The following is a 144,179-nucleotide window of genomic DNA, read 5'->3' as shown; positions in this document are numbered from 1 at the left end:
TGATATATATATATATATATATATATATATATATATATATATATATCATAAAATCAGTTATACAAATATCAATTAAATAAATAAATTACAATAAATAATTAAAAAAATAAATACAATAATAAATACAATTAGATATAAATATAGATATAAATCAGTTATACAAATATCAATTAAATAAATAAATTACAATAAATAATTTAAAAAATAAATACAATAATAAATAGTAAAAACAACAAATAATAAAGTGAACATCATTAAAGGTGCAGTATGTAATATTGACAGCTAGTGGTTGAAATGGGTAATGCAGTCCAAATTCTAAATATTGGAAAGAGTTGTTTCTCCTGCACCTCACAAGGCTTGCCAGATTAAGCACATGCAACGCGCGCAATTGGCAATGGAAGGCGACGAGCCTTAAGACACGTTCACACCAAGAATGATAACGATAAAGTTAACGATAAAGATATAGATCTAAGACATCGTTATAAATATAAAAGAATAGCACTGTCCACACCACAGCTATAACAATAACGATATAGAGAAATGATCAGAGGTGTAAAGAGTACCTGAAAACCATACTTGAGTAAAAGTACTGATACCTTACATCAAAAAAGAAAGTTACAAGTAACCAATTCCAATACGACTGCAGTAAAAGTCTTAAAGTATCTGATTTTAACAGTAAGAATTTTACTCATGCTGAATGTAGGCTGAGAGATGCACTAGTCCTGAGAGACATGCCAGTGAAATTAAGAAACAATTGATTTGTAAGATGAGAAATCATGTTTATTTTCTAAAATTAAAGTAAAACTGACCTCAATATTGCAATAAATCAAGGTTGACATGACAACCTCTTAAAAGGTGCCCTAGAACCAGTTTTTAAAAGATGTAATATTTAAGTCTAAGGTGTCCCCTGAATGTGTCTGTGAAGTTTCAGCTCAAAATACCCCATAGATTTTTTAAAATACATTTTTTTTAACTGCTCATTTTGGGGCATCATTAACTATGCACTGATTCAGCGCGCGGCCCCTTTAAATCACGCGCTCCCTGCCCCAGAAAGGCCATAAGTAAATCAATATCCTTTAAAAAGGTCTTGTTAATTTAGCAGATAAATAAAACAATGTTAAGTAAAAAATAACTAAGTCAAGGTCTACTTGAACTGGATGTGCTGGTTTCAGCCTCATCATCGGCTGCAGTCATGATCTCAAATCAGACACCTGCGATTCAACTACCTGCTAATGCCCTCACATTCACTTATAGTAGTCTTGTTGACAAGTTTGGGTGAGTAAAGGCAAAACGCACAAGACATAGTATCTTCAATTCCCAGATGGCAATATCGCTTCTTTTATAGCAGAAACAAACTGCTGCAGAAAAAGTTAGCTGCCATGTATGATGTAATATGTAATTGCATTACTCATCAAAAATGTACTGGAGTAAAAAGTACATTTACTTGCTCAAAAATGTAGTCAAGTAGAGAGTAAAAGTTGGTAATATATTTATACTCAGTACAACTACAAAGTAGCCAAAAAGATACTCAAGTACAGTAACTAATTAAATTTACTCAAATACTTTACACCTCTGGAAATGATATCGTTAGGATCACTTTCAGAAAGATTTTTTTCCAGCTGTTGAACGATAAAACACTGACAGCCAATCAGAATCCATTGTAATTTAAGAGCTCGCACATTTAAAATGGCAAACGCCATTGCGGAGAACTTAATTGCTGAAGTCCAGAAAAAGCCACCACTGTTTGATAAGTCAAGCCCCCTCTTCAAGGATACTTTTAAGAAAATGGATATATGGAAAACAATCAGTCATACCCTCAAAATAAATGATGAGAAGTATTAACGATGAGATCATTATGCCAAGATAGCAAACACTGTAAGATAAAATTACCTCAGGTATCCAGCAGTTTCAACAACATTGTCTTGCTTCCTTTAAAGTTGCAGTGAAAAAGACTAGGCGTTGTTTTTATTCCACTATATTGACTTCGTCGGCTAAATTCACTGTTAGATTAGATCGATTACACTAGCTATTCATTCGCTATTCGCTGTGTAAATGCAACAAGAACAGTAAAAACATGTTGTACACTTTGAAACCACAGCATGTGAGCGTAGAATAAACAGACCGCTATCGTTCGGTGGTGTGCACGTAAATATAGCTATCGTTATCTTTATAGTTATCGTTCTTGGTGTGAGCGGGCCGTTACACTGTAAGCTGATCAGCTATCTGAGTTTCAACATGCTTCTGCTTATAGAGTTTTTTTGATGGATGCCGAGGCTTTGTAGGTTGGTTAAAATCTATGATCTCTGACCCAGTTCGTTCGCTGGCTTCCATGGCTGCAATATTCTGTGTTTTCCACCAACTGGCAACCCGAGGAGTCAAAATATTATAGGGTAAATTGGCAGTGGGCAGGATCACACAGACCAAAACAAAAACACACATTCCAACACGGAACGCGCATTTCAAAGTAGAATAACTTGTTTCAGAGAAACGAGTATGTGATTAAAATCATTTAATGCACAGATTATCCCTTACTTATATAAAGAAAAAGTACATAATTTAAAAAAAGAATGAAGACTATAAAGTGATGAATATAAAATTATAAAACGAGACCATTTAATTACATTACAGACAACATCTATAATGAACGTACTGTATGAATTTTCAAGTGATTGCAAGCATACAACAGAGGCTCCACCTCAATACCATGATCAGTTGTGACGTGCATTCGGTGCATTTTCCTTGAGGACACATGTCCATGAATATACATACACAGATTCATGCAATGCGACCTTGTGTCATTTGTGGGCTTTAAAGTGGGCAGCCCTCAGTGTCTGGCATTCCTCTCATGGCTGGAGGAGAGATAAGTCCCAATGGGATTCGCCAGCGCTCGCAGTGGGGCCTCCACTCTCCAACACTCAGAGAGCCAAATGAAAAAGAAACATCAAAACACTGGCTGATTTTGGGGTCAGCCGCTGAGATTTACACATAAAGGGAGGAAAGTCGTGCAAGATGTGGTAGAGCTGGTTAAATGCATGTGGGCGTGTGGGTGTGTGTGTGTGTCAGCATGAATTAATACACGATTACCGCTTGAGGAAGAGCGTGTGAGCTTTGGCTGCTGTCATTTGGCAGTAACATTTAATATACAAGTTGCACATTAGCTTGTGTGCGTGTGACTCCGTCTGTATGTGAAAAACGGGCGATCGTGTGTATGTGCATGCGCTTCTTTCTATGAGAGAATCGTAAAAATATGAGCTTGTTAATTTCAATTGTGGAGCTGTTCTTGTTGTGGTGAAGAGGGAGGGCTTTGCAAAAGCACTGAAGTGGCCAACCAAGAGCGTAAGAAGCTGCTTTGCTCAATACCAGCATTCGCTTTGTTCTTGTTCTCAGTTTTCCCCCTTCAAACTATTTTTACAGATCAACTTATTTATTTACTTAATTCCCCCTCTGTTGCTCTCATCCATTTTCCACTGTGATTTCCCCCCCCCTTAATTTGTCATCAGTGGAGGAAGTGTGCCATGACAAAGATCAAAAACCCAGAGGAAGAGGAGGAGAAAGGGGGAGAAGCGAAGGATGCAGAAAAATCTTGCGAAAGAAAAATAATCAGAACGGAGAACGAGAAGAAAGCTCGGCTTTGAAGCGGGTGGACAACAAAAATAACAGCAGAGACACGGCGAAAGGCCCGATTTTCTCTTGAGCTCCTTTCTTCTTGCTTTCTGGAAATGAGATCCAGACCAGAATAAAAGAGGGATTGGTAATGAAAGGAGATGGAGTCGGGGGAGGATGGAGGGATAAAGGGATCTCTTACACTCGTTTTGACTCACACATCAAACCGTAAGCCTCCCGCGACGGTCAAATGCCACACGACGCTCGCTGCTAATTGCTGCCACCATCCATCTCTGAAAGCAGGAGAGAGGAGACTTTTGAACAACTTTATACTGCTCATACTGAGGAAAACTCATGTGCAGATGCACATAAACACACATATGCATGTACAGTGGCCATAAAAATTATTTGGGCACTCAAGTGACACTTGATGCTTTTTGGAATTCATAATAAAGTATGAGACCAAATGGCAACCAGCTCTTTTTAGTGGATGTATGTTGTAAGTTTAAACAGGTGTCTAGCAGTGATAGCAGTTTTCAGTAGCGTGAAAGTAACTTTATCTAACGAGTTGTGGTGTAGAGCGATTAAGCGTATGTCATTAACATACAGTTAAAATTATAATCATAATCATATAATACATGCACTATAAAAAATTATTTTCATGATTTGTCAAAACATTTTTTCTTTTGTCAAATCAACTTAGATAATTAATGTGGTTCAGATAACAATATTTTCTGTTGATTAAATCGATCGCCTTCATTGAACTAACTCAAATTTTTCATTTCAATGAACTCAATTTTAAGGCAACAAGGTAACTTACTGTAAGTTGAACCAACAATTTTTTTTACAGTGTGTGATTTAGTATGTTAGTCAGAATAAATGAACTTCGTTAAAGCATGACAAAGGATTATTAAAATGAAATGATTTTGAATGTACTTTAAAGTAGAACTCTTCTTAAGTACACTTATATTTTATTAATATTATATTATTAGCAAGAACTTTAAAGCACATTCAATACAATTAAACACTTCTTTATTACAAGGGCCATTAGGTAAAGTCAATGTAGTTAGCTTTTTTTTTTTTTTTTTTTTTTGTTTTTTTGTAGCTTATACTATTTTTTTCAAAACAGCAGCTTGACTGGAATTATAATTAACTTCTATAGTAAGCTACAGTTTTAATTAGCTTCCCCAACACTGCCTGGTATAGTCCATCACATTAACTATGAACATGTTCCACTAACACCTGACAACCCAACTCTTTTCATTTTGAAAAGAACATATCTGTTGTATTTATTCTTGGGACACCAAAGCTAGATGCAATTGCACCAGAGGGGGCTGCCTGTCCAACACAGTTGGACTAGCACGAACATATACACACTAGGAAACTATATAATTGCATATGGCCCCATGGAATCAAAGCAGCATGCCAACAGGAAGGCAGAGGGTGGGTCGGGTATTGTGTGATGCAGGGCATGCTGCTGCAGCTCTTGGGTCAGTAAGGCACCGTTCCTGACAGCAAACTCCTGCCAGGCGCTTGTAATTCTAATTACCATGGCTACTCTAACTCTACAGCTTCCCACGGTAGCGGATGGGGGCGAACACCTCTGTGTGTGCGAGTTTACATGTACGTGCTTAGCACTATATAGTGTGAAGTGAAATGTTGCTTTTGAAAATGCAGCGTGTCTGACATGAGAAACCGCTATGCTGTCGTTCTTGAGGAGATCCTCTGTTCAGACACTCAGTGGCTAAATCCTCTCTTAACCTCTCTTCATCTCTTCCCAGACAGAGGGCATCAGTTCAGGGTCACTATCAGAGCTGCTTTGTCGCTCAGACTCAGGGGGGAGACATAAGATTGGTGGTCAAATAATATGCTTATCAAAGTTGATTCTTAAATTTGAAGTGGGTAAATCTGTCACTAACACTAGCAAACAGAATTGCAAAAATAATGACAGTTTCCCAAACACTCAACCTGTCTGCCATTGGCACCGGCAATCCCGCCACAAACTCACACTCATTAGCTAAGCCAATGTTGCTGTGCTCCAACAAACAGATTCTGAATGCAATGGTATTTGGATACAAAAAGAATTTGGACACTTACTTAAACCACACTTAAAAAAGAACCTTTTCAGAATCCAGCTGGTGTTGCAGTGATTTTAGTGGATGTATGAAGGCAGTTCACAGAGTAACCACATGTTCACACATAGTTCATCACATTAATATTGAAGGTTTGACATCCAAAGAGCGTCTAAACATGTTTTTCTTAAGTGTGAACAACATACACTACTGTCTGAAAGTTTTTTTTTTTTTTAAGAATTCAGCAAAGATGCATTAAATTGATCTAAAGTGAAAGTAAGGCATTTATAATGTTACAAAAGATTTCTATTTCATACAGTTTATTTGAACTTTCTATTCATCAAAGAATCCTGGGGGGAAAAGTTTAAAGCAGCACAACTGTTTTCAACAATAACAATAATATGAAATGTTTCTTGAGCAGCAAACTAGCATATTAGAATGATTCCTGAAGAATCATGTGACACTGAAGACTGGAGTAATGATAAAATGAAAGTTTGTTTATATACATATATATATATATATATATACACACACACACATTATATAAACACAAACTTTTATTTTAGATGCGATTAATCGCGATTAATCGATTTGACAGCCTTAATTCAAATGTATTTATTTTAAAGAAAACATTAATTTTAAATTAAATAAAGCAGAAGCTCAATTTTCAAGCAAAAACATTTCAAAAGAAAATCAAAGTACGAAACAATAGATATGCTGACAACACATATTGAGATACTCTCTGGTTGCCAAATGTTAGTGGAACTAAGAACACCTGTGTGAACTACACTAAAAATCCCTTTCACACCAGCTGCGTAAAAGTCATTGCAAAAACAGCCAGAGATGTTTTAACGTGATTTATTTGTAGACTTGGTTTGATATTATGTATCTAACACTATCACATCAATAGAGCTTTAAGTGTGGCTTAAGTGCCCATATACTTTTTTGGGTCCAGTGTATGTGTGCCGAAATCCCAGGCACTATTCCCACAGTGTTCTTCCTATTGTCCTGGGAGAGAGGGAGGGGAACTAATTAAAAAGAGTGGAAAAGAGGAGACAGAGAAACAGAGACAGAAGGAAGGAGGGAGGAACAGAGGGGGGTAAAGATAGAGCAAGATGAGACAGTGGAGAGAAGAAGCTAATTGAAAGGAGAGAAATGACAGAGAGAGAGAAAGAAGGGAGGGCTGATGAGGGGTTGGGAGGGAGTGTGGGAGGGTAAGGAAGAGGGAGTCAAAACTGGCAACTTTGCCAAAGTGCCAAGTTCAGTCACTTGTGCTGCTGCAACAGAACGCAAGAGGACGAGTGTAGCCAGGGTGACTGAGAGGTAGAAAAAGCAAGGAAAAGAGAGCGAGAGAACAGGAGGAGGACTGTCATTCTCTAGCTTCAAGTCCAGGGGGTCTAGAGATGTCAAAACACGGCTACACATAAAAGCAGAAACAAGGACCAGACTTAGTCAGCAAGAGAGGTCTAATAAAGACTCCCAAGCAGCGTGCTTGTATTGTGGTCAGAGGATAGAGGGAGAAATAGAGGAGAAGAAGGTGGAGAGGAAAAAAAGGAAATAGGGAGGGGCGTGCTCGCATTAGAAGGTGGCTGGTTTCCTTACTGTTGCATTTGAAGGACAGAGGAGGAATCCATCATCTGAGATCATCTCGACAGGACCGCACGTCTCCATCGCTCCATCGATTCAACCTTCCCTCGCGGGGATAAAGGAGGACCGAGGACCCTGTGGCGATGAAGAGACCTCATGACTACAGTTCCCCAGACTCGGACACGGATGAACTGATCGATGTCGGACAGGAGGACAGCTACTGGTGAGGACTTTGGGTGTATATTGTGCTCAGTGGCAATGGCACGGGTAGCTGTCAGTCGCTCTACGTGTAGAGCTCACACTCCAGCTCAGAAGTGACGAACCAATAAAAGTGATATTTATGAAGAGTTTAAGTTTTACTTGAAATTTCCAAGCAACATCTCTTTTCAGTGCAAAAATAGCAACTTTGATGCAAGGTGTTTTTTGAGAGCTGTATGGTGGACTCTACATGGGCCTTCAGGGTTTCCTTTGCACTTTGCTGTTCATTATATAATATGAAATGTTTAACATTCATAAAACAAGCCATACAAATGATGTATGTTTTTATTAAGATTGTTGGCATTTGCCAGGATAAGCAATTTTGTTAATTTTGCAATTTTAATGTGGCAATTTTAATGTTTTACATGTTAAATTTATTTATACTATAGTATTAATGTATGCATAATTACAAGCAAATAAGGTTACACTTTATTTTAAGGTGTCTTTGTTACAGTGTAATTATCCATTTAAGTACTGAGTAATATTAAGTAACTACATGTACTTACTATAGGGATAAGATTAGGGTTTGGTTTGGTTTAGGGTTAGTTGCATGTAACTATGCATAATTTACTGTTATTACTATAGTAACTACATGTAACTTTTGTAACTGACACTGTAAAATTATAGTAAGTACTTGTTTGTAATTAATATTACTCAGTACTTATTTGTGTAATTACACTGTAACAAGGACACACAAAGTGTGACCACAATTTCTTTACTCCTTTTTATTTTTTATTGTGCTATCCATGTTTCTAATGACGCCAGGTTTGTTTTTTGCATATTTAAACGAGGAGCAGATTCTGCATGAGGGCACAGTGAAGACACGTCCCCCAAAATTTTTAGAAAACATCAAATCGCTAATATTACAATCAATATTTTACAGAAAACATCCTGTTGTTGTCCCTCCCTGATTTAAATGGACACTCGGTAGCGCATACCAGTACACCAGAGCGCAGTGACACAGGAGTTTATGCGAGCGGACAAAAAAATCACACATAGGGCCACCATCGAGCAGGACGGCTGATGGAGGCCCATAATGATCTTATTTGACTTTCTTGAGAGGCGTATCTTCCTACTCCCACTGACAAGCATAAAGCTCGGCATGCTTTTCCTTCTCTGTCTGTTTTGCATTTTTCTCTCAGTTATTTAGTCTTTTTGATATTTCAGTAAAGCTGTGCAAATCAAGTGCAGGCTGAAGACGCATGCATTTGGTCCTTTTGAATTGTGCCCTACAATGACCAATCATTTCTCATAATAATGCCTTTCCAGAGTGCAAAAACTACAGTGTCTATATACAGCAGTTTTTTCCTGTAACTAATTTTCTTTTTGGACTGGACTCTTTTCCTCTAAACAAACGGAATGTTTGTGAATTAAGCCTCTTAATGTTAAAAGGACTTACAATGATGTGATATAAAAATAATAGTTATGCGTGGAAGTCAAAGTAAAAGCAAAACAAACAGTGTCATTCTGCTGGCAGAGCACAGAGTGCCCATGCAAACCAGATCCACATTGAAGGATAATACCAAGTATTGATGTGCTCAAAGTGCACGCAAAAGCCACTATTTCAGCCTGCCCTGCAGATATGTAATCATCGTGTCTTTTGAGCTTAAAAAGAAAATGCTTTCGTCCGATGCAAAAATCATAACATATCAGGCATCTGACAATAATGTCCAAAAACGCGTTAAACCAAAATAATCTCGTTTTCTGTTTACCCCGGCGCTCCCGTGTCTAGCTGTTCCCCAAGACAAATTAGATTGGGTTTGATGATGTGCAACAGCGTTTCTGCGTTGTATTAAGTACAGTAATGACAACAATATGCATTGACATCAAAGCTTTAATCTGTCCCCTTCCCCGCTCGCTCTTTCTCTTGCTCAGCCCTGTCACTGGGTCCATGTCTCCAGGCAGTACCTCACAGATCCTGGCGCGCAAGAAGAGAAGAGGGGTGAGTTTACGTCAATCCAGCTCTGTTTTCCCCCCGCTTGTTCAAGAACAGACCAAATATATAATTCATATATGATCTCGCTACAAGGTCTCTTCTGTAAATGCTTGCCATTTTCAAAACTCCCTGCAACATGACCCTCTGCGCAGCATGCATTTTACAGTTTAAGCCCTCTTGTCTGACTTTGATTTGTGTTTTCCTATTTGACTTGTTATTTTTTCCAAAATCTGATCTTAAGAATGCTTCGACTAGGCCTCGGCCACAAAAATAATCCAGTTAGCAAATGCTTTCCACTTTGAATCGGTTCTGTCTTTAAATTGATGCCGCTGGATTCCTCAGATAATTGAGAAGAGGCGCAGGGACAGGATCAACCACAGTCTGTCAGAGCTCAGGAGACTCGTACCCAGTGCCTTTGAAAAACAGGTAAGATGATCAGACTGAACGCCACAAGCTCAGTTTTTCTTTATATTCTCAAAACAGCGGAGGTGAATGCGTTTCATGTACAAGCTCATTGGTACTAAAACTAAAACCAGTATAGTTTTTAATTAAAACCAGCACCTTCTCCCCTTCTGACCAGGGCTCCTCTAAACTGGAGAAGGCTGAGATTCTTCAGATGACAGTGGATCATCTGAAACTGCTTCATGCCATGGGCGGCAAAGGTGAGAGAAGATATGGAGCAAGAAATTTCAGAAGAGCTTTTATTACAGAATACAGTGATGTTGCTACTATTACTATAGCTTATACTTTGGGTTATGGATTTGAAGCCCCTAACCTCAAATATTCAACACTGCTAGGGGGTTCCTAGGACATTTCAGAAAGAATGAGATTTTTTTTCTGCTTTATAAAGACTGGTCAGAAATCATTAAGTTTAATAACAACTGTCTTATTCTATTCTACAGATATTATTTTAATCTTATTAAAATAATAAAGTCTTATTACAGTGACAACATAAAAACTTATTAATTAACTGAAGAAATAAAGTGTTGTTTTTGTAAATGTCATGCCTTGCATAATATTTTTCTCACAAAATACAGTATAGACTATACCATTCAAAAGTTTGGGGTCAGTAAAATTTTTTAATGTTTTTAAAAAGAAGTCTCAAAAATACAGTAAAAACAAATATATTGTGAAAAGTTATTACAATTTAAAATAACTTAATTGTATTATTTGAATGTAATTTATTTCTGTGATGGCAAAGCTGAATTTTCAGGTTCATTACTCCAGTCTTCAGTGTCACATGATCCTTCAGAAATCATTCTAATATACTGATTTGCTGCTCAAGAAATATTTCTTATTATTATCAATGTTGAAAAGTCTTTACTGTCAATTTTGTTCATCTTAAAGGGTTAGTTCACCCAAAAATGAAAATTCTGTCATTAATTACTCACTCTCATGTCGTTCCACACCGTAAGACCTTCATTCATCTTTAGAACAAACACCAATGAAGATCTTTTTGATGAAATCTGAGAGCTTTCTGTCCCTCTATAGACAGCTATGCAACTAACATTTTGACGCTTCCGAAAAGTTCATAAAGAGATCATAAAACTAATCATATGTATTGAGCGGTTTTGTCTAAATTTGAATTGTATCGCTTTTTATGATGAACAGATTGAATTTAGGCTTTTATTAATATAAACATTGATCAGCAAACATAAACAGAAGCTCAACCGAACCTGCTTCACACGCGAGAACAAAATTTTTGCGGAAGTTCAAAGCACTGCGTAACACACGAGAATGAACCTCATTGGTTCTGGTACGTCAAGCTTACATGCTTGAGATTCTGTTTACCACAACTGATGTGTGAGTTGATAAATGTTTATGTGTGATTAAAAGCCTGAATATAAAACTGTTCATCATATAAAGTGATCGAGTCTCTTCAGAAAATTTGGACTAAACCACTCAATTCATACAAATTAGTTTTCGTTCTCTTTATGAACGTTTTGAAGCGTCAAAGTGGTAGTTGTGCAGCTGTCTACAGAGGAACAGCAGATTTCATCAAAAAGATCTTCATTTGTGTTCTAAAGATGAACGAAAGTCTTACAGGTGTGGAACGACATGAGAGTAATTAATGACAGAATTTAAATTTTTGGGTGAACTGACCCTTTAATGCATCCTTGATGAATAAAAGTAAAATCTGACTGACCCCAAACTTTTAGAAAGGTAGTATAAACTTTATACATGAAAATGTATAGCTGCTTTTATATTTTAGGAAGGAGTTTCCTCAAAACAAGGGTATCATAATAACTATGGGTTCTCCTTGGCATTAAAAATCCCTGCTTTACTGTGTATATTTATCAAGCAGAAGGTTTAAGCGTTCTCTCTCCTAGGCTACTTTGATGCTCGTGCTCTGGCAGTGGACTACAGGACTTTGGGCTTTCGGGAGTGTGTTGGAGAGGTGGTGAGGTACCTCAGCTCTCTGGAGGGGGTTGAATCCTCAGACCCCATTGGCGCACGCCTCGTGTCCCACCTCAGCCACTGCGCCAGTGAGCTGGACCCTCTCCTCCAGAGCCATGCCACTCTGCCTTTTCCTCCCTGGCCCTGGCCTTCCTTCCCTCAGCTAGCAGCCACCTCATCTCCAGTCTCGTCTAACCCTTTTCCCCCAAATGCCCGCCGGGATCTGGCCCCCCATACCACCGCCACCTTGCTGGGCTACCCTTCACCGGCCCTGCGAGTGGGATCTTTGAGCACCCAGGGAGCATTAATGAATCCAGCGCTGACCCCGGTGCGTCGACTGCCCTCAATCCCCGGCCATCCTCACAGACTTCAACAGCACTCACCTGATGGACCCACAATCCCATCATCCTCCTCATCTTCCTCCAACTCCTCCACTCCCCAGATTTCCTTCAGACCCTTTGCCCCTCTGGGGTCTCCAGCACCAGGTCGCAGGGGTTTGAGTACCTCCAGTAAGTCCGCACAGGCCTGGGGCACAGAAATTGGGGCGTTCTGAATCAGCATTATGGAGAAGTTTGGAGTTTATGACAGTCTGAAAGGAAAAATACATTTATTGGTCATTTCAACTTATTCATGACCATTACTACCTTTAAAAGGAACTACAAAGCATTGGACAATTCAGATTAAAATGTTTATTCAGTACCATCTACTATTCCAACTCAAATGACATTTAGAAATAAGAAAATAAAACAAAAAAGTATTATGTTTACAGAAAAAAAGAGGAGGGAAGTTAAATGGACTGTAGAATCCAAGTATAAAATCAAAGGTAAATGCAACTCTCTGAGATAAATGAAGTGCTCAAAGCAATTCGCTGCTTTGATCTTGGATTTTGATATCCAGATACTGGAATTTTCTAGAACTCTGATCTTTTATCTTTTTTATATTAGTGTATTTGTTTACTCTGCCATTTATACATTGATTTACCATGGATTCTGACATGATATATCATATTTTTGAGATGGAAGTGCTTGAGGAGATTACATAAACAGAAATGTGCCTTATCAAAAAAAAAAAAAAAAAGTGTTCTTCTTCTTCTCTTAATTCTGTGTGCAAGTACATTGAGCTTCCAGAAGATGGCAGCACTAGAGCAAATCATTAAGATTAAAAACAAGTGTTTTATTAAATTTTATAGACTTTTTTGTTTTAAACTGCACATAAAATGCAATTATTTAACTGAGGAAAGAACGTGTTGTTTTTGTAATATAATGCTTTTCTCACAGTCTACAATACATTAAAAAGTTTGAGATTGGTAAGATTTACGAATGTATTTGAAAGAAGTTGCTTATGCTCACCAATGCTTCATTTATTTGATCAAAACTACAGTAAAAACAGTAATATTGTTTAGTTTTATTATTATACAAATAACTATTTTCTATTTTAATATATTTTAAAATGTAATTTATTCATGTGACAGCAAAGCTGAATTTTCAGCAGCTGTCTCTTGTTCACTTACTTGTGCATACAAGTACATAGAGCTTCCAGAAGATGGCAGCACTAGAGCAAAATATGCTGAACAACTCTCTCAGGAACATTCTGAATGTATAACTTTGTAACAGTTCCATTTTCCTGAGTCACAAAATCAATGGAAAACTATTAGCAAGTTATGTTGATGTTTTTATTCCATAGTGAATACCAACTGTGTTCTTTTATTAGAAAGCCAGTTAAAAAAGGTAAAGGTGTAAAATATAAAAGAAAGTGCAGGGATGTAGCCTACTCACCTAGTACACAAACTGACTCTTATCTAAAAGACTCCTCTGGGTGCTATAGAGCAAGCTGCCATTTAGAGCATGTGTTTTCTTTAGCTGTCTCCAGAGAGGTTGATGAGAACACTGCGGTACGGCGGCCACTCAGTGAAAACATGGTGGCTGCTGGCTTTGATCCTGCAACAGCAAGAGGAAACCAGGCACACTGTGTGCCCTCTCAGTGCCTCTGCCAACCACTTTCCATACATATAGGCTGTAATTAGAGTGAAACCAAACTAACTTCAAAACACACAGGAAATAAAAATCTCTTCTGCACATATCCTCACATTTAGGCTACATTGAAGAAACTGAATATTATGTAAGGGATAATGTATTATCAGTTATTATCGTAAAATAAACCCTGACAGGTTGATCAGGAACCACCACGGTACGGAGGGGTCTTGAGTAACCCTGAAGGGTCTATAATAATAACCAGCTGACTGTGAGCAATTTCCTTCATCGCATGGCTGTATGCATATATATGTGTGCTAAGTATAGTCAATTATATGTACAGACAAATCTGTCTAATAACAAAGACGAATACTGGCAACACAACAGTAATACTAATAGGCTTACTGAAGTCATCTGAGGTCATTTTCTCTAAACGAGAACATAAAAAGACGCAAGATGGCGCAGCTGCGTTTGTATGAAACGAGAGAGCGATTCTGTCACGTCTCAAAAAACACAGCTACTCTAACTAACTATCTTTAGTTTATTTTCAAATTTTTCTTTCATTACTTAGACATTTACAATTCTAGAAAGTAAACAAAAATATTACGAAATTTTACTGTTTAAACTTTTGCCATTTTAGTGTTTATTATGGACCTTATGCGCCAGAGAAACAAGCACGCAGCCATCTTTAGAGTTTTGTGTTTGAACTTCCGTTTTTGCAGTAGCTCGTATATTTCTATGGAATCGCTGTCGAAGTAATTAGCTGGTGAAGTGGATTTACTTATTGTAGAGTTGACTAACGTTACAGTTATCATGAGCATCGTAATGTTTGAAGCGCACGTCATAATAAATGTTGTTTACGAGCAGTTCAAATCTTACCTTGCTGTGGAAATATAAACCGGAAGAGAGAACGAAACTTTTTTTGTCCAAAGGCCTTAATAATAATAATAATAATAAACAAATATATGACATCCAAAGTATGTAAGGTAGCACAAATAAATCTCTTTTATTGAATCCAAAAGGTTTTAATTAAATTTTGCAACATATAAAGATATTTTAAAGATTTTGAATAGTCAAAGTGTCATTCGGTTTAAAGGGTTAGTTCACCCAAAAATTCTGTCATTTATTACTTACCCTCATGCCGTTCCACACCCGTAAAACCTTCGTTAATCTTTGGAACACAAATTAGACAAGATATTTTAGTTGAAATCCGATGGCTACGTGAGGCCTCCATAGGGAGAAATGACATTTCCTCTCTTAAGATCCATAAAGGTACTAAAAACACATTTAAATCGGTTCATGTGAGTACAGTGGTTCAATATTAATATTTTAAAGCGACGAGAATATTTTTGTTGTGCCAAAAAAAAAAAAAAAATAACGATTTCAAAACACTGCTTCAGGAAGATTCGGAGCACAAATGAATCAGTGTACCGAATCATGATTCAGATAAATCAATAAAGCAGTAAAGTGTCAAACTGCCAACGGCTGAAATCACGTGACTTTGGCGCTCCGAACAGCAGATTCGTAACACTGAACCATTATGCTCCGAAGCTTTCTTAAGCAGTGTTTTGAAATCGGCCATCACTATATAAGTCATTTAGGATTTTTGGTGCTCCAAAAATATTCTTGTCGCTTTATAATATTAATATTGAACCACTGTACTCACATGAACTGATTTAAATATGTTTTTAACGATTAACGAAGGTCTTACGGGTGTGGAACGGCATGAGGGTAAGTAATAAATGACAGAATTTTCATTTTTGGGTGAACTAACCCTTTAAACGTCCAAAGGCCAATACAGCCATTTCATTTGTGATTAAAATATCTTAAAATGTAATAAATGTATATATTTTTTATTCTGGCATGATTTTATAACATCAAATATCAACATAGTGCAAAATGGTATTACAATTATGTGTAGAAGTCGTTGCTTTGTTATGGAAAGAATATCCGGAAAAATGAAATTCATGTCATTTGGAGTAACCAATATAAAGGGACCATTTTGGATCAAGTCATGCGGTCAATATCATGTGACAGGATGTGACAGACACCTGCAAGGACCACATGGTCGTGAAGCAAAGTGACTAACTCTTAACTTTTTGAAAAATTCATGTTTTCCCTTGCTCACACACAACAAACATCAGGTCCTGAAACATCAGGTCATTCGGTACAGCCGCTATAAAACATGGAAAATGTTGTAATATTTTAAAAACTTGTTCTAAATATAAAATGTTTGATTGTCCTTTTGTTAGCTAGATATCAGCCTGTTAGCATTGTTTGATAATATTGTCATTCGGCATAACCAAAAATGTCATTCGGTAAAACCAAAATTTTGGTTAAACCGAATGACTTTTTTGGTGACAAATTTTGTCCATCTTGTAAAAAATGACAAAAGCAGTGTTAATTGATTATAAAAACCACATAATCTCATTGTTAACTACGGAAGAGGATTAGGGCCAAGCAATAATAAAAAAATAAAACCATCTCGAGATTAAAGTTGTTAAATTTCGAGAAAAATGTCGAGATAAAATGTTGAGAATAAACTCGTTAAATTATGAGATAAAAACTAGTTAAATTTCGAGAAAAAAGTCAAGATAAAATGTTGAGAATAAACCCGTTAAATTACGAGAAAAAAACTAGTTAAATTTCGAGAAAAAAGTTGAGATAAAATGTTGAGAATAAAGTCATTAAATTACGGGAAAAAAGTTGTTAAATTACGAGAACAAATTCGTTAAAATATGAGAAAAATGTCGTTAAATTTCGAGAAAAAAATAAAATGTTGAGAATAAAGTCATTAAAGAAAAGAAAAAAGTTAATGACGAATTTGTTGTCATAATTTAACAACTTTTTTCTCGTAATTTAATGACTTTATTCTCAACATTTTATCTCTAATTTTTTCTCGAAATTTAACGACATTTTTCTCATAATTTAACAAATTTGTTCACGTAATTTAATGAGTTTTTTCTCATAATTTAATGACTTTATTTTCAACATTATATCTCGACTTTTTTCTTGAAATTTAACAAGTTTTTTCTTGTAATTTAATGAGTTTATTCTCAACATTTTATTTCGACTTTTTTCTCGAAATTTAACAAGTTTTTTCTCGAGATTGTTTTATTTTTTTATTATGGCTTGGCCCTAATCCTCTTCCGTAGTTAACACTTAATAAAACTTCAATATTAATTATATCTCTGTTATGTTTTTTTACACTTTTAAAGAACGTATTCGTCAATGACCCATACACAAGTTGCAGAGTGATGTTGGAAGGGGCATGTTGATTTGAAACATGGTGGGAATGCCAATATAAAATAATGATAATAAATGTGTCAGTGCTGTGCAGTTATGAACAAATTCTATGACATAGTAGGGCCTTCATTATGTCTGATTCATAAGAAACAGCTTTCCAACAACACCGCCTGAAAGATGGTATGCATCATTTACAAGATGGTCTCAAATTAAGATTTGTGTTGACCATGAAAACTGAATAATCTTGTGTTTTACCACCAAAAACGCAATTAAAACAACACATCAAAGTGTTAGTCTATGGTGATGTGATGGAGTAGTGATGCCTTTTTTTTTTTTTCCTTTTTATCTTTTTTTGATTCTTGGGTTGTTGTTTGGTTGTGCGTTTTCCTCAGTTTGAACTTTAAAATGGGCATGGAATGTGTGTATGCGTGTGCTAGACTGTGGCGGGACTGTGTGTCTGTGAGGGATGTGGCACAACGAGGAAACATGGGGCAGATTCTCAAGCGAGTGGCTTGTGTGATTGTGTGTAGAGAGACTCGCGTGTGAGCGTAGTGTGTTTATGTTGGTGAATGTTTAGGCATGAATGTGTGTGTGGACGTGTGGGTCTAGTTCTCATTTTTTGGCACCAGTAGAGTCAGTGCTGTAACCACAGCTTCCAGTATGGGCCACCACAATCACACGAGGCCAGCTTTCCCACGGGGAGGGGCCACGGAGAGAAAGAGCACTAAAGAAGGAATATGACCCATGCAGAGGAACAGGCAGGGTAGATATTTTCCTGTCAACATGAAAATAAGATAGTCTGTATATAGATTAAAGTTTGTCCTGTTCAGGAAATCTGACCTGAGCTTGTTCCTTTAGCATGGATCTGGGAAATCTTTAGCATACTTGTATTGTTGCTTTGATGCAGTGATTTCATCTCACCCCGTTGTACACTATACTACACAGACTGTAGCTAATTGAACTCTTTTTTTGATGTATAACAAACTCGCAAACTAGGAACCCCTCCTAAACTAGGAACTCTAACCAGCGTTTCCAGCATGGGAGGCAGGCGCGCTAACAAGGTCTAGCGTCAGTCATTAGTGTGCCTCTTGAGATCAGGTGAGTGAGTTTTACCTGCACAGCTCTCACTAGCTGGCCTCCATTACAGTAGAATAGTACATGTATCAGTATTTTCACTGCAGAGTTAATCATTATAATGACCAGAGTTGGGTAGCAGTGTTGGGGAAAGTTACTTTTAAAAGTAATGCGTTACAATTTTGTGTTACTCCCTAAAATAAGTAACTAATTACGTTACTTTGTTACTTTTTGTGGAAAGTAATGTGTTATTACTTTTTTGTTACTTTTTCTCACCTGGGCTAGGCTTGCTTCTTTGTTTTTTAACAACAAAATGTTCTATTTTTGGCCAATTTAAAGGCCCTTTCACACCAAAAGTGAAATGAATAAGCCATATAAGGAAATGCAAATTCACACCTGTACAGTGGAGGGTGCACTTCAGCAATAAAAACAAAAAAATGAAACACAAAAGTGATGTTTATCCAAAGTCATTGTTGCTTATTTGTATATCATGTTAACACAGAACACACAACGCCTCTACCCATTACTCATGATTTCTTGGGGACAGCCTGAGAGGTGAGTCAATAAATAGAAAAATAAAATAACTTTCCATTACTTATCTGAAAAAGTAACTGAGATATTTTTTTTGTAAATTGAAAAGTAATGCAGTACTTGGAAAAGTAATCTGATTACATAACTCACGTTACTTGTAATGTGTTACCCCCAACACTGTTGGGTAGATTGCTTTTTTCAAATTACAGTTAGTAACTTAAAGGGTTAGTTCACCCAAAAATGAAAATTATGTCATTAATGACTCACCCTCATGTCGTTCCAAACCTGTAAGACCTCGTTCATCTTCAGAACACAGTTTAAGATATTTTAGATTTAGTCTGAGAGCTTTCTGTCTCTCCATTGAAAATGTATGTACGGTATACTGTCCATGTCCAGAAAGGTAATAAAAAGTCATCAAAGTAGTCCATGTGACATCAGTGGGTTAGTTAGAGTTTGTTGAAGCATCGAAAATACATTTTGGTCCAAAAATAACAAAAACTACGACTTCATTCAGTATTGTATTCTCTTCCAGAATCATTTCCATTGAATCCTTTCATCTGTCGGCGTTGGTAATGCACTTTTACGTCGCCGTGGTTGTTTTTGGCGATTAGGACATCAGTGACATTTTGAAGCATCGAAAATACATTTTGGTCCAAAAATAACAAAAACTACGACTTTATTCAGCATTTTCTTCTCTTCCGGGTCTGTTGTCAATCCGCGTTCACGACTCCGCTTCTTCTGCTTCTTCTTTCCTGTTTTACGGCGGTTGGCATCCATCTTATTGGTGCATTACCGCCCCCTTCTGCTCCGGAGTGTGGTTCACGACTCCGCAGTGACGCTGCTGACGAAAGACGCTGCTGACGTGTTATCTGGTGCGCCAGAGCTTTGTTTACAGTCTGAGGGAGACGCACGCTGTATTCAAGCTATTCTACATTGTTTGTATTTTGGTGTTGCTATATTTTTAAAAATGGTGCATAAGTGTGCATGTCGCGGATGTCCTAATCACCAAAAACAACCACGGCGACATAAAAGGGCATTACCAACACCGACAGATGAAAGGATTCAATGGAATCAATTCAATGGAATCAATTCAATGGAAAGGATTCCGGAAGTCATAGTTTTTGTTATTTTTGGACCAAAATGTATTTTCGATGCTTCAAAAACTTGTAACTAACCCACTGATGTCACATGGACTACTTTGATGATGTTTTTATTACCTTTCTGGACATGGACAGTATACCGTACATACATTTCCAATGGAGGGACAGAAAGCTCTCGGACTAAATCTAAAATATCTTAAACTGTGTTCGGAAGATGAACAGAGGTCTTTTGGGTTTGGAACGACATGAGGGTGAGTCATTAATGACATAATTTTCATTTTTGGGTGAACTAACCCTTTAATCTGAGAAGACTGTCTGAACACACATAAGCAATCGGCTGTTTTAGAAAAGACAATTTAAAAAAACGTGAATAATCTTATTACAAGTATATATATTTTTTGGAATCTGATTATGTAATCCAGATTACATATAATCAGTTACTGCAGCATTGATAATGACTTACAATTAGTGAAGACAGCCTTGATTGATATGCACTAAAATGTAATGTACAGAAAAATGTGTCTTTCAAACTGCCCTACTGTACTTGATAAACTGATGAGTGTCTCATCCTCTCTGTATTGGCTATCAACAGATACATTATAAACGTCAATGCCCTCTACTGGTCACGTTCTGAGAAAATAATCTCATAAATACCAGTGGTTCTCATGCAGGGGCATCAGTTTACTTCCAAGGGGCACACAGGATGACTTTAATGTATTTACATTAATAAATTATTATTAATATACTAACATTTTTTAACTAAAAAACATTAAATCAAGAGTTAAATCATGCAGTTTTTATATAAATCATTATTTATAAAGCACATTTAAAAACAACTGCTGACCAAAGTGCTATACAAATAAATCAGAAAAAAGGTTTAGAAACACTGCTTTATACTGATGTTTTTTAGTCTAATCTAAGTCAATTCATGTTTCAATATTAAAATGCATTTGTTGCTAAAATCACCCATGGACTACATAAATGGCTAATTAAGATCAAAGTGGAACTTGAATTATGATTTTTACCTTTAGTGAGAGATTTATCAGATATTAAAATGACAAATAAAAGGCCTACACAAAAATCATTCTTTTAACTCAAATGAACAGCAGTTCAATCATTAAAGGGTTAGTTCACCCAAAAATTAAAATAATGTCATTTATTACTCACCCTCATGTCGTTCTACAGCCGTAAGACCTTCGTTCCTCTTCCGAACACAAATTAAGATATTGTTAATGAAATCCGATGGCTCAGTGAGGCCTCTATTGAGAGCAAAGCCATATAAACTCTCAAGGTCCATAAAGGTACTAAAAACATATTTGAAACAGTTCATGTGAGTTCAGTGGTTCTATTTTAATGTTATAAAGTTACAAGAATACTTTCTGTGCACCAAAAAAAACAAAACAACAACTTTTCAACAATATCTATGGGCCGATTTCAAAACACTGCTAAGGAGCTTTATGAATCAAATCAGTGAATCGGAGTGCCAAAGTCACGTGATTTCAGCAGTTTAGCCGTTTGATAGGAGATCCGAATCACTGATTCAAAACAAAACATTGAATGGCTTTGCTCTCAATAGAGGCCTTACTGAGCCATCAGATTTCATCAACAATATCTTCATTTGTGTTTGGAAGATGAACGAAGGTTTTACGGGTGTGGAATGACATGAGGGTGAGTAATAGCTAAATTACATTATTTTTGGGTGAACTAACCATTTAATAAGACTTGAGTTTCTTTGTCATGACAAATTAAGATAATATTAATGCTGACAAATAAAAAAAAGAAGTAAATTTAATACCTTAATAGCTTTTAATTTCCAAGAATGTAATATTGTTGATAACACTGATTATACACTCACCACTGGCCATGGAGCTCTTAATCCAGTCAAGATACTGAGAAATGTGCCTGTAAATGCATGAAATGTTAGGTTCTTCTCAGCTCAATCCCCAGCTTGTGATCCCTGAAGGATACCATGTGTTATCAGCCTCACACACAAGTAGACCTCTAGAATCACCCTGCCAGTCCAGAGCAACAAGAAAATGAAGCAACTGTGACCATCAGCAGAGACACTCAGACCTAACAGACACATTAGAAAAACAGTACCAGTAGTACACATTTACAATTTATTTACAACAAATAATTGATTATAGTTGACTACCGACACGCATAAGCATTCCACATATGTAGTACATAGAGGTAATATTCCGTTAACAAAAAAATCCTTAAAGTGACAGTAACCCATTTATCACGAAGCAGCGGAGACATAGTGCGGTAAATGTCTTTGTTCATTTTTATTGTATACAATAATGTGAAAATGATGTTTCATTTTTATATATTTATATTTGTGAGTGTATTTACAGGGAGAGACAGTGAGCTGCAGAGACTACTTGCCACTTGTTTGCGATGATGGATCGGCCACAATAATGCTCGCCAAGGCAATTTAGCCGTTCTAGTGTAAACACCCCTAACGCCTTGATTGTGAAGTTGTGTGACTTTCCACAATCCATCTTCCCTGCGACAAACAACCATTCAGAATGATTATATTTTTAGAGATTCTGTTAGGCAGTTTTCTGTTCATTTTTCGAGATCAAGTTCCTGGAATATTTGACGGGATTTATAACTACTCTTCAAGTGTATGAAAGACAGTGTGACGTGTCTCTCCGACGCGCGTGCACCTGCAGCACCATGGACAGCAACACGACCAATATTATTATATTTTAAGAACGTTGTATAAATGTTATTTCAAGAACGTTTAAACTTAACATTTACAAAACCTTTACAAAACTTGTGGCAACGTTCCCTGTTAGCCGAGAAGAAATGTGAAGGGAAAACAGGATGGTGCTGAGTGAAGCAAGCTGACAGTGAAACTAGCATTATCCAGTCAACCCGCAGTGTTGGATCAACAGGATGCAGCATTTAACGGTATGAAACGCAGTTTATAACAAAGCTTAACCACCACCGACCACCCATCTATTGTATTGTTTGGAAAATAAGTCTGAAGAGAAAGTGATACTCCGCATGAAATAGTGCCTTTAGTGAAGGCGTCTGGTATGAAAAACATCAAAAAAGAAGCACAATCATCATCCCACTGTAGATTTGTCGCCGTCCACCACACACACACACACACACACACACACACACACACACTCACTGAAACAAGCTGTATTACTGCTATATACGATTCTCAAAAGCCAACCACATTTGAGCCTAAACTGAAAAGCAAAATCAAATTTACCTTTAAAACAAGGTAAACGGTAAATATCACTGTAAAAGGCTGCAGTCATGATGAAAACAAATTTAAAACAGACTAAGTGCAATTTATTTGACAGGATTATGTAGGTCAGCAAAGTATACATCACACATTTTTATTTTGGATTACATTTTGAAGAAAGTGGAAAAGACAGTAGGAGATAGTATTCATATCTTGGATTGTTTTTTAAACAAATAATTTGTATACTTTTATTTAGTAAGGATGCTTTAAATTGATCAAAAGTGACAGTATGTTAAAAAAAAAAAAACCTGTCTATTTCAACTGGAATAATGGCTGCTGAAAATTCAGCTTTGCCATCACAAGAATAAATTACATCAGAAACTATTAAAATAGAAAACAGTTCTTTTAAATTGTAATAATATTCCACAATATTACGGTTTTGAATGTATTTTTGATCAAATAAATGCAACTTTGGTGAGCATGAGACTCTTCTTTCAGAAATTAAAAAAAAAAAAAAAAACTTACCGACCCCAAACTTAGAGTATGTAATGTAAATGAGCATGCCTTCCCAAACACAAATTGAACTCAAACTCAACACTACATTTGTCTATTTGTTTTATTGTTTTGTCATTAGGAAAAAAAAGCACAGAGTAGGGGGCCTTGACAGCGTGCAGCATTGTTTCCTCTTTGTGTACAGAGCTGATAGGCCAGAATAATCATACTGTGCAGATTAAAGCCTTTACACGCTCAAAGCATTTCTCACCGAGGCACATTGATGTGCCGTAAGCAATCGTTTAGTCCATTTGACTTTGTTCACGTAAAATGCGTTGTTTTACAACTTGGCCGAGCTTTGGCTTTCGTTATGACACAGAAAAACAAACTGTGTATCAATCAATCCATTGAAAAGCAGCTTGTTGCATTAGATGCTGATATTATACTTGTAGTTTTACATACTGCATTACCTTATTAAAGAGGTAAGTAAATAATGCTTATAGCAAATAATACCTTAGGGGGAAAACTTTTGAAGCATTTTAGACCCCTCACACTAGTCAGAGTCAGTATAGCTTAAGTAGCTGGATACAAAGAGCTTACAATCGTCGTGTATACAAAAACAGAGCCATGATAATCTGAATATTACTTTCAGATTACACCTGAAAAAAAAGTGAAAAACAATATGTACAGTTTGGTATGCATGATAAGTCACATTTCTACACAATTAACCATTATTGTGAGAAACACTTTGATTTCCATGATGGTGAAAACTGTGATCTTGTTCAATTACCAAGTTTGGTTCTACCTGAGTTTGTGTATATATCAGGGGTGTATATGTCCCATCTTGTCCTTTAACTATTGCATATGACAATTAAGAGACTGTTGAGCTCCTAAAATTCACACAGACTCCAAACTGTGTTCAGTGCGCCCCTTCTGTCAAATTTAACACCTGTCCTGCAGGTTTTCTCTAGACTGCTCGCTCGAGATAATACCAAGTGAAACTGTTGTATGAGAAATGAAAGAAAACAGTTTTGGCGTGATGAGAAAGTTACTAGTTTGCACCTTATGCATCTTTCCCTCTCGCGGGAAGCGTTAAGACGGTCTTGGAATGCACAATATACTATATAGAGTAAATATTGCCGTTACTACAAGCGTGATTACTGTAGATACATAGAGTGGCCTCCCTAACACTAGAGGCACCAGAGAATTTAGAGTGTTTGGCTGAAAACAACCATGTCAAGCCACTTTGGAACAAAAGTATGACTCGGCTCATCGGTTAATCGTTATCATTAGCCTCTCTTTTCGATTCATCCAGCTTCCGCTCCATGAGTTGAGAGGTTGGGCTTGGAAGAGACACCACTTCCACCGGAGGTAGCATGACACCTTCTGGCTCAATGTCTTTTCTCTGGGAGAGATCCTCCTGGAAATAAATCCATCACATTTAAGCAAACAATCCTGACTATAAAAGCAGTCCAAGTAGTGCATTTACTGTGCTCAGCCCCTTTGAAAAGTAACATTTTAAACAATATCTCAATGAACACAAAAACAATTTCCAAAATGTTGACGAGACTATGTTTTATATAACATCTGTTTAACTTATAACTTTTGACAGTTTTACTCAAATTAGGGTGATGCAAAAATGAGTACACCCCACTAAAAGTCTCTGGAGCAAAGCTAAATTGTATACTACAAATGTCTAATTTAACAAGAATTCAACCACAGGTGAATCTAATTATTCATTACACAGGTGTCCAGCAGACAGTTGACTATAAAAGGGTGTTAAAACCCCTACCCATTTCATGCTGTCAGCAATGACACTAGACCTGAAATGTCACAAGACCTTAGAAAGAAAATAATTTCTTTACACCAGAAAGGTGAATGCTACAAGAAGATCAGCAAAGCTTTACTTAAAAAGATGGAACTACAACCATCTCACAAAGACATCCAGGTCGTCCACAGAAGTTAACACCTCGACAGGAGCATCTTCTGATGAGAAGGGTTGAAGAAAATCGGCATGCAAGTTCACTGCAGTTATCTAAAGAAGTAGGAAGCCAAACTGGGGTGACTGTTTCCTGTGACACAATACGGTGTATACTGCAGAGGAATGGCATGCATGGGTGCCGTGCATGAAAGACAGCTCAGGCACAAAAAGCCCGCCTAGAGTTTGCCAGGGCCCATGCTGACAAAGATGAAGACTACTGGGATTCTATACTCTGGAGTGATGACACCAAGATAAATGTTTTTGGAACTGATGGCTTCAAAACTGTATGGTGTTGCAAAGGTGAGGAATACAATGAAAAATGCATGTGGGGCTGCATGAGTGCTGCTGGTGTCGGGAGCTGCATTTCATTGATGGCATCATGAATTCACAGATGTACTGCTCTATACTGAAAGAGAAAATGCTACCATCACTCCGTGCCCTCGGTTGTCATGCACTTTTCCATCATGACAATGATCCTAAATACACATCTAAAGGCCGCTGTTGGATTTCTGAAGAATAAGAGTGAAAGTAATTCAGTGGCTCCTGATCTGAATCCAATCAAACAAACACTTATGGGGAATTCTGAAGAGACAAGTTGAGCATCACTCTCAATCCAGCATCATTCTTGAAGAATGGAAAAAGATAAGATGTTGCAAAATGTCACCAACTTGTTCATTCCATGCCTAGAAGACTTGGTGCCGTCATTAAAAATCATGGAGGCCATACAAAAGTATTAGATGCAGTAGTTTTTGTTGTGGGGTGTACTCATTTTTGCATCACCCATTTGAGTAAAACTGAAAAATGTGTAATCTAAGTTACATTATTAACCTTACTTGCATGTTATAAGTTAAACAGATCTTATATTAAACTTAGACTTGTCAACATTTTGGAAATTGTTCTTGTTTTCATTGAGATATTGTTTAAAATGTTACTTTTCAAAGGGGGTGTACTCATTTACGCTGAGGACTGTAACAACCTCTAACCTGCTCAGAGAAACGTTGACTCATGACTTGATCTCCAAACTCCTGAGTCTCAACCTCTTCGCTGTTGGAGTGGCAGCTGGGGCTTGGCACCTCTATCCCATGGCTTTCTAGTATGGCAGCCTCTGAATGAAACAGAGAGAAAGTGTGTTTAGTATAAAGAAAGATAACTATGACAGTTTAAAATTTAGTATGTCGCAACCATACTCCTGCAAAGGCTTTCCTGTCAAGAAAAATAAAGAATGTCTGAAACTGAAAAGAATGCTTCCAATAAAAAACAACAACAACAACAACAACAACAACAACAACAACAACATCCAATTACCTGTCCACAAGTCATGTAATTATACACTAACATTCAAACATTTGGGATCAGGTTTTTTTTTTTATTATTAAGAAATTAATACTTTTATTCAGCAAGGATGCATTAAATTGATAAAAATATTTACAATGTTATAAAATATTTCTACTTCAAATAAATGCTGTTCTTTTGAACTTTCTATTTATCAAAGAATCCTAAAAAAAAAAATGCATCACGGTTTCCACAAAAATATTAAGCAGCACAACTGAACAACCAAAACTCCCGTTTTCTTCAACAAATCTCTTAGTTATATTGCGTTTGCACTGTTAGTGACGATGAAAGCATTCATTAGTGTGCAGAAATTGAGTTGCAATGACGACATCACTGCTTTCATGCGCTCAACAATATGTCCGTGATCGGCTGTTCATCACAATTAGTTATCCTTGAGAGCTGAAATATTAAAAACATGCTAAAAGAAAGAGTAATACTTGGCTATTTCAAATGGAAAGATGTTAGCCAATCATAGCAGTGGGTGTTTAGACTGTCTCACAGCAGACACGCCCTTTAAAATAGAGCGTTCAAATAAGAGGGCTAAAATCAGGGTAGCAAAAATGCCCTTTATTTCTAAATTATGACAATTTTTGATGTAAAAAGCATATTAACATTATAAGTGCACCCCAGAAAACATTATAAAACAAAACAATGCAGTTCATATCCACTTTAAATGAAAACTTTTGAACGGTACTTCATAAATCACACAAATATAGATAGCCCACAGACAGGCACTATGTGATTTTGTTTTTGGAGGCTTAATGTGAGGAATATTCTACATGGAGTACTGGAGGGAAAAACTAAAACTTTAGACATCCTAGATAAACTTCTGATGCTTGTGTCACTTAAATCAGAAAGTGTCAGACAATCATTCTTACAGTCTCACCTATGTTGGCACGTCTTTTCATCTCCTTCCTCCGATTGGCAAACCAGTTGTACACTTTGAGCGCAGTGACTCGTTCAAACTCTGACAGTTTGCATCCTGAAACAACATGTATACAAGAAATTCAATTGGCATTCACAGTGCATTGAGTGAGGCAGGGGTACATTTGCAACAAAGATGGCATGGCTATGACTGGTCTGGTTCTGAGGTGGCTTAGATACTGATTGCAATCACTTACCAGGTTTTTGAATGACAGCATTACAGGCATTGGCAATTTCCTCTCTTTTGGCCTCATCAGGATACTGATTCTCTATAAAGAAACTGTGAGAACAAGCAGAGTGAATCATAAGACGACATGGGATATCATGATCATTGTTCAATCAATAGGAAACAGTAATGGCTTTAGAACACTGACTAATAAAATAGGCAACTTTAGTTCGCAACATTTATACAAAATGACATTACGTGAAAAAATACTTGTGAATGGAGCCAATGTTCCACTTTTATGGGTACACTGTCACCATACCTCACTATGAAATTAAAATGACGACAGTGTGCCATCACGAAATTAAGAATTCCTATGGTAAATCAAAAACCCTGTTTGGATGGATGGTTATTGTTTTTTTTATATATTAATTGATAATATGTCAAAACTCAGAGTGAACTCATTGTACTATGTGGTTATCAATCCAATAAATATCTCTTAAAAGTCTCTTATGTGTAAAAGACATGATTAAGAAGAGCAAGGAATGTCTTTAACTGCATCATATATGTGTCTTTGTGAGTTTTATCTCTAAGGGGCCATGCATATTCTTTTAAAGATGTCACCCTGAAAAACAATTACTGTCCTAATAGTGCCATAGACAGTAATGCTCTGTCATTTACCTCTCCATGATTGACTGGCACTCCTTTCTCCAAGTGAAGCGACTACCTCTACGCAGTCTAAAAGGCCCAACCGCTGCCCTGTCCGCGGGGCTTCCAGCCAACCTCCAGTCGGGCTCCTCTTTAACCAGTGAACGCATGGACAATGTGGCACCTGTTGTGAACATTATTGCACACAAACCAAAATAACAGTAAAATATGAATTCACTGCACATGTAGCTAAATATAAATTAAAGGGATGGTTCACCAGAAAATACAAATTCTATTACTTACTCACCCTAAAGTTGTTCCAAAACAGCATGACTGTCTTTCTTTCATAGAACACAAAATTAGATACTTATAGAAGGATGTCCATGCTGCTCTTTTTGACACAATGAAATGAATCATGGCCATAGCTGTCCCTAGTCGCCATTTATTTTCATTGTGTTAAATTCTCTTTTAAATTTCTCAGTTTGTGCTCCATGTAAGAAAGAAAATCATAAAGGTTTAGAATGACATGAGGGTGTTATTTCTGATGATCTATCCCTTTAAGTCTAAAGAGCATTTCTAAAGATTCTAAAGCCGCCTTTCCACTATTTCCGACATTCGCATACAATTGCTGTATTTAGTGCCATTTGCACAGAACTTACAAATTGGTTATTATGAATAAAAGTGTATGATTATTTCCACACAAAGCAACTGACCGTCAATATGTCTGAAAGAAAAGCATGTCAGGGTTATTATTGTAAACTAAAACCAAAACCATAAAAAAAAAAAAACCTGAAATAAAATAAAGTGTATTTATTTATTTTATTTCAGCTAGTTTCCAAGGGCAATTAAAACAATTCTTAATTTATTTGTTTACTAAAATAGTTACTAAATTACAGAAGAGGATTAGAGCAAAGCAATAATAAAAAAATAAAACCATCTCGAGATTAAAGTTGTTAAATTTCGAGAAAACACTCGATAAATTTCAAGAAAAAAGTCGAGATAAAATGTTGAGAATAAACTCATTAAATTACGAGAAAAAAACTCATTACGAGATAAAATATTGAGAATAAAGTCATTAAATTACGAGAAAAAAATTGTTAAATTATGAGAAAAATGTCGTTAAATTTCAAGAAAAAAGTCGAGATAAAATGTTGAGAATAAACTCATTAAATTATGACTTTATTCTCAAGATTTTATCGACTTTTTTCTCGAAATTTAACGAATTTGTTCTCGTAATTTAACGAGTTTATTCTCAGTTTTATTTCGACTTTTTTCTCGAAATTTAACAACTCGAGATGGTTTTATTTTTTTTATTATTGCTTGGCCCTAATCCTCTTCCATACTAAATAGTAGCTAAACTGAAATAAAAAATTAATAAAAACTATATAGACATTTTTTAAAAAACTAATAAAAATGTCAAAAACATAGAACAGAATTACTAAAATATTAACTAAAATTAAAATGAAATTGGAACATTAAAAAAAAAAAAAAAACTAATTAAATATTTTAATAAAAACTATAATAGTATCTTAATGATACTAAAATAACACTGAAGCATAGTAGCATATCTAGGGTGAATCAACTAAATTTAAAGCATTCAAAGTTCAAATTAGATAAAAAAAATTGCATATACGCATATGATCAAAACTATACAGCTCCTGTGCTACTCTTCATTGGAAATGAATGACTTCCATGGTGTATTGTTTGTTAAAGATAGTAAAAAGATGATTTAAGACTCAAAGAGAACAAATATTATATTTCCAAACCATTTATTGAAGTAAACTTAAAGGGATAGTTCACCCAAAAATGAACATTCTGTCATCATTTACCCACCCTCATGTTGTTCCAAACCTGTATGAGTTTCTTTCTTCTGTTGAACACAAAAGAAGATATTTTGAAGAATGTTGGTAACCAGACAGTTGACGTTAGCCAATGTTTTTTTTTTCCCTAGTATGGAAGTCAATGGCTACGGTCACCTGTTTGATTAACATTCTTCAAAATATCTTCTTTTGTGTTAAACTGAAGAAAGAAACTCATACAGGCGTGGACATGAGTGTGAGTAAATGACAAAATTTTCATTTTTGGGTGAACTATCCCTTCAAGCTATGTTTCCCTGCTGAATGGACGTTACCTGACTGGGCTTGGTGAGCAGAGTACCAGGGGAGGAGGTGCATCAGCAGTTCTCTCTGCCTATTCCAGGGAGTGTCAGTCCTGCTCCTGGGGACCTGAGCATGCTGGTTTTCACTCCATCTGATTCCTTTAACCCATTTGGGCAATCAGAAAACGGTGTTAACTAGGGTCCCTTCGAGAGGCGGAAAGCTTGCAATTAATGGTGACGACTATTAACATAGTGCTCAATGAAAATCCTTGTAGATAAAGTAAGTAATAATTATTTGTAGATAGCAGCGTTAATAGACATTCAAAGTGATTAGGTTCTTGGAGCCATGCTCAATCCTCTAGCGCTGTAGAGAATGTAAAAGCGTCATGCTCAGGGCTCTGTTAGTAGGGTCGGGTGTTAATTGCACTTCAGTGCAAAAAGGACATGAAAACCAGCATTTGACAAACCCAGGATCAGGACTGAGAGCTACAGAAGAGGGTCTAACCTGGGAGATGGAGAGTAGAAATGGTCCTGGAGGGCTCCACATTACTTAATTAGCTCTTTCAAGCATCAACACGTTCTCTATATTATAAATGCGAGATGATGCGAATGTTGGCGGTGTTACAGCCTAAAAGGCCTTAAAGCTCATTTCTGACTGCAACAACCTACACTTCTTAAATGTGCCAAGAACAGCATTACCCTAAGCACATAACTGATGGGAAATGACACTAGTTGATTGAATTTCAATTTGGTGCAGCGAAATGGCATGTCCTTCCAATATATTGTCTTTATCAAACACTGAATTTTCAATGTAAAGCCTTCAAGGACCATGCAAACTATATAGGGAAGATATGGCAGAATGGAAAGTGAAGACCAAAAAATTAAATAAATAAATAAAATAAAAACTGAACATAAGCCAGCCGCAAGCCTAAAATTCAGGCCACACCCTTGTTTTTGGTATGTCATCTCCCTGCTGAGGAACCACAACTCACCTGGGCTGTTGCGCTCCAGCAGGTACCAGCGATAGAACGCCCTGCGTTTGGAGTCGCTCATCTCCAGCCCCTGCTGCAGAAGCCACTGGGAGATGTAACTCTGACTGATACCTGCAGAATTTCACACAGTCATTAAAAGGAAAACAGTGACAGAAATTACAGGAAAGGTATAACACACCAGAATAAAACCAAATATGAAAAGTGATCAGTGACACTAACTTCATGCTAGGGTTAAATAAAACTAAAAATATTCAAAACATTTTTGTAAATAAAGCTGAAATAAAATATAAATATTAGATGAAAAACTTATGTTCCTTTGGCAACTAACTGAAATAAGTTTAAGTTGAATCACTAAAATTACTAGCTGGAAATAAATAAAGAGTAAAACTGAACTAAAACTTGAAAAAAAATAAATAAATCTAAATAGTAATATTTAAAGAAAGTCAACACTTTCATGTAAGGTCCCATTAGTTAATGTTAGTTAATACATTAAAGGTGCCGTAGAACGTCTTTTTAAAAGATGTAATATAAGTCTAATGTGTCCCCTGAATGTGTCTGTGAAGTTTCAGCTCAAAATACCCCATAGATTTTTTTAAAAAAATTTTTAACTGCCTATTTTGGGTCATCATTAAATATGAGCCGATTTAGGCTGCGGCCCCTTTAAATGCTCACTTTTTATTCACTTTCCCACGGAGCTCGCGCTTGCCTTAAACAGCATAAACAAAGTTCACACAGCTAATATAACCCTCAAAATGGATCTTTACAAAGTGTTCCTCATGCAACATGTCTAATCGCGTAAGTATGGTATTTATTTGGATGTTTACATTTGATTCTGAATGAGTTTGATAGTGCTCCGTGGCTAAAGCTAACATTACACACTGTTGGAGAGATTTATAAAGAATGAAGTTGTGTTTATGAATTATACAGACTGCAAGTGTTTAAAAAATGAAAATGACGACAGTCTTGTCTCCGTGAATACAGAAAGGAACAATGCTAACTTTAACCACATTTAACAGTACATTAGCAACATGCTAACGAAACATTTAGAAAGACAATTTACAAATATCACTAAAAATATCATGATACCATAGATCATGTCAGTTATTATTGCTCCATCTGCCATTTTTCGCTGTTGTCCTTGCTTGCTTACCTAGTCTGATGATTCAGCTGTGCACAGATCCAGATGTTAATACTGGCTGCCCTTGTCTAATGCCTTGAACATGAGCTGGCATATGCAAATATTGGGGTCATACATATTAATGATCCCGACTGTTACGTAACAGTCGGTTTTATGTTGAGATTCGCATGTTCTTCGGAGGTCTTTTAAACAAATGAGATTTATATAAGAAGGAGGAAACAATGGAGTTTGAGACTCACTGTATGTCATTTCCATGTACTGAACTCTTGTTATTCAACTATGCCAAGATAAATTCAATTTTTAATTCTAGGGCACCTTTAACTATGAGCAATTTATTTGTTACAGCATTTATTGATATATTTTAATGTTAGTTAATAAAAATACAATTGTTCATTGTGTTGCTCAGGCCCATTACATAATATTAACAGATACAACTTTTGATTTTAATTATGTATTATTAAATGTTGAAATTAACATTTAATATGATTAATAAATTCTAACATTTTTTTATTGTTAGTTCATGTTAACTGATGAAGTAAATGAACAAATGAAATCTTATTGCAATCTTATTACCAAACAATGACAAAAGCATATAATAAAATAACTAAAAATAAAAAAAAAAACTATAATAGTATATAAATACTATTAAAATAACACTGCTTCATTCAACTGGTGTGATTTTACAGTAATATACAGGTTCCAGCCATTTTTAAAATATTGTTTCAATAAAATTGTTAAGGCAGCAGCTATTTGCACTAAGCGCAAATAACGATAGATGCTTTTTACACCATATAAAAGTATCAGTTCTTTGCAATAAGAGTAAGTAATTAGATGTATTTATACTTTATATTGGCAGATACTATTTGCATTTTATGTATTTTATGATAGCCAGTGTTGATCTTTCACTGTATAGTATAATCTGTGTAACGTAATGGGACATTTATTAACTAAGGAATAAACATGCAAACTGAACTTGTAATCAATTCCACAGACTTTGAGTGAGTTTGTTTTGCAGTTATTTTTGATATCCATCTGAATTTCTCTATGTACTTGTCTCATCAGCTGTGACCTCTTTCCAGCAAGATATTATCAGTTTCACATGCTTGCTGATTTTTTCCACCATGTCAACGTTTTGGTTATCAAAGCTGTGGTTGGCCTAGATTTTCTTTGTCTGACGTTCTTGATGTGCCAGTAAATTAAAAAAAAAAAAAAAATTATATATATATATATATATATATATATATATTTTTTTTTTTTTTCTCTTCAGCATAGGAAATACTTAATACTTTGTGAATATGCAGTAAACTAATATAGGTTAAATGGTTTTATATGTAAAAAATACCCATTCTCTGATGGGTATATAAAAAAAAAAGCATGTTTCATACATTTTTTTCCCATTGCAAGACGGAAAGCATTCAGAGTACCTGTGACTTGTCCAACAATTGCCTGCGAGATTCTTCTGTTATTGAGAAAAGCTTTTATCTCTTCTTTCACAAGGTTACTGTCTCTCCTAGAGTCCAAACAAAGACAAGCATTACTTTGACAAAGAGTCAAAATATTAAGTTTCAAATTTCATTAAGTATTAAAAACGTTAGGTTTTGCAAAATATATGATTAAATGGGGAACATATGTGACAGATCCAAAGCAGTTCCAAGAAAAGCTACAAAAAGTATCCATCTGAACCAACTGTCCACCTGACCTGATTCAGAAAGGGCTCTTGTTCTCTGAAAATTACACTGTTGCTCAGGGACGTTCACTGTCATTATCAGCTGTTATATTAATCTCTACCTCTCAGTAGACCAGAGAAGAGAATCCCACAGAAGCAGCTGATATAGTACACTCATAAAGTTACCTCATGTATTCCTCCACCTTCTCCTCCAGATCCCAGTCCTCTTCTGCCAAGTCGTAACTAAACGACCTCTGAACTCCGCTGGGTGGGTACAGGGGTGGAGGCGAGGCATCGTAGCTGTTGCTAGGTGATAATGCAGCATCCATGACGGGGGTCTGTGTGGTGGCTGAGGTAAGAGAAGAGGAGGAAGAGGAGGAGGACGAGGGGGCAGCAGGGGCTGCGGAGGTAGGGGCACTGGGTGGGGCTGAGTGATTGTTGCAGCATGGGGTACGATGGTCTGGATCGAGCCTCTCTAAAGACTCGAGGGCTTGAATGATCTGAGGTTTGGTCATCCCTGACAGCCTTAAACGCTGGAGCAGGTCGATCTGTTCAATGGTATAGCGCGGCTCCACATCGCAACACTCCATTCTGGCATCTGTGGGAGAAGAAAAGGCAAAAAATAAAGCAAATTACATTTTGTTGATATTTATACTAAACTTCACCCATTTCTACAGGTTATTCATTCTTCTTTAAATGAGAAGTGTGTAGTTTCTGCACCACAAAGAACAGCAACAGTTCTGGAAGTAAAACTTCATTCATTCTTTCCAAAGGGAAAAACCTTACTGCAAACTACAATGTTGTTAAATCAATGGTGTATAATTTTGTTGAAGCCAGCTGCTCGCTTTATTTGAAGTTCGTTTTTAAAGAATCGAGTTTAACAGCAGAATATCTAGTGAAAAACTACAGCGCCTATAGAAAATCATCATACCCCTTTGAAATAGTTACTTTGTTGTACAGCCTGAAATCAAACCCCTTCCATTACCAAACCTTTTCTAGCTTTATTTACAAAATTTTGCCTTACAACAAAAAATGAAAAGAAAAAAGCAACAGTTCTGAAAATTAATAATAGGGTTGGAAAAGTCATCATTCCCCTGAATTAATACTTCGTAGAGCAATCTTATGCTTTAATTACAGCCATTAATCTTTTTGGATATGGCTGTACTAGCTTTGCACACCAAGATTGGGGAATATTTGCCCATTCTTCCTTGCATAATTGCTCAAGTTCGATAGATTAGGACTTAAAGGATTAGTTCACTTCAGAATGAAAATTTCCTGATTATTTACTCACCCCCATGTCATCTATGTTTCTGTCTTTCTTTCTTCAGTCAAAAAGAAATTAAGGTTTTTGAGGGAAATATTCCAGGATTTTTCTCCATATAGTGGACTTCAGGTTCAAGGTCCAAATGCCGCTTCAAAGGTTTCTACATCCGAGGAATAAGATTCCTATCTAGCGAAACAATCGGTCATTTTCTAAAAAAAAAAAAAAAAAAAAAAAAAAGTAAAATATTGAATTTATATACACAAATGCTTGTCTTGCATTGCTCTGCGATGCGCTAGGCATTACGTAGGCGAAAGTACCGCCATCTTATTTTCTCCTCCAACTCCAAAATCGTCCTACATTGTTGTTTTACCTTTTTTTTGTAAAGGCCGTTTGACTTAGTCTTTGCACATTCGCTTTGTAGACACTTGCTTGGTACTTCCGCCTACGTCACACGTGACCTTTCCAACGTGATTATGTAAAGCGTGGCGCATTGCAGAGCTAGTGCAATGAGCATTTGTGGTTAAAATGTATATACATTTTTATTTAAAAAAAAAAAATAAAAAAATGGCAGATGGTTTTGCTAGATAAGAACCATATTCCTCGGCTGGGATTGTTTAGAGCCCTTTGAAGCTGCATTTAAACTACAGTTTGGACCTTCAACCCATTGTACCTCAGTGAAGTCCACTATATGGAGAAAAATCCTGGAATGTTTTCCTCAAATACCATTATTTTTTTTTTAATCAAGAAAGAAAGACATAAACATCTTGGATGACATGGGGATGAGTAGATTATCAGGAAATTTTCATTCTGAAGTGAACTAATCCTATAAGTCATGGCTTTGATTTGGACACTCAAGGACATTCACCTTCCTATCCTTAAGCCATTGCGTTGTTCTTTTGGCGGTATGTTTAGGATCATTGTCATGATGGAAGGTGAATAACTTTCCCACCTTCAGCTGTCTAGCAGAGGGATGCAGGTTTTCCTCAAGAATTTGGATATACTTGGCAGTGGCCATTTTCCCTTCAATCCTGACCAATCGCAACACCCCCACAACATACTGCCACCACCATACTTCACAGTAGGTATGGTGTTTTTTCGGGAGGTGGCCTGTGTTTGCTTTTCACCAAATATCCATTCACCTTCCAACACGACAATGATCCTAAACATACCACCAAAACAACAACACAATGGCTTAAGGATAGGAAGGTGAACGTCCAGAAAAAAATTAATATGAAAAATACTTTCGGCACCATATTTAAAGCACCTGAAATGTGGGTGGACATTATAGAATAGCAAAAATCTGCCATTGGTCAGCAAAACAGATGTCCCGCCCCTAAACTCATGCCATGCTGGTTGGAAGGCTCAAACAGAGCGCATTATGAATGGAGAAGAGGCTTGCGGTCATTTTTGCATAGAAAAAAACAAGAAAAACAGCTTAAAAATAAGGACTTTTTTTACTTCAAACTTAGTATGTTCCTTACACTTTTAAACTACACTGTGTGCAGAATTATTAGGCAAGTTGATTTTCTGATCATATTTTTTTTCCAAGCACATTTTACCAATTCCAATCCACATCAATACTTGCCTAATAATTCTGCACACAGTGTATATGTATTGTAAAAAGCACTACAAAAAATAAACGTGAACTGAATTACACAAAGCTATTCCATAAGTCTTTGAATATATCACACAAGTCATACAGAACACTTTACTTATACTTTTATTGTACTTTTTTATCATTTATGTAGCCTGACCAGCCCTATTATGTGGAAAATAGTGAGCAGGATCTTTAAAAATGTACCTTTTATGTTCCACAGAATAAATAGTCATACAGTCTACACTGGACACATCTAGTTATTATTTTAGATTATATATCTATCCTTGTACTTTAAAATTCAATTCTTTTGCAACCTTGCAAACACTGACATTCCTTCAGGGAATGCAAATCTAGCTAGAGTAACTTCATAAAAAATGTTTCACTTCTTATTTGTTGTCCTACCTGAGATTTGAGGTGATAATCGGCCCGTTGGGAGCGGTTCGGCGCGTGGAGCCACAGCAGGAAGGCACCACTGTCGCATGGTCGAGGAGTCACCCGCAGGGGACAAGGGGGGCTGTCAAAACATCACAATAACTGCTAACAGCCCTTCAGCATGTGTCGGTTATTCATGCTAGAGTAACGATACAAACAACTCGGCTACCGTCTGCTTTAATAACGACCTTCAATAACAGCTAATGCACGTCTGTAATAATCATGACTTTATTTTGTGTCAGGCTCACGCTAACTGGCTAGCCCCAGCGGGCACGCGCTGCTGTGCAACTGCATACTAGAATGAATTATCTTCGCCTTTGTTTTCACACTTGCAGCTGAACCCATTGACTTGGGCACGGCTTTTACTTCTCGCAGACAACACATAAAAGTCATGCACTACAACAAAAAAAGTCGCTGGTTTAGTTTTTCTAACGGATTCGCGTCTCGCAATTTCACTTGTTAAGCCTGCGGGTGGGAGATGCCTTCATAGTAGCACAGCTTTGATGCACAGAGCGCTAAAGTAACTGTATTGCCGCTAGCATGAATAGCTATATGCCCTACACGCAGTTATCCGCCTTACCTCCCCGCACTACCGTCAAACTGCAGCCGGAGTTGGAGATGGTGCGGCTGGAGAGCGGTCGGTGCACACCCTGGGTGTAATCCTGGCCCTCCCGTGCGCTCACTTGCACTCCGAGGCGCTTCAACTAGCTAATGAAGGTGATCCGAGGAGGGTCACATTGTCCTGGGATGCCGCAGCATAATAATACTGGATATATGGAAGTCAACAATTGACCTCTCACCCGCAGCGACAGTCCCATGTGGATGCAGGAAGTGGATGCCAGAAGAGACTTCCATATGTTTACTATCTTTAATGACATGTAAAAAGATTTTGCAAGTCCTTATGAGCAAATATTTGGGAGTGTATGTGAAATATAAAATGTGTGCTTACTTTTTGTCAAGTTTGTTTACGTTTGTTAGATTTCGCAGGACTGCTATTCTGTATGGATTCTTTTTTTTTTTGCATACAGCAATGTGAAAGTTTACAATTCACCAGGAATGAGCTGCTTGCACTGCCAACATGAGGTTCATACTGCTGACCACAAATAAATCTTTGCTTTTATTTATTAATCCTATATCATTGTTATTGCAATGTGCAAGATGAGTCACTAGTCCTAGCACAACCAATTTGAGGCTTCTAAAGAGGACTGAAAAACAAAAGCATTAATCATAACAGACTAAACAATAAAATTAGCCTAAAAATATATATATATTCATTATCTTCACAATAATGTATACATCATATTTTAATGTGCAATGTCGTATTTTATTATAGCCTATTGGTGGGAAAATGCATAAAATGAATTTTAAAGTCACATTATGTAAAATAATGAATTTTAAAGTCACAGCTAACAATGAACAATATGTGTTATAATGACTAACTGCCTATACTCAAATATTTTTGAAAGCCTACTCTTTTATGGAAATACTTATTTGTCCACTTTCCTTTATATATATATATATATATATATATATATATATATATATATATATATATATAATAACTTTGTTTTGGCCTTTCTCTGTAAGAATGTGAAAAAACGAGCCGCTCAGATTTCACTCCCCTAGTGATGGGATCTTATTATAATATTAATCTGCATGTTTCCACCAATGGCGGCATCATTTTTTGTTTTTGCAAGCAAAAACGTTGTACTAGTTCTAAGTCCATGGCAAAATTTCGAGCAAAGCATGCTAACTGTTATGTTGTTAGCCGCATAGATGAGTGCAGAACACTATTTAGAGTCTCGTTAGCTTGGATACCCTGCAAGTTGACACAGGCAAGCTCAATTGCTAAAAAAGGAACGTTTCTGTCCAAGCAATATTTTGGAAAAAATATTAGACCATTCACAACATTTGAAAGCAATCATAAACATTAGCCTGCATGGCTCTGTTTGGCAAACAGGTCCACTAGTATGAAAATGGGGAAACAATACGGGTTTTGCACAAAAGATTAACATGACGGCACATGCTAGTCGATGAGTTGAATCAACTCAACAGCAACTACATAAATTTAACATCCAGTTGCATTCTACTTCTTCCTGAGTCTCTCCATCAGTGTCTGACTCCGGTTTGAACAATGTAAGGCTGAACACGTTACTGACAATCCTCATTTGGCTGCGTGAGATTCTCCAGCTTTGTTGTTGTTGAGCAACCGCTTATATTACATCTTGTGAAAAGGGGTATAATAGGTACCCTTTAAAGGAACACTCCACTTTTTTTGAAAATAGGCTCATTTTCCAACTCCCCTAGAGGTAAACAGTTGAGTTTTACCGTTTTCAAATCCATTCAGCCGATCTCCGGTTCTGGCGGTACAACTTTTAGCATAGCTTAGCATAGTTCATTGAATCTGATTAGACCGTTAGCATTGCGCTTAAAAATGACCAAAGAGTTTTGATATTTTTCCTATTTAAAACTTGACTCTTCTGTAGTTAAATCGTGTACTAAGACCGACAGAAAATGAAAAGTGGCGATTTTCTAGGCTGATATGGCTAGGAACTATACTCTCATTCCGGCGTAATAATCAAGGAACTTTGCTGCCGTATCATGGCTGCAGCAGGCGCAATAATATTACGCAGCGTCTCTCACAAACGTCTCCATGGTTGCAAGGCACGTTCCCTGTGCAAGCAGGGGCTCACGGGCGCTGCGTAATATCATTGCACTGCTGCAGCCATGGAACGGCAGCAAAGTTCCTTGATTATTACGCCTGAATGAGAGTATAGTTCCTAGCCATATCAGCCTAGAAAATCACAACTTTTCATTTTCCGTTGGTCTTAGTACACGATTTAACTACAGAAGAGTCAAGTTTTAAATATGAAACATATCAAAACTCTTTGGTCATTTTTAAGCGCGATGCTAACGGTCTAATCAGATTCAATGAACTATGCTAAGCTATGCTAAAAGTGGTACCGCCAGAACCGGAGATCGGCTGAATGGATTTAAAAACGGTAAAACTCAACTGTTTAACTCTAGGGCAGTTGGAAAATTAGCCTATTTTCAAAAAAAGTGGAGTGTTCCTTTAAAAAGCAGTTTTTCTAACAAACTCTAGTTTTGATTTTGATTTGTCTGAACTTTCACCCCCCACATTTTTCACAAAACATGTGTTAATGATAGCAGACAGAGACAGAACTTTTCACATAAGATAAGAGTTTGCACCTCTTGCTTTTTTGGGGCCTTCGGCTGTCCTTTCCTGTAGCATTTTTCTGCATCTGAAATCATACTGTCTGAAGGTTCTACATTTGAGAAATTTGTGACTGTTTAAAAAGTATGCATGTGTATAGTATGAATAAAGTATGAATAGTAGAAAGAATAATGACTGTGAATTCAGATATACTCATTTCACATGCTTTTCACATATAGATGGGAGATATGCATATTCAACAGGGTTGGTGCAAAAAAGTCAACAGATTTTTAAGTAATCCATAAAGTTTCAACAAAATAAATATTATTGACAAAAAATATATCCAAAAATACTGTGTTGACTTAAAATTCCATAGGAAATAAATATGGGTCAGTTTGACCCGCTTTATGCATTCTTGGGGTAGTGAAACAAAAATTATTATTTTTTAGAAAAATATGAAAATGACATTGATGAGGGTCAGAAACAAGTTTTGTAAAGACTTCATGAAATGTCAAATAAATAAATTTCATAAATATTTTAAAAATCACAGAATTCCAGTTCAATTTGCTTCCCCTTTATGCATTTTAGGGTTAAAAATGTATCATGACCATTTTCATTTTTTTGAATAGTTCAAAAAAACAGTTCAAAAGGTGCTTCACAACAGGAATGATACAACAAGTTTAAACAGACATGTCATTTGTAATAAACTGCAACAGGGAGCATGGTCTTCAAAACGGATATGAATTTACAGCAGGGTCAGTGCATCTTTAGTTGTCAGTTCATTTTCATCTTGAAAAGCCCTGTCCTCAGGAGACACGGCCTACAGAGAAACCCATCTTAACTGTATTGCTGGTGATCACCAGCCTGGTGTGCATCCTGAAGCCTCTCTGTAAGATGCTGTATCTCATTATGAAAGACTGATATGAGTGTGCCAGCTTACACAGACGTAAACAGATGATCCATCTAGCAACTACATAACAATCAAGATAATATCCAGGAGACAATATTATTAGAGTAGTCTGCTGACCATCCTCCCTCGGACAATAATAGTGCTGCTGGCTATCTCCTGAACTGAACTTCCTCCCTTCTCCAAATTAACATGCTTTGTTTGAAACAAATGCTTATTGTTTATGAATCAAATACGAACCCATGGTCCTGATTAAACCTCAATCTGTGACTACTGAGTTACTCATTCTAAAAGAAACGTGTCCAATAATACAGTGTGAAATGAATGCAAAAAGGACATCACAAAGAACAAGTATAGGCTGCTTAAAATGAAACACTTTGTATTTCTTTATATAGACTTCAATCTAATATTCTTAATTTCTTTTTTTAATTGGCCATACAGAAAATAGGAAACAGCCCTAATCTGCCGGAAGAAATTTACTAGATCAATGCAGTCTAACGAGATGTTTAATATACGGTTTATGATGTGACAAGTAAAATAGCACATTGTAGACTGTACTGACAACCCACACTCTTAAAGGGGTCCTTCACCGCTGTCAAAATGGACTTTCAATAAAACTAAGCTGCCTATACAGTAGCACTGGGCATGTTGCCGACCAATGCCACTCCCACCAGTCTGCTATATGCTTACCAGAGTCAAATACCGCCTTGCTTTAGTAGGAAATACTTATTAGAAAACTTTTAGTTATAATGGTGTTGACTTTTATTGTTCCTGGGTGCAAGAATTCAAAGTGTTACTTTCAGTCCAGCATAGGCAGTGGCTAAAGGCTACAAAGAATCATGGAGAGAATGAAAAAGAAAATCTGAAAAACATCAATGGATGACCATGAACGGTTTTAGGTCAAATGGAGCATTCAGTTCTACCGTGCCATTCAGGCACTTCATATGGGTTTGGCCCATCATGGGATCCTTTTATGGATATGGATTTAATTAATTAATTATTTTTTATTTTTTTATTTTTTAATTTCATGAATTAAACAGAAGTTGCAAACTTACTTTATCTCTAATTGAAATAACCCGTTAAAAAAAGAAAGCTAGCCTAAATGCTATTATTTAAGACATTTCTATGCACGTGACGTCACCGTCGACCGTTACGACTGCTGTCACGTCCACTGAGTGGCAAAAGACTGAGCGGCAGCATTGGTTTTCAGCGTAAATGTCGCGGAGAACACACAAAACACATCCAAAACGTGAGCTTTGTGATTGACTGTAAAAATAGCTTTGACACAAACCCTGAGGTATATATTTAAGACGGCCGAAAGCTATAGAAAAAAGAAGCAAATGAATCACTGTAATTCACAGAAACAACTTCACTCTAGCAGATAAACATGGATTTAATCATTTTGTGTCAAATTGTTGGATTTTGAGGTAAAATCATACCTATTGTATTGTTATTGACAACTCATCAATTAGATATATTTTCCATCTTATATTCTGCATAATTGGGTGTTTTTAAATAAACAACACTGACAAAAACTATACTATAAAACTATATATGTTTTAAGGCTGGACAATATGACGATATAACATTGATATAAGTGATAACGCGGATTTAAACCTGCCTAAATTGTAGTTATTTAAAATATTCACAGGCAGATTTGCTTTATGTATTTCCCCGGTGTCGAAATCAGGCACATATAAATGTCAGGAAACACCACTCCTGGCTGCATGCAATATCCATGGATTATGTTTATTTCACAATTTGTAAGGAACACATTAAATTCCAACTTTTAGTGTAATTCGTCAGTTTTACTCGCGTTTTCGCAGTTTCCTCTATTAAATCCAGTCACGCAGCAGCTTCTTTTGCCACTCAGTCCAGCTGAGGGAGCGCGCTTTCGGCGGGAAAGTGACGTCAATGCAAACCTTCTGGTATAAAGTGTTCTTTAAAATTTAAATTCTATTGTCATGATCACTAGTGAGAGTGCCCTAGTCAGCCACTAGAGGGCACTCCATTCCGGACTCTTGTTTTCACCCCTTGGACTACATTACCCATACTCACTCCTGGACTCATTATCCCACTCATTGCACACAGCTGTTTTGTGTTTATTCATTAGTGTCTGTCTATTTATACCTGGTTTGTCTCTGCCCTTGTTATGGTGTCTTCACGAACGTTCCTGGTTTCTCTGTTTTGGTTTTCGTTGTGTTTTTCTTGTTTTGTGTACGGACTGTTATCATGGATTTTGACCCTTGCCTGTTTCTGGATTTACGCTTTGGATTACCCCAATAAATACCTGCAATTGGACCTACCCTGTTTGTCTTCGTGTGTGCCGTGACAGAAGACACCAACACTTTAGGATCCAGCAGGATGGGGATTTGGATCACTCCTCCAGCCACGGTGAGGGGAGCGGATGGCTCTTGTTCGGGCGGTGCTGGCTCTGCGACAGGAGGGGAGAGAGATAGGGTGTTTTGCCCAGTTTTTCTGGACATTTTCAAGAGGGCTGCGGTATAATGATGAGGCGTTAAAAGGGGTTTTTAATGTATGCCTTGATGACCCTCTGCCCCAGTGTGAGTTGGAGGGGCTCCAGACCCTGGATTTTTGGGGTTTTACCCATTATCTCTCCCGCAGAAACCGTGGGCCAACTCATGCTCAGCCAGAGCCGCTCTTGCCCGTGAGCCCGCCCCAGAGCCTGCTCTAGCCCGTGAGTTCGCTCCAGAGTCTACAGAGGAGGTGGGCACAGGTTCAGTGCTGCACTCACGTAAGAGGAGGAAGAGGAGGAGGAAGGCTTCCGTCATCCCTCAAGGCCTGGAAGCCTTCCCGGAGTCCGCTCCAGCCAGTGAGTCCACTACAGAGCCCGTTCCAGTCAGTGAGTCCACTCCAGAGTCCGCTCCAGTCAGTGAGTCCACTCCAGAGTCCGCTCCGTTCAGTGAGTCCACTCCAGAGCCCACTCCAGTCATTGAGTCCGTTCCAGTCATTGAGTCCGTTCCAGTCATTGAGTCCGTTCCAGTCATTGAGTCCGTTCCAGTCAGTGAGTCCGTTCCAGTCAGTGAGTCCGTTCCAGTCAGTGAGTCCGTTCCAGTCAGTGAGTCCGTTCCAGTCAGTGAGTTCGTTCCAGTCAGTGAGTTCGTTCCAGTCAGTGAGTCCGTTCCAGTCAGTGAGTCCACTCCAGAATCCGCTCCAGTCAGTGAGTCCACTCCAGAGCCCGCTCCAGTCAGTGAATCCACTCCAGAGCCCGCTTCAGTCAGTGAATCCACTCCAGAGCCCGCTTCAGTCAGTGAGTCCGCTCCAGCCAGTGAGTCCGCTCCAGCCAGTGAGCCCGCTCCAGCCAGTGAGTCCGCTCCAGCCAGTGAGCCCGCTCCAGCCAGTGAGCCCGCTCCAGCCAGTGAGCCCGCTCCAGCCAGTGAGCCCGCTCCAGCCAGTGAGCCCGCTCCAGCCAGTGAGCCCGCTCCAGCCAGTGAGCCCGCTCCAGCCAGTGAGCCCGCTCCAGCCAGTGAGCCCGCTCCAGCCAGTGAGTCCACTTTGGGTGAGCCACCGCCACACCCTCATAAGCGGAGGAGAAGGAGGAAAAGGGCTTCCTCCGTCCTACAAGGCCTGGAGACCACTTTGGTGGTTGTTCGTGGGTTACCGAAGCGCCTTGCCCTGCCGGCGCCACCGAAGCGCCTTGCCCTGCCGGCGCCACCGAGCGCCTTGCCCTGCCGGCGCCACCGAGACGCCTTGCCCTGCCGGCGCCACCGAAGCGCCTTGCCCTGCCGGCGCCACCGAAGCGCCTTGCCCTGCCGGCGCCACCGAAGCGCCTTGCCCTGCCGGCGCCACCGAAGCGCCTTGCCCTGCCGGCGCCACCGAAGCGCCTTGCCCTGCCGGCGCCACCGAAGCGCCTTGCCCTGCCGGCGCGACCGAAGCGCCTTGCCCTGCCGGCGCCACCGAAGCGCCTTGCCCTGCCGGCGCCACCGGCGCCTTGCCCAGCCGGCGCCACCGCAGCGCCTTGCCCTGCCGGCGCCACCGAAGCGCCTTGCCCTGCCGGCGCCACCGAAGCGCCTTGCCCTGCCGGCGCCACCGAGCGCCTTGCCCTGCCGGCGCCACCGAAGCGCCTTGCCCTGCCGGCGCCACCGATCGCCCTTGCCATCCGGCGCCACAGCACCCCCCTGCCCTGCCGGCGCCAGAGACGCCCCGTGGACTGCCGGCGCCACCGAAGCGCCTTGCCCTGCCGCCTGAGCAGCCCGAGCCTGCTGCCATCACCGAGCTGTCCGCTCTTCCTGATGCGACCACGGAGGTCGTCCCCGAGCTGCCCGCTCTCCCTGACACGGCCACAGAGCAACCTTGGTCTGCCCTGCCGCCATCGCCCAGATCTTCTGTACTGCCGCTGTCATCCAAGCCTTCTGCCCTGCTGCCGCCGCCCGGGCCGCCAGCCCCGCCGCCGCCGCCGCCGCCCAGGCTGCCAGCCCTGCCGCCAGCCCCGCCGCCGCCCAGGTCGCCAGCCCTGCCGCCACCGCCACCGCCGCCCAGGTCGCCAGCCCTGCCGCCACCGCCGCCCAGGCCGCCAGCCCTGCCGCCACCGCCGCCGCCCAGGATATCTGCCCTGCCGCCGCCGTCGTCTAGGCTTCCTGCCCTGCTGCCACTGCCCCGGCCGTTGGAACCGCTGGAACCCGCCTGGTCAGTTCCTCCAGCGCCGCCCTGGCAACCAGCCAGGACTCCAGACCCCAGGGAACCCGCCTGGTCAGTTCCTCCAGTGCCGCCCTGGCATTCAGCCAGGACCCCGACCCTCTTAGAGCCCCCGTGGTCTGTTCCACCGGCTCCCCCCTGGTCTTTGGTTGGGGGCTCTGGTCCTGGCCCACCATCCCTCCCCCTGATCCTCCTCCTGTCCACCTCCCTCCTGAGTTTTTGTGTTTTTTGTTTTTGTTGTCTGGTGGAGCGTCTGGTAGCCGCTCCTTTGAGGAGGGGTAATGTCATGATCACTAGTGAGAGTGCCCTAGTCAGCCACTAGAGGGCACTCCATTCCGGACTCTTGTTTTCACCCCTTGGACTACATTACCCATACTCACTCCTGGACTCATTATCCCACTCATTGCACACAGCTGTTTTGTGTTTATTCATTAGTGTCTGTCTATTTATACCTGGTTTGTCTCTGCCCTTGTTATGGTGTCTTCACGAACGTTCCTGGTTTCTCTGTTTTGGTTTTCGTTGTGTTTTTCTTGTTTTGTGTACGGACTGTTATCATGGATTTTGACCCTTGCCTGTTTCTGGATTTACGCTTTGGATTACCCCAATAAATACCTGCAATTGGACCTACCCTGTTTGTCTTCGTGTGTGCCGTGACATCTATAGAACCCCATTGAACCTTTTTTTTTCTCTGAAAGTGCATAATAAATATCAGTATTTAGACATAAATATTTTTAGACATTCTTGTGTGATACATTTAATATTAATCATAGACTGTAAAAATACGTTGGTGTATTTGCTAATGATGCCCGCGTGCGGTACCATGTGAGGGTAGAGCCGAAGTACCGCCGCTAACACAGAGAGGGCACTACACTCTACGACACAGGACAGAAACGGAACGAGCTGTGATGGGCTCATCTACTCAGCCTGTTTTTCAAGTCTGAGGTAGCCTACTCTTCCTCTATAGCCTACCTATATAATATGCCATAACTTCAACATGCCCCGCATATAAAATAAAATTAAAGTGGTTCAAAATCATGCCTTCATTATTAAAAATTTCATTCTCATCTTGCATTTCATTGTTTTGTTGCCCTTTAGCTATATAACAAAAAAGTAGCATTTTTCCACTATTATTATTCTTCAATTGTATTGTTGCGATAATTATAATATAAAAGGATAAAAATTTAGCAAACTGGAAATGAAGTAGCCTAAAAATGAGCAATTTTATAGCCCATAATTCACCAACAAGAAAGCATATAGTCTATAATGTATTCAAACATTATGTTCTCCAACAGAGAACTGTCAATGAAATGCAGTTCTCTTCCCCTTTGTGTTTGTGTCCCTCTTGTGGAGAGAATCTACATAATTTATTATCCTGTCTCCTGTGGCATTAAGACACACTGAATCCAGTTGCTGGAATATTTTTCAGGATATCAAAACAGGAAAATTGACCATTTAACAAATGATTACTTAACAGCCTCAAAGCTAGTCTTTGCTCAAAGGCTGACCAGCCTGTAAGTGAATATCCGGGGCACATTCCTTCAATCTTCACACAAACACGCGTGTGATCGGGACAGTACAGACAGGAGGTGCAGCTCCTCTCTCTTGGAATAGCCTATATACAGAGGTGCCATGAGCTAACCGAAGGCTTAAACTAGATTTTGTTCAATGGGTAATTCAGGTGAGTCACTGAGACAATCAAAATAAATGTTCGTAAATGATTTTGAATCTGACAGGTGATTTTTTGTTCTTTTTGCAATACTGAGAAAAGACAATTCTCATTATGCATTTGTTTCTAAAAATCTTCATGGAAAATACACTTCATATGTCAATCTTATAGAAGTTCTGTTTATGGTTGTACCAAGCAAATTACAATCTGCAAGACTTATTACTTAGAAAATCATGAGGCATTTCCCCATCAGCACTGTCACAAACTTTTTTTCATTTCCCAAAAGTCTAACGAGCCATTATCGGTTGAGTTTGCTGTGCCAAGTGTACAAAGTGTGTAATGATTAACTGAGGTGACATCTCTCCTGCAGCCCAAACCCTGTCCTCAGTGGATCAGTGAAGCCTTTGTGTTTGCTGTGAAATAATGTCCACCCACACTGCTCTGCTCCACTTCTAATCTTTCCTTCAGCTTTCACAGTCCTTTCCAGAGCACACCCGCAAAATATCTGTAACGCTTGTCAGCACAGCCATTTGAAAATACGACCCTTTTCTCCTCTCCGAGTCTTAACTTAATGTTTATGTAGTTGAGAGGAAGGTACTGGAGGCTGTAAATTCATTGAATGACAGTAAATTCAGCACAGAGCTCTTGGCTTCATTTGGTATCCCATCAGCTCTCTCTCTCCCCCCCTCTCAGGGGTGTGTTGTGGCAATCTGGAGGAGCAGAAGGGGCTAATGAAGATGGGCCTTTGTATGGTGTTAGTAGGGCATGTGAACTTCCTGCTGAGCGCTCTGGTCCATGGTGTGGTGCTGAGACACTTCAGCTTGCAGCGGGGACAGGCCATGGAAAGCGCCATTTCTAACGTCATAGCTCTGACAGCGGGCCTGCTGGTGAGGCAACTTGATCTTATCCACCAGAGGAATATTTTGTCCTGTCTTTTGCATACTGCAAGCCATTTGTTTACAGAGTATTAAAGGTGCAATAGGTGATTTTTTTTGTCATACTGGTTGAAAGTCTCCTCATATCCTGATAGCAATCATGTTAAACGGTCTAAATGTATTTTTATAAATATATATCGTTTATGGAAGGCGTAGGACCATAAAATGTTCATTCAGTCATTATATTCAGTCCGAATGAAATGATGTCCTACCAGCCTGCCAACGTATTTATCCATTCCCTCGCACACCGTTTGCGCAGACATCATATGTCATGCAGAGTATAGACACGGTGACAGAGCACCGCAAACAAGCAGCATCCACCTTTAACAGTTCCTCCAAAACAACGAGCTTATGCTGCGTTCACGCCATAACTAACATGTTATTAAGAGATGGCAACCTGTGACGTTCTAACCAGAGCTGTTCACATCTTCAGACTCAGAATTATGCGTTTCCATGTCAACAGTATCAACACCGAAATGAATCTGCAGCAGTCAGGTACAAGCTCTCTAAAAGACACAAACACACTAAAGGTGCGGTTACACTGCACTTTTCGTTCCATTGACTTCCATTCAAACGCATGCGAATGCGTCAGACCGGAAACGCAAGCTTGTGCGAAAAATTTCGCATTTCGCTGCGTTCCAAAGTTCAAGTTTGGTGAACTCTGACCTGCGAATTCGCATCACGTGAAGACGTGCAACCAGTAGAAGATCGATTCGTCGCGGCATGACCTCTTGGTTGAATTAAAAGAAATATATTTTTGCAGTAAAGTTGAGTAGGTTCTGTATTTTTACAATTTAAATGTATTACTTTAAGTTATATGTTGAATTTATGTTTATAAAAAAGACGCTGTAGACCGTGACGTTACAGCATCCGAAGAAATTTCGCACCTTCAAAGTCTAGTGTGACCGTGGCTTAAGCCGACGCCGACGAACTAGTGGCCATGAAAGCACACTGCGGGGTTGGCTCACGTCGGCAGCTTCTGTGTCCAAAGTTGCCCTGACACACCAAACCGACGCTAAACAGCCGACGGCCAAGTAGCACGTCAGTTCTGCGCCTGCGTGAGATGAAATGCCTTTCCGTACCAGCAGGCAGCAGTAGCTGAACAGCCAATCAGAATGATCAGACAGACCAACGAGCTCCAACGCCAATTCAACATTTCGAATCGGCCGAAAAAAAGCCGATGATGACCAACGTAAGCTGACGGTACGGAACACACTGAGAAAACTTAGTCGGTCTACAAAGAAAAACTGCCCCACACACACACTTAACGATTGTAAGGCCGATTATGAATGTAAATTGATACTTATGACTGATCGCGCTCAAACACGTCCAGTCAGAGCCAGTTGCGCTAAGTCTGCGATTACAGTCTGTTCAAATTCCATGTGTAAGTATATAAATCTGCTTCAGGAGCAGGAAACTATCGCTTGTATGTTGAGCGCAGTCTTAGAATGTTTTAGGTAGTCGTTAAATGTGTGCCCGGCTTAAGTTGTTTATGTTCATTATTATTGTATTGTTATGTGCTTTGAGACATGAGATAGTTTAACGCCGTCTCTTGTAACGCTTTGCAGAGAGCAGCTGCGTTGGAGGAGGCGTGGCTTTGGAGACACTCTGAAGTTAGGGTGGGATGTTATGATTTGATTTTGAAAGCTAGCTCACTATTGCTAGCCTCTCTGAAAATGTCCTATTGCACCTTTAACTAGTAAAATAACCACAGATGTAGTTCATTAACGTGTTCCACTAATGTTTGACAAACCAGTGGCCACATACTTTCTGTTGTAATCTAATGATCTTTCATTACAACTCTTTTTTGTGAAATATTTAGCTTGAAATGTATGCTTGGCTATTTTTCTTTAAAATAAATTTTACATTGTTTTCATTTTGCGTGTTTAGATCAATTGCATTAATTTATTTTCTAAATATTTGCATTCAAATATTTTGGGGACTGAGAAGAAATCATAATAATTTGCTGTTATATTTATCTAGGGTGTCATTATTGGGATATTGACTATTGTTCTGTCCAAAAATGGGAAGAACAGGCTACTGGTAAGTAAGACCCTTCTAGTACACAAATTATGTTTCTCAGTTATAATATATTTACATTTTGTAATTGAAACTACACAGATTTTCTTGTAATGCTTCACAGACAAAAACCCATGAAACCTCAGATCATATTTCACTTCATAATCAAAAGAAAGAAGTTTATTTAAAGGATTAGTCCACTTTTAAATAAACTTTTCCTGATAATTTACTCACCCCCATGTCATCCAAGATGTTTGTCTTTCTTTCTTCAGTCGAAAAGAAATTAAAGTTTTTGATGAAAACATTCCAGGATTTTTCTCCTTATAGTGGACTTCAATGGGCACCAAACAGTTGAAGGTCAAAATAGTTTCGCTGCAGATTGTTCAACACGATCCCAGATGAGAAATAAGTGTCTCATCTAGTGAAACCATCGCTCATTTGCTGAAAAAATTGAAAATTATATACATTTTAACCAGAAATGCTCATCTTGAACTAGCTCTCTTCTTCTTCTCCTCTATTAGAATTCCAGCAGTGTAGACAGTGCTAAGCGTAATACTGCCCTCCACAGGTCAAAGTTTGAACTCATTTTTATGTACAATATGCTAGTTCAATAGTATATAACAATTAGTTACTTTGGCCTGTGGAGGGCAGTATTATGCTTAGCAGTGTCTACACTGCTGGAATTCTAATAGAGGAGGAGGAGAAGAGAGCTAGTTCAAGATGAGCATTTAAGGTTAAACTTATATAATTTTAATTTTTTTTTCAGAAAATGAGCGATGGTTTCACTAGAAGACACTCATTTCTCATCTGGGATCGTGTTGAACAATTTGAAGCAGTGAAACTATTTTGACCTTCAACTGTTTGGTGCCCATTGAAGTCTACTATAAAGAGAAAAATCCTGGAATGTTTTCATCAAAAACTTTAATTTCTTTTCGACTGAAGAAAGAAAGACATGGACATCTTGGATGACATGGGGGTGAGTAAATTATCAGGAAAAGTTTATTTTAAAGTGGACTAATCCTTTAAGACCACTTAGTGGTTTTGTTTGTATTGACATTAATTTTATAAAGCTAATTTCTACCTCATATTCTCATAAAAATATGAGAATAATGAGAAGATATTACTGTAATATAAAATTGTGACAATGTTGTGTAATGATATATAATAAATATATAATTTAAATTGTAAATATTTGTTATATTATTATTAAATTTCACCATTAATCTATTGAGAATAATGGCCTGAGTTACAAAATGCTACATATTAAGATAATGAAAATTTGAGGGGAAATATGCTTAACCGTCAATAGGCTATATAATAACATTTGACCTAAAAATAATAAGCTTCATATTCTTTATGTGAAATTTAATTTATTATTTTCTTCTTTTGATTTTGGGGTTAAATGTGACATTGAACATTATATTTTCATGAGATTTCCCCTCTCATCATGTTCTTATAACATAGACATGTGCTTTAGATAAAAGAGAGATTTGTATTCAGTAAATGCATGTTTTTTTTCTGCTGTTGGTCCACAATGATTGCACAAATACCTGAGGAATTTCAAAAAAGTTTCTTTCAAGAAAGAATGAGAACAAGCCCATGAAAGTGTTGTCATTGATTTATGTGTTTGTGCTTTCTCTGTCAGTTTCCTCTGTACGCTTTTCTCCCTCTCGCTTCTTTCTGCCTCTTTGACACACACCTGCTTCCTCTCTCATTCATCAGAGTTTGTGTCGAGCTCACTAGCGTTTGATCACTGGCTTGTCAGAGAGCTTGCATGTGCCTTCAGAGCTCAGAATTTACAAATCCCTTTGTGATATAGAAAAGCCTGCAAGGAAAATCCTTTGCCTGGCACTTGAGTTTAATTGTTCTTTGCTAATACTGTTAAAACTGCTCTCTTGTATTGTAGACCTTGTCACTGCTCGTGTTAAGTGCTGTAGCTGGTTTAGCGGCTGCCGCCTCAGTCGTCGGCCTGATGGTGTCCTTGGTAAAGACCATAATTCATGGTGACAAGAGACTACTCGCTTACTGTGGCTACAGTGATGGCAATGGCAGAAGTCACCTAACCATCGCCAATGAGTGTCCTTTTGACCCCACTCGTATTTTTGTAAGTACCAAAGGAGAAATGAGAGAAAATGGTGAATGGCTGGCTGCATTTCAAAGTTGCAAATAGATTTCTGGTTCACCAGTAATTATATTCTGGGTGCCTAAATATCGAAACTTTTATATTAAAGGTACACTATGTAATTTTTTTTGTTCAAAATTTAAATAATGAGATACATTATCAATCCTTATTCCAAAATGTGTTTTTGTCTTACACTGATTTACTATAAACTTATTATAAGTATTTATATTTTAGACTTAAATCTTCCTTTTTGCAGGAAATTGCATACTCGCCCGTGAGTGTCTCGTCATATTCGTAAATAGAGAAAAGTTGCTCCGGCTACTTTGACGCATATATGGTGTGGGAGTGGCATAGGTTAGTTGTTACAACAAGTAAGAAAGGTTGTCATGAAGCACGCTAAATCACGAACCTCTGGGGAATCACTCGTTTAAAAAAATGCAGAACAGAGGAGAGTCTGCTGGCAAAATGAAACACGACAGAGCTCGTAATAAAACAAGAATCAACATTGGCTTGGCTTTTCAGAGATGCCAAGAACTAAGGGATTTGAAATTTTGTAAAAGCAATGCAGAGATGGTGTTTTTGGTCACACTTTAGATTAGGGTCAAGTTCTCACTATTAGCTAACTATTAACTACGACTTTTGCCTCAATAAACTCCTAATTACTGCTTATTAATAGTTAGTAAGGTAGGCATTTGGTAGGATTAAAGGATGTAGAATATGGTCATTAATATGTACTTTATAAGTACTAATAAACAGCCAATATCCTAGTAATATGCATGCTAATAAGCAACTAGTTAATAGTCTGAATTGGTCCCTAAACTAAAGTGTTACCATGTATTTATTACTCAACATTATCTTTTGTGAAGAGTCATATTCAAGTCAAGTCAAGTCAAGTCAAATTTATTTATATAGCGCTTTTACAATTGGTAATTGTTTCAAAGCAGCTTTACATATTAGAAGCACAGAAAAAAAGGGAAGTGGTTAAAACTGTACAAACAAGCGTGGTAATATGTAACATATACAAGATGGTGCTACATTAAGCCAATGTCGGCTGACTTCCAGGGGTGGAAAAAACCCCTAGGAGAAAAACCCAGCGTGCTAGCACTGGGAAAAAAGTCCTAGGAGGGAAAAAACCCCTTGGAAGATATATATATGTAAATGTATATGGAGATCAAAATCTGAATTGTACATTTTTATTATAGAGATTAAAAATCGATTATATATAAATATATGTAAGCGGATACGGGGATCCTGGGCTACGTTGTAGTCAGGTCCAGACGCAGGTTCTCCATCTGACCTGGATACGGCCTGGATCCAGCACCCGGCAAACCTCAGGATAAGCAGAGAGACAGATATTAGCGTAGATGCCATTCTTGTTCTGATGTATAGGTATATCTAGTGTTATAGGAAATGTTCTCGGTTCCGGCCGACCTAATTATTGCAGCGTAACAATCCTTTAACGGATTTGAAAAATGTTAATGTATTGATAATGTGTTATGTGTATGCAAGAGCAAAGAGATGTGTTTTTAGTCTAGATTTAAACTGACAGAGTGTGTCTGCTTCCCGAACAATGCTAGGAAGATTGTTCCAGAGTTTAGGTGCTAAATAGGAAAATGATCTGCCGCCTTCAGTTGATTTTGATATTCTGGGTATTATCAACTGGCCTAAATTCTGAGATCGCAATAAACGTGAAGGACTATAATGCATTAAGAGCTCACTTAGGTACTGGGGAGCTAAACCATTTAGAGCTTTATAAGTAAGTAGCAAGATTTTAAAATCTATACGATGTTTAATAGGGAGCCAATGTAATGTTGACAGAACTGGGCTAATATGGTCATACTTTCTGGTTCTAGTAAGAACTCTAGCTGCCGCATTTTGAACCAACTGTAGTTTGTTTAAAAGCCGAGCAGAACAACCACCCAGTAGAGCGTTACAATAATCTAGTCTTGAGGTCATGAATGCATGAACCAACTGTTCCGCATTTGTCATTGAGAGCATATGTCGTAATTTAGATATATTTTTTAGATGGAAGAAGGCGGTTTTACAGATACTAGAAACATGACTTTCAAATGAAAGATTGGTATCAAAGAGCACACCCAGGTTCCTAACTGAGGACGAAGGTTTAATGGAGCACCCGTCAAGTGTTAGAGAGTATTCAAGGTTTTTTCGTGAGGAAGTTTTTGGTCCAAAGATTAGGAAATCAGTTTTTTCTGAATTTAATAATAAGAAATTTCTTGTCATCCAGTTTTTAATGTCAGCTATGCATTCTGTTAGTTTTGTGAATTTGTAGGTTGAATTTGTATTCATCTGCAAAGTCACGCAGAGCCTAAGCACAACCAAAGCAATGTTCTTCTGTAAAATGCATGCAGTTTTGTTTTTTAACCGCTAGAGGGCCGAAGGTTACATAGGCCTCATTTACACTGGAGGGCTTGGTGCCCAATTCTGATTTGTTGCCTATATCCAATTTTTTTTGACCATCCGTTTAGACGTTCTTTCAATTGTGACCCATATCCGATTCATGTGCTTACACTTGCCATGCCATCTGAAACAACATCACGTTCTTGCGCCACACATGACATATCCTTGAAAACAGATTTGTTTCTGTACGAGCCTTTAATTTCATCTTGAACTGACTGTTCTCCACAAAAGGTGAGAAGGCAGGTAACTTCAGCCGTCGACCACTGCCCTGCATTTTCCTACTCCATGTTTCCTGCGTTGTTGTCATTTACCACCTCCACACATGCTTCCTCCTGAGAATAATATCACGTCATTAAAGGTGCCCTAGAACTTCTTTTTAAAAGATGTAATATAAGTCTAAGGTGTCCCCTGAATGTGTCTGTGAAGTTTCAGCTCAAAATACCCCATACATTTTTTTTTATTCATTTTTTAACTGCCTATTTTGGGGCATCATTAACTATGCACCGATATATAGGTTGCGGCCCCTTTAATTCTCATGCTCCCCCGCCCCAGGAGCTCGCGCTTGCCTTGAACAGCATAAACACAGTTTACACAGCTAATATAACCCTCAAAATGGATCTTTATAAGATGTTCGTCATGCATGCTGCTTGCATACATTGGATCATGTAAGTATAGTATTTATTTGGATGTTTACATTTGATTCTGAATGAGTTTGAGGCTATGCTGCGTGGCTAAAGCTAACATTACACACTGTTGGAGAGATTTATAAAGAATGAAGTTGTGTTTATGCATTATACAGACTGCAAGTGTTTAAAAATGAAAATAGCGACGGCTCTCTTGTCTCTGTGAATACAGTAATAAACGATGGTAACTTTAACCACATTTAACAGTACATTAGCAACATGCTAACGAAACATTTAGAAAGACAATTTACAAATATCACTAAAAATATCATGATATCATGAATCATGACAGTTATTGCTCCATCTGCCACTTTTCGCTGTTGTTCTTGCTTGCTTACCTAGTCTGATGATTCAGCAGTGCACATCCAGACGTTCTGACCTTGTCTAATGCCTCGATTATGGGCTGGCATATGCAAACATTGGGGGCGTAGACCCCGACTGTTACGTAACAGTCTGTGTTATGTTGAGATTCGCCTGTTCTTCGGAGGTCTTTTAAACAAATGAGATTTATATAAGAAGGAGGAAACAATGAGTTTGAAACTCAGTGTATGTCATTTCCATGTACTGAACTCTTGTTATTCAACTATGCCAATATAAATTCAATATTTAATTCTAGGGCACCTTTAACCGCAGAGAAGTACCAAATTGTCACAGTTTTAATGACGTACCGCTGTGCCTCAGAAAATCTGATCTGCCTGTTTGCATGACAGTCGCATTGGCACATATCTGATTTATTTCCACATATGAATGAGGCCTGAAACCGATCCGAAGTTATAGAACACATCTGGAGAAAAAAAAAAAAAAAAAAAAAATCGGAATTGGGTCACATTTCAGCGTACCTTTAACATTTATAATGGCTAAATTGGGTTTTATTGGAATTGCCAGTGTTGATGTCAGTATTAAACTGCTGCTTTTCTGATGTATTTCATTGGATTTCATCATATTGTGCTCATTAACTTAAAACTCACAAATGTGCACAGTTACAGTTGTAGAAATAACCTTTTCTTTTGTCATAATCCCTATTTTTAGATATTCAAAGGAGCACAATGGATCTGATCATTTTGTTCACAATGAGAATCTCTACTCATTAAAAGTGCACTTAGTAATTTCTACCTCATTAAAAAGTTTTACAGATAGAGAAATTAATGTGAATTTTTGAAGTGATGTCAGTAGCCTAATTGGAGCTGAGATCACATGATCAGCCAAAAACTACTCGTTTTATCTCAGTAACCCCATTGTTATTGGACATGTTAATTAATGGAATAAACTAATTATGGCACAGTGTAATAACCCAATTTAATGGCATTGCTGCTTCCAAACCATAGGTGTCAAGGTGACTGTATATGGGCCAGTACACAACATAAAATAAAATACTTTAAAATGTGTAGAGTATGCTAGAGTGTGAGTATACAGTATTGTTTACAAAAAGATGTTAAGAATATTGGTAATTTTGTAGGTGATGTTAAAAGGTTAGTTCACCCAAAAATGAAATTTCTGTCATTTATTACTCATCCTCATGTCGTTCTACACCCGTAAGACCTTTGTTCATCTTCGGAACACAAATTAAGATATTTTTGATGAAATCCGAGAGGTATATGACTCCTCAATAGACAGCCAGACCACTTTCAACGTACAGAAAGGTAGGTTCAGGGTTAAAATTTTAATGTTGAAATGTTAAAGCGACAAGAATACTTTTTGTCCACAAAAACTAAACAAAAATAACGACTTTATTCAACAATTTCTTCTCTTCCCTGTCAGTGTCCTACACAGTTGATGCATAAGCACAGTGCAGCACTTCCATATTTACAGACTATTTTAACAATGATTTTAGTAGTAGTAGTTATACAGCTGTCTATGGAGGAGTCAAAGAGCTCTCGGATTTTATCAGAAATATCTTAATTTGTTTTCCGAAGATGAACAAAGGTCTTACAGGTTTGGAATAACATGGGGGTGAGTAGGCTGTTTTGGGTGAACTAACCCTTTAAGGTGTTTCTCATTTGATGGTGATAAAAATCTAGTATTTATTTTTGATGTAATTGTTATATTTGCTAGTTAAATGTTAAATGGGTTGAAAAAATTCCTATGTTTGAAAAAATAAAAACTGACATTAAAAATGAATTTGGAAAAAACTTGAATGCAATACAAATATGCAGGTTCAATATTGTAGCTAATGTACCCTTGTTTGTACAATCTCAATAATAAAAAATAATAATAAAAAAGTATAATGAACAGTAGGCTACAGCAAGGTTGGGGTTACAAAATTGTTCAGAAAAAGAGTAAAACAGTAAAAAAAAAAGAAAAAGAAAAAAGTGCACTGGTCACGATCACCCGGTGCACTCACAGTAAACACGTGTAATCGCAATAAATGAAGGCTAATTCTTTCTCTCTCTCTCAGAGCACCACGATTGTTCTGTGGGTCCCGTTGATACTAATGAGTGCAGTGGAGATGGTGTTCTCCTGCCGCTTATTTAAGCTCTCCATCTCCTACCTCGTTCAGCCCTGGTGCCTCCGCAAACAACATTTCCAAGATGAGAACAGATTGGTATGTGCTGGGCGACTCTGCACTGATACTCAAGGGAGATAAAATTTGCACTATTAAAAATAATCAGCGCTTTAGAGTTTCCATGTGTACTGTACATCTGACAACTCATGCTGTCCTTCTAATAGATGCTTGAGAGAATAGTAACACGTGTGTGTGTGTGTGTGTGTGTGACTGACTCACGGTCCCCCGTATGCGCGCGTATGTGTGAGAGAGGGTGTGTTCGGTGACTCATACTGCAGTCATACTGTAAAGCGGCATCACTGTGTTCCTTTTCAGATGAAAACCCCGGGAGCGTCCGAGCCCCGCTACGCACCTCCATTCAGTCGTTATGAAGGAGACGAGGAGCGGAGGTTGTCCGTTAGACCCCCAGAGCGGTACAAGCCACCCTGCAACTCTCACCCGCACCGTTCCGTGTCCTCCGGCCAGTACCGCCAAAACCTCTCCTCATCCCCGTTCAACCGGGCGGCGCTGGAACGGTCCAGTATCTGGATCTGAATTTGAACCAGACCGTGGCCGGCCATTTTAAAGTCTTTGGAAGACAGACCAATGTTACATGCTTGTAGAGTGTGTTGTCTTTATGAAATATACCTATATATTTAATAGCGTCTGGTTTATGCTGTCCAGAGAGAGAAAAGTGAGTGTCAGGTTTTGCATACTTTGGAGGGTAAAAAATTCCCCACATGGCATTAATAGCCTAAATGCTGAAATCACCAATAACTAGGCCTATTAAACACAATAAATAATATCTTAATGAAAATGGAAAATATTTAGAAAGGTTTCTGAGACTCTATTAGCTCACTATAAAAATTATAACTCACTATAAAGTCAATAGAAAGTCTCTACTGTAAAATAAATAAATAAATAAATCAGTGAAATTTACGGTAAAAATATGCTAGCAACATTTTAGATTTCAAGGTTTAGTTCACTCAAAAATTAAAATGTTGTCATTTATTACTCACCCTCATGTTGTTCCAAACCTGTAAGACATTTGTACATCTTCAGAACACAAATTAAGATATTTTTGATAAAATCTGATGGCAGCAAGATAATTAACACTTTCAATGCCCAGAAAGCTACTAAAGACATATTTTAAACAGTTCATGTGACTACAGCGGTTCAACCTTAATGTTATGAAGCGACGAGAATACTTTTTGTGCGCCAAAATAAAAAACAAAATAACTTTATTCAACAATATCTAGTGATGGGCGATTTCAAAACATTGCTTCATGAAGCTTCGAAGCTTTACGAATCAGTGGTTCAGAGTGTGTATCAAACTGCCAAAGTCACGTGAACCATTGAAATTTCAAAATGTTTCGAAACACTTTATGATGTATCAAAACCTCGTTTACTGAAACCATTGATTCGAAACAAAAGATTTGTAAGGCTTTGAATCTTCATGAAGCAGTGTTTTGAAATCGCCCATCACTAGATATTGTTGAATAAAATCATTATTTTGTTTTTTTGCCACACAAAAAGTATTCTCGTCGCTTCATAACATTAAGGTTGAACCGCTGTAGTCACATGAACATTTTAAATATGTCTTTAGTAGCTTTCTGGGCATTCAAAGTGTTAATCTTGCTGTCAATGCAGGCCTCACTGAGCCATCGGATTTTATCAAAAATATTTTATTTGTGTTTCGAAGATGAACGAAGGTCTTTCGGGTGTGGAACGACATGAGGGCGAGTAATTAATGACAGAATTTTCATTTTTGGATGAACTTACCCTTTAACTTAAATTTACAGTAAAAAAGTATTTAATTAACTGATATGTTAATATAATGTCAACCTATTAAAGTCTGTTTTGTAATACACTGGTGGCAACCAACAAAAACAGGTGATGATGAGAAAGTCACATGATGAATCACAGCTCATCACAAGCAGCTTTTACACAAGCTGAGAAAGTAGTACTACTATATAAAAGATGCAGTCATTCCCACAAACACAAAACACCATCATGGTAACACACACGACACTAAAATAATGCAATAAACATTAATTTAACAAGATTAGATGGAACATAAAATGTACATAACTGATAAGAAAAAAATTAAGAAGCATAGTTTCAATGAAAATACATCAAATGTGAAGTGGCACACATGAAATTTGAGAATGCCGTTTACAGTTTTTCACTGTAAATTATACGACTTGTTCTTTTTCACTTCCAAAAACCTACTGTTAACCAACTGTTTTTACTATAGCATTTACTATTAAAATCATGATCGTTTTTTTTTTTTACAGTGAATGTGTGTTTGTGTGTTCATAGAAGAACAGATTATGAAGTGTCACGCAAATATGTAATACTAAAGCCTGTAATATTCTATAAATTGTCACTGTGAAGTGAATATAACATTTTAAAATGGATTTAGTAGGCCTATTTATATACCAAATGTGTTCTTTAACTCAGGATTATTGCATTTGAAATATCACAAAATTCAGAGATCTTCATTAGTTGCAATTTTCAATTCAAAGAAAATTTGAATGCATTCTGGGAAATTAAGTTTTCTATCTATCTATCTATCTATCTATCTATCTATCTATCTATCTATCTATCTATCTATCTATCTATCTATCTATCTATCTATCTATCTATCTATCTATCTATCTATCTATCTATCAGCATCTTCAACTTTCAAACTTAAAGACTTTCAAACAGAGTTTCTACTTGAATTAGTTAGGCTACATATATTTCTTTGAATTTCAACTAATTTCTTACATTCCTATTCACACTGAATTTTGCGTCTTGTTTGCTACTGACAATCCAAATTCAGGAATCGTTTAGGAATTTTAAAGGCATTCTCAATTCAGCTCTGAATGGCGCACAACCCTGCGTAATACCTTTGCACTTTGTGATCACATGACCAGGTTGACCAATGTTGTTCCTGACACAAACATTAACTGTAGGTGCAGGACAGCGTTGTGTAAGAATCACTCTCAGGCGACATTCTAAACACAGAAGTATATTTTTCAACGTCAGTAAAAGGGGACAATCATTATGTCCTCGCATGAGGTTTTCATGCAACATAATAGAGGAAAGTTGCCATAGAGGGTGCAGCATCAAATATGGTCTCGGTACAAATATGGAAGCTACACATGTATTGAGAGTGAGCATGTATTGAGTTCATGAGCTAATAATATGTTTGTAGAAAGCAGGAGCACCTGGAGAACTCAGGCCATGGAATGTCAGTAATTGCATAAAACGAAAAGGAAAATCAAAGCAGTGGCGTTCTCTTTACACCTGTTCGTTCAAGAGTGAAAATAAGCCCTTAGTGATCGCTTTCAGTATTCAAACTCTTTATCTGAAGGTGGGACATGATCAAAAATTATAGTGTTGTACATTCCGGTCTATGTTGTTGATGAAAACCTAAGCATGATTTTGAGTACCATACGATGCAGGATAAAGGTGTCATGAGCTGCTTCAAATCGGGAATCAAAAACTTACTTGCATACAAAGATATCGTATTGAACTACACAAAGTGATACTATAAAGTTAGCACAGACGCATACATACACCAGAACATGCAAACCTTCACTCTTGCGTATACAAACGCGCATATAACCGCACGCACACAGATGAAGCGCTTCAAATGATATGTGCTACCAGTGTCTTCCATTTAAAACACGACGGAATGTATCCCCTGAAGCAAAAATTTCCCACAATGCATTGAAAAGCCTTGAATTAATAACAACTTACTCATAATACATCACCAAGTGTCTCACATCTCGGTTCAACAGTAATAAAATCACCCTTGGTAAAATAAACACCATAAAAATGCAACCCAAAAAAATAAAATAAATAAAGAAGTATGGAAGCAAACCACATATTTACAACAACAACAACAACAACAAAAATAATAAAATGAACAGAATTCAAGAATGGGATCCTCAGCCTTCTCTTTGTAAAATAAAGATCATGAGCGCCAGAGCAGAAAAATCCCAACATTCAGTCCATCAGTCCACTGGGTCAATTGGAGACTAAGATTTGGATACTGCCTGAAGCTACATAATACTGCCGTAAGATGCATGTGAGTAAAAAGACGACTATAACTGCCTTCCTCTGTATTTCTAATATGCATTTATACTGTATATACACATAAATATCAATATAAAAAGTAGAAGGGGAACTGTGCCCTCATAAAACAAAGGGGAAGAGAAACAAAACAGCACAGATATTAAACACAAAAGGGTTGTGAGGGTTGGGGAATGTCAGGAGCGCATGCACGATTCCTAAAAAGGAACATTCCTTTTTCCAAAATCTGGACACTAGAACACGATCAGCCGCTTTTTTTTTGTGTGCGGAGTCAAGCACTCCACTAGCAGAGACAAGGACGGATGACACGCAGCAGACAGAGGATGTCTTGGCAGGTGTTGTCTTTGTTTCTTCAGATGTACGCATGTCCTTTCTGGGAAAAACTGAAAGTAAAATTGTTGCACTTTTTTTTTTTTTTTCTTAAAACTCTTCTGTCTGGAACACAAAGAAGAATGAGATATAAGAGCTTTCATGCATTGAGTGCCGGTTGTCTGGAGTGACTCAAAACTGCGAAGCGCTGCTGGGGTCACACTGCAGTAGCCGCACAATGGAGGGATCACTTTTGGCACCTTTTATGAACTCTTCCAAAGACAACTTGCCTAGAAAGGGAAGACAGAAATGGTTAGGAGAGAAGACACTGCAAGACCTGACCTGACAACTGCAAAAAACTGGGTTTGATTTAGTAAAAATAAATAAATAATAATAATAATAATAATAGAAATTTGAATTGCGATATGATAAAAGTTCAACTTGAAAGTGCATTTTTGGTCAACTTTAGTTTTAGAATGCAGTCAATGTGACTATTATTGGGTAACACTTTACTTTACAGTGTCTTTGTTACACGTTATATGTACTTAAAGGGTTAGTTCACCCAAAAATGAAAATTATGTCATTAATGACTCACCCTCATGTCATTCCAAACCCGTAAGACCTTAGATCTTTTAGATATTTTAAGATATTTTAGATTTAGTCCGAGAGCTTTCTGTCCCTCCATTGAAAATGTATGTACGGTATACTGTCCATGTCCAGAAAGGTAATAAATACATCATCAAAGTAGTCCATGTGACATCAGTGGGTTAGTTAGAGTTTGTTGAAGCATCGAAAATACATTTTGGTCCAAAAATAACAAAAACTACAACTATATTCAGCATTGTATTCTCTTCCGGAATCCTTTCCATTGAATCCTTTCATCTGTCAGCGTTGGTAATGCACTTTTACGTCGCTGTGGTTGTTTTTGTCGATTAGGACACCCGCGACATTTTGAAGCATCGAAAATACATTTTGGCCCAAAAATAACAAAAACTACGACTTTATTCATTGTATTCATTTTATTCTCATTTATGCATTGTATTCTCTTCCGGGTCTGTTGTCAATTCGCGTTCACGACTCCGCTTCTTCTTCTTCTTCTTTCCTGTTTTACGGCGGTTGGCATCCAGCTTATTGGTGCATTACCGCCCCCTTCTGCTCCGGAGTGTGGTTCACAACTCCGCAGTGACGCTGCTGACGTAAAAGTGCATTACCAACGCCGACAGATGAAAGGATTCAATGGAATCAATTCAATGGAAAGGATTCCGGAAGAGAAGACAATGCTGAATATAGTTGTAGTTTTTGTTATTTTTGGACCAAAATGTATTTTCGATGCTTCAAAAACTTCTAACTAACCCACTGATGTCACATGGACTACTTTGATGATGTTTTTATTATCTTTCTGGACATGGACAGTATACCGTACATAAATTTTCAATGGAGGGACAGAAAACTCTCGGACTAAATCTAAAATATCTTAAACTGTGTTCTGAAGATGAACAGAGGTCTTATGGGTTTGGAACGACATGAGGGTGAGTCATTTATGACATAATTTTCATTTTTGGGTGAACTAACCCTTTAATAACAGTAAATTATACATAATTACAAACAAACAACCCTAAACCAAACCCTACTCCTAACCCTACATTAAGTACATGTTTGTTAATTAATATTACTCACTACTTCATTATATAATTACTGTAACAAAGACACCTTAAAATAAAGTGTAAACTATTTTTGTAATATTATTATTGCTGGTGATCACTACTTATTACTGGAATTGTAATATATATATATAAAACGCCACACTTGAGCATTATTCAGTGTGTTGACATAATTTCCACTGAAACAGAAAGACAGGGTGGGACATATCCCACAGCTCCTCCCCTTTTTTTAAATAGCCAATAGTGGTTTGTTTATATCACAGCTCGACCAAAGCCGTTGAGCTTGATAAAGCCTCAGTTTCCTTCTATTCTCTAACCGTTTCTCCTCCTAACCTCCTCAATATGGCTTTAAATTATAGCATTCTGTGCAGAATTCAAATACGTCTGATGTGTTCTGTGGTCTGTGTTGACTCGCGCTTATCATCCACTCTGTGCTATCGTGTCTCTGGACCGGACAAAACTGTGTGCGCGCAATGGAAAGCATATTTAAGCATCTTTTAGTTCCCTATCCCCTATATATATAGTGCACCAAGTGCCATTCACCATTTAGAAAATAGGAAATGTGTGAACAAGTGACTGATTTTAGTCGCAGCTTCAGCGTCTAATTATTATGTAGGAGGCGGGGTGCTTTAGATAATAGAGAGCATTTGATTGGACAGAAAATCTGATGAGAAGCTGAAGTAATATCAAAACCGTTGATCCATATTGGCGGAATTTGAATTTTGCCATTGTTTTGGAGCACAGTAGCTTATAGACGGTCTTAAAAGTGCCCTAGAATGGAAAATTGAATTTACCTTGGCATAGTTAAATAATTAGAGTTCAGTACATGGAAATGACATACAGTGAGTCTCAAACACCATTGTTTCCTCCTTCTTGTGTAAATTTGATTTTTGCAAAAGACCTCAGAAGAACAGGCGAATCTCAACATAACACAGACTGTGACGTAACAGTCAGGATCATTAATATGTCGCCCCCAAATTTGCATATGCCAGCTCATGTTCAAGGCATTACACCAGGGCAGCCAGTATTAACATCTGGGTCTGTGCACAGCTGAATCATCAGACTAGGTAAGCAAGCAAGGACAATAGCGAAAAATGGCAGATGGAGCAATAATAACTGACATGATCCATGATAACATGATATTTTTAGTGATATTTATAAATTGTCTTTCTAAATGTTTCGTTAGCATGTTGCTAATGTACTGTTAAATGTGGTTAAAGTTACCATCGTTTATTACTGTATTCATGGAGCCAGAGCCATGTCGTTATTTTCATTTTTTAAACACTTGCAGTCTGTATAATTCATAAACACATCTTCATTCTTTATAAATCTCTCCAACTGTGTGCAATGTTAGCTTTAGCCATGAAGTACTATCAAACTCATTCAGAATCAAATATAAACACCCAAATAAATACTATACTCACATGATCCGAAGCATGCATGACGAACACTTTGTAAAGATCCATTTTGAGGGTTATATTAGCTGTGTGAACTTTGTTTATGCAATGTATTATAGTGTTGTCAAAAGTACCGACTTCGGTACCTATCGGTACTGAAATTTTAAAAACGTGACGCTTTGAGCGCTGTTGAGCGGATTCATAAACATCTCTGATTGGCTATTGTGTTGACGCACTCATCGGATATGCCTGTGATTGGCAACAATGATCAACGCGTGGGAGCATTTGAAAGCACACGGAAGTGTTTGAATTTGAAAGCGTTTTGAAAGTGGGAGCGCGAGCGATTGAAAGCAGGCGTCTAACAGTGGACCGATCCGCGATAGACGCCTGCTTTCAAACGCTCCCGTGTGTATCTGTGTAAGCGCTTAGCGAAGAGTTTAATTGATGACTATTTACAACGTTTTTACAGCGTTGATCATTGAAGCCTATCACAGACATATCCGATGAGCCGTGAAAACAACGGCCAATCAGAGATGTTTACGCATCCGCACAACAGCGCTCAAAGCGTCACGTTTTTAAAATTTCAGTACCGACTAGGTACCGAAGTCGGTACTTTTGACAACACTAATGTATTATAGAGTCGCAAGCTCGGGGGCGGGGAGCGCAAACATTTACAGGGGAAGGAAGCTGAATCGGCACATTTATAATGATTCCCCAAAATAGGCAGTTAAAAAACTGAGTAAAAAAAATCTATAGGGTATTTTAAGATGAAACTTCACAGACACATTCAGGGCACACCTTAGACTTATATTACATCTTGTGTATAAGCATTCTAGGGCACCTTTAAGGGTAACATACTAAAGCAAAAAAATCTTCAATTTTGATTTCATGGTGATTTAAAAAAATATATATTACTGTTGTAATTTATTAATTTGCATGTACAATACTGTTTGGGGTTACTGATTAATTTAATGCATCCTTGCTGAATAAAAGTATAACTTTTTTCTTTTTCTTTCTTTTTAAATCCAAACTTTTGAAAGGTAGTGTACAATTCATAGGTGCTACTATACTTTTTTTTGGTGGTTACCGGTTACAGCACTGGTGCCACATTATTCGATTTATACAGTGTATATTTATATTGCTTTTTGAAAGAAAGAAGAAAAAAAAGTATTATGGTAAACCGAGCATTCTTATGCACCACCTTGAGACTGCTGAAAATACCAGGTGATGAAGCCCATACGTTCTCTGAGAGCACACAGTCTATACATTTATTTAATTAAATCACACTTTTTCTGTTTAATAATCACACCAGGCCATTTTGTCATTTCAATTCAAAATGAATTCAAATGGTCAAGAACTGGTCCACATCTTACCATCATTGTTCAGGTCCATTTGTCTGAATATCTTATCCGTCCTCTTCTCTGGTGTGGATTCATCCTCAGGCATTTTCATCACCGATGACACCATCTTATAAATGGCCTGTTAGAGATATGAATAATGAACCAGGTTAAAAGAAAAAAAGAAAAGCTAAAATATCAGTAGACCACCTTTATCTGGCCTTCACAGGTTGGGCCTAGGCCGCCTATCCAATACTCAGTTCCATTAGCATTTCATCCTTCACCGAGATTCAACATGAGCCCTAAAGTAGAAAGCAAACTCAAATGGGAAACTTCATAGGCTTTTTCAGCTCATTCACTTGCCATATCCACTAAATCAGAGAAGTCGGTTTTAAGTCAATCAATTATGTAATGTTTTGAGGGATAATGACATTCACAGTTGGGCAGACTGCTGATGCTGTACTCTCGGCTTAGCCCTCCACCTTTTAAAAGCAGTCGCAGTGATAAAATATGCAACACGCTGCAATCTCTCAGCGCCAGCCAACTGTAACCTCCATGAGCTTGCGGATAATCCCACCGTTCTGCACACACAAGGATAAACCCTGGTTAAATTTAACTTGTTAATCCAACAGAGAAGAGAGTCAACGAGGGGCCTACGGCCCTCCCCTATCGCCGCGATCTTCCCCACAGGCTTCGCCAGTCAGGCATCGCACACAACGGCGCTTTGCCAAGCCTGGTCGAGGGAGACAAGTACCGGCTGAGCATGCTAAGCACATGCTAATAGATTCTCAATTCCCACAGCACCGGCTGACAGGGGAGCATTCATCTGGGACAGCTCGCTAATGTTTGTGCTTGATCTCTCCACCAGGGGTCAGGCTTCTCATCTCGGTGCTTTCAGAAATTATGAAGACTTGTACTGTACATGCACTTAGAAGGAGATGTATGTCTGAGTTTGAAATGGAAGCTTACTTGCTGAATACTATGCAGTATACAGCCTGCTATTTAAAAAAAGAAAGAAATTTAAAGATTTTTGTAATATTATTTTTAATTTTGTCAGAATAGAATGCTATTTTTTTAGAACCAGATGGTATACAAAGTATACCGTACATACTATACAATGCGGAAATAGTAATATTTTATGGTAGTGTGCTATCCTGAACATTGTCTATGTCGGTTTATGATCAATTTTAATCATTTTGAGAAAATCAAAGGTGACAAATATTGAGGCTTCAGTAAAAGGAGCATGAAAGGCTATGTGCCTATAAGTAACATATTAGGTGGGTAAGAAAAACTGCTCAACATAAATGAAATATTGCATCTGTTTCATTCAAGTATTTAAATTTTTCCATTTCTTAAAAGATAAAAGACAATGTTTTTCTTTCATCCAACATTATAAGTCACTCAACAAGTCAACAAACAGGAGGATTTCTTGATCCATAATTTGTGAGATGCTATCTGCTAAATTCTAACCGTCATAAGAGATCAATAAGCCTAAACCTTTACAAATGACAAATCGTTTCTGAAAACCTTGCTTGAAAGATGAGGCGACCAGATTTCTGAAATGGGAATTGGGGACAGTGCTCAAAAATATCACTTATAAATGAAAACATGGAGATGATACATTTAGTATTTTTTATACCATTATTATAATGAATATTATTATGATATTTGTAGGTGAAAATTACCCTAACTGGTTTTAATACAATTCAACAAAAATCACATTATGAAAAATAGTATTTTTGAATGGACTGTAATATGTATATATAAAATTATGACTTTACAAAAACAAAACAAAATAAATTTGAGAACATAATGATAAATAAAACTATATTTAACACTTTTAAACATTTTCTAAATGTGTTTAATATTTTAATTTTCACAAACTGAATATACTGTAATTACAAAATTTCAAATGTTATTTTATGTTTTTGCTTTTGATCTTTGCTATCCTTAAGCGGGCTTATTATTTTGCATTTTAGGCTCATTTTGAGCACAGAAATGTATTCATATCACCGTCTGTGTGAATTAGTGTATTGTGACCGCTGATGTTTAATATTGTGTGCAAAATAATCCTGAAAGCTTTCTTGCAGTGTATTTGCAGGGTGTTTTAAACATGCTATGAAACTGGGACATTTCTGGGCGCCACAAAGAAGAAAAAAAAACGTGACTGTCCCCAGAAAACAGGGACGTATGGTTACCCTATTAAAAAAGCCTAAAGTCCCGTTCACACCAAAGATGATTAACTAAAATGATAATGATAAAGATATAGTTCTAAAAATCTTATATAAAAGAATAGCAGAGTCCACACCACAATTACAACGACAATAGCACAGATAAACAATATAATTGGAATCACATTTATTGTATGAACTGCTTTAAGGCTGTTAGCTGGTCTCCCAGCCTGCCCAATCTGGTTTTGGTAGTTTGGATGCTTGTCAGCTGGTAAGGCTGGAAGACCTGCCGGTCAACCAACTAAAAATCCGTTTGAAAATGCTGGGAGACCAGCTAACCAAAAGTTCAGGATTATTGAGCACACTAACCTTGACAGTTAGCATTTTAGCAGTTAGCATCAAACTATTTGTTTATCAAAACTGAGAATATCAGCATATGGATGGTACATTTGGTTTATTCTAAGAGTGGATTCATAGTGTACACTACAGCACAAGCGTCCCAGAATGACTGACCTGCACAATTTCTAGCATTTCGTCACGGCTGATGTAACCGTTGCCATCCAGATCGTACATGCTGAAGGCCCACTTCAGCTTCTGCTCCAGTTTTCCCCGTGATGTCACGCTTAGAGCAATGATGAACTCCCGGAAGTCGATGGTCCCATCATTGTTGGTGTCAAACGTACGGAAGACGTGCTCAGCGAACTTTGAGGCATCACCGTATGGGAAGAAGTTGGCATATATCTTCTTAAATTCCTCAACGTTCAAATGCCCACTGGGACAGTCTTTGAGGAACCCCTGTTTAGAGTGAACAACATTTATTGCCATTAGTGGCATGCTTTAAGAGGCTTCTTTGTTAGAATATGATATCTCAGGTCAGATACAAGCATCCCAAAACCCTCAAACTCATAAATTAGTTCTGCTGTAATTTTCAAGTATATGTCTTCATCCTTCACAAACAGCCAAGGTGATTGTGAGTTTAATTCCAAGATGGAAGATTTAGTGTTATTATACTGCCAAATGTCAAAAGCTCTTTTTTTCCCCCAGCATTTTCATCTGTCAGTCATGGAAGGCTATTCTGATAGGTTGATAACTTTTAATTCAGTCAGAAACATGTAATACACAATGACAAAGTTTAATACAGGAGCAAAGAGAATATAATTTTAGTGCAAGAGCATGGAGAGATTCACGAGCGCATGGGACAAATGTCTGAGAGGCAATTCATAAAAGAGCACTGAATATTTGAGAGTATGTGTCCAGCTTATTGCGAGGGCGAAGGAAATCTGCATGTAAGTGGAGAGAACCATACTTGTGAATTACATGGTTGTACTCTTACATTACAATACGGGGTTTTTGACATTTGGCAGTATAATAATGCCATAGAAGGTCTATTGCTGCATTCATGTCCTCCTGGGAAGTTCCTACTTCCATGTTTGGAAATCATAATTATGTCATGATGTGTGTTCAAGTGATTTTTTTGAAAACTAAAGTAAACTCACTCTTTTTGTCATTTTAAGGCATTTTAAGCGCATAATGAAAAACACATTTGTTGTGTAATTGTATAATGTGTATTTCATCATTCCTGTGCCTCAGAAAGTGATGGGAAATGTAGTTTGGTTGCACAAGCCTGTCAGCCCATAAATTACATCTACACTACACAAAATGTGTACAGTTATTTCCGACAGTACTTGAATGCACAATGTGATCTGAATTTTTTCAGCCCCAGGGACTCCGTGGCTCATGATACAATAGCTTAAGTTTACATACATATGTACATGGGCCCTTAACTTTCTGGAACAAGGGGCATTCTGGGGCAAGCAATCCTGGGATATATATTTACTGTAGGTCATTTCCCATGAACACCACTTATAGAGACATACAGCTATGGAAACAATTAAGAGACCACTTAACATTGATTTCTGAACTAGGAGTGGTCTCTTAATTTTTTCCAGAGCTGTACATTAAATGCTATATTTAACCATCTTTTTGGGAAAGGGTTACTGTTTCCTTATGCATTCAAATATGCATATGGACAAATGCCATGTGTAAAAATTGTACTTTTAGGGAACTTTGCCAGTTTATAGGTTCATATTATAAGGGTAAATATTACTATTCCAAGGTACTAATATGTACCTTTTAGGGGGAGATAAGTTTCAAAGTTGTCCATTTAAGAGTACTGCTCCAGTGACAACTGTTGTATCCCTAAAAGTACACTTTTTGCACATTTTGGGCAATTTTACTAACAGCTTGTGGCAACGCAAACCCTATTTAAGCGTTAAAAAACTACTGTCAGGATTTACCAAAGACACACAGTGAAAAATTAGTGCTGAAAAGGCATGGACAGTTAATTTTTGCAGCTGAGCTTATTGCATATGCATTTGTAGGAGTTTCCCTTTCAGATACAAAATTTGTGGGAGGAGAGTATTTAAATGAATCATGCAAGGTGATTTACTAAGGTTTGCGCTAGTCAATTTACTGATGTTTGTGCCATTAAAGGATTAGTTCACTTTCAAATGAAAACTACCCCAAGCTTTACTCACCTTCAAGCCATCCTAGGTGTATACGACTTTCTTTTTTCTGATTAACACAATCGGAGATATATTAATAAATATCCTGATGCATCCAAGCTTTATAATGGCAGTGAATGATACCAATGAGTATGAGCTGAAGAAAGTGCCTCCATTCACATCCATCCATCATAAACGTACTCCACACGACTCCTGTGGGTTAATAAAGGTCTTCTGAAGTAAAGCGTTTGTGTAAAAAAATATCCATATTTAACAAGTTATATCTAGCTTCTGCCAGAACGCCTTCCGTATTCAACTTATAAAGAAAGGGTAAAACTCTCAAAGTTCAAAAAGCTTACACTACATAATACGCCTTCCCTATTCAACTTACAGAGAAAGCTTAACTGATGTGATGCCAGTTTACACTTTCTTCGTAACTTGAATACAGATGGCGGTCTGGCGGAAGCTAGATATTTTACTTTATAACTTGTTAAATATGGATGTTTTATTTTTTTATTTTTTTACAAAAACGCATCGCTTCGCATCAGAAGGCCTTCATTAACCCTCCGGAGCCGTGTGAAGTACGTTTATGATAGATGGATGTGGATGGAAGCACTTACCATCGCTCAATGCCATTATAAAGCTCAGATGCCTCCAATTGTGTTCATCAGAAAGAAGAAAGTCATATACAGCTAGGATGGCTTGGGGGTGAGTAAAGCTTAGGGTAATTTTCATTTGAAAGTGAACTAATCCTTTAAACCAGAAGCTAAATTGCGCTGCTCTTGGTAGATTGCGTCGGTCATTATGGAAATTATCTGGTTGCATCTGTGTTCTTTAATATGCATATCATCAATAGATCTCACGCAAAACTTTCCACTCCGATTGGTGCTTTTTGGAATTGTGCTCACACGCTAATTTGCGCTGTTTAGTAAATCTGGCCCTTTGTCTGACAGTATAGTAGAGAGCATGAACGTTTCTTTAGCTGAGATAATATTTCCATTAACAAAGTCCAATCATTTACCCTCCATGTAGAGTAAACAGGAACCCAAAAGTGTTTGGAATCAAAGTCACAGACTGCAAAATGTATTTTCCTACTTTTTGTCTTGTTCTCCAATACAAATATCTAAACATTCTTAAATCAAGATACATGTACTTGAGAAGCAAAATGATTTAAGATATTAAGTTTTGTTTTCTGAATAATGTATTAAAATTTAGTGAGTTAATGCATAAAACAAGAAATAGTATTTGCCAATGGAGTCAAAGGGAAAACAAGTTTATTTTTATTGCCTCATTGGCAGATATTTACACACAAACTCACTTAATTCTGATAGTTTTCAGAAAACAAGACTCAATATTTTTAAGAATGTTAAAATACTGAGTAATTTTTTGCAGTGCACTTAAAAACATATTCATGTCACTGCATCAGATAACTACGGAAGAGGATTAGGGCCAAGCAATAATAAAAAAATAAAACCATCTCGAAATTAAAGTTGTTAAATTTAGAGAAAAAACTCGTTAAATTTAGAGAAAAAAGTCGAGATAAAATGTTGAGAATAAACTTGTTAAATTACGAGAAAAAAAATCATTAAATTTCGAGAAAAAGGTCGAGATAAAATGTTGAGAATAAACTTGTTAAATTACGAGAAAAAAACATTAAATTTAGAGAAAAAAGTCGAGATAAAATGTTGAGAATAAACTTGTTAAATTACGAGAAAAAAATCATTAAATTTCGAGAAAAAGGTTGAGATAAATTGTTGAGAATAAACTCGTTAAATTACAAGAAAAAAACTCGTTAAATTTAGAGAAAAAAAGTCGAGATAAAATGTTGAGAATAAACTTGTTAAATTACGAGAAAAAAATCATTAAATTTCGAGAAAAAGGTTGAGATAAAATGTTGAGAATAAACTCGTTAAATTACAAGAAAAAAACTCGTTAAATTTAGAGAAAAAAAATCGAGATAAAATGTTGAGAATAAACTCGTTAAATTACGAGAAAAAAACATAAAATTTCGAGAAAAAGGTCGAGATAAAATGTTGAGAATAAACTTGTTAAATTACGAGAAAAAAACTCGTTAAATTTAGAGAAAAAAGTTAAGATAAAATGTTGAGAATAAAGTCATTAAATTACGATAAAATGTTGAGAATAAAGTCATTAAATTACGAGAAAAAAGTCATTAAATTACGAGAAAAAAGTCAAGATAAAATGTTGAGAATAAACTTGTTAAATAACGAGAAAAAAACGTTAAATTTCGAAAAAAAGGTCGAGAATAAACTCATTAAATTGCGAGAAAAAAATCATTAAATTTCAAGAAAAAAGTTGAGATAAAATGTTGAGAATAAACTCGTTAAATTACGAGAAAAAAACTCGTTAAATTTAGAGAAAAAAGTCGAGATAAAATGTTGAGAATAAACTCGTTAAATTACGAGAAAAAAACTCGTTAAATTACGAGAAAAAAGTCGAGATAAAATGTTGAGAATAAACTTGTTAAATTACGAGAAAAAAAACGTTAAATTTCGAGAAAAAGGTCGAGATAAAATGTTGAGAATAAAGTCATTAAATTACAATAAAATGTTGAGAATAAACTCATTAAATTACGAGAAAAAACTAATTAAATTCCAAGAAAAAAGTCAAGATAAAATGTTGAGAATTAACTTGTTAAAATACGAGAAAAAAACTCGTTAAATTTAGAGAAAAAAGTCGATATAAAATGTTGAGAATAAAGTCATTAAATTACGATAAAATGTTGAAAATAAAGTCATTAAATTAAGAGAAAAAAGTCATTAAATTACGAGAAAAAAGTCAAGATAAAATGTTGAGAATAAACTTGTTAAATTACGAGAAAAAAACTCGTTAAATTTAGAGAAAAAAGTTGAGATAAAATGTTGAGAATAAAGTCATTAAATTACGATAAAATGTTGAGAATAAACTCATTAAATTACGAGAAAAAAGTCATTAAATTCCAAGAAGAAAATGTCGAGATAAAATGTTGAGAATTAACTTGTTAAATTATGAGAAAAAAAACGTTATATTTCGAGAAAAAGGTTTAGATAAAATGTTGAGAATAAACTCATTAAATTACGAGAAAAAAAGTTGAGATAAAATGTTGAGAATAAAGTCATTAAATTACGATAAAATGTTGAAAATAAAGTCATTAAATTAAGAGAAAAAAGTCATTAAATTACGAGAAAAAAGTCAAGATAAAATGTTGAGAATAAACTTGTTAAATTACGAGAAAAAAACTTGTTAATTTAATGACTTTATTCTCAACATTTTATCTCGACTTTTTTTTTTAACTGCATTTTTCTCATAATTTAACGAATTTGTTCTCGTAATTTAACGACTTTTTTCTTGTAATTTAATGACTTTATTCACAACATTTTATCTCGACTTTTTTCTTGAAATTTAACAAGTTTTTTCTCATAATTTAATGAGTTTAATCTCGAGATAGTTTTATTTTTTTATTATTGCTTGGCCCTAATCCTCTTCTGTAGATAACACAATATCAAACCAAGTAGCATTTATTATAAAGAAAGAATTTTAAGTAAAAAAAAAAAAAAACTAAAAAATAATAATCTCTTTAAATTATAAACCAAATACACATTCAAAAGTAAGTAAATGCAAAATGTCTTTGAAAAGTGTAAATGTTTCTCAGAAAAGCTCTAGCATAATTCGTTTACATGGTGGCACTTGGTTTGATTTGGCTTGCAATGCAATGATACTTTTAGGGGCTCCTGCGCATATCTCAAGATGTTCCGACCTTGTACCACTCCTGCAGCTCATGGTCAGTGAACTCCGTGTTCTCCCTCAGGTCCTGTAGCATCTCGGGCCTGAGTTTGCTGTTCTGTTTTCCCATAATGATACGTCTCTGTGTGCGCAGTGACAACACCTAGGCCCAGAGTCAGACCTGTCGATAAAAATGATACGAGGGTCAATGAGGTGAGACCTGAAAACATTTTAGAGTAGGTTATGAGTTCAAGTGATTAGAAGGAGTTTTAGTTATGATGCCAGGGGTCAAGTGATTAGATGCCGTCATGGTATTGTGAACATGAAATTTAAGCTAATTAAAAACCACAGGCTTCTTCCAAATCATAACGTGTGTTTGAACTCTCTTGCTCTGGTGTGACACCTATCAGAGCTCAGTGAACTCTAATGTCTCCCCTGACATTACATGGATAATTAGAGCCAATGTGTGTGCGTTCCTATATGTGTGTGTATGTATCCATTAGTGAATTAATAGCACCCTTCTGAGCTGACTCACTCTCACATCCTGGGTACAAAAAGTGCTCTGATAAAAATACATAAACGTCCTTTCTTAATAAACTCTGCAAAAGGAAATGTACAAATTAATCAGTCCAAATATGAGATAGAAAAACAGCCGTTCTCTTGTGATGTTTTGAGGACACAGTTAGATACCTGCTCTAATTAATAACCGCCCACAATTACTTTAAGATGGGCAGCGATCCGAGGCCAAGCAGCGCACCGCGGCAAAAACACTGGAGGAGGATCAGCACACACAACCAAGACTCTCCGAGATATATGAAAGCATCCAGCACTGAGCACTAGGCACATTTATCTCAAAAGCAAAGGGAGCTGTGTGAGCTATATGAAGAAAGATTATCTGAAAGTATTGGAGGCAAAAGCCTGGTTTGAGTTTAAGCTAAATTACCTTACATAAGCATTGAGAAAAAGAACATCCTCCAAACTGTATCACTTTCAGGGATGCTAATTTTTGCGTGATTACGGATGATAGCAGCCTGTCTGATTTGATTTTATATCCCATGCTGAGTGCATGTATTCTCTGGAGAGGAATAAACCCCACCGGAGAGCGATCAGATGGAGGAAAACCTAATTTAAAGCTAATTTTTAGCTCTCCAATAAGCTTGATCTGGGGAGGAGACATCGTTTTATGAAACGCCACAGATCAAATTCAGATTAGTCCAGAGGCGTGGCTAGGGGTGGGTCTGCAATAAAAACAGGCAAAAAAAAAAAAAAGAGTAAATATAAAGTTTCAGCTTAGATTTGCTAGTACATTTTTTTGCTGTTTTAAAACTCTTGCATTAAGAAGAGGCATGATCAGGAACATTAAAAGAAATTTCAGTCATTTACCACCATATAGTTCCAAATCTGTTATTTTTTATATGTAACACAAAAGATGTTTTTTGTCAATGTTTTTGACTTTCCTTGACTTTCATTTTATGCCGGTAAGCAGTTCTTTAAAAAACATTTTTTTAAAGGTTTAGGCTAGTCCACCCAAAAATGAAAATTCTGTCATTAATTACTCACCCTCTTGTCGTTCCACATCCGAAAGACCTTCATTCATCTTCGGAACACAAATTAAGATATTTTTGATAAAATCCGATGGCTCAGTGAAGCCTCCATTGATAACAAGACAATTAACACTTTCAGATGCCGAGAAAGCTACTAAAGACATATTTAAAACAGTTCATGTGACTACAGCGGTGCAACCTTAATGTTATGAAGCGACGAGAATACTTATTGTGCGCCAGAAAACAAACAAAATAACTTTATTCAACAACATATAATGATGGGCGATTTTAAAACACTTCTTAATGAAGCTTCAAAGCTTTACGAATCTTTTGTTTTGAATCAGTGGTTCGGAGCGTGTATCAAACTGCCAAAGTCATGTGATTTCAGTAAACGAGGCTTCGTGTCATAAGTGTTTCGAAATTTCAATGGTTCATGTGACTTTGGCAGTTTGATACATGCTCCGAACCACTGATTTGAAACAAAAGATTTATAAAGCTTCATTTAGCAGTGTTTTGAAATCGCCCGTTACTAGATATTATTGAAAAAAAAAAAATTGAAAAAAAAATTGGAAAAAAAAACAAAGTGTATTCTCATCACTTCATAACATTAAGGTTGAACCACTGTAGTCACATGAACTGTTTTAAATACATCTTTAGTAGCTTTCTGGGTGATTGAAAGTGTTAATTATCTTGCTGTCAATGGAGGCCTCACTGAGCCATCGGATTTTATCAAAAATATCTTAATTTGTGTTCCAAAAATGAACAAAGGTCTTACGGGTGTGGAAAGACATGAGGGTGAGTAATTAATGACAGAATTTTCATTTTTGCGTGAACTAACCCTTCAAATTGTTTTAATTTTTAGATGTTCTTTCCCTAAATCGTGCAGCCCTAATTTAGATAAAATGACATTCAAAATGTGTGCCTTTCCTTGCAAAATCCTTGCCAATGGTTTTGTCAACCATCCACCCATCCCCCCGTCAGGCTCCAAGGTTCAAAAAGTCTTTAACCTCAGCTTAGTCCTCTGATTATATGTCCCAAACACTTTATGCTTATAGCTAGAGGCTGATCTCCAGACTTAACCATTTAGGGTTGAAGTTACAGCAAATGATTTAGCACAGAGATCACAACGAGGCCAATGAGGGAGTGTGTGTGTGTGTGGGGGAGGGGGGTGAGAGAAAAAATAACAACAATTGCAAGAATGCAGAGCAGGAGCAGCTTACACTGGCGGGAGGCCCAGTGGTGATGAAAGAGCATCACCGCCCAGTGTTGGTATTGGGCTGACCAACAGACGCGCAAATGGCTCTGTGCCGTGCCTGTTGTTTTCATTCTGCCGTCTAGTTTTGTGCCTTAACCAGCCCTGTGGATATTTGCTGGATTTCTACAGCATTTTGCACTCTATGTTGCCCTTCTACAAGAACCAGAAAATGGAAAGACAATGTAAAACTGAAACTGCAGGACGAAGTAATTGTGTCCTGCATCTGTGGCTGGAAAAACTCCAACTGGGTAGCAGTGCAATGTCAAGTGACATGTCTCTCTCTGCGTCGCAGACACCTTGCTGATATACTGGAAGGAGTGCCGTTCCCCAGGGCTTGAATGTCATCGCTCACACTGAGCCATGTCATGCTAGTTTTAGTACTCTACACTCATTAGACTTTATAAAAGAAGGCTGAACTGATCCTGGCTAAAAGAAGAAAAAAAAAAGTCCTTGGCTCCAGCCAAGAAGAGTGGAACAAAAGACATCTGGAGGAAGGCGAGGGCAATATACTGTATAAAGAATGTAGTGACTTCATCCACTTACATTTTCTCACATAACTGTCCCTTGGCCAATTCCAAAGGGAAAATCACAAGTGAAATCTTTTAAATATCATGTTTCTCCAAAAAAAGGAGATTAAATATCTTGCTTCTTGGAATGTTCTTCTGTGAAAAACACCCTCATAGTCTCCTCTAGGGTTTTTAGAAAAATATCATACTACTGTATGCTTAGTCTTAACTCGAAAGTCAGAGATTCCAATACATACTATCTTTTATGCGATGCACAATCATATTATAGCATATAATGTTCAAAAGTTTGGGGTCTATAAGACGTTTTAATGTTTCTGAAAAAAATTCACTAAGGCCTCAATCGAAAAACAAACAAACAAACAGTATGATATTGAGAAATATTACCAGTGTTGGGGGTAACACATTACAAGTAACCTGAGTTATGTAATCAGATTACTTTTTCAAGTAACTAGTAAAGTAACACATTACTTTCTACAACAAAATATCTAAGTTACTTTTTTTTTTAAATAACGCAAGTTACTTTTTCACATTTATTGACTGACAACTCTCCTGTCCGCATGTCGAGAGAAATAAAGTGCAGAGGTGTTGTGTGTGCTGTGTGAACATGATGGTTATTGTAGTTCTAGACTAAATGTGAACATGCATTTACTCATCTCACTTGCACGAAAACATTCAGTATTCCTCAAAATGAATAAAAACAGTGAAATGCAATCTCAGAATTTTATGCAATCCTATAATATTAAACTACACAAATATACTTTATGTATTTAATCTCACTTTATTAACCAGTGTCTTTGCTGCTGACCTTCAATGATCTAATTCAACCATACTAATAAGAAAAAAAGATGTTTGAACTGCATCCTCTACTGTACAGGCATAAATATGAATTTCTTTCCACTTTAGGCTTATTCATTTCACTTTTGGTGTGAAAGGGCCTAAACTTTTACCAAAAAATAGACAGTTTTTTTTGTTGTTATTAAAAAACAAGCAAGCCAGCCCAGCCCAGGTGAGAAAAAGTAATGCAAAAGTAATGTAATGCATTACTTCTCATAAAAAGTAACTAAGCAACGTAATTAGTTACTTTTTTAGGGATTAACGCAATATTGGAATACATTTACTTTTAAAAGTAACTTTCCCCAACTCTGATTATTACAGCTGTTTTCTATTTTAACTTATTCCTGTGATGGCAAAGCTAAATTTTCAGTATCATTACTCCAGACTTCGGTGTCACATGATCCATCAGAAATTATTCTAATATGCTTATTTGCTGCTCAAGATATTTTTGTTGAAGCCTTGATACATTTTTCAATTTCAGGTTCAAAGTACAGCATATGAAATAGAAATAATAACTTTATAAATGTCTTTACTTTATGAAATAATGTACAGCGATGAATCATTCAGAGTAATACCATGCAAGCGCATAAAGAAAGTAAATGGGATCATTTTTTGTTTTCATGTGGACTTTAAGCCTCCTGAGTTATGAATGAGCAACCTCTGAGCAATAAAATGTTCATCTGGAAAAGCCTGCAAATACAAAAGCGCACTAAAACAAAAACTACAAACAAAGCTTATTTATGACATAGAACTGGGAAAAGAGCTCTTGAAAACCCCTGATGACAGCAAATACAAGAAAGTTGGATATGCCGAAGCACACTCACGCACACCCCCCTACGCAACCTCAAACAGAATTTCTTCTTTTCGTGTTCTATGCAGTTTCTCTTGTTCCTCCCTCTGGATGTTTGGGCTTAAGGGGTAATCCTCTCTATCTCCACAGTGTCCCACATGTGTTAGTGGTTGTTCTGACTGTTAAAATCCAGGACAGCCTTCCCACCCCATCCTGCAGACAGCTGTTCCTCTCCTCTATGTGGGTCAGCAACATCTGGACTGCTAATCCAGCTGTGGAGGGATGGATGAATGAAGAGGATGGTAATGCTGTGCTCTCTGGGAACAAGACAGGGGAGAAAATACACCAAGAACTGCACTGTTTGTTTTGCGTTTACAAAATGCTGCATCCGCACCACCAGGTGTCACTATAGTGCCAACTGCAGTATCGTTCAGCACAACATAAACAAAAAATTCTTTAAGCACAGTCATTAGTAGGCATGTTGGCACTGACAAGAAAGGCTTCATTTAAACAATCAGCGTATTTATTGCCCGTTTAAAACAGATTGCGGGCAGTTAGTGTACCGCATCCAAAAGTGCCACAACTGTTCAGTGAAATCGCCCCAGAGTTGTTGTTGTTGTTGTGGTTGTGGTTGTGTGGGAAAGCCTGAGGGCTGAGGAGGCTGAATATCTGAAACACAAGAGCCTCATTAAAATCCCTGCCAGCAAGAGAGTGGAGAGTGAATGAGCCAGTGCACACCAGTGAAATAAAAGTGTAAGGCCGAGAGGAGAAAAGAGAAATGAAAGGAGGGAGTTAGAGTGCATCAGAGGAGGGGGGAACGAGCCAAAAGATGAATCTCACAACAAGAGTATCTTATTCCTGCATCTATAAAAAGGCAGAGGAAAGAGGATGACAGAATTGATTTTTCTCCCCGCTCCTGCGTTTCTATCTCTCATCCATTTATGAGAAACAGAGGTAATCAGAGAATCAATCTGACCCGACAAGCGACTTTTGATCTCTCTAAATCAGCCGCCATCTCTTTCTCTGCCTCTTCCTTTATAATCCGCCAGCTCTATCCCTTCCTTCATTTCGTTTGCTTAAGACCCTTTTAATTCCTCTAAAGTTTAATTCTAATTGCGCAACCTTTGCATGAACAATTTCCCTTTCATATTCTCTCCGTTTTCCCCCGAAACATCCAAAACCTATTGAGTTGTCTCTGTAGGCAGCATTTTAAGAAATCATAGGCACGCACCCAGCTGTTCAAAAAAAATAAAATAAAAATGTTAGCATAATTAAGCTGCCTCTTAATATACCACCATTTTGGGATGTATCCCTTGTGGAAATAGCAATCCCATAATGCATTGTGTAAAGCTCTTAAAAAAAAAAAAAATCAAGGCTGTCAATTGATTAATAGTTTTAATCAAATTAATAACATGCTACATACAACAATTCAATATTTGCAGAGAAAAGACCCTCAGTAAAGATAAATTAAAAAGACAATACATTATTAAAGATGATCAAAATCATTGAATAAATTATAAAGTAACTTTAGAAGTCTATATACTGTTTGTTTTATTTGCATGTCACTGCACTCCAAAGTCTATTACTGGACCATAGTCCATTTTACAACTGGAAATCTGTTCAAGTCTGTTCAAGGGGGACTTTTATATAGGCCTAAATGATCACATTAAATTAACGTTATATGTGCTCTAGAACCAGTTTTTACTTATTTTTGTAATATAAGTCTAAGGTGTCCCCTGAATGTGTCTGTGAAGTTTCAGCTCAAAATACCCAATAGATTTTTTTTAATTAATTTTTTAACTGCCTATTTTGGGGCATCATTAACTATGCACCGATTCAGGCTGCGGCCCCTTTAAATCGCGTGCTCCCTGCCCCCCGAGCTCTCAACTATAATACAGTGCATTTACAAAGTTCACACAGCTAATATAACCCTCAAATGGATCTTTACAAGATGTTCATCATGCATGCGTCGGATCATGTGAGTATAGTATTTATTTGGACAATTTACAAATATCACTAAAAATATCAGGTAATCATGGATCATGTCAGTTATTATTGCTCTATCTGCCATTTTTCGCTATTGTTCTTGCTTGCTTACCTAGTCTGATGATTCAGCTGTGCACATCCAGATGTTCTGCCCTTGTCTAATGCCTTGAACATGAGCTGGAATATGCAAATATTGGGGGCGTACATATTAATGATCCCGACTGTTACGTAAAAGTCGGTGTTATGTTGAGATTCGCCTGTTCTTCGGAGGTCTTTTAAACAAATAAGATTTACACAAGAAGGAGGAAGCAATCGAGTTTGAGATTCACTGTATGTCATTTCCATGTACTGAACTCTTGTTATTCAACTATGCCAAGGTAAATTCAATTTTTAATTCTAGGGCACCTTTAAATAACAGACCAAAGCAAAATAAATTTACGGATAAAGTAAGAGTAGTGTTGATTATAAATATATTTCATTCAACACTGAAAAGTAGCAATTTAAAATAGTAAAATATAATTAAAAAAATGGTCTATTTTAAAGGTGCAATGTGTACATTTTAGGAGAACCTATTGATAGAAACGCAGTATAATACACATAACTATGTTTTCAGTGGTGTATAAAGACCTTACATAATGAACCATTATGTTTTTATTACCTTAGAATGAGCCGTTTCTATCTACATGCACCGCGGGTCCCCTTACATCGAATTCGCCATTTTGCCGCGCCATGTTTCTACAGTAGCCCTAAACTGACAAACTGCTCTACAGAGCGTGTTTGCTTAACTAGCTACTCTCTGCTGTCTCAGACGACATCTTTGTCCTGTGTTGGCCACCGTAGCTTATCTATATTGCAATTCGCAACCTCACCACTAGATTCTGCTCAAATTTACACACTGCACCTTTAAAACATTTGTGGATGATTTTTTTTCTCCAGACCAGTTAAGCACAGACCTAGCATCGTAGCCGATTCTAAATATTTCAAATGCTGAGTGCCGACATAACCCAGAAAACAAATACTAACCCCCTAACCCTAAACTATAGCATTGGTAGCATATTCTGATAGATAGCATTAGTGTTTGTCGCGACTGAATCCTTCATGTTTCATGATTCAATCCATCAACTGAATCCATGAAGTGTTAAATTTTCTTGATAGGTAACTGCATCAAGTTGCCCAATGAAATCAGCTCTGGAGTGGGGTTTGTGCTTAACTTGTTTGGAAAAATAATTAAGCCTGTATTTATGCTTATAGAGTAGAACACTGTTAGCTTAGCAACATGCTAATGCCAAAGTCTATTTGTGTGGCATTATGAGGTGCTGCCTTTGTAGTGTTCCAAATCTGTCACTTATGAGGTTTTACAATGGATACTATGCTTTCTTAGAAGGCAGTTGCTTATGTAGGCAGTAGACAATAAGGCAGTGCACTACATTTTGGAATGGAGCCATTTTCTCTTTTTTACAATCTTTTCCCCTTTCCTTGAGGTAGTGAGGAGAGAAATTACAACCTGTTTTTGCACAATGTACACAAAATGATCCTTATGCTGACATTTTGACAATATACAAGAACATCTCTCCTGAGTCAGTCCATGAAGGACAGACCTTCTCCTTAAAAACACTATGCTGAAATCCCCAACCCATCAAATTTTGAAGCTTACAGAGGCTAAAGGCTGCCTGCCAATCTCATTCCACAAGTGTACAGCAACATGGTAAATCACTGTATCTAAACGCAGATTTCAAATCACGGTTTAGCTGATGAACAATCCTGTGATGTGACATCGGTGTCTGAAAAGATTTTAAAGCCATTTCTAAATGTTTCTAGGTTTGGTGTAACATTTGAGCATAGCATTGCACAGCAGCAGTTGGTTCATCCAGCTGTCAGGTATGGCTTTTAATAAAGACAGCAAGGGTCGAGCCCTGACCTGAATCAATGAATCTAATTCACATTACTCAAGAGAGAGAGAGGGGCTAGAGGACATAATAACAAGAATAGACAGAGAGAAACAGTGAGAGAGAGAGAGAGCAAGAGGAAGATGGAGAAAGGACACTAATGAAGGAGGTAAAAATAAGAATGAGGCTGTGTCCTCGGTGAGTGAGGCCCCTTCAGTCAGCTCACGTTGTAGACGTCATTTGATATCGCTTGCCAACAGGGACTCCGGCTGGGCGTGGATAGAGAGATGCTTGGCCTTTTTACCAATTTTATTGATGGGACAGTAGAGAGACGACAGGAAATTATGAGGAGAAAAGGGGAGAATGGTATCAGGAAATGACGCAAACCGCTGTTGTACCAAATCCAAGACTCTATCATAATTCCAGCCTCCTCGAATGGAAGATTCCATGGGCTAAAAGAAGAGTTTTGAGTATTTGATGTCTGAATGTTGCTTGTTACTGCTGTTAACTAAGCCCTAGCAACCACACACAACACCTTAGCAACAGTATAGAAACGCATTAACCCTCTCAGAAAAATTTGGAAACAGCTGGCAAGTGGAAACCACACAGAACACCCAAAGCAACTGTACAGCAATATACTAAAAACTACTTAGAACACCTTAGTAACAGCATAACAATCCCCTGGAAACCACCCAAAACATCCTTGCAACTGTACAGCAACACACTAAAATACACTCTGAATACTTTAGCAACAGCTTAGCGACTAAAAAACATTTAGAGCATATTACCAAGTTAGCAACAACATAGCAAAACTCTGGAAACCACACAGAACACCCTATCAACTTCATAGCAACACAAGAAAAACACTCTGACAACCTTGGCAACAGCGTAGCAGCTCCTTGGCAACCTCGCAGAACACCCTAGCAACTTATAGCAATGCACTAAAAACCACTCTGAAGACCTTGGTGGCAGCATAACTACTCCCTGGCAACTATGCAGAACACCCTAGCAACTGTACAACAATATACTGAAAAAATACTTAGAACACCTTAGCAACAGCATGTCAATGCCCTGGCAACCACCCAGAACATCCTTGCAACTGTACAGCAAAACACTAAAAAACACTGAGAATACTTTAGCAACAGCTTAGCGACTAAAAACTAGGGCTGCAACGATTAATCGCGATTACTCTTTTACAAAATAAAAGTCTGTGTTTACGTAATATATATGTGTGTGTTCTGTGTATAATAATTATGTATATATAAATACACACACATTCATGTATATATTTAAGAAAAATGTTATATTTATATATAAAATATTTATGTTTATATGTAATATAAAATATATATAAATACATATATATATTTATAATACATGCATATATTTCTAAACTTTATACCTGTATGTGTGTGTATTTATATATACGTAATTATTATACACAGAACACACACATATATATTACGTAAACACAGACTTTTATTTTGCAAACGATTAATCGCGATTAATCGTTGCAGCCCTACTAAAAACCATTAAAAACATATTAGCAACAACATAGTAACGCCCTGGAAACCATGCAGAACATCCTAGCAACTGTATAGCATCACACTAAAAACACTCTGACGACCTTGGCAGCAGCATAGCTACTCCCAGACAACTATACAGAACACCCCAGCAACTGTATAGCAATGTACTAAAAACCACTCTGAAGACCTAGGCAACACCATAGCAACTCCCTGGCAACCACACAGAACACCCTAGCAAATATATATTGCAACTAACTAAAACCACTCGGAACACCTTAGCATAGCAACACCTTGGCAACAACCCTAGGATTATAGTGACTCATTTTGCATTGCCAAGCATCACTCCCATTTTCTTAAAAAAACAAAATTCAAATTAAATTATATATCACATCATATAACCAAAACAATCAAATTCAACAAACTTTGTGTGTTTAAGCTAGCTCATGGTTTGCAAGCTAACCACAAGACAACCATTCTAACACTAGCACTGTTTTTAATCATGACTATTAATGGGGGTCACACAGGAATCACACACTTATCTCTCAGTCTGATTACAGTAGGGTCATGTGATGGCATGAGCATTAGAGATATGACTCTGAGAGAGTGAGAGAGAGAGAGAGAGAGAGAGAGAGAGAGAGAGAGAGAGAAAAGAGATTATATGCAAGAAAAATATGGCATCAGCAGACAGATGGACACACGCGCTATGAGTATCTCCCCCAGGGTATGACCTACACCTCCATTAACAAGCTTTCTGACACATCGGTGGTAGTGTGCGGTTATTACACTATCCCTTCTCAACCCTCACAAGAGACGCATAAAGAAAGTCTCATCATCCACGCAAGCAAACTATAGGCAGATCACTTGATCATAATAAACAAAAGAGACTAGGACCTGCTCTGAGCGTGTAAGCCTGATAATCAGAGACCGGATGACCACTGTGACCTGTGCGTGAGTGCATGTGTATGTGTACACACGTGCATATGTGTGTGTGTTGTATTCATAAGCTGGGTAGTGTTGCAGATGGCGCTGAAAGAGAATAACTGCTCATCTGTCGTTTATTGTTTCAAGAACAATAATTTGTTTAGACAGCGGCTGCAGAAGGAATCCAGTCCATTCTATACAATGACTGAGGGTTATTCTGTTCAACAAAAGACGATATTGACTAGCTTTTAATGAGATGACTAAGTAGTGTTTGAACATATACAGAATACAAGCCTTTTTCACTTGCTTTGCTTGTCAATATGTTATGTGGGTGGGACTTACTACACATTTGCTAAGGTGTTCTCGCATTTCTAGGGTATTTTACGTGATAGGTGCAGTTCCACACGATTGGGGGGGGGGGGGGGGTTAAATTGCGAAAAATACATTTAAGTTGCGAATGCAATTTTTAAAAAAAAAACTCCAGGTTGCTGTGCTTGTTTGTAGGGTTACACAATTTGGCCATTTTTTTTTTTTTTTTTGTGATTATATATCAATATGACTATAAAATAATAATAATTTTAATAATAATACAATAATAATGTGTCCTATTATTATTATTAAATTAAAATAATAAAATAAGAAATTCCACTATTGTAGTATTTTACTGTAAAATAAAAAAAGTGTATTTAAGAAAAATATAATAATAATAATTTTACTTTACACTACAGTACAACTGTAAAATTACAACAACAACAAAAGAAAATTATGGCTGTCTTAGTTTCTTCATTTTCCATCAAGCTTTTATTTTGGCGGAAAACTGAAGGAAACCTTAAAGCTTGTCTTTTGTTGAAAACAATGACAACGATGTACAAACATGGAAAAGTTTTTCCTTTTGTGTTTTTCGCGTACAGACAACCATGTTGTCAAAACACTGTATTATGGGCCGTTCACACAGAACATGTTTTTCCATTCCAATGCGCTACTTTTCCATTGTTTTCTATGTAAACACACACTAGACGGGCTGTTGCGCTCAGGTCTTGCGTCTTTTGCAGCATCTTGCACATGAAACTGCGCATGAAACCTTGCATTTTTTCCCCATTCCACTGTCCACGTCTCGCATTTTTCAAAACAAAAAAAGCATTCTGTGTGAACGAGCCCTTATACACTTTTGCCGCTTTTCCACTGCGTGGTACAACTCGGATCGTGCAAACAAATGATATTGCGGTGGCTGCTACTGACTATTTAAATCTAGTGTATTTGGTACCTCGTGTTTCAAATCCAATGATGCTGATAGTGACGATTCTCTCTGACCAATCAGTGATCTGCAGTGTTTACACGTCATAGAATGGCACGCTTGGAACCTCCACTGAGGTGGTACTATTTAAGCGTGCCGTACCGAACCGTACCATGCAGCGGATAACCATTTGTACCATTACCATTTGTAAAGAAACACTACAGGCCTATAGAGTTAACACGTAATATGTATGCGCATGACATCACCATTTTCATGAATTCACATTTTTGTAGTTTACACAGAGGCAATAACGGTATCATTTCCAAAAACTTGCACTTTAAACCCGTTTTCAAAAGTTTGCATTTTCAGGCCCCCAAAACAAATTGCGTAAATTAATTAAAGTTTTCTGTTTTTAGTTGAAAACGGTGACGTGTTAACGGCCTTTTGATAATCCATTTAATAAATTGATAAAGCCATATTGATAAAGCCATATAGTGCATTCGGTTTTATTTCAATTGATCATGCACCTTGAATAGGTGGTTACTACAGTAGGGTGTTCTGGGTGGTTACTAGGTGATTTCTTACAGGTCCAAGTCAAAAGAGTGCTGTGATGAATGTCTATGAATGTCAGAATTTTTAATGTGTAAAAAAACAGTATGAAAATATGTGCAATAGTGATGCTTGCATTAATAAGTACCACTGAATTGTGAAGGAAAAAATGCTCACAGCTGTAAACACCTAGTTATCAAGTTGTTTGGCCTGAGCCAGATGACATTGAAATGAAGTGGTACATCAAGGTCAACCCCTGAGCACGCCTCCTTAGAGGAACTCAGGCTTTTAGAAGCACTTATGGTTACAGTATGTGGGTCACACAGAAAGGGACCAGCAGCCTTCATCCATATTGGCACAGCATCAGAGCACAAAAGGACAGAAAAGAGCCATGACAGAAGGACACACGCTCAAAAGCACACAAAAACCATTTCACATTCCACTTTAAATGAGCTAAGTGCTGCTTTGATTATTTGTAGCAGTATAACTTACAAATGTAACTGAGATCTGACATATGAAATCAAGATCTGAATATATAAAACGTTTAGGCTGGAGTGTTAACTAAAGCATTTCACAAACAAGGAACAGATCATGACTGAAAGAAAATAGACAGCCACCTATTGGAAAGGAATGCTGTTTATATTCAGCTGTATACTCATGCTCACTATCAGTTTAATTCATTGCACTGGTACTGGCATCAAATGGCATCCAGTTTAGTGAAATTAAAGTAGTGACGCACAATATATCGGTACCATAATAATGGATGATCACAGCAATAGCAAACCAAAATGAATGCACAATGAATGAAAGCAGATCTTGGCCCCCATTGACTACCATAGTAGGGAAAAAATACTATAGTAGTCAATGGGGGGCGAGATCTGCTTGGTTACAAACATTCTTCCAAATATCTTCCTTTTTGTTCAGCAGAACAAAGAAATTCATACAGGTAAGGGAAAACGTGAGGGTTAGTAAATGATGACAGAATTTTCATTTTTGGGTGAACTATCCCATTTGCAAACCAGTAAGTGGATTTCTCAAAACTTCATACACACAGCACCACACAATGGATTACCTGCTATAGCTTGTATCTTGCTCAAAATTCTTAGTTCATCTCTCAAAAGTAAGTATTTATGTTAGTAAATACAGTACAGTCCAAAAGTTTGGAACCACTAAGATTTTTAATGTTTTTAAAAGAAGTTTCGTTTGCTCACCAAGGCTACATTTATTTAATTAAAAATACAGTAAAAAAACAGTAATATTGTGAAATATTATTACAATTTAAAATAACTGTGTACTATTTAAATATATTTGACAAAGTAATTTATTCCTGTGATGCAAAGCTGAATTTTCAGCATCGTTACTCCAGTCTTCAGTGTCACTCCAGTCTACCGTTCAAAAGTTTGGGGTCAGTAAGAATTTTTATTTTTATTTTTTTGAAAAGAAATTAAAGAAATGAATACTTTTATTCAGCAAGGATGCATTAAATCAATCAAAAGTGGCAGTAAAGACATTTATAATGTTACAAAAGATTAGATTTCAGATAAACACTGTTCTTTTGAACTTTCTATTCATCAAATAATCCTGAAAAAAATATTGTACACAAATATTTTCTACAGTTGTACACATTAAATGTTTATTGAGCAGCAAATCGGCATATTAGAATGATTTCTGAAGGATCATGTGACACTGAAGACTGGAGTAATGATGCTGAAAATTCAGCTTTGCATCACAGGAATAAATTACTTTGTGAAATATATTCAAATAGAAAACAGTTATTTTAAATTTGTAATAATATTTTACAATATTACTGTTTTTACTGTATTTTTAATTAAATAAATGTAGCCTTGGTGAGCAGACGAAACTTCTTTTAAAAACATTAAAATTCTTAGTGGTTCCAAACTTTTGGACTGTACTGTATATCAGAATGACCAACATGTCCTACAACCAATACGCCCATATAGGTCGTTTGTCACTTCTCTGAAATACAACCCATAGAAGCATTTACTAAAGTTGCGCCCCTATCGACAACAGGACTCTGTACAACAATATGCAATCATGTGATCATGCAATTGTGGGTTTGATCCTAGGGGATACATGTGGTCATAAAGTGTATATGTTATAAATCACTAAGGGTAGGTTTAGGGTTGTGTGCAGCAAAAATTATGTACCAGTTATCAATGTAAAGCTGCTTTGATACAATCTGCATTGTAAAAAGCGCTATATAAATAAAGGTGACTTGACTTGACTAGGGTTAGGGAAGGTGTAGTCGTTGATAAAAAAAAAAAAAAAAAGAGTTTTGCTAGATGGAAATAGGACAAATGGCGAGTAAGGGACCATGTAAAAAGTCCACACATTGCATATAAATGAACACGCATTTTGATTGGTTACGACGGTCATACATCATTTTTATGACGACAGATGTAACACGACACTGTCATTATTTTTCCGCCAGCAAGAGGGCGCAAGACTTTAAAACATAAATATAGTTCGTAATAAGGTACTTAATAAACGACCTACAGTCTCGAATGAGAAGTCCTTGTGTCTTTGTTCACAAACAAGATAGTCAGAATGTTTAGTCATGTTGTCAATATAACAATGTACTCTATCAGAATTTAGATGAAAATTATGGCTGCGATTTTGATGACAATAACTGTAAATGCATGAGATGCACTTTATCTGTATGGCATATATACATTTCAACAGTACAAATTGACACATTACTCTATGTGGGATATAGATGGCAAAAGACTGGACAGGCTATGCAAAGTTAGACAGACGTCAGTCACTGAGCACCACAAACAAAACAGCAGCCACCTTTTACAGTTCCTCCTGTGCCAAAACAATAAGCTTATGCTGCGTTCGTGCCATAACTACTGTAATTTGAAAGAGATGGAAACCTGTGACGTTATACTCGGAGCGGTTTGTGAATCAAATTTATGCATTTCAATGGCAACACTATCAACGTCGAAATGAATCTTAAAGAGCTCAGTGTTTTTTAAGTTGTTTATATTCGTTATTATTGCAATGCTTTGTGCTTTGAGACATGAAGTAGTTTAACGCCGTCTCTCATGACGCTTTTAAAGGAGGCGTGGCTTTGAAGACGCTCTGAAAGGAGGATGGGATCTTATGCTTTCAAAGCTAGCTCGCTATTGCTAACCTCTCCGAAATTGCCTACCCTACCTTTAATGACTTATGCAATGAACTAATACTTAGATATTTTGAGGGGCAAGACTATTTAACAGAGAACCAGTATAATACATTTTGAGCAATGTACATAATCAACTGTACATAATAAATTGCATGAATGTACCAAAACATTTGCAACTTGTTCAAAAGAATGAGAAATTGATGTTATGATGTGCACAAGCGACTAGATGATGTGGAGGTTGAACAAGCAGCTTTTCGAATTTCGGATGTGATCTAAGAAATATACCAAAGTGACTAAGAAAAACGGTGTGTCAGAGTGTCTCTAAATGAAAGTCTTTTAAAGTAAAGTATTTCTCAAAACAAACATCAACCTTTTTGAATTCACTTAAATACCTTTCATGCCGCAAGCAAAAGCCCAGATGGAAAAGCAGTGTTTAAAGGCTATTTAATGCATTCAGTTTCAAAGAATTCAAGAGCATTGAGATGTTCACATTCATGAAAAATTCATTCTCAGGGACTAATCAAGATTCGCCTGCTTAGTGTTTCTCATTATAGATGTGGAATTCAATAGATAACAACAGGATCCCCTAAGAGCTTGTTGACCTGAGTCTTTAGCTTTATTACCTGTCACCTTATTGATGTGTACTTGGCAGTAGGTTTTACATCGCAATATAGAGCTTTATATGGAGTCTGCGAGTGCCAGTACCAATCCTCTATTCATCTGCCACACTCAGGCCAAAACATAATTCATTTCGTTACGTCGAGTCCCAGACTGACTTTCCTGTACAGTCTGTAAAGATAGCACACACACAAATACAAACATGCAACACTGCAACGGTGCTCATAAAAGTCAGCTTATCTACTTCCGCTGAAACACTGTTCAGAAATACTGCACAGATGAGCAACCCCTTGACTTGAAATCTCTCTAAATGCAGATAAGATGTGCATTTGCTGACAGCCGGAAAGTAAACGTTGATCCATTTGAATGGAAGAAATGCTCTTAGACAGAAGCCACTGGTGCTGAGACAGAACCACACCTATAAGGTGCAATTTTGGACCATGACCACAGTTGACTTACAGCCCCTCAGGATCCCTTCTCAAAGTGGAATTGATGTGCAAGGGAGTGGGAAACAACATAGAGGTTTAGCATTTGTCTAATCACCCCTCAGGCAGTGACTTAAATAGAATGAGTATGTATTAGATTTCGTGCCATTGTTTTCCCAAAGGGTATAGAGTGGTGATATCTTTTACAGAGTGCCCAAAAGCAACAAATGAATGATGGCTAAATTATTAGGTTACTGAAAGTAACCTAAGGGCATATTTAAGCTATTGAGATGTTAAAACTGCAGTGAACGTGGAAGGAAAAAATATTGCCATGATAAAGACACTTAAAGAGAGTTTACTGTAAAAAAAAAAAAAAAAAAAAAAAACTGTATCACCATGGAAGCAATACTTTTAAACTTGATTCATTTCAAGATAGACTGAGAGTAATAGTGAGTTAGGCCCTGTTTACACCTGGTATTAAGATACATTTTGGTTGATCGGATCACAAGTAGTTTGTCCACTTTCAACCACTTCTGTCGTGATTTCTTTGAGGTTTATGGGCCGGTAAATGTATGGACTTTTCAGATCTTTCAATTTAGTGGATGAAATAAGTTAGAGCAATTTACATATGAACGCGAAACTTCGGCTGTTCTGACAGTCGCAAGACCACGTCGGACGCTGTGAGTGAGTGTTAGAAATCAGGAATGGAGAGAGAACATTGTCAAACTTTAGGTCTTCAGCCGACAAAGTTTAAATCTGGCTAGCATGCTTCCCATAATTTTTAGGTATTAGGTCAGTAGGCTTTTTCTACACTACAAAAGCAATCCGAGCAAATGCGTTTTCGAACTACCTCTGGAAGTGGTCAAAAGTGCACAAAGGTTTTAGACCCCATTTACACCTATATTTAGCGTCGTCCACTTGTGATCGGACTGACAAAAATGTATCTTAATACTTAGATGTCTTAGATGTTGATACAGTAACAAATATGACTGATTCAGTGTGTTCGGTACATATGATTCAGTATTCAGTAAATGATTCGTCAGACTGATTCAAACTAAGAAGTTTAAGTATTTTAAAAGTACTTGATTATAAGAGTCATTTGCTATTGTCTGGTTTTGCTTGTCACGGAAGACATTTTCTTCTTGTTAATTTACATTGCATCAAATTTTTTTCTCAATAGGTTGTTTGCAATCACGCGCGAAATACCGGTGGAGGGCAAGCAGTGAAAATTAGAATGGAAGAGATGGGGAAAAGTCCTTTCTGTGCAACATATGTTGGACGTGATCTTTATGTTATGAAGATGAGCGACTTTTCCACTGAATTGAAAGACTTTCCTGCCATCGAGGAGGTAGATATAGAGAATGTGAAGCTGCCGTCACGCCGTGTTCAGTTCTAGTCTGGGTTTGTTTATATCACGCTGCCTTTCTGCTGTGACGTTAGGGCAATATTTTTGATTTTCTGTCGCGATTGTGAAAAATATCGCCATTGTAGTTCATTTATGCTGAATCAAGAATTGCAACAGGAGCTCACACCATCGTTCAAAGAAAAAACTGGACGGTGTAATACAATTGTTGCCTTTAATACGTGTAAAAACACACTATAGAGAATATGAACCGACGTCACGCCTCGTTGCATGCCGGGGCGGCGCCACCATTTTGACAGGATCGCCCTCTATTACTCGTACTGAAATTAATACGGATTCTTGCTTACCTTTTGTTTTGTTTCTGCCATTAAGTGGAACGTTAACATTTTAATGGTATCGTTTGCAAGGAATATAAGCTATTTTATCGCGTCGCATGATCGTTTTATTTATTTATTTATTTTTCACTTAAGTTTTGTAGAATTTCGTTTACAATGTTGAACTGTTTACCGTGTCGGACGCTCGACGCTCACCACTGCTTCAGCCATCGTATGAATATCCAAATAAATCTGATCAACACGCTGAGAAAATTCGATTCATTTATTTGTTGGAAACATTTAAATGGTGCTTAAACGAGCATACTGAGTAGGCCTACAACTGTTGTCATTGTAATCCCCCTTTTCCACGATCACAGATGAGGAGAATCAGAGATTATGGGTCAAATTCAGCGGACAGACGGACATGAACACAATGTATTTTTATATTTATTTTAACAAATGACAACCACACTAAGCAATTTCCTACCTTTATAAAACCATTATGAAGGAAATGTATAAAATGCTTGCATTTTAAGTGATACTGAAAGTTTGTATTTTGGTCTAATCCGTTTATCTGCATGTGCTTTATTTGTAAATAGAAGGGTCTCTTTAATATCAGTCTAAGTGCATTAAGCGTTTTCTTGAGAGGACATGAGAGGAAACTGTTTAAGATATAAACGTGTTGCGTTCATATTTTGGGCTCATTTGCGTATCTCCACACAGTATGCTTTAATAAATATGTACAGAATTGTTTGTTTGTCACATGAAGTGTTTTTCTTGTTAAGCATTTGAATGTCCCCGTCAAGTTCTGCTAATTCACGAGCGCAGTGAGAGTCAGACTTGCAAAAGGTAATTATTAAACCAAACGAAATCAAAACGTTCAAAAACACTTAGCAATGCCATTCTTTTATTGAGTGATAAGCAGTGGGTTTAATCAGTGCCATTAATAATAGATTTGCCATCCGGCGTCTTCTCGTCATCTCGACCTACTTCCTTGGTGTTTTTACACGTAGAAAAGGCGAAAAAACGTTTTTCACTGTCATGTTTTCTCTCAGAACGATGATCTGAGTTACTATCACGATTATCGATGCAGCATTAATGACATACAATGGTGACATTTTTCACAATCATGACAGAAAACAAATTACTGCACTAAACTCAATAACGGAAAGGCTGCGCGATCCTGTTAAGATGGCGGATAAACAAAGAAGTTACCCAGAACTCCACAAACACCAAATTATCATTCAATGGGACAAAATAGCTTCTCTTCCCTGCAAACGATACCATGAAAACAAATAAGGTAAGCAGGTATCAATATTCATTTCAGTATCAGCAGACGCAAAACGCTATTAAAGGCGACAACATTTAAAGTAAAAAAAAAAAAACGATATAAGTTATGTAAACGATATAAACACCTTCTGGATTCTCTATTTTATTTTAAAATTTTTATTTTATATTTGAGCAACCATAAATGACGCAAAACATACAAATTTTGAGTTTTTGATAGGATTCCTATATAGAAAAACCAGTCCCTGCCCTCCAGACTCATGCTGCTGCTGTGACGTCATGTGCAAACAACCTATTTAGACTACAATCTCACAACTCATAACTAAAATATTTCTTTTTATGATTCCTACGCAGCTGACATACAGTATTTCAAGGCCGCTTAAAGGTCAGCCAATAGAGACCTTTCCACAACTTGTTCACACTTTTCACAATCCAATCAATTCCCAATGTATTAAATCAACTCTCACTCAATATTTTTATTACAGTATATCCCATTCCACTCAGAAAGGTCAGATGACATAAGTAAAATGGCTTGTGAATGTCATTTCATGTTGACTTTAAAAAGAAATACTTTAGTGTAACCAGCTGTACTGTGCAATTTAATAACTTTCAGCCATTTGAAATGCCACTTTACTCTAATCAACATATAATTTAAAATTCCAGGGAATTTGGACAAGATTACAGAGACATAAAAGAATTGGAGGGGGGGAGTACAGCACAGTTACCCTAGTTTAACCTCCATGTGCATTTTATGCCAACATAACATCAACATAGAGATATGTCAACTGGATAATCTCCCAGCTGTACAAGCACAGATTCATTCAGATAACACCTTACTCTGCACAGCCTGCTTACACAAACGCACACAGAAGGTCTAGTATTCTGTTATCGTTGATGGATTAAAAATATATGGCAATGCTTATCAAAATATTGCAATTAGCAAACTTTAGATTTACCCCAGAGTGTAACTTCAGAACCTCTGCAAAACCACTGATGTTTAACAAATTCATTCGTTTCTGCCTCAAATGTCCACCTGCTTGAAGTTGCTAAGGGATCAGTGTCTAAGTTCCATCTGCCAGATTCGGTGGTGGTCTCCTGCCAACCAGTACAGCACTGGCTGACTGTTCAGCCGGGAAAAGACACAAACACATAAATCACCTCACAGGGCTGTGGAGCCGCCTGCTGCTGCCCATTCCTGATATCTACAGTGTCTCCTCAAACTGTGCCTGAAGGTCATTAGTCACGATCAGGGTAGAGAAGCAGACAGGGGCACTCAGGGCACAGTTTCTCTAAAAACAGCAGCCATGTTTTTAAGGTTTTGGGTTATGGTGCCTGTTCTGCGGTCTGCATATATTAGCTCAGGAGAAGCTGAATTATGGAGGTGATGTAATTAGAATGTAACTTTTGCTTCAGATTTCCCATTTCCCATTTTTCCCCTGGGAAGTGCAATGCAATGGAGTGAAGCAGAGGCAGCGTATCATTCATCCCTCCGGAGTTACCTGTTGCGTGAGTCCTTCTGCAGCTGTAAATCCCACTGACTGGGATTTGGTCATCAGCTCTCAGTGTACTAGCTCGAGGAACACAAAAGCTTTTCGCAGAGAGTCTGATCTTATTAGTGAAGGAGGTGATCAGGGTTGTGAGCAATTCAGTATTCAAAGATATCATACCGTCAATATCGGAAGACACATCAAGTCTTGTACATCCAATATTAAAGGCACAATATGTAAGATTTTTTATTAAAATATCCAAAAACCACTAGAACAGTGTTATATTTTTTTGTTGACGTATCCCAAACGTTTCCAACAATGTTTAAATTCAGAGAAATCAGCAATTGTATCCAGAACACAGACCGTGTCATTGCATCGCCTGTCAATGACGTCATATGCGCGCTACATCCAATTTAGTCATCTAGATTACTGCAAAGTGCAACAAGTCCTTCATAGCAGCCTCAGAACGAACGCACAGAGTAACATTATAACATAACTTTCAACACACTCAAATGTATTTAGTATGATTGTTTTAACCATGGAAAGCAGCGCTGCGTTACCTCACATACGCAATGAAAAGAGCAGAAGCGGCCGACTGCAGCAAAAGCACAATAAAAGTTTCGGTGAACTCAAGATCCGTTTGCATGTGTCTTTCATTAGCATTCGCTCCAGCAGCCTTGTCTCGATACCACGGCTCTTGACCCATCCTGCTTCATACCACCATAACGTTAGTAAAACTTTAATATACACTCTAAAAAATGCTGGGTTAAAAACAACCCAAGTTGGGTTGAAAATGGACAAACCCAGCGGTTGGGTTAAATGTTTGCCCAACCTGCTGGGTAGTTTTGAACTACTATTGTTTAAAAATTGCTATATGGCTAGCTTAAAATTAACCCAAAATAGTTGGGAAATTAAAAACCAGATGCAATTAGAGGCAACAATAATAGACAAAATGTGAATGTTTATTAATAAGCTTTAATATTTTATTAATATAAATTTAATAGTTTATTTCCAACATACTTTGGGTGAATTTTAATTAAGCAATACAGTAATTTTTAAATAATAGTTGAGTTAAATAAAACTACCCAGCAGGTTGGGCAGACATATAACCCTACCGCTGGGTTAAAACAACCCAATTGCTGGGTTAAAACAACCCAATTGCTGGGTTTGTCCATTTTCAACCCAACTTGGGTTGTTTTTAACCCAGCATTTTTTAGCTCATCCATGAACATGATTTCTGCCCAAGTCCCTCGGATTCCTTTCCATCGGCGTGGAGCTGAAGACAACAGCACCAATATTTCACACGCTCATTCACAGTGTTATCAAACTATGCCTTTGTTTTGAATAAGTGCCCTCTAGCGGTGAAAAATTACATATTGTGCCTTTAAGAACAATATAAACACGGCTTAATTTCAATCCTTGAGAAAAAGAAGTGTGAGCTGAATGTAATGGTTTCAGTACAGAAACTTAATTGCATGTTATTTAAGATTCAATGAAAATGTATTATTGTTTAAATTTATATTAAATGCAATTAGTTTAAACTTAGAGTGCTTTTTGACCCTCTTAAACTCTTTAAATGTAATTTCATAATAACCTCTATTGTAGTAGAAATATGGTTAAATACTGCCAAATGTACTGTGGAGCATTTATGGTAAGTATTACAATCTATCACAAAGTTCACTTTTTAAAATAGTCGTAAAAGTGTACTCTGATGTTTTATTTCATTAATTTATTTCTGCAAGTACTGTTTTTTTTTTTTTAAATATGCTTTTAGGATTTGTAGTACACTACATGTGCACTTTCAGTGCAATTAAGCACACTTCTTTTTGACAAGAGAAGAGCAAAACATTAGTTATGCAAGAAAATCAACCTTGTAAATAAACCTTGATCAGAATCCCAACGCAAATTGGGGAGGGATTTAAAGTGAAGGAGTTTATCTGCGATAATAACCGGCTGACCATACGTTATCCTAGTTATTACATGGCCACATACCAAAAAAAAAAACAAAAAAAACATACATGGATATGAAATATGAATTTTGTTGTTTTTTTATTATTATGTAGGAAGAAATAGAGGAAACTGGTTGCCTGGGACAACAGTGGTATTTTTTTTGTTTTGTTCTTGCACCGCTTTAGTAAGCTCAGAAGTTAATCGGTTATCCCAGAGGCAAAAGAAAAAGGTTAAAAACTCAGGCTTCCTGCAGTGCAGACAATCACATAAAACCACCAACACAGACTGCAACATCTATGTGCTCTACGGCTCAGCCTGCAGTCACTTGTGAATTCTGCTAACCTGGTTTCTGGTGGTCTTCAGGCACTTATCAACTAGACTTACATATCACATCTGTTCTTCCGACAGACACTTGTTCCAATTGCCATATTGTGCCAGATTACTGACATGTTCCTTAAGCCTCCATTACCAACATTTCAGAATCCACTAATGAGGAATGAGAAAGAAGACATTGGAGAGAGCATAAGCAGAAGAGCACCAGCTGTAGTCTCTCTGTCTACGGCTAAATTATATCAGGGTTTTTATGCCATATTTTCAATTCAATTCGAATTTAAACTATATTTAACTCCTTTGACAAAACAAATCATACATAGAATAGCGCATTAATATCCACATGGAGAAAAACTCACAGCTGTTACAATAGCAAGGGAAAACTCCCTGAGATGTTTAGTTAAGAAACCTTGGGAGGAACCAAGACTCAGCTGGGGAGTCCACCACCTCAGGCTGGCACGTTTAAATGAACAAGCTTGTAGTTGATCTTTATGGAGATTTATTTAGCTTTGTTTTGAGGATGTTCCTTTTGGATAGAATTCATAAAGGCCCTTAGTCCAGTGTCATACTGCATTAACTTCAACTTGAGATGCTGAAAGAGTGTAAACAATTTGTATGTTGTGTTACTTGTCGATATTTTTTATTAAGTTAGCATTTTCAGTTAAAACGTACATAAAATATTAAATATTGATCATTTTGAATACAAAATTTCGAATATTTGTGTAGAAATGTATACACCAATTTATCATCTAAATCAATAATCAGACGAGATTTTTCATCTCCCCTTTTGTCAATTCCAAATCTTTTAAATTTTTCATTTATTTTGTCAATTATTATGACAATAATTATTATATTTCATCATTTTCAATAATTAAACTATATAATTTTGATATCTAGTAGTTATTCAGATATCTAGCAGTTGGTTATAGATTATTGGCCACAAACTGATCTAGTGACAGTAGAGTGCATTGGTATTTTCAAGTGAATACAGTGAATTATGAATAGAAATGTGTAATATTACACATTGAACTTAATTAACAGCAATTGATAACGCTGAAAGATATCTTATTTGCTATCAATTAACTATAGTACTTTCATCAGTCATATTGGTATCAGCCAAAAACTCAGGCAACCATATATAATAGCTACAATAGATTTCCAAGTATCACCCATTGAATAATCCATATCTGTGGGCCTTTAGCAAAAAATAAATCCTCTTCACATTCACAGTAACAGAGATATGAGGCCTCAATTTGTTCTGATACTTTTTTTGTCATGCCACAGAGTACAATGGATTTTGTGGAAGATTCCATTATTGGAAGCAGAATGTAGCGCAGCTCATTGCCATTTTTAACACTACACACTGAAATGTGTCAGACTCAGAGGACACCCTCTATCCCTCATCGTAATTATTCTCACCACACCTTAATTGCCCAGGGCACCATAGTATTCAGGTCAAGGAGAACTGATCTCTCATTTCGTAGGTCTCCAACGATGAACAAAACAGGCTTCAAAGTGGACAGATCTTCAAAATGCTGACCCTAATGGATGTCCAGACATTAGCCCAGTATGCCAAGCTCAGCATGTTCCATGACAGGACAGCAAGACAAGTAACTCTTTCTTATCACACCTGAGATTTGGAACTCTGCAAACTCATGGTTGAGAAACGATACACGTACAATAGACTAAAGGCTGGCACAAAAAAGATTTTTTAAATGTGAGAGACCACAAACATGACAATAAAAAATCATAGATTTAACAGTTTTGTTTTTATAGTGTGTGGAGTGCCGTGATGTGACCAAGACAACACACCACACACTAAGAGATTTCATTCACAAACAACCAGAGTCTCGGCTGTGAACATGGGAAATCTCTTGCGGTCAAACGTGACTTCAGAGTAAAGAAACATGGCAGACGACGGGCAAGAAGAAATGGTAATGATAGTATTTGGACTGCTTTTTACAGAAAATTCACGGGGGGGAAAAAAAAAGGTTTAGATGAAGTTGTGTTATGCTTCAGTCTTTGCACTTTCTGATTGGGTATTGTTTCGTTCCTTGTGACAATCTACAGAGTGCCTGCTCATTTATCCTCAGAGTTTCCCCCACACAACAGGATTTCTGATTGTAAATATTCAACATGTTGGATATTTACGATTTCAGATCTGTTTGGCTCCAAGTAGATTCAATCACTCTTAACACACCTCACACCACAGGTAAATCTGATAAAATAATCTGTAGAACCGTCAAGATAATCAGGACTTTACCTAGGATTGTTGGAAGGGATAACTGGGCCCAAAACCTGCCCAATTATCATGTAGCCTTAAGGATTCATTTTAAAGGATTAGTTCACTTTGAAATGAAAATTACCCCAAGATTTACTCACCCTCAAGTCATCCTAGGTGTGTATGTCTTTCTTCTTTCTGATGAACATCTGCGCATTCACGTTCTGCGTACGTTGAAAACGGAAGGCGGCTTGTGCAGAAGCTAGATGTTTTACTTCATAACTTATTTTTTTTTACACAAACACATTGCTTTGATTCAGAAGGCCTTTATTAACCCCTTTAATGATGGATGGATGTGGATGGATGCACTTTCTTCAGCTCATACTCATTTATCCCGCTCACTGCCTTTATAAAGCTTGGATGCGTCAGGATATTTATTAATATTTCTGCGATTATGTTCATCAGAAAGAAGAAAGTCATACATACCTAGGATGGCTTGAGGGTGAGTAAAGCTTGGGCTTATTTTCATTTCAAAGTGAACTAATCCTTTAATGAGAGTGTATCACTCATGATGGCTATTTAAATCCAATTTGGAATCATTTAAACAATAATTTTCGATTAATAAACATACAGAGTGGTTTACAAGGGTATATAGTCTGGCTATGACAAACTTGCAATACACAAATCTATATGCTAAAGCTATATGAGGTCTTCACACTACTGCCGTGAAATTCCCAAATAAGGATGAACTATTCCACCTATTGTTTAGTGGGAGGGCTTGGGAAACTGTGTTAAGGGTTGAGAGAAAGGGAAACAGAAATGTCTCAAAAAGTATGTTATTTGAGACATTATGGAGCCCACTATCCCATTTCCTGTCGTGATGAGGCCAAGACTAAAAATACACATCCCCTTTCGTCAGAACGCAAATTGCCCCCTCAGCACGAATTTCTCCTTCAACCGCTATCATGTAACACAGCACACAGTCTCAGAGCAGGAAGAGAACCCCCACAATCCCCATGCCTGGGATCTAATGTGCCATACGGTTAGCTTACTTTGATCCTATAACGGGTTGTCTGTGTAAACTGTGTTGAACTACTAGTCCACTATCGCATCTTGAGATGACTCAACATCAGTGTGTCAGACCAAAGGAGCCTGAAGACTAATTGTGTGCGTTGACCTTCAACGGTTGCTCTCATTTTGTATATTAGTATCCATAGATCCTTGGAGAATACTTGACAGTCACCTAATAATAAGAGTCTACTGCAGGGGGGAAAAGATTTCAAAGCTATAAGATGATTTATTCTAGAACGGGGATGCCCAATCCTGCTCCTGGAGGGCCAACATCCTGCAGAGTTTGGCTTCAACCTTAATTAAACACACCTCAACTAGCTCTTTAGAAGTGTTAGAAACTTCCAGCTGTGCAAGTAATATGCAAGTTATACCAAAGCCCCTTTAAGACAAGTCATTTCAATCGGCGGCCATCTTTGAAATGCCTCTCGGGCATTCAAGTGCAGCTCCTATCTCTTTGAATGGGGAACATCAAATTCTCCAAAGCTGTTTGCCAAGCTTTCAATTAAATTTCATATTTGAAATCACCAATGAAATCTGACAACAACTGCATCATAAATTTTGTTTCTAAACGCTTGATTCGTGACAAAAAATTTTATTTTTCAGGCTGGATCGAGCTAATGCGCATGCGCAGTCCTAAATGCGCGCATCTGACTGTTTCTATAGGAACCGGAGCTTCCAAATGCCGCTGCAGTGATGCGTTGACTTTACCAATCGGCGATTGGCTCTTATTTAGAAGGCGGGACTTATTCCATCATATTGCACGTTGCACTTTCTCCCATTCAAAACAATACGAGTGATGCCAAAGTCCCTTTAAGACAAGTCATTTCACTCGGCAGCCATCTTTGAAACGCCTCTCGGGCATCCTGGGCATCATGCAATCTCTTTGAATGGGGAAACATCAAATTCTCCAAAACTGTTCGCCAACCTTACGATTAAATTTCATATTTGAAATCACCAATGAAATCTAACAACAACCGGCTCATAAATGTAGTTTCTAAACGCTCGAATCATGACAAAAAAATTGTATTTTTCAGGCTGGATCAAGCTAATGCGCATGCGCAGACCTAAATGCGCGTCTCTTCGGAAGCTCGCTTCTGACTGTTTCTATAGAAACCGGTGATTCTAACGGCCGCTGAAGTGACGCGATGACTTCACCAGTCGGCGATTGGCTCTTATTTAGAAGGCGGGACTTATTCCGCCATATTGCGCGTTACACTTTCTCCCATTCAAAACAATACGAGTGACACGTCTTGTGTTATTCTATAGTCTTTGGTTATACTCCAGCAAGTATTTCAGTTGTCATGTGTATTTTTAAAAGTGCACTTTTTCTTTTGGCTTCGCTGGCTTTCTTTCATCTTCCTAAATAACTGTTACAACATTGGGCTTGAACTTTTTACTGACACCTTGTGGAGTGGATGCTGTTTCACAAAAAAAATAAATAAATAAATAAAGGACTGAGGGTAACAAATGACATTTTTTTCCAATAAATGTATTAATAATTAATTAATTTCACAAGCTAAAATGGTAAATAATATGTTTTTTTTTCCCTTTTTGAACTGCATACTTTTTCTCAGTTTGTACAAAGAACTTCTGTGTTGGTCTCTAAATTTCTCAAAGAGGAAACCCCTACGCAACTGACTTTACATTTGCTTTTCCTCTGCTTATCTTTGTCTCCAGCTAAGTCATCCCTAAATACCAAGTATAGCTCTCATCAAGTTCAAGAGGTCCTCCTAACTCCCCAGTGTCAATGAAAGGTCATCCAAGATATGACAGTGAAAGGAACTGACTCACCAGGGCCCAGTGAATGTTGAAAATAAGCCATCTGAACAGTGGGAAGATCCACTGAAAGAGCCAAAACCCTCTCAACTCCACGTACAGAAGCACTGCCGGTCAGCATGACCTCATAGAAAAGGCGACAGACGTACTTGAGACAACTTCACATTTTGGGCAGCTTAATATCTCAGTGTTGCAAGTATGGAAGTTACTATATTTAAGAAGGCCACAGACTTTATAAAGCTCTTAGGTTTCTCTGCAGCCAGTGAGCATTAAAAACAGCAAGACACTGATTGCATTTACTCATAGACAGAGGCGAACCAAGAAACACTTGAGCGCACAAACACACACATCCTACTACACACACTCTCCTAGTAGAACAACACAGCGGTTCCGAGAGAGCTCCTTAGAATCAACCGCAACGCGGCTGCTGTAATTGGCCTCCCTTTCAGCAATCTAATGGAAGGCGCAGGGCAAGGCTGGTTCTGGGTACACTATGGAAAAAGGAAGCAAGAACTTCTCAGTGGGGGGGCAAAAGCCACATCCTCCCATGAAAAGGTTCTCAAACACACAATCACATCCCACAGCGAAGCCACAATTGGGCTGAGTGGAACGAAGTGGTCAGGTAAAAGGCACACGCAGGGCTTGGTTACTCACAGTGTTCAAATGAGCGGCATAGTGCTGACTCATAATACAGCAAAAAAAAAAAGTGAAAATCAGATTTTTGGAGAAAATTTTTTTAAATGCCTTTAAAAAAATCTTTGCAGGATTTTTTGATTGTAGCAGCACTAAAAGTCTCCCTGCTGCATTGAAAATAATGACACTTAATGCGATTTGATTTCCATATTTATATCTTGATGATCTTAACTACAAAGGGCACTTTAATGTATTCTAACATTGGCCATGAATGTCATCTTTATCTCAGATTAAGTGCCATGACTAATATTATCACTAATGTCCATTAACTCACAGCTAGTAATGTGGATGTTTTATGGACCAGTGTTTCCACCATAACGTATGCCATAAAGTTACATTTTATGTGCAACAAACCACAACTTCTCTATACTGAGTGCATATACCGTCACTTATTGTTGAAAATGAACAATAAAGTGGATGAGATCCACGTTGTATTCAGCCTTTCACCAATTCCGAAGAGGATCACATGCTTTGAGCCACTAAAGAAAACAGCACAGTCAGAACTAATGAGACAGCTAATGAGATCATGAGATTTCTAAGAGAAATCCAAGAAAAAGCCCCGGCAGGAGATTCTGGCCTCACAGAGGCAATGCATCATGTGTCTCAAGCACTGATTCTATAACGGCGTAGCAGGAACTACTTGAGTCACTGTCATTTTATATTTTCTCCTACACTTAAGAAAGTATTTTCTTCAAAGAAATCTTTCATGCAAAAACCTCACTTTTCCAAAACCATATGGTTTTATTTTTTCCATGGAACACAAAAATAGAAATTCAGAATTAAAAAGCTGAGGCCTACACAAACATTAACTCTCACACACTTATCAGCACATCATACCCATAAAAATCCCTGACCCCATCCTGACCTGATGTCATAACCCTTCCATCGATCAATGTGCTTGAATAAAGTGTGTCCTGAAGGCATTCAGTGGGACCAGCAGCCTGATTACAAACAGACAGTTACAGATGAGCCCGCCTTTCCCACTCTTTATCTTCTTACATAACTGTAGCCTTCACCAACATCAATGGCATGGAGAAGATCCATTCATATGCAAGTTCAATTTGGATGTGTCACTCAAATGAATAAAAGTAACAAAAACAGATACATGAATTGATTTGTCTAGAGTTTTGAGACCCCTTAGACTTTGGATTGTGTGAGTTATTTGTATGTGCATATTAATAGACTATTAAAATATCAAAAATTCATGCAAATCACCCATAAATTCACTGTCATGACCATGTATTATTTTCATTGATCTCTATACTAGCAGTGAAGCAATAAGAAAGAGTAGGGGTTTCATAATTACAGCCTATGTTTTTTTTTTTTTTTTTTGCATCTTTAATCGAAACGATTAAATAATTAGCTGTTTAAAGGCATCATAAAAATGCGTTCACTCACTTGTGCTGTACAAAGGTAAATATGTCACTTTTTTCAAGCTCGAACTGCACGTCGAACTGCTTTTGGAGTCTATGCAGCCTATATGCATGTAGTTGTATGCTACTATGCTTTCTAATTCTATTTACATTGTAATTGCTTCAAAATCATTTTGAATTGATCACTTTTTGAGCAGGGTAATGACTTATCCCAGTAGCCTAGTGTTGCCTGCGCAGGATTCATGTCCCGCTTCCTCGAGCTCTTCAGAAGCTCGTCAGTTTGAACAATAGCATCGCCTGACTGTCCAAACAGAATAACTGGAAGCGCGCACATCCGTCGTGCGCGACCCCTGACCCATCTAAACATTCCTTACATCCGTCATAATCACAAAACTATCAATTCATTCATAAAGTACTGTTCACACGACATGGAGGCTGCACAATGACCCAAATCCTGTGTTGTGAACTATTAATCACTGAATCAAAAAATAATACGTTATTTTACAATCGCGTTATTTTATGTCTTTATTTTTAATTACATTTGGGTTTTTTTTTCTCCGCTTTTAGGGTTTATTTGGAATCGTTTTCCATAGAGTGCTCTATTTCACGCGTGCTTATGATGGGATGCTGTTTGACAATACAGACTCACTGCAAGAGGAGAGCCAACGTTCCGTCATTAAGAATTTAAAAATATTAATATTTTACAGTAAGTACGCAGGACGTGTTGATTGGCCATCTTACCGTGTTCCAAAAAACGCGAAGTTTCCCTCGATGTGTTGATATGTTGTGGAAGGAGAGCAGGATAAGCAGAGCGAGCGCCTTCTCTTACGGTCCAGCGATACTGTCTACTGCTGCCGCGCGCTGCACACCATGTTACCGTAGGAACACGAGCCGCGGCGCTGCTCTGCTGGAGGAGGAGGCTGTGCGTCTACGGAACTGCACCGGACGAGCGGATTTAAAGCAAGGGAGGGTGTTGGTTGGATTACGTGGTGCCGCTTTAATAAGATGTCACTAGTACGCCGAATGGGACCGCTGCTACTGTGTCTGGGTCCTTTTAGAGGGGTAGCCTACAGCAACACCTTCTAGAAAAAGAAAAAAAAAGAAGCTAATATGGGAGTCATGAATGAGAGCTGACTGTAAACATCGGTTGCAAATACCATGCTTTACGTTTGAGATGATAGATAGATAGATAGATAGATAGATAGATAGATAGATAGATAGATAGATAGATAGATAGATAGATAGATAGATAGATAGATAGATAGATAGATAGATAGATTATTAAATTATTTATAATAAAATGCAGAGTATTGGATCTAACAGATGATCAGAGTAGAGAAAGAAGGACCAACAAGCAGCAACGAATGCAGGAAACTTACATCCTCTTAAACTTAAATCAAAGAGATTTATCCATTAGACTTATGTCATAGTTGGTGTAACGGATAGGTCGGAGTGACTTATGTCAAAGATAGATGAAAATAGATATACGAGGTGTTGTTTTGACACCTATAAGACCTTTAAGAGAATATCAGAGATCTTGCATTATCTCATGTCTCCAGATATGGAAATATTTTGATACAAAGGTACATCACATAATCAGTTCTGATGGAAAATACACCCCCTTGATCTTACAGCACAGAAGAGATACAGAAGATCTTACATTTGGAAATAATCAAACATATCAGAGCACATAGTAGAAAATAGCAAAACTCAAAAATTCTGTCAATTGGTTACATCAAAATTTTTAAGTTAAGAAATTCAAAGTTTAAGTAAGCAGAACTGGCAGATTTCTATTTGGTACTCAAACATTTTAAATGCATTTAAATTGAATAGGTGAGTAAATTAATTCATACATTTGACTTAAAATTATCATGTTATCTCAGCATAAACATTTTTATTAGCTAAACTTAGCTAGCTGTAACAAGCTTATTCAGGTAATGCTAACTAGCTAATTTGCTAACGTGTTAGCAATAGCATGGTATAGCACTTGCTGAATGAGTGCAGCAATATGAAACATTTAATATACCTGCTTTCAAACCAAGCCGCTTGCATGATGGTAACTCTCCAAAAACCCAAATTAGCAGAAACTCTTCTAAATTAGCATAACAAACATTAATCACTACTAAATCTCCCACTTAAAAAAATATTATATAACATTTAATTTTAGCATTTACTCTCCCTTTCGAGTGCCATGGGAAAAGCATGCTGGGAAACAGAAATCCCAGCCTAGTTTCAGTTAAACGTAAGTTCATCTAAATGAAAAGAAATGAGTTCATAAAACTCAAAACAATGAAACAGTTCAGTTTACTTAAAATATATCAGTTCTGTGAACTCAAAAGAAAAAGAAAGTGCTAAATACTCTAAGAAATTGGTAAATACTACCAATTCATTATTTTGAGAGTGTAGATACATTTTAAGATAGATTTTTTTAAGAGGGATGCCTCTGTTTGATTTCTCTGACCTCTGAGAGTCTGGGGCCCTATGGTGTGTGTTCAACATCCCCGATCTGTAATCCTGCCCTGGCTATGACGTGATATCATGACAACTGCTGAGAGGTGGAGAATAACACGGTGCCATGATAATGGGAATATGAGGCTCTAATAGTATCATTAAAAAATGACCGTGATTTTAACAGTAAAAGACTGTAAAAATGCTGCGGTGAAAAACTGTCAATTGGTTTACAGAAAGTTTCCGTACTATATAGGTGAATAACTGTAATAGATCTAACGGTACATTTAATGTAATTTTACGGTAAAATACCGTTAAATTCACAGATTTTGGAAGTTAAAAATAACAATTCATTGTAAAATTTATAGTGAAAAACCATAAATTGGCATTAATTCCCTGCGTGACACTTCACATTTGATATTTTCGTTGAAATAACTCTGTTTCTTCTTAGTTTTTCTCATTTTTTTTCTAATCAGTTATGTACATTAGGGTTTTATGTTACATCTAATGTTGTTAAGTTAATGTTTATTACATTTTTTAAATTTCATGCATGTTACCATGATGGTGTTTAGTGTGTGTGTGAATGACACTGTGTGCTCCTTCTATATGTTAGTGTTGTCCTTCTCAGCTTGTGGAAAATCTGCTTGTGATGAACTTTGATTCATCATGTGACTCTTATCACCACTGTGTTTGGTGACTGTCAGTGTATTATAAAGATACAAAACAGATATTAGTACTTCATTAGGTTGGTAAATTAACATTATATCAGTTAATGAAATACGTTATTTTACTGTAAATTTAACAGATTTTTTTTTACGTCCCTACTGTATTTTTTCCGGTAAAGTTCTGGCAACCACAGCTGCCGTTTTTTTACCGCAAATTTTACTGGGATTTTTTTACACTGTACAGTGTAGAAAACACATTTTCCTTTCACTAAACAAATGACTATACAATAAAGAGAGAAGGATCCAAACCATGAGATCTCTCTGGTGTGAGACTAAGTAGCTTTAAAACTTCTTAATGCATGATCTTAAAGGCTACCAGCCAAGCAGAGTTTGACAGAGATCCGGCTAATTAACAGCTTCCCAGCAGGATCTGCCCAAGATGCATGATGACCCACCAGGAAGGCAAACATCAAGACAAAAATCTTGGATTTTTTCTGACATCATGACTTGCAGCTACTTGCAGCAGTTGTTAATATGTTAAAGGGATAGTTCAACCAAAAATGAACATTTGCTGTTAATTTACTCACCCTCAAAGTATCGTCAGGAGCCACGGGTTTTGTTTTGACTGTATATGGTTTTTATAGTGACGACACCCATTGACTTCCATTATATGAATCACCAAGGACAACGGTTTCAGCTCAAAATCTTATTTACTGTTCTACTGAAGAAAAAAAAGACACCTACATCTTGGCCTGAGGGTGAGTAAATAACTGCAAATGTTCATTTTTGGGTGAACTATCCCTTTAACATGAATAGTTTTAATGTCAATATCATACAAAACCTCTCATTTTTAGACAAAAGGGTTCAGAGTTGAACTGAAAATGCCTTACTCAGGTTCAGGTTCTCAATTTAAATTGAGGTAGCAAACAAAATGCTGAATTCTAATTCAAATTGGAGAGCTGAATTTTTAACAGTGAATATGCAGTTCTAACAAATTAAAATGTCATTGTCCACTGAAATGAATGGGAGGTAGAATGGCGATTCTGTGAAATTGATTTAAACCTGCTTAAATGTTTTATCTCAAGCAGTAAAGCACAGCAATACCAAGGTTAATGGGTTTGATTCCCAGGGAATGTATAAACCAATAAAATCTATATCTTGAATAAAGCATACATCACTTTTAAAAGCATCTGCCAATTGTTTAAATAGTGCTGGATAAACATATTGATTTTTCTGTTTTTTTATTTAAAACATCCTGATATCGATTTTTAAAATGCAGAGATCAAGATTATATATGAATTTTTTTCATATGTGAGCAAAATGGACTTTATTAGATGAATTTTAACAGTAGGCATTCTAGTTCTAATAAATTAAAGTATTAAAGGGGTCATGAATTGAGAAATCAACTTTTCCTTGAGCTTTTGATTCATCGTCCTATAAGAATACCTTGTAAGTTTCAGAACTGAAAACTTTCTTGTTAGTCCAATAAAAGATTTTATGGCATGTTAGTGAGATGAGGAGAGAAGAGCGATACAACAGGACAAAAATAACATTACCTTTCAAAGTATCCTTATGCTAGTAATATGGTTATTTATTTTCAACAATGTAAATGTCTCAGTTGAGCTTTATTTATTAGTATTTGGTATTTCACTGTGGATTCTTTGGTAAATCAATCGCATCATGGTGCAGGCTTTGTAAACAGACTTTTCCGATATGGACTCGACAGTAATGCAATAACATGTAAGTAACTGTGTTAATTCTAATGCCTGATACACTTACTTACATGTTGTTGTCGTCAGATGTTCTTTGTCTGTGAGTCAGTAAATCAAACCAGTGACTAAACGGTCAACTTCACGTTGTTCTCTTAGTAGGATAAAAATAATCTGTTATTTACGGTCGCTTTGCAGTCGCTGGAGCTGTCAATGCGCGATTTTATCAGTGACTGAGTTCTGGACACGTGCCAAAACTCCCGTTTTATTCAACTAATATCTTAGTTATATCATGTTTGCACTGTTGGTTACGAAGCAAGCATTTGTTAGTGTGCAGAAATTGACTTGCAATGACGAGATCACTGCTTTCAGTCGCTCAACAACATGTCTGTGATCAGCTACCATGTTTATCAATGCTAATGCCATAGAACTAAATGTAATGCAGTACTTTTCACTATTAGTTAACCTTGAGAGCTGTAATAGTAAAAACGTGCTAAAAGAGAGAGTAATACTTGGCTATTTCAATGGAAAGATGTTAGCCAATCACAGCAGTGGGCATTTACACTGAAGTCTCACGGCAGACACGCCCCAGAGTGTTCAAATAAGAGGGCTAAAATCAGGGTAGCAAATTCTAAATTGTGACATTTTTGATGTAAAAAGTATACTAACATTATAAGTGCACCCCAGGAAACATTACTAAACAATAAAACAGTGCAGTTTATGACCCCTTTAATGTCCACTGAAATGAATAGGAGATAGAATTGACTGCTTTAAAATCACACCACTGGTCATTACTAAGTCTAGTCCATAGAAGCACGACTGAAGAGTCTCATGGAAGACTGGGCAAAGAACTTGAAATGACGTTAATCAAATCCTGGGAGAATAGATCCTGAGGATGATCGTGCTATGATCTATGAGAGCAAGTATGTGTGTGTGTTTTGAGTGGCCGTGTTACTGGTATATGGAGATGGCTGGTGTGGAGTCTTATCCCAGGCCAAAGCTCTGACTCAGCTGATGTTGATTGCATTAGTGTTGCTATATCTTCAGCTCCCTCCTCTCTCCTCTCTCTCTCTATATGTGAATTAGAAACTGATGTGACTGAATTTCTCCACTGTTCCTCATCCAATTCCACCTCTTGGTTTGTTAGCTGTGGCAAGCATTATTCTCAGCCTAGCTCCAGAGTTGCATTTTCTCATTCCTAGTGTTACATGTATTTATGTCCTCTCTTCTTCTAGGGCTTCTTTAGCTTTGAAATACACTGGACCTAGAGCATATTACAACAGTCTATCCACAAAGAAGAAAGCATCTTCATAGAAGTTTTTCACATGTTATGCCGTGATTGTAAAGGGAAAATCTGTGCAATTCTGATTTAAAATAATGGATCTCAAACAGTAAAGCATTAAAAGCAACACCAAGTTTCAATAGGTTTGATTCCCAGGGAATGAATAAACCAATAAAATCTTAAATCCCACGTACATCACTTCAAAAAAGCATCTGCCAATTGTTTATATAATGCTGGATAAAATTAGATTTTCTGGTTCTTATTTAAACCATCCCAATATCAATTTCTAAAATGTCAAGATCAAGATTACATATTAATTTTTTGTTCATATGCAAGCAAAACTGAAATTCACCCAAATTAATTGGAATCAAAACAAAATCAGATTCAAACAGAATCTCTGTGAATCTGAATCGTATCAGGAAATCTGTACCGATATCCAGCCATTAGCATTAAAGGAGCCCTAGATTCAAAAATTGAATTTATCTTAGCATAGTTAAATAACAAGAGTTCAGTACATGGAAATGACATACAGTGAGTCTCAAACTCCATTGTTTCCTCCTTCTTATATAAATCTCATTTGTTTAAAGACCTCCGAAGAACAGGCGAATCTCAACATAACACCGACTGTTACGTAACAGTCGGGGTGTACGCCCCAATATTTGCATATGCCATCCCATGTTCCCAACTTTATGAAAGGCATTAGACAAGGGCAGCCAGTAACGTCTGGATCTGTGCACAGCTGAATCAACAGTCTAGGTAAGCAAGCAAGGACAATAGCGAAAAATGGCAGATGGAGCAATAATAACTGACATGATTCATGATAACATGATATTTTTAGTGATATTTGTAAATTGCCTTTCTAAATGTTTCGTTAGCATGTTGCTAATGTACTGTTAAATGTGGTTAAAGTTACCATCGTTTCTTACTGTATTCACGGAGACAAGAGCCGTCGCTATTTTCATTTTTAAACACTTGCAGTCTGTATAATTCATAAACACAACTTCATTCTTTATAAATCTCTCCAACAGTGTAGCATTAGCCGTTAGCCACGGAACATAGCCTCAAACTCATTCAGAATCAAATGTAAACACTGTACTTACATGATTAGACATGCTGCATGATGAACACTTTGTAAAGATCCATTTTAAGGGTTATGTTAGCTGTTTGAACTTTTTTTATGCTGTTTAAGGAAAGCGTGAGCTCCGTGGGCGTGGAGCACCAGATTTAAAGGGCCACACACCCTGAATCGGCTCATTTCTAATTATGCCCCAAAATAGGCAGTTAAAAAAATTAATTAAAAAAAATCTATGGGGTACTTTGAGCTGAAACTTCACAGACACATTCAGGGGACACCTTAGACTTATATTATATTGCGAGATCTGCTTGGTTACAAACATTCCAAATATCTTCCTTTGTGCTCAACAGAAAAGACATTTATACAGGTTTGGAACAACCTGAGGGTGAGCAAATGATAACAAATTTTTCCTTTTTGGGTAAGCTATCTCTTTAACAAAAAGAGAATTTCTTTCATATGCAAGCAAACTGGACATTATAACTGAAAAACCCAAATGAATCAGAAACAAAACGAATCTGAACCGAATCAGGGAATCTGTATCAATATCTAGTCCATTAATATTGTTCAACTGAGAGCATAACACTTTGAATAGCCGAAAGCATAATCAAATTAGCCAAGATATTTAATAAATGAGCACACAAAATGCGGAGGAAGGTATGAATTAACTGGAGGTTAATTTCTGTGGGCACAGATTCAGTCATCAATAAGAAAACAAGAATAAGTTCTCAGCATGTATCCAAAACATTAAAATTAGCACGCCTCCAGTGAGCAAGCCTGCTGTTTCAGAGTATAATTCCCTCTCTGATAGCTTGAGTTCTGCAAGGTAAAACACACGATCAAAGGAAACCGTGTGCAGGGTTACTGGTGTTACATTTCTGCCTGACTCCGAGACCTGTAAAGCAGGCAGCACTTTCACCTGGCCACTGTCTCGCTCAGCGACAGCTAATCCTTACGCTGTGCATGTCACCTCTGCTCAGTTAGGGGATTATTGGGTTGAGCTATTTCTGGTGAAACAGGACGAGCTGCCCCATAATCTTAGTAGAAGCTTGACCAACCCCAACATAGTGGTCACTGAAGACAAGCACACAGGTCTTAACTCACTGCCTCTTAGAGCACAAGGTGATGATTGATTTAATGTGCTTTTCACATCCTTAATGCTTTGACTAGGTGCTAGAACACCTTTCACCTCTGAACTTGAATAGAGCGGATGTTTTTGTATAAACCAAAGAGCGCAAAGGATTATGAATAAATCCACAAACCACTGAATGAAACTAACAGATGAATGAGTACTCTCGCTGTATTCACAGTGCATTATGTGTTTGAAGAGAAATATTAAACTGATATATTCTCCAAGCGGACTGAAAGGTCAAAATAGACAAGAATTATAAAGGTCAAATAAGCTACTGATCTGTATACAGTTTGTGTTTTTTGTGATTCACTATCACTGACCTTAGCAGATGGTTCATAGTTTCATAAAGTCATGGCTTTTGTCAAAGCCACCTGTGGCCCACGTGATCTAAGCAAAGGTTTAGGCTAAATGAATGCTGGGCCGAGCGGAGGAAAGTGCCTTTTCCATGTGTTCTCCATGATGTGGAAGTCATTTAGACTCAGCAGCCTCCCTCTATAAAGGATATTGCTGTAATTACGATATTGGCAGGGCTGGGTAATGTCCAGAGGAGAACATCTCTTTCAACAGGGCAGGGCAGAGGGATGTACCTCAGTGCATGGAGGCACATTAGTGAGAGTGCTCACGAAAGCAGATTAATAAACCTCGATTTGGACCTCACACCTTTTCTCTGAAATAATAGAGATAATAAGGGAAGGGCTGTGTTCTTATTCAGAAAAAAAAACAAACAAACAAAAAAACAGATAATGGTTCTTGCACATGTATTCTTCCACTGAGATGAACTGAACACAGTACTAAAAGAGTTTAAGTCGTTTAGTTCCCCCAAAAATGAAAATTCTGTGTGGTGTAAAGTAATTAAGTAATACGTTACAGTACTTGAGTATTTTTTGGGAGAATCTGTACTTTACTTGAGTTTTTTATATTTCTGTCAACTTTTACTTTTACTCCATTACATTTCCTAAATAAAATGTATACTTTTACTCCGATACATTTCCCCAAAGTATTTTCGTTACTTACTACAAAATAAATTCGGGAACAACACAGACTGCAAACAAGTGCTTGACCAACCGTAGTTGATTTCATTTTCAGGGGTTGCGTCCATTGCTGGAGCGGCTGAGAAGAGTGCGCTGTCATTATACAGTACGAGAGCGGCCTTTAGAGGTGAAATAAAAACTATCACTGCTGCCTCACAGAGTTTGTTTTGACACATGACATGAGGCTGCGCTGCACAGAAAACTGTATTTTATACAGTGTACACTACAGTACATGTTTTCATATCACTATAAAGTAATTAGTTTGTTGACTAGATGCTAACATTAGTAGTACCTCAAGTGGTTAAAACAATGTGACAAAAACACCAATGTCACGATTGTTACCATCTATTTGCATTAGTTTATTTCCATTTGTTTGCTTTTATGCGTTTGTTATCCAGCGAAGTTGCCTATGTAAACTTTATCCTCATCATGCAGTGACAGAAACATAACAAATCAGAAATGCATTCGATTTTTTCTTTTCAGTTTTTTTCAGTTCTTTTTTTTTATCGCACTGTAACACATTTATTATATGTATACGTGTATGCATATAATATGCTATGCCTTTGTATGTAAAGATGGACATTTTTAAGCGATTTATACGAAATGGTAACACTTTACAATAAGAGTCCATTTGTAACATTAAATAGATTTATAGAACCTGTGTATAGAGCAATTTTTAATATTTTGCTCCTTTTGTATTTTGCTTTTACTTGTACTTTTACTTTCAATACTTAAGTATGTTTAATATCAAAAAATACTTTTCATACTTAAGTACAAAAAATATCACATACTTTAAAACCTTTACTCAAGTAATATTCTAAACAGTGACTTTAACTTCTACCAAAGTTAAGATATCTATACTTTTACTCAAGTATGGCTTTCAAGTACTTTATCCACCACTGCCCTCATGTCGTTCAAAATCTGTAAGACTTTCGTTCATCTTCGGAACACAAATTAAGAAATGTTTAATGAAATCTGAGAGCTTCCATTGACAGCCTACGCAACTACCACTTTCAGGCCCCAGAAAGGTAGTAAAGAGTAATCCATGTGACTCCAGTTGTTTAACCTCAATTTCATAAAGTGATTTGTTTGCGCAAAAAAAAAAAAAAAAAATATATATATATATATATATATATATATATATATATATATATATATATATATACCACTTTATTTAAAATATGAATCTCCAATGTTCATGAGAGCACCATGACACAAGTGTTGTGTTGAAGCGAGAGCAGACATTGTTGCGTGAACTCACGTTGAAAAAAAAGGATATAAATTGAGGTAAAACCATTGGTAACATGGATTACTTTAATGATGTCTTTACTACCTTTCTGGGCCATGAAAGTGGTAGTTGCGTAGGCTGTCAATGGAGAGACAGAAAGCTCTCAAATTTCATTAAAATATCTTCATTTGTGTTTTGAAGATTCTGAAGAAGGTTTGGAACAACATGAGGGTGAGTAAATGATTACAGAAGTTTTATTTTTGGGTGAACTAACCATTGAAACATTCGGGTCGACCAGTGTAGACCAATCATTCTCAACCAGGGGGCCCGGGGCCCAGCAGAAAGGCTCAAGATTACTTAAAATGATTTAAAATAAAGACAAAACAAGCATTAAAAAAATCTAGATATTTATTATTTTAACTCACCCCAATCAACAACTGTCTCCTTTTAAGAACCAGGGTTTCCATGGTCTTAAAAAAATATGAATTATAATGAGCTGAATCAAAAACACAATGGCTCCAATAATGTAGTGAATCAAACATAGATTTACTAACTGGTTGTTTATATGACAAAATGTAAGTAAAAATGAATATTATAGGTTTGTCAGTAGCATTTCATAAAAAATAATTTAAAAAGTTACCACTGTGTTTGTCTATTTAGTATTGTTGTTTAATGCACTCATAAAAGCATCTTACAACATTTACTACCAGCTAAATTAAGCATTAACAGGCAAAAAAGAGTTTGATAATGGATAATGAATTAACATAATGAGTCATGATAATGAGTATTGAATTAACATAATGAGTAATGAATAATGTATAATCTGTAATTTGGTGCATCAAAACGTTCATTACAAAAAAAGATGACATCTAACAAATGTACCTTAGTCATAATGTTGAAAGCTACATCAGTGTCAGTTTTTCTCAACCTTGTTTATCATTCAGGGAATTTTACATATGGCAGATTTACAACACACAACAAGGACAATTTGCAGGCTTGACATCAAGATCGATATCGAGTACCTGGCGATTCTGTACCCTCAGTACACAGATGAGGTGATGACACTGGTGCATATTAATGGGCCATCAGTGACCCCGAAGAAAACGGATGGTCAATTTCTATTGCATTGTCAATATAAAAGGTGGTGCCATTCTGGCCGTTTAGCATTAGCCTATATAAACAAAAGCGGCCAAACATTATCAGTTACATCCAGCTTTAAGAGCACTTGTGGTCAGACTTTTTGAATTATTAAAGTGTTTGTCAATGTCACTACTGCTATTAGCAGCCAATTGCCTTAAAGGACAAACGTTAATGTAAGGTTGTGGGAAAACCCTCTCTCACGAAATATTCCACTATGTGAAGCCAAGAAACACTGAACATCTGCAATGCAGCCCCGGCTCTCATACCAGAGTCAGCCTAAAGTCTTGTATAACAGCAGCTGAGCAGCAAGAGACTGAAAAATGAAAAAAAGAAAACAAAGCTAAATTAATAATGATGGTGGAGCCCACCAGCAGCAGGAGAATGTTGCTGCAATATTGATGAGATCTGAATAGGAACAGAGTCTGAATTCTATGCTTGTCTGTGCGGAGGCTTAAAAAGCTTGTTATCTGTATGACATATAATGTTACCTGTTTATTACATAAGGCTTCTTTTTGACAAGGCCAGGGCATTTACATGCAAAATATGCTCACAAACTTCAAACATCAACTTTAGATACTCACTTCACAAGAATAAAGGGCAATATTTTTCTTTGGTTTTGACGGCAAAGCATTGAAAGAGAATAATCTGCCAGAATGCAGGTGAAGATGTTTACATGGTGAGTTAAATCATGATTATTATCTTATTATTATTATTATTATTAAAAATAACACCATTACATATTGTCAGATTATTAATCTGTGTAATATTGTACATGTAAATGCACTTTTACCAAAAATATTTACATAAAAACTTAGGCCTAATTTACTTTTTCAATGTTTGCTGCAATGCAATAAGTTTCCTCTAAAAGTTGGGCTTGATTTAGTCCTGTTCCTAACCCACACAAGCACAGAATAGCAATTCATTTGCTTAGGTTGGCTTTCACAAGTTCCAAATCAATATCTGCACCATCCTTAAAGTGACCCATCCATTTTTGCAAAGCATATCAGCGGTTTATATAGCCCATAAAATGCTGAATTATTTATGCAGTGTAGATGGATGAAAGTGTTGATGTAAGAACTGTGAGAAAAGTATTGAGGCAAATAAGTACCAGTTCAGGAATAAATAAAACTTGCTACTGCTAAGACAGAGACATTCCTGTTTATTAAGATGAACGATGGTGTCTAAGCTGTTTTCTCTGATTTACTTTCTTGCTGCTCTCCGGAGTGTGTTGCACAGACCCAGAATGCTGCTCATAAATTCTATTCCTCAGCTATTATCATTCAAATAAACAGTAGCCGTTTTGATCAAATGGGTGTAGTGTTTCTCACGGGAGCAAAAAATGTCCACTTGTGACATTGATTATTAATGCTAATGAATAAAATTTTGACGTGCTTGTTTGTTTCCTGTGTTCACTCACACAAAAAGTGCAGCCTGCAGTCACATACACACACATCCATGAAAATTCACTTTCAAAATGAGAAGAAATTAATGAGGACTACTGGAGCAGAGATTTCTACTCTTTTGTGTTTAAAACAGCAGAACAGAGAAAAATGTTCAGACTAACTTTATGATCATATCTGCAAGATTAGATCAGGTTCAATGTGCACAATCAACAAATGGGTTGCAGGTCTGTTTCTCTGATAACAGAAAATAAATCTAAATTCAAATAATAGAATGCTTATAAAATTAAAATAATGGTCTATTAATATTACTATATTAAATTATAACTAGCCATATTAGTTAGACTGCAAAAATGTTCATAATTTATACAGAAAAGTAATTTTTTAATTGTGTTACATTACAAAAATGGTGAAAAAATGTACATGGTTTAATATCACATTAATTTTAGTGTAAAATACTGTCATCTTTTTGATTTTTTGCAAGTAAAAACTATGAATTACTGTATAATATGCGATTAAAACCCATTCCCAGAAGCATGACACGTCACATATGATTATAAGTGGTAAAATAAAATTTTCAAATGCTCATAACTTTGGGTGTGGTCGACTTATTTTCACAAGAGTCGCGTCCTTAGACTCCTAAATCCTTGCCGAGTCCAATGATACCAAACATGTCAGGTTTTGCTTTATGGTTTGAGCAACATTGTTATTTAGCGCTTAAAGAAAGTCAGATCGAGACAAAACCACCATAGTAAATTTGGCCAAATGTCCAAATTTTGATAGGAAGTGGTGAAAAAATCCAATCAAAGTCGCTAATGGGTCATTTTTAACGCTCTCTATATTAATGTCTATTAATGTCACCAAATTTGACACATACTGTATGTATGGGCACATTCTGATCTAAAAAAAAGTGGTGGTGATCGGGCAATATGTGGAGCTAAAATTGTCAAAAAACCTTTAAAAAAACATATTTTTCATTAGTAAATTGCCTGTATTGGCTGTAACTGGTCTTTTACATCTATGATCTAAGTGCTTACATGCGTGCTAAATAAAATATAATACCTTTTTATGTGCTTAAAAGTGCTTGATCCCTGATAATTGCTGCACATAGCTATATTATTTTATTTAGTTTTAAATAGTTTCTTTTGCATTACATTTTTGTCAATGTTTATTGCATTGTTTTAGTGTGATGTTTGTTACTCTGATGATGTTTTGACTTTTTTTGTGTATGACCCATGTATTGGCCATGTTTTATGGACAGACCAGTTATTTTTACCTTAACATTTTAATACATTTTATCATAAATTTGATGAAATATTTCTTTCAGTGTATAGGGATATATTATCAACTTTTTAAAGCAGGGAGAAAACACATTTTTTGTTTGACGTCAAAGGTTGTGTGTCCAAAAAAAAACCCCTATTATATATGCTCATCCTAGAAAACCATTAAGAAATCTAAGCACAACAGTCCTCCAGCAAAACCAAACCCCTTTAGGGTGACAGCATTCAACATCTCATACTGACCAGCTTTCCTCTGGAAGAGCTACAAGATATTCAGACCCCAAATCTGAATCCTTTACAGTGAAGAAGAACATCAATAAGGCTGTAAGACTGAGTGGTTAGAAATTACATTTTTAGCACGAGGCATCTTTTTAAGAGCTTAATTCATTCATAAATTTTCCTCGCAATGTGCATTTTTTATAACTTAACACACTGATCAATAAGAGATTCGTTTAATAAAATATACAACCATAATTCATAAGGCAGATACATCCAGTGGCACTCCAGAATATTAGAACATGTGTAACCTTTCTTATGAATCACCACCAAATAAATCAGTAATTCCGAGTTGTTCAAAGCTTCCTCAGTTCAACTCTTGATCAAAGTGTCTTTCCTTTCCAACAAGGGAAATCCACAGAGACTGAAGCGATTATCAGAGCACATGTGCAGTGACATGCACAGAGCTGCCCTCTTGCTGTTGCTGATGGCAAGATGTCACAAAGCAATATGTGACTATTCCTAAATACGAAATGTTAAGGATTCATTAGAGTACAAATTATGCATAAATGTGGATTAGAGGGCTGGCTATGCAGCAGACACCTACAGTACACCAGACTAGTTCATGTATGACAGTAAATCCTGTTAAAGTGATGCTGTAGAGGAGTAATTGGCTTTATGTACTGAACAACAACTGTGCCAAACGTTGTCTCTGAGCTGCTGCTGCTGCTGTACATCTAGAGAAATTCACAGAGGTGATGTTAATGTGGTCAGATAGGAGTCTTCTTGTGATAGGTTTTATGACTCAGCATCCCCTGAAAGCACCTGTGAGTTCAGATCGATTTTGTGTGGGTATCAGAATGTGTTTCGGTAGTGATCTTAGGACATTTGCTGGGCAAAAACAGAGTGCATATCTCTTTACACACGCCTCTCAGCTGTTCAGTGAGTGGAACACTGCCCATCAATTATGCATGGGAAGTAATGCACACTTTGTCTATACTGTAGGGTGCTATTGCTAAAATTGAAAACATCTGAAAATGTTATCTTAGGCAGGAATTCATTAAAGAGATTAGTACTATTATTTACATTGTTTATTCTCATGTTGTTCCAAACCTGTAGCGATGCCCAATTTGTGAACAAATCATTCTTTTGAATCAATTTTTTAAATAATCTAATTCATCTAGTGAATGATTTGTTCGCAAATTAGACCAATGTGATTCTTCAGTTCAACTCAGTGATTCAATGATTCACAGTTAAAAGTTAACTGGGGGGAAGATTTTTAGTGAATAACAATGGAATTTTCAGTCTGCTCAATTCATTACAGCTATTATGAAACATTCATGAGGTTCTTTGTTATTTTGAAGTTTTGCAGTCCCAGTCCTCATTCGCCTTCAAAATTATGAAAAAAGTTGGTAAGAATTTCTTCTGGTGGTTGATTATGATTTCATTTTTTTAACTTTAGTTAGTGTGTAATGTTGCTTTTAGAGCATAAACAACATCTGCCAAGTTACGACGCTCAAAGTTCAATGCAAAGGGAGATATTTCCTTTACAGAATTGTGTTTAAGGACTACAACAAATGGCTGGTAGACTACAATGAGCTTCTTCCTGGATTGTGACATCACTAACCCTAAATTTGACATAAACCCTGTCCCCGAGAACACACAACAAAGGGGGCGAGGCCATGTTGGGCTGCTTTAGAGAAGAGGAAGAGTAGTAGAGTGTTGTTGCCATGCCGTCAGACTGCTTCACAAACAAGGCTCAATTCAACAGTGGATTTGCACAAAAGATTAACATGACAGCACATGCTAGTCGATGAGTTGAATCAACTCCACAGCAACTATATAAATGTATCCACTAACCATTCAGAAACATCCAGATGCATTCTAAAAATTGTAACTTCTTCCTGAGTCTCTCATCAGTGTCCGATTCCGGTTTGAACAATGTAAGGCTGAACACGGTTACTGACAATCCTCATTTTGCTGCATGAGATTCTCCAGCTTTGTTGTTATTGAGCAACCGAAGTCCGAGCTGTTAAAGCTACGCCCTCTTCTGGAAAGTGTTATTAAAGGGATAGTTCACCCATAAATGAAAATTTTATGTTTACCTGCTTACCACCAGGGCATCCAAGATGTAGGTGACTTTGTTTCTTCAGTAGAACACAAATGATGATTTTTAACTGCAACCGCTGCCGTCTGTCAGTCGAATAATGCAAGTCAGTGGGAACTTTGACTATAAGAGTAAATAAAACACGACAGATACATCCAAATTAAACCCTGCGCGTGACGACACATTGATGTCCTAAGACCCGAAACGATTGGTTTGTACGAGAAACCGAACAGTATTTATATAATTTTTTACCTCTAAAACACCTCTATGTCCAACTGAGTTCAGCACTCGTTTAGTGATGTCTGATCGTGGGTAAGCATTTTCATTTTTGGGTGAACTATCCTTTTAACAGTGTTAATAAATAATTAGTGTTTTTAAAAGAGTGTTAGATGACAGCAAAAGTTAATCTAAATAGGAAAGATACAATATCAACCAAGACCAATAAATTAAAATGATTGGCTGATGGTAACCAATATGTTGCCAGTATATCTTTTTCCTTAGTTTCCTAGTCTGGAAATAGCTGAAAACCTGCTGATTTCAGTATCTCATTCACTTTACTAAAAACATTTCTCTGACTGATGCTGTTTACATGAAAAGTCTCCACTGTGAAATCTACTGTACAAGTATCTCCCATCCTTTCTCCATCTCCGCCATCATATTTCATTAGGAAATGTCACCACTCCTTGTAACTTGTTTAACAGAGTGTCTCTTTTTATTCGGGGCTGAACTGTCAGCTCACAGCCTGGACCAATTTCACATCCAGCACCTTCATTATGATTCTATGAACAATGGTTTTGACATAATCATGTTGACTTTCAATAAGTGTTAATCTCATCGTTATATCCTTTTATGTACAAACACTTTGTAATTTATTCTGTTTACAAAGCTATCAGACTCAGCCCTAAATAATTAAGCAAAGAATGAAAGAGGATTTGAAATCAAACCACAGCTTATGGACACCTCCCTAGTGCTGCGCAATATACGCTCCAAGACCATCTATTTAAGAGGCTCATGATCAGAGAGCAGAGCGCAGCATAGGCTCTATCTATGTATACATCAATCACATTTGCACCAGTCCTTCGATTTAAGTCCAATTTGAGACCAGCTTCACATGGGAGCGGTTTTAATTAATGTGGATTGCCCTAATTAGCCTCTTTGTGACTGTCTTAATTACCAGGACAAAAACCGGGACACCCCAGTCTGAATTAGCGTCATGCTAGTGGATTCTGAGCCTTATTTTTATGCAGCAAGGTCAAATGTTTCCGTTCTGCTCTCCTTGCATTAATGAGACTGAATTTGCATGTGTATTGAATTAGATTTGACAGATTATCGTTCCTCTGCTAATCTCTGCCATTGGCATCCAGGGAGTATTTTTTCAAAACAAAACTCCATCCATTAACATATTGTAACAGCAAAGTTCCCAGAGGTTTGGTAATGCCACAAGTCTGCAGATGGGAAAAAGTATTCATCTGGAGGAAGTATGGAAGCCTGATTTAAATCGCAACAAAGTCTCAATTGTGAAATCTCATACTACAGCTTTTCACACTTGAAATAGTTACCCTGGGTCATTCATTATTTTCTTTTACGTTTCACATTGCTCATAATTTACCCGGGGTTAAAGGATCACTCCACTTTTTTTGAAAATAGGCTCATTTTCCAACTCCCCTAGAGTTAAACAGTTGAGTTTTACCGTTTTCGAATCCATTCAGCCGATCTCCGGTACTGGCGGTACCACTTTTAGCATAGCTTAGCATAGTTCATTGAATCTGATTAGACCGTTAGCATTGCGCTTAAAAATGACCAAAGAGTTTTGATATTTTTCCTATTTAAAACTTGACTCTTCTGTAGTTAAATCGTGTACTAAGACCGGCGGAAAATAAAAAGTGATTTTCTAGGCTGATATGGCTAGGAACTATACTCTCATTCAGGCGTAATAATCAAGGAACTTTGCTGCCGTTCCATGGCTGCAGCAGTGCAATGATATTACGCAGCATCTCTCACAAACGTCTCCATGGTTGCAAGGCACGTTCCCTGTGCAAGCAGGGGCTCACGGGCGCTGCGTAATATCATCCTGGGTATTCATATAAAATGCGGTTTCTGTACATTCCTAAACCCTGGGTTAGCCTTCTTATTTGCATATTTGCTTTGTCATTGACAATGATTGGACGAACACAGTACACAACCTGTTTACATAAAAGGTCTAGCATTGCACATTCTCGTATTAGCCTATATATTGCAAATTGTACTATCAAGTATGGGTTTTTTTAAAGGTAAGAACGCAACTGTCTCTTTATTTTCCAACGGCATTTGACATTTTTCCAATAAAACTCTGAAATTACTGTTTACTATACAGCGCACGGTTTCCATGACTGTCCGAAGCACATGAATATGAGGCACCAGATCATTTCACACTGCACCAGAATTAACGCTGCAAAAGTGATGCTAACGTAGCAGGGTTTCAAAACCTGGGTTAAAAGCAGTGCTAACCCAAGTGTGAAATATTCCTCTACTACATAGGGTTAAAAGCGGGATTCAGAATGACAATAGCTCAGAGTTAAAGGCAGGGTAGGTGATTTGGTTCAAAAAACATTTTTTATTATGCTAGTTGAAAGTCTCTTCAATCCTGATAGCAATCACAATATATCATCTTGGAAGGCGTGGGACCATAAAATGTTCGTCCAATCATTGCCCTTGGAACGAGTCCAACGATACAATGTCCTTCCTGCCTGTCAGTGTATGTATTTCCATACCTCCGTGCATCCTGCTCTCGCAGACATCAAACGTCAGCGTGTTTCATGCTATGCAGAGTTAGACAGACTTCAGTCACAGAGCACCACAAATGAAACAGCCCCCTTTTACAGTTCCTCCTGAACCAAAACGAGCTTATGCTGCACTCACGCCCAATGTTCCCTCTAATTGTTTTTCTCGCTGAGCAAAACTTTTCTCTGTTGAGCGCACATTTTGGCCACCTGAGCAAAAACATACATTATATCAGACCTGTAAAATGAACGTAAAAAAATGGTTTTATCATGCAACTGTAACATTTAACTTTAATGTGCCGTTTCTATTTTATTTGACCCTTGATGTAACTTTATTAAATAATATGTTTGAAAACAAGCAGTTCAGTCACTAAATTAAGCACATTTTTGGTTACTTTAGGTTATTTTTTCACATTGCTGTATTAACTGTACCAGTCTTTACCGAGAAATTCTATTGAAAAATAAATTCAGTTCAATTCTTTCTAATAATATAATATGAGCAGTTACAATGATGGTTTGGAACAACCATAATGTATTTTTGTACAGTCAATTATTAGCAACAGACAGTGTTAAACCATCAAAATTGTTTATTGCTTATGCATTTCCCAGATTTTATATACCAGGAGGTTAAGATTTTTCGTGGCAAGGAGCCCTAAACAATCCCCTTGTGAGATCAATTTTTTATTAGGCTTACATTATAATATAATAAAATATAATATAATATTTAAGTATTCAAACTGATATACAGTATTATATCAGTTTAATGCTTCCATTTGTTCCAATATATTATATAGTGAAAAAAAACTGAAGCATTTAAACTGAGGTATGCGAGTTTGAGTTTGCAAGCTACACCTGTGGTGGGTGTGTGATTGTAAATGTCTGAGTTTTGTAAGCATTCTGTGCCCATCATCTGTTATTTCCACCACTTTTCATTTAAACATGACGTTTTATTTCACATTTCTTTTCTTTTCGCGTTGCCTCTCGTATTAAGGCATTTAGCCCGCAAACATGACAGTATTCTTACCGTGACTGATTTGGCTCAGGGCCAGCCAGCTCACATGCGCTCAATCGTTCTCTTCTATGAAAACTGTAAACCGCATTCACCAGTTCCAACTCTATAGTGACAATAAAGCTATAGCGCTTTATTGTCGCAAAAAAGCACTGCAATTATTTCTCATATAAACTACTACAATCATTTTCATGTCTGTTCTTTGCGCGGCAATTATTTCTTCTGCTCGGCCGCGCACGCGCACAGCTTAGAGGGAACATTGCTCACGCCATACCGTAATTCGTAAGAGATGGAAACCCGTGACTTTATACTTTGAGCAGTTCGCAACTCAAATGAATGCGTTTCAGTGTCAACACTATCAATGCTGAAATGAATCTGCAGCAGTCAGGTGGTACAGCTCAGTGCTCTTTAAATTGTTAATTGTAATGTTATGTGCTTCGAGACATAAGGTAGTTTAACGCCATCCCTCGTGACGCTTTTGTTTGCTCCCTGCTGTATGAATTCATGTGCTTTGGAGGAGGTGTGGCTTTTGAGACGCTCTGAAAGGAGGGTGGGATCTTACTTTTTATGCATACGCGAGGGTCAACGTACATTGCGCGTGACGCAAATTTCTTCATCAGAAGAGTATGCGCACTGCTGGATTTTTGTAAGGTCACAAAAGCACATTTATTTTATTTATTTTTTTGCAATAATTAGTTTATCCACAAGGTGGCAACCGTGTCCTTTGGACGTCAATTCACAAGGTAGTCAAAGAAAAACTGCATAAACAGAACAGACCGGAACGCATGCAAGCTACAGCGACAATGGAGGCTTATGTAGACGAGAGATTGTGCGAAGAGGTTAGAAAGTACTCATTTGTACAACTCTAGCATGAAAGAATACAAAGATATTTACATGGGTTATAACTCATGGTGTGAGATTGCTTAAAACTGCGCATGCGTCAAACGCCTGTGTACGCATACGAGTCAAATTAAGTATACTTTGCAAGGCTGTGTGTTCGACTGTGCTTGTATGCGAGCATAAAAAACGAAGTATACCTTGAGCTTTATGCTTTCAAAGCTAGTTTGCTATTGCTAGACTCTCCGAAAATGACCTACCCTACCATTAAGCCCAGTGTGAAAAGCCCTACTGTGAAACATAATGACACAATAACAGCTTCCATACTAAAGTGAGAGACTGATTTATGGCCAAGGCTAGAAATGACATTTTTTCTATTGGAAAGTAATAGATTTTCTAATATCCCAGGTTCTCAAAAGAGATGAGAAAATATTAAAAACCCTCTGAATTCAGAATTCCCAAGCACTGCCTGAAGCAGAGGATTTGCGGCATTCCAGAAGTTTGCCGGCCACTCAGAAAGAGACAAAACAAACTCTTGTTGTGCCTGTGTTCTCTTCCTGTGGTTTAGTTCCTGTTTCCTTGGTTTTATTGCCATCTTGTTAGTTTCCATAGATACCCTTGTTTGTCACAATGTCTACTAATCACCAACAACACCTGTCCTTCATTTAGCCTCTTTACTTTTGTGTATTTAAACCGTCAGTCATCATTTGTTCGTATTGTGTTAACTTTTCATGCTGGTGTTTCTCTGTATGGTTCCTAGTGGTTATTAAATGTGAGTTTATCATCCTTCTGCATCATGCATCTTTGTTGTGGATTATCAAGTCAAGCCACCGCGTGACATAGACAGAGCTGATGTACGCAAAGTCGTATGCCGAACAGCCTTTGGCAGCTCAGGAACCTTAATTAAATGGAGATTGAAGAATCAGACGCTTCGCCAAAAGGATTGAGCTTCCATGGCAACAAAGTTGGGAAGGTTTAATTTATGTGTGAGGATTTTCTCTCTCTCTTTCTCTCTTTCCCCACATTATGGGGACTCTCAATAAAGCATCAGTGAATAGCGATGACATTGCTTCTATTGGAAGGCCTTGTCACCCAGGGCTACTCATTGGTCTGAAGATACAGCTCATCAGGCGCTGTAGATTTGGTTATTGGTATGGCCTAAATATAGCACCAGGGCCGCTAACAGATGAGAGCAGACAACTAGTCCCTGGAGTAAAGGAGAATTTGCAGAGGCATTCAGGCAGTGGACATCTAGCAGACACTTAGATAGAACGCAGGAGAATGAATTGGGGATTGAATTTCATTTAAGAGCAATATTGTTGAGAGACTTTCAAATCCAACATAATTCACATCATTGATTAAATGGACAAAAGAATGAATCTCAAACAGCTCATGCTTGTTGGAAATGTGAGAGATAGTGAAAATGCTTCTATTTCTATTTTTTTTTTCTTTAATAAATTACAAATTATGGCAAATCCTGAATTATATTATCAGCATACCAATTTCAGTAAAAGTTGTATATTAACCTAGAAATTGTGCAGAAAATTAAATATTGTAATGATTCTGTTTCATGATATGATCTCTTCAGACCTCATTGTACTTCTGAATCTCTGAATGTCTGGACCCCTGTAAAATCTGATATTCTAAAGCTGTTTACCTGTTGATCATGGCAGGATTTGTACAATGCAACACATATGTAGCAATCTTGAAACGCAGACTTGTGAAAGACTACACTCTTAAAAATAATGTTTTTTTAATTGGCATTGATGGTTCCATGAAGAACCTTTAACATCCATGGAACCTTTCCATTGCAAAAAAGGTTCTATAGTGGAAAAAGGTTCTTTAGATTATTAAATTGTTCTTAACAATAAGAAAAAAAGGGTTCTTTTAAGAACTGATCACTGAAAGGTTCTTTGGGGAAGCAAAAATTGTTCTTCTATGCGTCACTAAGAAAACAACACCCTTTTGGAAACTTTATTTTTAAGATTGTAAGCTTAACTAAAAATCCCCTTTTCCAAAAATGCCCCCATAGCAAGGTATATGCTGGAGGTCTCCATTTTTGACTCACCATGGGAGCTGGTGCTGTTTGGGTTAAATGGAATGGAGGGGGGTTTCTGATGTAATGCATTTGAAATATTTTTGTTGGTATTCCTCGTATAGGGAAATAAACATGATGTTATTTACGTTATATTATGTACTGTTAGATAGTACTCTCTAGAAAGGCCACCTAAACAGATTCTGTGAATGAACCTCACACCATATGATCTGGAAGCAGCCCAGTGCACAAGTAGGTTGCCATGGTGAGCAATGGAAAGGTTCTCCCCCATGGAGACTGACTCAGACAAATTTGAATCGGGCAAAAATCTGTTCTGTTGCTGTTTGAAAGATGTTTGGTCTGGGGGACTAATTAATTTACAACAATGCTTTGTATTGTGAAAAAGAAAAAAATGTACTTTAGCCTATACTGCGGGATCAATCTGAAAACAAAAAGCGAGTGTCTAAAATAAGAATACATATCCAAGATGCTCATGTCTTTCTTTCTTCGGTCGAAAAGAAATTAAGGACTTTGATGAAAATATTCCATGATTTTTCTCCTTATAGTGGACTTCATTGGAGCCCAAACGGTTGAAATTCAAAATTACAATTTACAGCGTTCCCAGATGAGAATTAAGGGTCTTATCTAGAGAAACCATCGCTCATTTTCTAAAAAAATAAATAAAAATAAATAACTTTTTTATGTTTTAACCATAAATGCTCATCTTGAACTAGCTCTCTTCTTCTTCTTCTCTATTTGAATTCCAGCAGTGTAGACACTGCTAAGTGTATTACTGCCCTCCACAGGTTAAAGTTTGAACTAAATTGTCATATACAATATGCTAGTGCAAGTATATAACAATTAGTTAACCTGTGGAGGGCAGTAATACATTTAGCAGTGTCTACACTGCCGGAATTCAAATAGAGAAGAAGAAGAAGAGAGCTAGTTCAAAGGTGCGTCCGGATTCACATACTTATGCACTGTTTTTAAGTATAAATAGTGCGAGTAGTGTCACACTGAAAATTCCAAAAAAAAAAAAGTACACTTTAAATACCCGGATGATGCACTAAAATTACGGGAAAAAATGAAGTGTGGAATGTTGGACACTTCATGCACTCAACTGTCGCAGCTTTTTACGTATTGGAGGGGGAGAAGGTATCAGACTTTGATGTTAAATGACAAAATAACCTTATACAATTCACACACTACACGGATGAGTACATAGTGCATAAGTACATAGTGTATAAGTGCATAGTGTAAAGTACGTCATTTGGGACACAACTAGAGATGAGCATTTATTGATTTATTGTTAAAACTTAACTCATCAGTCTCCATTGAAGTCCACTATATGGAGAAAAATCCTGGAATGTTTTCATCAAAAACCTTAATTTCTTTTCGACTGAAGAAAGAAAGACATGGGGGTGAGTAAATTATGAGGAAAATTTAATTTGAAAGTGAACTAATCCTTTAACCTCCTGAGAACCAGGGAAAAAAAAAAAAAAAAACATTTTTTGTGATTTTTTATTTATTTTTATTATTTTTTCATGTCATATTTGGAGCAAAAAACAAATGGAGAAATTAATATTAATTCTTTTTTAAAAAGATATTTTATTAATAGTTTATGCTATGTCCTCTGTGTTGTCCTCTACAGAGGACATGTATGAAATAATGCCCTGTTTCATATAACAGAAAGTCATTTTCTGATTTAAAACCCCATAACAATAATAACCCCATTATGATTTCTGAATGATCATGTGACACTGAAAACTAGATTAAAGATGCTGAAAATTCGGCTTTGCATCACAGAAATAAATTACATTTTCAAATACATTAAAATAGAAAACAGTTATAATAAATTGTAAAAATATTTCACAATATTACTGTTTTGTGATCAAATAAATGCATTGGTGAGCATAAAAGTCTCCTTTCAAAAACATTTTTAAAAATCTTACAGACCTCAAACTTTTGAACAGAATTTAAAGTCTTTCTCTTCTAGTTAAACTAAAACATTATGCTCTCAGAGGTATTTGAAATCAAAGCAGTGTAAAACATAAAACAGGAAATCTGTGAAAAAGTTTAAAATAAAATGTAAAGCCACAAATATAAAAGAATCACGGTTGTTTTCTTTGAGAAACATGATTACATAAAAATGAATGCCCTGCCTGACAAGCAATAGCAAGCAGTATGGTTCATGCGATATTGATACTAGTAATGATGTTACACTATAGAGACCTACCAAGTGATCTTGTAGGTGAACATGACCATCTTCATTGAGTTATACTATGGGGCCTATAGATTGAAGCAATACTACCTCAATGTAGAAGAACAGTTTTACACTATGCTGTTTACCATCAAATGTGTAAAACTGGAAGACTGATAAACATCCAGTTTCATATTGCTCTTAACTCTCTAGTGACTCAGCGTCTCTAAATGATGACTGGCTTAAAGTGCATAATCTGCATGACCTCAGAGCAGACGTGTCGTGTCTGTGCACCCAGGGTCCCTGTTATTACATTACTGTCTGTTTAAAGTCACAGAGAGAGAGATGAACATGGCCATTTGAGTCTAGCGGTGCAGCCTGACAGGGAGTGGAGATCAACAGCGTTGGGGGGGGGGCGCCTGTTGTTCAGGATCAAACTGACAGATACATCAAATAACCCTGATTTCCGGGAACAAGCATTTCACACATAGGGAGAAGTGTGACTCAACAGTTAAAATGTCACTGGGAGGTGAACGAGTGACCTTTACAGCACATTTTGGTTCTAATAAAAAGCTACTAAAATTAGGCCATCAATATAACTGTTGGAGGACAGGCGTGCATCTGGAGGCAGTTAGAGTCTATCAGCTCCTTCCTTCACGAGGCCGAAGAAACTGGCTGGCTTTTATTTGTTTAGTGCGACTCTCATCTCTCTCCTGGCTTTGGATCATCACATTAAAATGCTGGCTGTAAAAATAAATCTAAAAAGACTTTGTCAACATTTGACATCATGACAAGCGTCACTGCCTTCAGGTTACAAATGACACGCATCTTCGTGGTATTAATCACAAAATGAATGTGTCTTACACAATGTTTTTCTGTAAAACATCCATGATCATGACAGATGCAAATTAAGGAATTCAATGCAAATTCCATGCGGATGCACATATTCCCGAGGCACTCGATCAACCGGCCGCTGAGCGTAACATCTGGAGATGTAGCTGATGAGTGCAGTTAACTCCTTCTGCATCATCAGGCCGCTCCTGATGTGAACAAATAGATCAGGAGAGCTCTTCAAAAGTAGTGGATCTAGTAATCTGTTGGATTTTTGGCAATGTAACAGTTAAGGTATGGACACTATAGCTACACTCTCAGAAAAACTAGGATGGTCCCCTTTTAGAAGGTTATAATATGAACCATTTAATATTGGTACCAGTATGCACTATTGAGGTACTAATATGCACTCTTTAGGTACTAAGGTGTAACATTTGAAAGGATACACAGTAAAATCCCCAGAGTTAAATCAACTCTGCTCAGAGTGCATATGGTCCCTCTCTAAATAGTTAAAATAACACTGACGCAGAATTAAAGTTAATGAGATAATTAAACAATTAATAAGGCTGTGGCTGGAAGTCAGTTGTAGTTCTTGTGTTTCTCTTTTCTTTAGTGATTCTGCTTGTTAACAGCAGGTGTTCATCACTAATGTACAATCATCACATAATTAATTGTTTAATTATCTCATTAACTCTGCTTCAGTATTATTTTAACACTATTTAGAGAAGGACCATATGTACTCTGAGCAGAGTTGATTTAACTCTGGAGATTTTGCTGTGTACCACCCCAGTGACAGCTTTTGTACATTTTTTCTAAGAGAATCCATCCACCTATTTTTGTGCACATGTTGGGAAATCACATTAATAAAGATGCTGGATGGAAACACCAAGATGCGCACAAAGTCTAAAAATTTGCGCTCAATTGAGGCACCTAAACTGTTTATCCACGAAGAAGGCATGTGCATAAACTATGATGGAAACACAATAAATCCCTCAATGCACAACCAAAAACTCACATGACTTTGTCTCAACAGTGGATGTGATTGGATAACTGCACTGTAAAAAAATGACCGTGATTTTAACAGTAAAAGACTGAAAAATGCTGTGGTGAAAAACTGTCAATTGGTTTACAGAAAGTTTCCGTACTGTATACGGTGAAAAACTGTAATAGATCTAACGGTACATTTCATTTAATTTTATGGTAAAATAGCATTAAATTCACAGTTTTTGGAAGTGAAAAATAACAATTCATTGTAAAATCTACAGTGAAAAAACGTAAATTGACATTCCCACAATTCCCTGCGTGACACTTCACATTTGATATTTTCGTTGAAATAACTCTGTTTCTTCTTAGTTTTTCTCATTTTTTTCTAATCAGTTATGTACATTAGGGTTTTATGTTACATCTAATGTTGTTAAATTAATGTTTATTGCATTTTTTTTATTTCATGCATGTTACCATGATGGTGTTTAGTGTGTGTGTGAATGACACTGCGTGCTCGTTCTATATGTTAGTGTTGTCCTCCTCAGCCTGTGGAAAATCTGCTTGTGATGAACTTTGATTCATCATGTGACTCTTATCACCACTGTGTTTGGTGACTGTCAGTGTATTATAAAGGTACAAAACAGATATTAGTACTTCATTAGGTTGGTAAATTAACATTATATCAGTTAATGAAATATGTTATTTTACCGTAAATTTAACAGATTTTTTTTTTGCGTTGCTACTGTATTTTTTACAGTAAAGTTCTGGCAACCACAGCTGCCGGTTTTTTACCGTAAATTTTACTGGGATTTTTTTTACAGTGTGAACTAACCAGTGGATCAGTTTCATTACACAGCATCTTAATAGCTATTTTCATCACCCTGTTTTTATGTGCATCAGAAACGAGTGATGGAAATGCCAGATTTCGGAGGAAAAAATCCCTTAATTTACAAAAATGTTTTTACACTTGTATGAGGTGGTTTTGACGTGCAAAAAAAGAGTTAATGCAAATAATGAAAGATGGAAACGCATTTGCTGAATAAATTCTGACGTAGCGAACATTAAACCCACGTGACTATAGGCTGTTTCCACAGATGGTGTTTTGTTTACTGTTGGTTACCCTATAGGTTACCAATACCACCGTCATCTGCTCGAACAGCTTGATGATTTTTTTTTTTTTTTTTTTTGCGAAATTTGAAAAGATTCTCTTCACATTTGGATGGAAACCCAGCTAATGTTGGTTTGAGTATTCTAAAATTGCCTGAGCCAAAGTCTGTCATCAAAATGATTTGGTTTAATTTCCATGCATCTCACATGATTGCATTCTTAAACACCAGCATCCGAATGCAAGATAACATGACAGCATTTATTGTGTTTCATCTGCATGCAAGTCATTTATGGTGCAGGATAAAAATGCCACATGGCTTCCCCAATTGCAGCAACTTCCATTTTTATTACAAATTTTTTGCACCAATTTCCCAGGAAATTTGTCGCTTCATAACATTAGGGTTAAACCATTGTAGTCACGTTGACTATTCTAATGATTTTTTACTACTTTTCTGGACCTTGAATGTGGTCATTTCGTTGCTTTCTATGGGAGATAAAAAAATCTCTTAGATTTTATCAAAAATATCTTAATTTTTGTTCTGAAGATAAACACATGAGGAACGACATGAGGGTGAGTCATAATGACAGAAATTTCATTTTTGGGTGAACTATCCCTTTAAGCAGAAAAGAAGGTCTACACAGCATGCTTATCTAGACTGAGTGGAAATCACTGCAGAAGAACGGATGCACACTGGGGACCTAAAAACCCAGAGCAAGCCACCCACCGCTGCCCTGTCCACCCACAGCCTGACCACAAGGTTAAGTCAAGGTGTCAGCGATGTATCCGAATCATGCTTACTTTGCCAATTCATTTACACTTTCCAATTAGGTTGTATATTTTATGTACATATATGTTAAACATTAGATAATGCAGCTGGTGCCATAAACTAACAATGAATAATAATTTTAGCAGCAGTTATTCATCTTGGTTATTGTTCATTTATAAATATGCTACCTGTTCACTATTAGTTGATTTTAGTTATGTAATGCCACTAATATAGCCTACAACTTTTAGGCCTCTGGCCAGTTGCATGAACTCATTTTTTTTCTTCAAGTCTTCACGTTTTACATAAAAAGGTAGATTGGTGTAATTTGAACTGGAAAAGTAAGATTACCTCTTATCTAACTGCTAGTTGGTCAGTTCTTAAGACACAGTAACTTACATTACTGGTGTGCATCTTGAGACAAAACAATGGCAGTGACATATTTTAAGATAGTTGCTTTCAGTTAAGACAGCTCAAACATGCATTTTAGTCTGGGACTAGCTTAAGCCTTTTCTGTGAAACTGGGCACTTAGTGTTCAAAATGTAAAAATTAATAAAAAAAAAAAAAGAAAATGAAGAGGATATTTTGGGTGCACAAAGGAGGATAAAAAAATGAATCGTTTGAGTTTCAAATGACATTACGGTGGGTAGATGATAAATTTTATCCTAAGCCTGCATTTTAGACAAATAAAACAATTATTGTGTTTACCTAAAAAGGAGCAAATTAACTATTAAATATAAAATTTTATTTTAATAATTTTTTTGTTGTTTTTTTGGAAGTTGCATTCAAAACAGTGGTATTTTAATATTATTGATATACTAATGTTTTTATTATTATGTGTCTCATTATAGTATTAGCTTTTGTTTTATAGTTTTGATTTTCATTTTAGTAATTTTATCATGTCCTTTTGTTAGTTTTTTAACATTTCTATATAAATTTAATTTAATTTTATTTCAGTTTTAGTCATTTTAGCACTTATTTTAGTTAAATTGTCATTTAATATTTTATTTTATTTCAGCTTTATTTTAATTGCCGAAAATTATTTTTAATAGTTTTAGTTAAAGGTACAATTTGTGATATTTTTTTTCGCTAGAGGTCGCAAGAAGCCTATTCAAAACAAAGGCGTAGTTTGATGACGCCAAGTTTTAGAGCGGAAACTTGGGAAATGTGGTCTCTATCTCAACGGACGATGCAAAGGAATAGGGATTGGAGTCTGGAAGAACTCATGTTCGTGGATGCGATTATTAACGTTACTGTAGTATGAAGCAGAGCAGGACCGAGTGTTGCGGGAGCTGAATGAGGAGCTGGAGCGATTGATCAACACACGCCTCACGAGCAGCGGGACTTTTATTATGACACAGTCGCCGGCACAGCTTTTCCGGTCATAAGTTTACGGGAGCTGTCCTTGTCGATAGAACCAGCGGCAGATGGTAAACAGTAATTATGTTCCATAAATAAGCAACACAATCCACCATAAAATGTGCAAGACGTAAATAAGGAACTGCTTGAAGCAAGCTAGTGGTTTGCTGGACGCTAGACACTACTTCCGCATTTGTTCACGGCACTGTTGTCATGTGGTTTCTACGTCAGTAAAGGCGGTAACAAAGGGTAACCGACGTCATTGACAGGCGACTGCACTGCCCCGTGTCACTGTTTAGAATGGGAATTTTCCAGTGCCCAAGGAAGTCGACCGAAAGTTGAAGTCGGCCGCGTGCTGCCATCTTGTAGCAGAACTTCACTTGCGTTAGCATCCCCATTGACTCCCATTCATTTTGGCGTCACTTTGACAGTGAATAACTTTACATCTGAGGCGTTTAAAGACTCCATTTGTCCATTATTTATTTCCAAAGATACACAACAATGTATAAAGGGCTCCATTACCTTCTATGTTACATTATGGCCCCGTAGAAACAGTTTTTGTAAAAATAAGCTAACGATTACGTCATAGCCACTCGACTCTCTGTCGCACAGCAGAGAAATTACCGTATAGACATGAGGAGAAGCTCGCAGACAATCGGGGAGATTATCTTAATATGGCGTACTGGCGTTACATTTTAAAATACTATACAAACTAATTAATCAGAATACTTACTCCTGCTCACTCACGCCAAAGAACTCCCCGCTCAAGCTCGCCGTCTCTGCAAGATTAACGATGGCAGTTTGTACGCACAGCTACTAGAAGATTCTGCGCGTCAGAAACGGAAGTGCTAAAAATCGCTAAAAATGGGCTTCACTTGACTCAATTGAGTTCCAATGGGGTCGCTGTGTCCATTTCTTTTACTGTCTATGGAATTTTCTCATGATTTACAAGTAGTTTAAAACATTAGAGATATTGTTAGCAATAAGCTGGACAAAATATCTAACACTAGCCTAGTGGTTTTTGGATATTTTACTGCAAAAATTTTACATATTGTACCTTTAACAAACAACAGTTTTAAAATGCACTTCAATCCATTTAGCTTTAACCAAGATTAGTAAATTCCTTAAAAATATTTCTTATTATTAGTTCATGATGCCTAATGTATTAACATATATTTACATATACAAACTTACAGTAAAGTGATACTTGCTGCTGACAATTCTCCTTCTAAAACATATTCAATTTTCAGAGAGTTCTCTTAGACTTGAAAAATCATGAGTGCATTTATAATGTGTTGATTAATAAAAAAGAACCCTGTTCTGCGCGGAGCCCAAGCTAAGTCATGCATGATTGCTTTAATGGTGCTACTTGGGCTCTGGTTACTATGGAGACAGCAGTAAGCTGTTTCTAATTTAATAAATACTGTAAAGATTGACCATAGATTGGCCACACCAAGGGAAAACTTCATCCTGTTGCCATAGATACCTCCTGCCGACCACTAAGCAACGGTGAGATGTATAAATAAAGAAATGAACCAACTTTAAATTATAATACATGATAAAAATTAATCTTGAAGTTATATAAAGTGTTTAAACATTACAATCATATCAGCATGTAACCAAGATGTCATTGTTAACCAATTACACTAATTCTTCTCTGCCTCCATGAGACTCGATTCAGGTTCACACTGATGTCTGTGGGGGGAAAAATAAATCGCTGTTCTTTTTTTAGAGACAGGTAGAAGAATGTGTCTAACTGTTGCTTTTAGTCACAACGGAAATCAATGCCCGGCAGTGTATGAGCTTATCGATTAGATCTGCATGCTTGCTTAAGACATTTCAGTAGAGCTGCCGCTAAGGGAAAAGGGCTCTCTACCGATACTTGGCTCCTTCCACCTCCCTGTCATCTATTCAGGCCTGTCATCCAGAACTGATGGGTCTGGCTGATCAGAGGCATTTTGGTGAAGCCTGATGAATCCGTCAGGTCTCATTTACTTTTAAACTAGGTTGTTGTTTTTGGTCTATGAGTCCAGACATTGATCTCAGGAAAAGATGACTGTGTTACACCACAAAAGTGTGACAACAAAGGGAGAACTAGGAGACAAAGATGTGCTCGAGCTTGTATATTCCTGCTGAAAAAGAAAAAACCAGCCTAAGCTTGTTTGTTAGTCTTAGCTTGTTTCCCAGTCTGGCTAAGATTTTATGCTGGTCATGTTTTGGGGGATTTTGGGTATTTCTCGTTTAGTCAGGCTGGGAAACTAGCTTAAACCAACCAAAACCACAAAAAAAAAAAAAAAAACAGCTAAGAGAAGCAATTTCAGCTTAGATTTTTTCAGCAGGGATGTTCATGCATGCACACTGTCTCTTTAGTTGTGGAGTAACTAATAAAAAGGTAAGTTCACCCAAAAATGATAATTCTTTCATTATTTTACTCACGCTCATGTCGTTCCACACCCATAGGACCTTCGTTCATCTTCGGAACACAAATTAAGATATTTTTGATGAAATCTGAGAGCTTTCGGACTCCTCCATAGACAGCATTAACCACCACTTTCAAGGTCTAGAAAGGTACTAAAGACATAATTGAAACCGTCGATGTGACTGCAGTGGTTCAAACTTAAAGGTGCCCTAGATTCAAAAATTGAATTTACCTTGGCATAGTTAAATAACAAGAGTTCAGTACATGGAAAAGACATACAGTGAGTCTCAAACTCCATTGTTTCCTCCTTCTTATATAAATCTCATTTGTTTAAAAGACCTCAGAAGAACAGGCGAATCTCAACATAACACCGACTGTTACGTAACAGTCGGGGTGTACGTCCCCAATATTTGCATATGCCAGCCCATGTTCCCAACATTATGAAAGGCATTAGACAAGGGCAGCCAGTAACATCGGGATCTGTGCAGAGCTGAATCAACAGACTAGGTAAGCAAGCAAGGACAATAGCGAAAAATGGCAGATGGAGCAATAATAACTGACATGATTCATGATAACATGATATTTTTAGTGATATTTGTAAATTGTCTTTCTAAATGTTTCGTTAGCATGTTGCTAATGTACTGTTAAATGTGGTTAAAGTTACCATCGTTTCTTACTGTATTCACAGAGACAAGAGCCGTCGCTATTTTCATTTTTAAACACTTGCAGTCTGTATAATTCATAAACACAACTTCATTCTTTATAAATCTCTCCAACAGTGTAGCATTAGCCGTTAGCCACGGAGCACTATCAAACTCATTCAGAATCAATGTAAACATCAAAATAAACACTGTACTTACACGATTAGACATGCTGCATAACGAACACTTTGTAAAGATCCATTTTGAGGGTTATATTAGCTGTTTGAACTTTTTTTTATTTTGTTTAAGGCAAGCGCGAGCTCTTGGGGCGTGGAGCACCAGATTTAAAGGGCCACACACCCTGAATCGGCTCATTTCTAATTATGCCCCAAAATAGGCAGTTAAAAAAATGAATAAAAAAAAAAATCTATGGGGTATTTTGAGCTGAAACTTCACAGACACATTCAGGGGACACCTTAGACTTATATTACATCTTTTAAAAAAAAGTTCTAGGGCACCTTTAATGTTATGAAGCGATGAAAATACTTTTTGTGCACAAAAACAAAACAAAAATTACAACTTTATTCAACAATATCTTCCCTTTTGTGTCATTCTCCTATGCTTTTAACGTCCAGTACTTCATAAAATGAAGGTTGAACCACTGCAGTCACGTCGACTATTTAAACTGTGTCTTTAGTACCTTTCTGGATCTTGAAAGTGGTGGTTAAATTGCTGTCTATTGAGGAGTCAGAAAACTCTCAGATTTCATCAAAAATATCTTAATTTGTGTTCCATAGATGAACAAAGGTCTTACAGATATGGAATGACATGAGGGTGAGAAATTAATGACAGAATTTTCATTTTTGGGTGAACTAACTCTTTAAACAATCAACAAACCTAAATAAATTTCTAGAAGTTCAGCTGTTTTACAAACAGTGCTTATATGCCAGTTTCAAGACTGTCCCCAACGAGTTAACTACGTTGCTGCCTCTATCACTATAAAGAAATTTACAACTGAACAATAAAGTGGGGGGAAAAAATTAAACGTGATGACAAGGGGCTTACCTAGTTTGCATGGCCTGCACAGTCCTGCTGCGATCGATAACAATAACACCCTGTGGTTCTAAAAACAACTTTCTTCATTGACAGCCATTCAAAATTATCCGTGTATTGTTAAAAAAATGGCAGATGGAGCAATAAAAACTGACATGATCCATGATTACATTATATTTTTAGTGATATTTGTAAATTGTCTTTCTAAATGTTTCGTTAGCATGTTGCTAATGTACTGTTAAATGTGGTTAAATTTACCATTGTTTATTACTGTATTCACAGAGACAAGAGCCATTGCTATTTTCATTTTTAAACACTTGCAGTCTGTATAATTCATAAACACAACTTCATTCTTTATAAATCTCTCCAACAGTGTGTAATGTTAGCTTTAGCCACGGAGCGCTATCAAACTCATTCAGAATCAAATGTAAACATCCAAATAAATACTATACTCACATGATCCGATCCATGCATGCAGCATGCATGACGAACACTTTGTAAAGATCCATTTTGAGGGTTATATTAGCTGTGTGACTGTGAACTTTGTTTATGCACTGTATTATAGTCGAGAGCTCAGGGGGCAGGGAGCGCGAGATTTAAAGGGGCCGCAGCCTGAATCGTTGCATAGTTAATGATGCCCCAAAGTAGGCAGTTAAAAAAATTAATTAAAAAAAATCTATGGGGTATTTTGAGCTGAAACTTCACAGACACATTCAGGGGACACATTAGACTTATATTACATCTTGTGAAAGAACGTTCTAGGGCACCTTTAATGATAGGCCTAATGCTCAGACAAAAGATGGTTTTAAGGACCTTCTTCAAGCTCTCCAAAACTGACTTCACTCAGCAGCATTCAGAAGTCCGATTCAATTAATCGATTCATCCGGACGGTTATTAATGATTAGCTGATTCGAGTTCCTGTTCAACGACATAAATGTTGCTGCTCTCATCGGTTTGTCTTCAACTCAGTTATTAGTTAAATTATTGTTTTTTAATTGTGTTAATTGTTTATATTGTAAATGTATCTTTACATTTGATGCAAAAACATTATTGTTAGATAAACATTAAAGACTTAACTATTAATCTAATATCATTATAAAGATAATGTTCTGGTTGCAAGTTTTTTTTTTTTTTCAGGTTTTGTTCATGTTCATGCCTACATAATGGTATCTGTTGTATTATGATGGCATATGTTTATGTGGAAAAGAACAGGACAAAAACAACAGCAAATTCCCTTTAATGCCCAATCAATTCTGTGGTCAATCATGGCACTGGATTATAATGATGATTTACTCCCAGGGCCATACCCAATCCAATCTCCCACATTTTCCCTAATGAATTCCCGCAGCTGCTGATAGAGACTAATTATTGTTATTAGTTCAAAGTCTGGCAATTACCTCACTATTACCTCATTGCTACAAAGACCAATTCATTGGCTACAGTCAGAGGGCCATGAGGCTATCGATTTCAGACAGGATATTAAACATTAGTTGTATACTGAACCTGCTGCAGCCTATCTGATGAGAAGATGTTTTTTCTGTGGAATATATTTGTTAAAACATTGGTCTGAATACATATAGACACATCAGCAGTGGAGACCACATGATTAACTGAAGCGAGGCCTTGCTGAGGGAGGGGGCGACCTTGTGTTGAGGCAGGCAGATCATACGAGTTCACGGCATTTCTCTCCATCTGTCTGCACCAGGTTTAGATGTGGCTTCAGCTCTCTATAGCTCATATTAAATCGGTCATAATCTTCCACCCATCACATCACAGCTGGTTCATCCTAATACTACAGGATGTAATGGTGCAAGTACAGCACATACAAACTGCCAAAACACACACAGAACTGCTAACATCCTGTTGTGACTAAAATAAGGCTTTTATCCCTGCGTTGTGCATTTTTACAGTCGCTTTAATTAGCCAAGCCTGGCAAATGTCATAACAGAGCAGCTGTCAAAAGCATCTAGTGAGCTCCGGTTTGTTTGGATTTGTGTGCATGCTGACCTAAGGTTATTCTAAAAAATCCGGTGCTCATTATTTCAACATAAAATGCCTCTAACAAAACAAGCATATCAAAAACCACAAATTTGCCTCGACTTGCAATGTTCCACTCGATGAGACCTTATCAAGCCAGCGCACAATGAACCGACTTCAGGAAGGAAGTAAAAGTGTTATGAATTTATTTTCCTGAGGGCATGACTACATGGTTTTCCCCATGCTGCCAAACTAGTTTCAACACCACCATTGATCTGCAGGCAGAATTCAATTTCTGGGAGCTTTATCACACATAATCAATTCGAAGCGCCTCTGTAAGCAAAGTATTTATACCATGTATCCTCATTCATTTTAATTACGGAAACAGCAGGAGCTATATTAATTATGTTAATCTTTCATTTAAA

General features: G+C 37.2%; 4 protein-coding genes across 8 annotated transcripts; 2 read left to right on the top strand and 2 right to left on the bottom strand.

Moving 5' to 3' along the window:
• Positions 1 to 7,405: 7,405 nt before the first annotated feature.
• Positions 7,406 to 12,406, top strand: heyl (hes related family bHLH transcription factor with YRPW motif like). Its single transcript, XM_067361683.1, has 5 exons — positions 7,406 to 7,485; positions 9,396 to 9,462; positions 9,799 to 9,882; positions 10,037 to 10,118; positions 11,787 to 12,406. Exons 1-5 carry the CDS (start codon positions 7,406 to 7,408, stop codon positions 12,404 to 12,406), a joined length of 933 nt encoding a protein of 310 aa, XP_067217784.1.
• Positions 12,407 to 23,093: 10,687 nt separating this feature from the next.
• Positions 23,094 to 38,679, bottom strand: zgc:91944 (uncharacterized protein LOC436941 homolog). Of its 3 annotated transcripts, none has more exons than XM_067411185.1 (11): positions 38,290 to 38,677; positions 37,680 to 37,791; positions 34,603 to 35,014; positions 34,175 to 34,260; positions 31,613 to 31,723; positions 30,654 to 30,779; positions 28,556 to 28,706; positions 27,909 to 27,991; positions 27,674 to 27,769; positions 26,439 to 26,560; positions 23,094 to 24,894 (listed from the first exon to the last, which is right to left on the bottom strand). In XM_067411185.1, the coding sequence occupies exons 2-11, from the start codon at positions 37,756 to 37,758 to the stop codon at positions 24,751 to 24,753; spliced, it is 1,410 nt and encodes a 469-aa protein (XP_067267286.1). In that variant the 5' UTR covers positions 37,759 to 37,791; positions 38,290 to 38,677; the 3' UTR covers positions 23,094 to 24,750. The 3 variants fall into 3 exon arrangements, with proteins under 3 accessions (XP_067267286.1, XP_067267287.1, XP_067267288.1); XM_067411186.1 differs by lacking the exon at positions 38,290 to 38,677 and adding an exon at positions 35,708 to 35,889 and having other exon boundaries at positions 37,680 to 37,778; XM_067411187.1 differs by lacking the exon at positions 30,654 to 30,779 and having other exon boundaries at positions 38,290 to 38,679.
• A 9,159-nt stretch (positions 38,680 to 47,838) lies between these two features.
• Positions 47,839 to 59,785, top strand: tmem54b (transmembrane protein 54b). Of its 3 annotated transcripts, XM_067412059.1 has the most exons (7): positions 47,839 to 48,125; positions 48,807 to 49,000; positions 50,617 to 50,667; positions 51,032 to 51,091; positions 52,974 to 53,171; positions 58,686 to 58,832; positions 59,109 to 59,785. In XM_067412059.1, exons 1-7 carry the CDS (start codon positions 48,113 to 48,115, stop codon positions 59,325 to 59,327), a joined length of 882 nt encoding a protein of 293 aa, XP_067268160.1. In that variant the 5' UTR covers positions 47,839 to 48,112; the 3' UTR covers positions 59,328 to 59,785. The 3 variants fall into 3 exon arrangements, with proteins under 3 accessions (XP_067268160.1, XP_067268161.1, XP_067268162.1); XM_067412060.1 differs by lacking the exon at positions 50,617 to 50,667; XM_067412061.1 differs by lacking the exon at positions 58,686 to 58,832.
• A 639-nt stretch (positions 59,786 to 60,424) lies between these two features.
• On the bottom strand, positions 60,425 to 108,074 carry hpca (hippocalcin). The gene is made up of 5 exons (XM_067411816.1): positions 107,810 to 108,074; positions 75,995 to 76,141; positions 70,247 to 70,528; positions 67,599 to 67,704; positions 60,425 to 63,457 (listed from the first exon to the last, which is right to left on the bottom strand). The coding sequence occupies exons 2-5, from the start codon at positions 76,088 to 76,090 to the stop codon at positions 63,360 to 63,362; spliced, it is 582 nt and encodes a 193-aa protein (XP_067267917.1). The 5' UTR covers positions 76,091 to 76,141; positions 107,810 to 108,074; the 3' UTR covers positions 60,425 to 63,359.
• Positions 108,075 to 144,179: the final 36,105 nt, after the last annotated feature.

This window comes from Chanodichthys erythropterus, chromosome 15 (genome assembly GCF_024489055.1).
Source record: "Chanodichthys erythropterus isolate Z2021 chromosome 15, ASM2448905v1, whole genome shotgun sequence".
Classification (NCBI taxonomy): Eukaryota; Metazoa; Chordata; class Actinopteri; order Cypriniformes; family Xenocyprididae; genus Chanodichthys; species Chanodichthys erythropterus.
Note: the sequence above shows the minus strand (reverse complement) of the source record. Positions and strands in the feature narration are given on the sequence as shown.

Coding starts and splice junctions, on each gene's coding strand:
- heyl (XM_067361683.1), top strand. CDS start 7,406: ATGAAGAGACCTCATGACTACAGTTCCCCAGACTCGGACACGGATGAA. Junction 7,486..9,395: donor GGACAGGAGGACAGCTACTG/GTGAGGACTTTG, acceptor TCTCTTGCTCAG/CCCTGTCACTGGGTCCATGT. Junction 10,119..11,786: donor TCATGCCATGGGCGGCAAAG/GTGAGAGAAGAT, acceptor TCTCTCTCCTAG/GCTACTTTGATGCTCGTGCT.
- zgc:91944 (XM_067411185.1), bottom strand. CDS start 37,758: ATGCGACAGTGGTGCCTTCCTGCTGTGGCTCCACGCGCCGAACCGCTC. Junction 27,992..28,555: donor TGCCAGTCAATCATGGAGAG/GTAAATGACAGA, acceptor TTGTTCTCACAG/TTTCTTTATAGAGAATCAGT. Junction 24,895..26,438: donor GTCAACGTTTCTCTGAGCAG/GTTAGAGGTTGT, acceptor ATTTATTTCCAG/GAGGATCTCTCCCAGAGAAA.
- tmem54b (XM_067412059.1), top strand. Junction 51,092..52,973: donor ATGGGAAGAACAGGCTACTG/GTAAGTAAGACC, acceptor CTTGTATTGTAG/ACCTTGTCACTGCTCGTGTT. Junction 58,833..59,108: donor TCCAAGATGAGAACAGATTG/GTATGTGCTGGG, acceptor GTTCCTTTTCAG/ATGAAAACCCCGGGAGCGTC.
- hpca (XM_067411816.1), bottom strand. CDS start 76,090: ATGGGAAAACAGAACAGCAAACTCAGGCCCGAGATGCTACAGGACCTG. Junction 67,705..70,246: donor AAATGCTAGAAATTGTGCAG/GTCAGTCATTCT, acceptor TATCTCTAACAG/GCCATTTATAAGATGGTGTC. Junction 63,458..67,598: donor AATGGACCTGAACAATGATG/GTAAGATGTGGA, acceptor TTCCCTTTCTAG/GCAAGTTGTCTTTGGAAGAG.